The following is a 102,386-nucleotide window of genomic DNA, read 5'->3' as shown; positions in this document are numbered from 1 at the left end:
GTAGTGGCATCCGAGAAAGACTCAGTAAAGGTATCATTCAATATGTTACAGCACTGATTGTTGGGGATGACTAGACCAGTACCGTCAACAATCGATATGGTGTGGCTCTAGGGCGGATTGATGACGGACCAGAATTTAGCGGGATTGCTTGAAAGGAGAGAGGGAAGGGTATTAGCGAAGAATGATGTTTTTGCTTATTTAAGGGCATCGCGATACTCCGAAACGACGTCATGGTATCCAAGACAGTTTCGTGGACTGTTGGTTTGTTTGGCTTTATGGAACAGCCTTTTTTTTCGTGTTAAGCAGCCTTTTCAGCGCTGTTGTGAACCACGGAGATCGCTTTTTTCTTCGAGAGTGTATATAATTGCACATACTTGTTGATTAATGCCATAACATTGTTCTTGAACAGAGTACAATTTTCTTTCACAGAACGATCGAAGAAATCCGGCATGTATGTGTCAACAAAGATTTCTAACTCTTGATTAATTGCACTATAATTGGCTTTGCCGTAGTCTCTGATTGGTTTAGATGCACAAGTTGGGCGTAGTATGCGGTTAGCTGTCATTATAAAGTGGATAAAGCAGTGTTCACTCAAGCCTTGTAAAAACGTCGTCGAGTGCACGAGTTCGGGGGCAGTTGCTTAAATTAGGTCAAGTAGATTGGCTGAATTGGGACCAGTTCCGGTAGGGTACGTTACAATTTGCGTTAGGCCAAAGATTCACAAAAGTTATACTCTCAATGGATGCGCCTTTAACTATCGGGGTAGGCAGTGACCAATCAATTTTCGGTTAAAGTCGCCAAGCAAAAAGAGTGGACAGCGTGGAAAACGAAGTATTAAGATGATTAAAATATCATGCATCTGATCAGAAAAGTGTGAAGGGGCGTTGGGTGGCCGATAGCACAAGCAGAACAGCATACTCTGGTGACCTAGGAAAACACGAACACAAACAATTTCTAAAGGAGAGTCAATTACAATGGCGTTAGACACTAGTTCGGCATTTACGGCGATAAAGAAACCTCTCCCACATTTGCCTTCGCGGTCTCGGCGGTAAATACAATACTCGTTTCACAGTCAAAGAGTTCCGCAATATCTATCTGACCAGCAAGCCATGTTTCGGTGAAAAAAAGGAACGTCAGCAGAGCACGAGTCAAGGATTTGACCTGAAACGCAGCGCGAAAGCCGGCAGTGCTCACGTTTCTACTTGGCACACGTGCTGCTACTTTACATGAATGTCAAAGAAATATACAACATTGCCTGACACATTGCCACACGGCTTTCCTGTCGCCTGCTTGCCCTTTCCCTCCACCGTCACAGCTGCTCATCTGACACCTCTTCTTTCAAAATTCGCTCAACACCTTCGTCTCGTCTAGACTTTGCTGTGATGTCCTTGAGGTTTGCAAACCGCCATGACGGAGCCGCACGCTGGAACCAGTGCTTCGGCTGCGTTTTCTTGACGTTTGCAGACAGCCACAGATGTCTTAATCCAAGGGAAACCGTTTCTGACCATGCTTAGCCGAGCTTTTGCTGTATAAACTAAGTTCAGCGTGGTTGAACTCCAGCAGCCCTCCAACTCGCCGTAAGCAATGCCACCACCACCAGCTTCTACCAAGAATTTACAGACAGTAATGCGTTCGGATGCGTATGCCAAGTCTGCGGCCGCCTGTGGTTTCAACGCGATGTAAATCCAGTGAGTGGTCCTTGATTCCCAAGATTCCATAATTTAGGATAACGCTCGAAATTCGATTCAGCAGCGTTGAATGGTTGAATAGCATGTCTTTTTTCGCTCTCAACGCCAAAGTCGACGATATCAACAGCAGATTTTCTAGGGAGCAGGCGATTAACGCTGCGCGATTATAATCTGGGGTACACTTGCTCCTCTTTCTAGGTTATTTCGTGATAGTATTAAAGCTTCAAATCTGAATTCTTGCTGTAGATCCTCTCCCAAGTACCTGAATTTTGTTGCACTCTTAGCCACTTATCCCTAATTTTGGTCTCTGTTATCGTACGCACATTCATTAGCCTAGAATCGTAAGCAACTGCATTATGTGAATGTCTACCTGAAAAAGGCACAAAGCGCAACTGTAAACGTCGCCTTACGATAGTGCGTACATGGCTTAAGATTACCTTGTGCTCTCAGCAACCAAGAATGTGTCCCGGTTACGATTCCAACCTGGTATTTCCCTTTCCAAGCTCCTGCAAGCCAGCCATGTCATGTGACCTCGTGTTGCCACGCAAACCAACTACCAGTATGTGATGGCGGTCATTCACTACCGTTCCGGGGAGTGTGGTGGCGTTTGTAAAGATTTTATGAGACCTGATCAAAGCTACGCTTTTACCACTGCATGCCGCTCTGCTTAAAAGGGCACCTGTACTCCCCTGCACACTTTTCATGGGTGCTAACATGGCCGGATGCAGCTGCTGTGGTCTTCTGGGACGTAAATTGGGTCACGCTTTGAATTGCAGAAGAGGCGTCTGTATAACTTGTAAATACGCTGCCTCACTTGCACCAGTCGTTCTGGCCATTTTTAGCTTTAATGCATAATCCTGGATTCTTCTTTTGACGCTCTGGTGATATGAAATTATATTCGTCTCCTGCAGTGCACTAAACATGCTGCAGAAGCGCAATTGGCACGTGATGGATCATCCTGTAAACATTTCGGAATTTTCTTTGCTCTGGTGGCTACTTTACCGGCCGACGTCGGTGTACATTGGGAGCAAGAAGGTTAAACTGATACTCGTACACTCCATCGAGTATCTAGGCATAAGTGGCAGCAGAAGTATTTGGCCGTTAGCAAGTGCTAGCTTCCATGTCACTCACACCAGATGCAGTGTTTTCTGTCTGCAGCTGCCGCCCTACCATGAGAAAGCCTGGAGCGCCACGTGCCGTCGCACTTACGGAAGTCCAGCGGCGAATCTTTGCAGAAGTATCGTTCCTAAACTTGCTATGTCAACAACGCTAGTGTTGCCGATGAGGCTTAAGAGCCGCACTCATTGAAACTTACGTACTTCTGGCAGCTACTAAACGCTGCGTAAAGTATTTACATGCCTTCTATACATGTGCCGTGTGGTTTGCTTTCATATTTCAGCATTGTGATGGCTACTGGGAAAGCACATCATATTGTATAACTAGAAACTAAGCAAACCACAACATGATCATGGTGTAATGTATCAGGTCATCGTGCTTTGTCATACATCATTTCTTTGCTCGCCTTATTAGAACAAAATATCTACTTGTAGAATATTAATGCATATCCGAAGATTTGTTGTGTTGTGTTGTGTTGGGTTTTTTGGCGCATAGGCAACTAAGGCTATCATGCGCCACGAGTAAGGTGAAAATTTTTTGTTTGCAAAAATTGGGAAAATGAGCGTGTTAAAAAGTAATTTGTTTAAAAAGTCTCCTTTTAAAAACTTGGGTTGTGTTAGATTGAATGGCGCTTAAGCTGCCAACACCATGATGTGCCTAGCACAAGGTTTAAGTTTCTCTTAGTGAAGTATGTTTCATTTTTTCTACAGCTTGTGTAAAACATTTGCTTCCCTTATGAAACTGAAAACACAAGATAAATCAACAAGTCCATCATCTTCTAAAATCAGTTTAGGATGAAAAGGAATGCATTCTTTGTAAAATTTGGCAAAAAATTTTTTCCTTATCCTTTCAAGACTTGCGCATGTGAATAAAATGTGGTTAATAGTTAGTTCCTCTCCGCAGTTTTCGCATCGTGGTTTCTCTGCTTTTTTCAACAAAAAATTGTGTGTCAGGTGCGTGTGTCCAATGCGGAGACGGCATAAGGTTACTTCCATAAAACGCTCCTGATGCCGGCACGACATCCATTCTCCCAAAATGGGCTTTACTAAGTGTAGTTTATTCCGAAGCTTTGTCATGAACGATGAATGCTTTAACAGATTTGTCGAATGCAGCATTCCTTTCATACGTAAGACCCATGTTACCCCATACATATTAGCTTCATGTTTGATCTGCAAGTAAAATAAGATCACTATGTGCTCTTTTTCTCATGCAGCCTTTTCGAAATATATGCTTTTGCTCCAGCTTTTGTGCTAAACTACCGGGGTTATGATAGGAAGCTTTGAAGAAATGCGTGGGTAATTGGTAAAGAAACATGAACAAAATTATGGAGCCTTTTGAACATACGCATGCGAGAACTTCAATCTCGTATTATATCGAAATCTGGTAAAAGTACTTTACTGCTCCTCTCGTACTGAAAAATATATTTGCTAATTCGCGTACCCACGCATCACGGGCGTGCCATGCTCCAAAATCCAAGCACTTCCACGGAAGATATTTGAGTAACAGTTGCTCCTCTACAGGGGCAGCCACTGCACTTGCTAAAACTAGTACAAAGATTGGTTAGTTTATACTCTGCATTCCCACTTTTACAGAGTGCTGTTTATAACACGCAAGCAAAATTTTGAGAATGCGGATTTTAGGAGACCTCGAAGACGTGCGCGTTACCAAAGTTGATAGGAACCATCGTCTGAAATTGGGCGCCAAGCAACGTAGTCCAGAGGATATACAAAGGCCTTTTAAGTTCCCAAAAACATTTCTCAGATGGATGTCGCAATTTTCTTAGGCAGTGACCAAGAACACTAGAATGTATTGCTCTGTGTGAACGAATGATCCTCAGGCCAGACAGTCCATTTATGTGGCTTATAGAGTATTTACTGTAGTGTGCAAGCTAGAAAAGTTTTAAAAAATGTAAGAAAACAAGCTTCTGCTGGACGCAGGCATGTTACAACTTGCTGTCAATGGCCTATTTAAAGTGAGCAGTATGAGCTCCCCTTCTGGCTTGTGGATTATGCCCAAAGCTGCAGTACCAGTATACGACTCCGTACAGCAGTCGCTAGTCTCGGAGTTTGCAGAACTTTGAGTGAAACAATCTGCAACACTTTCTGCCCTTAAACGCTTTGAAGAAGCAGGCAGATGTTTTGTGAAATCGCCAGTGATAGCTAGGTGGCGCAGAAGATAATCTTATTGGAAAATTTTACTGTAGAACATATCTGCAAGCCATTCATCAATGCTTGATCTCCACTAATATATGCCTATGAAAATCAACCTCTGAAGCGACATCATGCAATTATTGTTCTGACTGAACAATGATTTTCACTTATTTTGTTTGTCTTATCGCTAAGCCACTGCAAATGAAAAATTATGGTATAGAAGATGGAATATAATTTTTCCCAGTTTGCCAATATTGTCAAATGAAGAGTCGGTGATTGCACTGATGAAACTCTTTATTGGGCTGACTTGCGCCCGCAAATTAACTAAGCAACTTGGCGGCGGCGATAGCAACAAACGTGATCGTCGATCGTCGAACTAAGGAATGCCCGTCGAACTCGTCATCGCTCAATTTAAAGGCTGCTCAGAACAATCTAGATAACGTTGTAAAATGCTCCTAGCACAGCTTGGAACATTGTAGAAACATACGCGAGTGATCGGAATCTTCGAGACAGATCTCGGCGTATCGTTGGCGACAAAGAAAATGATAACGTGTCGTATCGCGACAACGAGCATGAACAGACACGGGATACAGAATTGATAAGCGCACCAGAATCAAAATGATAAGGCCGCATGCCAGCGGCTGTCGAATAGGAAAAAATAAAGATTTAAACCGTTCGCGGCAATATATTTATCACCTGCGGTGTCAACACGAGGTTTGAAATTTTGTCATCGCTTTGACGTGTATGTCGGTGAATGACAATTGACCCTTGGATTTCGCAGTGAATATTCCGCGTCGACGCACAACGTTTACGTACGCAGAAAGGCAATGGTTGATTTATTCGTGTACTACATTGCACTATTTGATTTTTATTTCCAAGGCGTGGAAGGTTCTGCAGATGGTTTTTCTGATGCAGAATAAAGCCCTCTGAACGCTAAATAAAAATTCAGCGGCATGACCTTTTTTCGTTCAGTTCGTTGACGAGTAGCTAACTCTAATTTGTTTATTATTTCGTTAAATGTGCCTACGTTGCGAATAAATAAAGGTTTCGTACATAAGGTCATACAAGCCCGTCTTGTCAAAGTGCTGCTTTTATCTATGGTTAACACCAGTGATTCCAGATGACGCTGAGTTGCTGGCTTCTTCCATGAAGTTATTTCCTTTGTATATATTTATTCGGTTACGAAAAACAATTGTATTTAGATGAGCTGATGCTGAGCTGCTAGGTTTATTACAGGGTAGTGTATATGGGGAGGAAGAAATGACATATAATGGACCAAAAGAACGGCAGGAAAATGCAGTGAAGTTCTAATTTTTCAGGCTACTTAGAAACACACTTTAACAAGGCAAAATTTGATCACTTGTTAATTTCGAAGTTGGAGATTTACTTGCCGACTTAGAGAACAAACTGATCACATATTTTATTCTATTAGGTAGTTTTGCAGTAAATACCTAAAATAGACGCCCGTAATGCCCTGCGTAATCTGATTTCTTCCAGTCAAGAGTGAAGAAAGAATGGCCTTATAAGCATGTTTATACTCTTGGGCGTCGCAGTATTGTGCTCGCTACAATGTGAGTCTGCCCTGCACCTGTTCATGTTCTGTGAAAATTTCATTCAACATGAGGCTTGACTTAAGACGTATAAGTTTATTAGGCGTTTTCAGCTCCCTCTGCTCAGATAAGTGCAAATATTAAACTGATGCTCATCAAGAAACTATTACTTGATCACGACTGTGGCAGGGTGTTGTGTTTATATTGGCTGCATCGTTTTTTCGCAGGTATTAAAAAGCTGTCGTGGCCGAGTACGCTATAGAAGAGGGAAAACACCTAATGTTTTCATACCACTCTTGCTCTCCTCCCTGAGGTCCACCCGAGACCATAAATATGGGCATTTTTTTTATCTATTTCATGTTGTGTTTAACATAGTTCGTACGACAGACTTTCGTTCACACAACCGTACTTTTGTTGTTCCATTAAAAGTGCAAGAAGCAGAGTACAATTGCATCGTCGTATCAACCTGCACCACAAATTATCTTGATAACGCGAAATGGGAGCCTGTAGTTGGCAGTGCTTAGTCATCCACATTTATGTATCCTAACTTTATGAACCCCTTCATGGATCACTGCCTTGTCGTGGCGGAGGGGCTTGCGAAACTCGATGAAGTTGTGGCAAGCTCTCCAAGAGATGGGAGTTCCAATTCACCTCATCTGTCTCCTCAAGAACCTGTATGAAGGGCAAGAGGCCACAGTCAGAACTGGGCATGGTCTTACTGATTGGTTTCCGATTGAGAAAGGAGTGAGGCAAGGCTGCATACTGTCGTCCTGCCTATTTAACCTATATGCAGAGTGCATCATGAGGAAGGCTGGTCTGGACGAGTCTTCAGCTGGAGTGAAGATTGCTGGAAAACGTATCAACAACCTTAGATATGCGGATGATACCACTTTAAGGGCAGAAAGTGAAGCGGAACTCAAGAGACTTCTGCTGCGCGTACAAGAAGAGAGTGAGAAGTTTGAGCTTAAACTGAACATTAAAAAGACAAAGATCATGGCGTCTTGCCCTATCAAGTCCTGGAGCATCAAGGGACAAGAAGTGGAAGCTGTGACAGATTTTCTCTTCTTGGGCTCCAAGATTACCTCGGAAGGAGACTGCAGCCATGAAATTAGGAGACGCCTGCTTCTGGGAAAGAGAGCAATGGTTAGCCTTGACCGCCTAGTAAAGAGCAGAGACATTAGTCTGCCAACCAAGATCTGTATAACTCGTGCTATGGTCTTTCCAGTTGTGATGTATGGATGCGAGAGTTGGACTGTGAAAAAGGCTGAGCGCCGAAGAATTGACGCGTTTGAATTGTGGTGCTGGCGAAGACTGTTGAGAGTTCCTTGGACTGCCAGAAGATCAAATCGGTCAATATTGTGGACCATAAACCCTGACTGCTCATTGGAGGGTCAAATTCTAAAGTTAAAGCTCAGCTACTTTGGTCATCTGATGAGAAAAGAGGAGTCGCTGGAGAAAGATTTGATGTTGGGAAAGGTTGAGGGTCGCCGGAGAAGGGGTAGGCAGCGAACGCGATGGTTAGATAGCATCCTAGAGGCACTGCAGATGAAGTTATGTGATGTTAGGAAGATAGTGAGAGACCGGAAAGCGTGTCGTGACATGGTCAATAGGGTCACGAAGAGTCGGACACGACTGAACGACTGAACTGAACTGAACTTTATGAAGTTTCTTCAAGAGAAGTTGGATACAATTGCATTACTTTCAGCACCAGCGGAAAGCTGCCATTGCCAAGAGATTCATGTGGATGGTAGCTAGAAGGAATGACCGTTCTCTTAGGGCCCTGATGTACAGTCAGGGACAAAAGTTTGCGGGACGTGAGTTCGTGGAAAATTGTTTTTTTTGAATCTGTGAATTGGCAAGCATAGTGAATTAAAGTGGCTGAATCATAAGGTTGCATGCACGTATCCGATTTTACAAGGTGTATTCCACAAATTATACTACCAGTTGGCTGCCCCAAACCAGATCATGTGTTCCTATTATTCTTGAAACCTGTATAAATGTCTGCGCATGAGCGTGCACTTTGAAACTCTCCATTAAAGGGGTCGTGAAACAAAAATGTAGCTGCCCAGTTGCAATTTTCCTTGCTTCGGTAAACATTAGGCATGTCGATTCCAAAATATCTTGTCGAAATATTGCCTCTGCATTTATTAATACCATTCTGAAATCACAGCATTTTTGCGTTCCTGAAGCGATCATGCGACCCTGTAGGCCGGAATTAGAAGTACTCGCCTACGTCATGTTTAGCCGTTTGGAAACGCAGATATTAATCATTATTTCCCATAAAATAATAGGTTCCTGTTAAAGTTCGCAAATAAAAAAATAGTATATCAATTATTCGCTCACGCAAACGCATTTCTTCAACAATCTGTACCCGGGTAGTCTCGTTGCTGTCACGTGACGCGCGGTCGGCGGCGGCGGAGGAAGACGGGTGGTGTCTGCTTCGCGCTGCGCGCTGGAACAGAGCGAGAGGTGACACTCGAGTTCATTTTCGGTAACGACGACTAACCTCGCTCTGCCGGGTACTCCAAATGACCATGGTTCCAATCTTATTTGTTGTTCTTGCTTTCTTTTTTTTTTGTGAACATTCATGATGGAGCACAACAACGTATTGAGCAGTCTCATACCACCGGTACAACTTGGTAGTGCGGCCGCTGCTGTAATTTTTTTAGAGCGCAGCTCTTTGGCGCTCGTTCCTGGGTTTCGCGTCGGCGTCGGCGTCGGCCTCGTAACCAGCGCCTCCCCATTTTCATCCCCCCAGTTCGAGCCGCCGCTTGGCACCCGAAGCCTCGCAGAAAGCGCGGAGCAGCCGGAGAACACAAGGAAAGGAAGGGGGTTTGGGGGGGGGGGGGGGGTGGTCGCCGGTTGGTTGGTTGGTTGATTCACAGGAAGGGAAAGGAGCAGTATCTGTCACATTTGCTCTGTGGACACCTGAACCGCGCCGTAAGGGAAGGGAGGATGGTGGGAGTGAAAGGGGATAGAGAGAAAGGGGAGCCGTAGTGGAGGGCTACGGAGTAATTTCGACCACCTGGGGATCTTTAACGTGCGCTGACATCGCACAGCACACGGACGCCACTTCGTTTCGCCTCCATCGAAACGCAGCCGCCGAGGTCTGGTTCGAACCCGGGAACTCCGGCACAGTAGTCGGGCGTCTTACCACTGAGGGGTCGCCGGAGGAAGCGCTAGCAGCGACTGTCTGATGCCGCTGCCGCCGCTAGCGAGTCAAGACAACATGACCGCGTAGATAATAATAATTCGTTCACAGGAAGGGAAAGGCGTAGTATCTGTCACACGAGTTTGTGGACACCTGAACCGCGCCGTAAGGGAAGGGAGGAAGGTGGGAGTTAAAGTGTAAAGAGAGAAAGAGGAGCCGTAGTGGAGGGTTACGGAGTAATTTCGACCACTTGGTGATCTTTAACGTGCGCTGACATCGCACAGCACACGGACGACTCTTCGTTTTGCCTCCATCGAAAAGCAGCCGCAGAGGTCGGGTTCGAACCCGGGTATTTCGGACAGTAGTCGGGCGTCTTACCACTGTACCACCCCGAGCGGGGCATGACCGCGTAGAAAAATTGATTTATTTTTTATAGGAAGGGAAAGGCGCGGTAACTGTCTCACTTGTTTTCTGTGGACACCGCAACCAAGCCGTAAGGGAAGGGAGGAAGGCGAGCGTGAAAGTGGAAAGAGAGAAAGAGGAGTCGTAGTGGAGGGCTACGGAGTAATTTCGACCACCTGGGGATCTTTAACGTGCGCTGACATCGCACAGCACACGGACGCCTCTTCGTATCCCTTTCCTCTCGCTCGTAACGCGTCCCACGGCTGTGACAACCTCGCGAGGCACTTGTATAGATCTCGTCTTTGAGAATCAAGCATTGCTGTACCAAGTCGAACATATATCAGTCTACAGTGAAGCTTCACTTGAACGAACTTCGAGGGACCTTGAGAAAATGTTTGTTGAAGTGAAAGTTCGCTGAACTGAAATAAGTGCGCGGAAGCTTATTCCCATTAGGTCCAAGAAACATCCGGTGTTTGCATCATATCCCGACCCAATTTCAATTTGTCCCTACACTCATTTGCAAGCGAAGATTGCAGTAACCTTTAAAAGAGTGAAATGCTGTACTTGTTCAAGTCTGACATCATGAGTATAATATTTAGCGTAAAACTACAGGACGAGAGAAATACAGGACGAACAGCGCTCGTGTTCGCCCTGTATTTCTGTCGTCGTGCCGTTTTGAAATAAATATTATACTCATAATGCAGTAACCTTTTGCAGCACTTCTGAACTTAGGACTGAAGTTGTCTTCACCTCAGTCATTGTGTGCAAGCTCCCGCGTAAACCTCGTCCGGCACAGTGGTCTGCTGGGCAGCAGAGGCATTCATTTCCTCCGAGCAGATCATTCCTTCAGCAGACCACGAGTAACCAGCATGCATACGTACGCCTTTCTTGGAGCTAAGAGGCTTTGCAGGGCTGAAGTATGGGTGACCATGACTGTGGATGTCTGTGACTATGACTGTGGAGCATGTAAAGCTAGCTAGTGATTCCACTGGCTACAAGCTTGTTTATACAGCGAGTTAAGCTTAATGTGTTTCTCAACGTCCAAATAGTCAGCAAAAAGTGCATGTTTTTCTGGTTGAAATGCTCAGTATGAGGTAGGAGACACAGGATGGCGCTATAGAAAATGTTCGTAGAGCTGAAATGAGCAACAATTGAATTTCGTTAAAATGAAGGGCGTTTACCTAGCGTTCAATTGAGCTTCAGCGGGGGAATTTGAAAACGTTCGTACAACTGAATACTTCGTTTAAATGAAGTTCGTTCAAGTGGTATTTTACTGTATTTCTCCGACCACAAAGCTTTCTTCATGACTGTCAAGAATTGTTAGTGGAGTCTTTGTTAAAGGAATACGTGTGAAAAATAAAAAAAAAAATTCTGTGATAGCGCATACATGTGTTGCTCGATTTCTTTGCCTCAATCTATCGACAAGGTGAAACAGCTTATTTGCTGCGCTCAAATTTCGCATTAGGAAGTAACGTAATCGTCGGTAATTTTTTCTTTATTTTTGGCGTCATTAAAGGTACGATGTAAATACGGTTTCTGGTCGAAGAAATCGATAAGTGTGTTCAATCCGAGTGGTGGGTGGAGTGTTTCAGGAGCGGGCGCCGCGGCGCGTACTGGTATATATTGCTCGCCTCCGCGCTGCATCGTTGAGAATAGCGTGTCGAGCTTCGCTTCCTTTATTTCGGCTCGATGACCTGAACTATGGCACTACACGGAAAGCGGGAAACAGGAAAAAAAAAAAGGTTGGTACATTCTACTTGGGTGGCCCTTTCAACCAACGCGTTGTCGCAGCTTCGCTCCCCCACCTTCCCGACGCCTCTTTTGTAACCTTTGTAAAAAAAAAAAAGCATACTTCCTAAAATTTCTACAGTGCTCAGACTTCGCCTCTTTTTCCTAAGAACGTTAGGTTATGGGTTTAGGCGTGTTGTGCGGGTTTGAGTGCTCGCTATGCCAACCGTGTGCGTCGCGAGATTACAGCACAACTGATCCGAGTGGAAGTAACGTACGCTTTCACAAGTTTTGGCACCCCGATTGGGTTCATGTGTTCGTACTACTTTCTACTGGAATTCCGAAATGAACCTCGGCGTCATTCGAAGCCTCGGCATGGAAACGAAGAAAGCTCACTTTAAACGAAGCGTCGTACCGACGCAAAACCGCTGGCCCAGTGCATTGGCAAAAAAAAAAAGTGTAGGCGGTCTGAGGTAAGTTCGCGTGATAAAAGTAGTAAAATTAGTTGCGATTTGTAGCCTTACAGATATGCATATTTGAGAACTACTCGAATCACAGAAGCCGGCAGTTATATTTGATTGTTTCCCGCTTGACTGACCTCATAGCAGTAATATATGCGCATTTTGATTTTTTTTTCATTTTGAAAGATACCGTGAGGCCAGCACAACAGGTACCCCTACCAGCATATCATACCACCCAGAACAGGTCCCTTGGTTCCACTTTGATCACATTCTTTCCACACCACTCATCTAGTCCCATAGAATCTGATGCCTTAGACACGAAAGAGGAGGATGTTGAGCAGAGCTCAAAATCCTTCACATCATTTAAAAAGACATTTCTAGGGTAAAAATTCTTCACCTCAAAAGCTCATACGCTCCATGCCCTTGCATTACGATGATGTGATTACCAGATCAACCATCCAGGAGAAATGCATTCACGCAAGTGATTGGAAAGGCGGATAGGATGGCTGAAAAGTTTAATATTTGACCTGCTACTCTACAGGCAAAGAGGCCTCATTAAATAAAAAAGAGGGTCGTGACTCGATTAAATAGTAACTTGCACCACAGTCACGAGTCAAGTCCTCAGTCATGCAAGAAGCAGCAGAAAGTCTGCATTGCCTGTAGAGCTTTCCATTTCTGGTCAACCGGCCAATAAGTCCTCTGAGAGAGGCATGTTGCCAAAACTCTTCAAAGAAGTAACTCTAGTTATTGTTTTGCACGCATATACTGGGACACGCCACTAGTACACACTCCACAGTCTCCGTAATGTCACATGTGGAACATTCTGAGCAGTCCGCCTGTCCAATTAAGAACAAATATTTGTGTGTGAAACCACATTTAAGTGCAGTCTATGGAGAAAGCATGCATAATAGAATATAATTGGCAAGTGTGCATGGATCCACTAAAGCACTATCTTGTGGCCTTGAGCACAAGCAGATATAAGGACCTCTGTGACGTGTAGTGGCAAAGGCTGGTAACGATGTGGTGTTGAAAACTTCCAAAAATTTGTAATGCAGGCTTTCAAACTGTGAATGCACACCACTTCTGAAGTGGTTTCCCACAGATGTGGAAAGCCTCTTACTAAGGGGCCACAAGCTCAGCAGCGGTCTGTGGAGAATTATGCCCTAAAAAAAATTGTAGGCGACGCTTGTGGTGATACAGATCTATCTGTGTATACATGGATATAGTTCTAATATTCTCACCAGATGTATGTCAGACTAAGTTGCTTGAATCTACTAATTGGTACCGTGGATTTGTTCAGTATCCCGAGAACATGCAAACGCACCAAAGGTTGAGTCATTACACACAAAGGTTGGGTGGGGTGATATGGAAAGTCGTAGCGTGATAGCATTTGTGATTAACGGCAGCGGAGTGCACGTGAAAAACTGCTGTTCAGGTGCTCGTCATCAGTGGGTGGCAAAGGTGTTGTGCAAGTCGTCGTAAATACACACAAAGTGGTTCGTGTGACAATTATGTAGATATTGGTCAGGCACGTGACATTCTGAAGTAACAGCGCAAAACGTGGATGGGAGCACAAGACGAGAAGACGACACAATGTCTCATCGTCTTCTCATCTTGTGCTCCCGTCCACATTTTGCGCTGTTACCTCAGGATGGAAAACCAACAAGCCCAACCTGCTATTCTGACTAACATGCAATTGTTTGAGGTGCATTGCGGCAGCCAAGGTTTATCCAAAGCACCTGCACTTCTATGTACACGTTAAAGAGTACTGGGAGTGGTGCTCATATGGGTGTGCACCATTTTCCTGGCTTGAGCGATTAGATTCCAAGCGGGCTAGCACACACAGCCCAAGATAGATAGATGGATTTATTGAAAGGAAAAGGCAGAGAGGTTGGCCCGAATAATTCAAATCTGGCCTGCTACTCTGCACTGGGGAAGGGGAAGGAGAGAAGAAAGAAGGTCATGATGGGTGACGATGTGGGAGAAGGCATATGAAATATATATACAGACACAGCAGCTTGCTTTACAAACGTGAATCAAGTCCGCTGGCGCTCAAATAACGGCAAAGAGCGCGCACTGCCTGGACGCCCTTCCCCTTGTCCTGCCAAGCGCCCAGCAGCAGTTCCTCCGACAGAGGCCTCTTGTCTAAACGCTTCAAGGAAGCAGCTAGCACATTTCTTTCGTTCGCATACTCTGGGCACACCAATAATACATGGTCCACAGTCTCTGGGATGCCACAAGTTAAACATTCCGGTGAGTCCAGCTGTCAATTGCACACAGCCCAAATCACATGTAGCAGAAGTTTGGACTGTCGAACCGAGAAGTCTTTAGTTCAATTCCTTCCTTTATATTTTTCAATTTGTATGAGTATCATATAGTCTGTGCTTGTGTGATTAAATTGCGAAGGTGTGCATATCACCTGCTCTCCTGACCAACCTCACTCGGCATAAGTATTCACCAAGCAGTTTTCGTTCCATCAAAAGGCTTTCACAATATTCAACACGAGCAGCTACTCAGACAGCATCAGTGTAGCATTCTTGGAGCTTTGCAAATCTGTGGTTACATTGTTTACTAGCAAAACATGCACAGTATGTAGATATGTGCACTAGGACGCATAAGATGCAGTGACAATGTGGGCTGCCCTTACGTCTACAGCTGCCCTTTAATCCTGTTGCATTCTAGCCTGCAGTGAATTCAGCAGCAAAAGATTTCACAATTAAACCATCCCAACTTTATATTTCCAGATTTGACCCCAGCACCGATGAAGTTCATTGTATTACCAGCATTTTGGTGGCATATTTAACCAGCAGGCCAATTAACTCAGTGTCATGCAGGTTCTAGTGCAGATGTTTCCGTGCAAACTATGGGTATGATCATCAACGAAGGAGGCTTTACTATGCATACCTTTTCAGCACGCTGTTTTATGACTGGTTAATGTCTCGTACATTTCAAAGGATAAGGCACATATTGTATGCATCTACTTAATTGCAGATTATGTTGGCTTGCTTCTGAATGAGACTGCAAAATGCTACAAACAGTGGCCACCTTTCAAAGCAGCTTTTGCAGAAAACCGTTCGATTTTTCTATTCCCCATGAGCCACTATTTTTCGAGGCCGTGTAAAGGTGAATGCTGCAACTAGAAAATCTAGGTTTGTCAGTGCCACAAGGACCACCACTTTGTAGTACATTTGTAGTGCATGTTACCAAATGAGTGTTAAATAGAGACATGTTGCTTTCAAAATAATTTATTGGTTGGCCACAGGTTCATCAGTGCATTCAAAATTTTTAGGCTAGAAGGCAGTTGACCTAGAGCAAGCCATCTTTTATTCATGGTTCTTCGCTGTCTTCCTTTCTCCTAAATATACAAATGGGTATATACAGCTTCACAATCATGATGTGTTGTGGTCAGTGCTAAAAAAAATTCCACCCATAAAAGGTATAGGTGGGGAGTGAGTACACAAAATTCATTCTAAGTGAGCCTATATATGTCTTGTAGATTCCGAGGGAAGGCAAGCATAGCAGGGGGCGGCAGAAACTTGGGCAGGCAGATGAGACTAGGAAGTCTGCGGGGATCGTATAGATTCAGCTGACAGAGGATCGGGTTATTTGAATGGATATGGGAGAGGCATCTATTATGATGCCTCTCCCATTATGATGTATTTGCGGTCAGTTCCAAAAAAAAAAAAGAAAAATTCTACCCGTCAAAGGTATAGGTGGGGAGTGAGTACACAAAATTCATTCTAAGTGAGCCTATATATGTCTTGTAGATTCCAAGGGAAGGCAAGTGTAGCAGGGGGCGGCAGAAACTCGGGCAGGCAGAGGAAGTTAGGAAGTTTGCGGGAATCATGCACCTGGCACAGGATTGGGTTATTCGGATGGATATGGGCAAGGCATTTGCCCAGCAGTGGGTGTAGTCAGACTAGTGATATCAACAAGACAAACAACTGGATGAGTTGGTACTGATTCATCTTAAAACCAGCCAGAAGACGAAACACGTAAGAAGAGAAGAGCACAAGACAAAGTTTGATTAACAACTGAAATGTTACTGAAGGAAAGAGGCAAAAGAAGATACGCACAGAAAACATGTGCATGAAAAGCCCCAAAGCAGTGAAAGTGTGGAAAACAGAAAGGGTCCAAAAAATAATCTAAAAAGAAGCAAATTCCTTATGGTCAAGGACCACTCGTTACAAAAGGGAAGCCATAGATCCAAATCCAAAGGCACACTATATTGCAAAGGCCAAGGACGTGTGTGTGGCTAAGAAGTCAGTCAACAGTCTTTTGGGGCATTTTTTATATGTGTATCTCTGTGCAAGTCTTTTGCCTCTATCTTTTAGTAAAAGTTCAGTTATTAGTACAGCTGTCCTGCAGTTCTCTCTTCTCATGTTTTCTGGCTTGTTTCAGAATGAATAAGGTGATGACTCTACAAACCTTGTGGAAACTGGAAACCAGTGTAACTGTCAGATGGAAACCTTTCCCTTATTTGGCTTGCATCACAAATAGGGAGGACTTTACTGTGATGTCTGCCGAGACATCCCCAAACAAGTGCGCAAGCTGGCTGTAGCAGATGTAGCGGTGCCTCCTGTTGACAAGAGAAAAAGCAATATTCACTTTTCAGCATAGCAAAATGAAAATGTGGTTTAGGTCTTTTACAAATTTGAAAGTTATTCATGCATCTGTACAATTAATTCCCATCTAACAGAAGCTGTACAGTGTAACTTTCACTGTGAATTTATTCTCTCTGGAAGTATGGCAAACTTTGAATTCTGCTGCAGGTGATTGAGAGAGAATGAGACCCACCAAATATTAGAAGTGCCGTGCAATCACAATTTGCTACTGCAGCAAAATAATGCCTGAAGGCAATGGAGCTTTTGACTGACAAAACCTGGCAGTCGTCTTACACCCTCTATACTAGTGTTGTGGCCGATGTCAATGTCCACGCTGATATCATCCGCATAGCACGAAGATATTAAGTATGCGACTTATGCATTAAGCAGCTCTGTGCATGGAGTCATTCTATTCGAAGGAGCCATAAACGACAAGTCCACTTCTGTCAACGGCTCTCAGTTGTTTCCCCACAACAAGCCACGTGCCAGAATTTCTGCAAGTGCCGCAAAACTACTCTATAACTTCATTTGCTAACTGTAAAATTTCCAACACTTACTCAAGCTGAGGAAGTTTCGGTGTACTGGCCTTTGGAAGAACGTCTTTCTTTTTTTTTTTTTTTTGGGGGGGGGGGGGGGTTGCCACATTTCGGCACATGTAAGATGCCAGTGTCGAAGAATTTTGGAGAGGTTTACTGTGCGGAGGTGTTGATGATGGTATCAGTGAAGTCAGACAATTTTTTAAATTATATTTGCACACTATGCAACACTGTCACCTAATGCAAGTGGGTAAAAAAAACAACTAGCAAATAAAACTTTGAGTGCTGGTACGGTGATTGTTCTGGCAGCAAGTGGGGACAGGCTATAACAAGAGTTGTCGGGCTAGTTAGTGATCGTCTGCAGAAGCCAGTCCTGCTCTGTGTGTTTTTCTCTTCTGTGTCGTTTTTTAGTGCATTTTCACACGGCTTCTGCAGGAGACAGGCTACTTCACTACATGCAATTTCACTTAGCACAGACTCCTCCGAAATGAGATTGCTTTTGTACTTATTTACTGAATTTCTTGTGGCATTCCTTACGTATTCAAGTTTTGAAGTGCGGACAGTTTTTTTTTCTTTTTCTTTTGCCGTTACTTCACATCAATGTGCATGCCCTTTCCATTTAGCAAGTTCACACTATCAGATGATGCGTGTTTTCTCATTTACTCGTGCATGGAATTAAGTAAACCAGTAATCTGCGTGGTGAAACGTCGTGCTCTTGCGCACCTTCTGCGAAAATAAAAAAAATATGAAAACCAGCGATGTTGTGTTTGCGCTAACGTGGCGCAATATCAACATGGTAGACAGTGTAGATGACAGCAAGTAAGTGGCGTTAAAGGGGAAGCTTTCTTTTATTAGCACTGCCTTCCGCAATAGATTTCATTACAGCGTTTCTTGCTCGAGAAAATGAAAAACAGGCGGCCGCTTGTTCAAGTTATGTCGCCTTTCGCTCAAGGTTCCTACCTTGTGTTCTCGACTAGCAGTCCATGATCAAGAAGCATTTGGAGTAAATGCGGATAATCTGTAACACCCAGACGGCTGCTTCAACTACGTAGTCGCCCCCGGGATCTTGCCAGATGCTCTCAAGAGTAGTCGGCATCGGCACGCACCGCCCGCAGCTGCACCTGTTCGAAAGCTTTGGTTAGCGATTGCGCACTCTCGCAACAGTCGAATGTAGGCTAGGCTGCAAGACTCGGACATACATACCAATGCTATAGTGCTCTAGACCAATGCGTAGTTCCGAAACGGCTGGGATCGGGAGGCTGGCGGTCGGGGCTTCTGCAAGCCGGAGTTGTGCCGCGGTTACCGCGGCTTCTCGACACAAGTGTTACTGTACCGGTCGCAGGCTCCATCTTCGCCGACCTGGCACCTGAAAAGTTGCGTCGGCGTAAGGCTCAAAGCCCAAGATGTAACCATGTTTTAACAGTAGCGACTATATAGCCATAGCAGCGACGCTGGAACCTGGGACGTCGGCATGGACGTCGGCCATATTAAAAAACCCTGTGTGAGCGTAGAGTAGGGCACAATTAGAATCTCTAAAATACACCGAGCTCGGTCAACTTTGGTTCAGCAAGCTCCGGCAACGGGAGCTTCTTATTGGCTTAGCGCTATGACGTATCTGTTGAGCGCGATGAAACGAATCGAGGTATATGATATGATGCAGGATGAGGATTCCATTTAGGCAAGCCGTGCAAAATTTCCGGAAAACGTTTCACGACCCCTTTAATACGTATATGCCTGATTTGCCCTTGGTAGAAGAGGCAATATCAAGAATTGAAATAAATTCATTGGAGTCGGTAAAAAGTGTGGGATTGAGGTATACATAGCACCAAAGCAAGTGTCCCGTTTTCCCCCAGCGATATTTATTTATTATGTGAACAAACGAATTTTTTTAGTGACAACAAATACTCTTTTATACATGACAGGAAAACGGCAGATCGCCGTTACATTCGTCCAGTGGGATAATGGTGGCGCAGCACAAAGTAGAAGCGCCTAAAAGTGAGCTTTTGTTTTTCTATCTAGTGTTCGCAAGCCGTTTTGAAGAAGTGATTTGAGCCTGTAATATTGTTTATATGCAAAGGTATCTGTGTTGCTTAGCTTAATGCTATAATATTTTGTAATTCTTGAAAGCGTAATTTTCGTCTCTATGTTATCAAGTGATTTCTACTTAAGCATACTGATGACGTTTCCATCTATACAACCTTCCATCTCGAATAGAATTTCTGGAACCTCCATTTTGCGTTATGCCAATCAAATGATGCAATACAGGTTATATAGGTTACATACTTACATGATTTTATTTCAGGGCTCTGGAAAAAAAATACTGAATAAAATAATAAACTTGTTTATTCTGTAAGTTTAATTTTCCTTTCCATATCCTTTTGAAAGATCGAGGAATGCCGTTTAAATACAACACGCTTGTAGGATCAGATTTCGGACTGGGCAGGTGGACATCGATGGAGGTAAAAATACCAAAATAACATCTTGCTGTGAGATTTCATCCTGCGTAAAGAATCCTAGATTGTCCACGCTAATCCTGAATAATTATTTACAGCATTTATTACAGAGAATTCGCTTTACGCTGTCAAAGGTCACATTACATAATCTGTTATTTAATATGACGGGGAAGAAGACGCAAGTTTTTAACGGTTATCTCCGTGTCACTCTCAAGTTGAATTCCTGACGCGGTTGAGAAATCGTTGAGTACAATAATTTGTAATTTTTTTCGCATATAGCTTGAACTACAAAGCGAAATTAGGAGCCAGATTTAAAGGGCAATTGCAGCAAAAAAACGAGATTTTCTAGCAGCATGTCAAGAGCGAATAATACTAAAGACATAATATGGTATTCGTAAATACAACAATTGTTTCAGAATTGCTCCCGAAAACCGTCGTTTCTGTAACCGATAGTGGATAATTGGCTACCATAACTAAGAGGCGGAAATGACGCAAAAAGGGTCACTCCGTAATCTGGGGACATGGTGGCGACGGTATTTCGACCGCTCCTTGCTCCTTGTAAAATACTCAGTTAGTAGGTATACCTTATATTCGGGCATTGTGAGGTACACGAAGGCAGGTCGAATGTTTGATTTGGTTTTTGTTTGGTTTGCAGGGTTTAACGTTCGAGAGCGACTCAGGCTATGAGAGGCAGCATAATGGGGGATGGCGAAAATTTCGACCATGTCGGGTTCCATACCCTCCATTGACATCGCGCAGTACATGGGTGCCTTGTTTTTTTACCAGGGTTCAGTAGTCGAGCGACCTGACCACTGAGCCACCGCGGTGGGGCTAATAGGGGATTTTACGTCCTTTCAAAACGAATGGTACCGCGGAATACATTTTTAGCATCATGTTTTCAGTGGTTAGAAGCGGGGAGGGGGTGGGGGGAAATCCGATCTGGCGACGTATATGACTCCCCTCCCGCATGCTGGATGGGCTGGTGAGGTTAAGGCTGCTAGGCTCTGTCCAGTTGCAACGGCCAGCGGTCAGGATGGGTTTGCGCCAGAACCCATACTGTGGGTTTGCGTATCCCCAGGCAGCGTGCTCCCCGCAGCATTGTAAGCCTGCCGTCGCCCACGCAGTCCGTTGCCTGACACGGGAGCAGGTCCGGAGGATTCCTGACTGAGCACGTGGAATCCGGTTAAAATCAGAACATATTGAAATCCCTTCAATGCGAAGAGCGCATCTCACAGCCGGAGACGCGTTGGTTTCCTTTGCCGAAAAGAACAGGTCTTCGCGGGACCGCGGCTGAGGCAAACCAAGCTCAGGTTCTGGAGTACTCGGCTTTAGGCTCAAAAAGGTGAAAAAGATGGTGTCAGAATAGCAGATTAGATCTCTAGTAGGCCCGGAACTTAGGCAAAGAACAGTGGTGGCCCATAGTGCTAAAACACTTTGGGCCCTAGTAACAGTCAGTATTTTCAATGAAAACGCACAACTACTTAAGGGAACTGGGCCCCGCGATCACATGAGCCAGTAGTGCTGACCGAGGGAAAGCCCATCCGACTGTCAAGGAAACGATGGCGTTGATCGCGTAGTACGTGCGGTTGCCATGGCTTGCTGGCTCATATGCTCTCACGCAAAGGCAAGTGGAGACCCCTTGCGAGGAACCAAGTCGGTAGGGCTGTCCGAGGGAAAGCCCAGCCGTTGCCCAACAGTCCGCGTAGTACACAAGGAACCACGGCTTGCTGACTAAGGCTCAGACAAGGGGTTCGAGATCCCTATGATCTTGGGCAGTACTGTTGGCCGAGGAAAATCCTAGCCCGCTGCCAAGGGTCCGGTGGCGCTGCTCGCGTACGACGAAAGGAACCGCGGCTCGCTGACTCAGGGCCACAAAAGAGGAGTGGCGACCTGTTAGTGCCGTACCTCTGTAGATGCGTGCACAAATATAGTGCGGACATAAGCAGAGAGGACACATCCGGATGGGCGCAGGCCTCCCAGCCTTAGGCTAGAAGCCGTCTAACATACTATGTTGGAGAGAACACTCTGAACGGATCCATTGAGGGCCTACAAGAGGGTAGTCCTTGGGCACCGCTTTCAAGTACTTTGAAATAGGGCTGAAAGAATCACACTATGATGAAATGCGCTTCTCTAGTAGCCCCACTACAGTCGGGCCCGCTCTGCTAGCTGTGGGCAGCTAAGTAGAACTCCCCTCGTTTTTTATGGAGCCTTTGGACTATCTCGCCTACAGGTGGAAAACGCAGACCAAGCTTGTCCTTCAGGGCCAAATCGCTTACTTTTGATTGGATTGAGCCTTTTATACCTAGCGGCATGGGCAGAGGCATTTTGTTCTTTTCTACTTTTGGCTGCTTCACAATTTTTTATGTCAATGAGCACGTTCTTGCATGTCGTGAGCTTAAGTGCCACAGCTACGCGGTGTTTCATAATGGTGATCGTAGCGGAAATTATAAAGATAATAGCTGTGGCTTAAGTTGTGGTTAAACCTGGAGTTTCGGGACAGCTATCTGCATGGCTACGTTTTGGTTCGGCTTGGAAGTAAAGACGTGGCTTTTCCACATAGTAGATTACTTTATAGTTAAAGCTTTATTTCTGCCATAGGGGGCACTTTTGGCAACTAAAGTGCGATGAGGCGAAAACGTCTGTTGGGACACGGCCGCTTGGTTGGGCGGTGATCCAAAGCCCTCCACTACGGTGCCTCTTTCTCTTCGTTTTCACTCCCACCTTCGTGATGACGCGATAGCGTAAGCTACCAGCCAGCATATAAAGCCCCGATTAACTGAGCCGTATGAATGCGCCTGCGTGATCTAGAAATATAGGGAATGCAAAGATTTTGGCAGGCTGACTGTGATATAACCCTCCCATATGAAACGAGAGCCCCTAGTTGGCAGCTCCTGCCAAAAGTATTGTCAGAAAGCCCTACGTTCAGTTAGTGCTCGGCCATGTCAGCTGCCAGCTACCGCCTCCTTCGACCACCTCCTCCTCCTCTTCTTTTTGTTCTTATTCTTGCGGTTGCTAGGCAACGACTCAAGGTCAGTGCGACCAGGTGCGATGACGACGAAAGTACGATTACGGCGGAGAGGCGAAGCGGCTGGCGTAGTGTAGCTCTCGCTACAAAACCTTCACCATTACAATCAATCCAAGACCTCCGAGTCAAGTTTCAGCTTCAGCTCATTACTACATGCCGCCCGAAGGATGTTCATCCACAATCGACCCGACATGAAGACAATTCTCTAGTGCCTGTTTTTACATCATACCCTGTAAATTCCCAAACTCCGTGACATTCGCCCTCTGTTGTGTAGGACTCAGGGCTTCATTTTAAGAACACTTGTAACAGCAAAACAACTTTTCTAACAAATATAAAACACCATCACGATTAGTTTTACGACTCAACGATCAATTTAACAGGCATTATATGCAAAGTAATATTCCGTTGCAGTATGCATTTAAATTAGCACGTCGCGTGCAATTTCAGTGAAGGCAGCCCTGACTAAAGCAGGCTGCCAGCATTTTGTAATTAACCTCGCCCCTCGTTCTACTTCTTCAAAAAAGAATTATTGTAGTAGAAAAAATTTACATAATCGCCGAATTATGCTTCCGCCAGCGCATATTTCATTCACTTCCGCATAATCTGAGCCCTTTAAAGCCCATTAAAGTGAGCATACGCATGCAGTGAACTACTCCATAAGAGTAATTAGACAGTTGCGACGACATTATAAGTGAGAAGCCGAGCGCGCAACCGTGGTCATCAGGCCCACATTATGGTAAGCTAGTCTTTATTTTACCAAAGTTTTATAAGGTGAATGCGTGAAGATAGGACTTCAGAAATTCACGAGTGCACCCGACTTGCTTCGCAGGAAGTGGTAAACTGTTTTCAGGACATTTTCAGTATTGTTGTGGTGCGAGAGCATTACTTAAAATCATCGAACCCAAGAAACAATTTTCTGGCTTGTATCATCTTGAGGTTGCCATTGACGAACCTCGCACAGAAAGAGCATCTGATGATTTCAGTGAAGAAAAGAAAATTGTCTGAGCGGAGCAAAATTGATTCACAAAATTCAGGGGTAAAGAAAGTGGAGAACGCCGCCGCCATCATCAGACCCGACCATCCTACACATTTTATGCCCACTCTTCCACACTGTAAACTGCATGTCGTCCTATTCATCAACATCCATCAATGCGCAATGAATTCAAAAATATCGCTACCGCATTGCCCTCTTATTGGGCTCTAAAAGGAGAGAGGCGGTTTGACTAATGGGCTTTATCCTACACCAAAATGCAAAAGCGCAAATAAAAAATTTAAGCAAACGCTGAGTGGACCCACACTCAAAATAAACTTGGCCCAACTCAGACTATAGCAGGCTTACCTCCAAAACATTTGATTGGCCCAACCCCACCCCGAAATTTAGGTCGGGAAATCCTTAAATATGGATGACCAATCATGGTCTGGGTGCTTCAGTACGGTACTACGTTCGTTTTATTTAGTTGTGGGGGTTAACGTCCCAAAGCGACTCAGACCATGAGGGACGCGGTAGTGGAGGACTCCGGAAATTCCGACCACCTGGAGTTGTTTAACGTGCACTGACATCGTACAGCACACATGCACTTTACTACAGTGGTTGTCGGAGGCAAGCCGTGTCTCCTCTTTTTTTTTAATTATTATAACAGTAAAAATAGTGACCCTGAATCAGCGCTCTTTTGATCTATAGGTTTCACGAGGAACAGACCGATTGGGAAATTGTAGACAGACTTGAAGAGTAGAGCAGTGAAAAGTCTGACGAAGTACGGGTACGTTGATATTCTTTTTTGACAATCTTAAATCTATTTGACAAATTGAGAAGCGCCTGCATGACAGCGGTGTGGCTACAGCGTTGAAGTTAACATCTGAAAGAACAAAATAGAACTAAATGCGTCCTTTCGTTGAGTACTGTCCCCGATGCAGATTTATATCGGCACTGGAAGAGGGATATGGGCCAGCAGGAGGTCAAATGATAGCTTTCTTGTAGGTGCAGCAAATGCTGCCGTGCAAATAGCTCATTCTTGCCGTAATTATGCTCAGCTGTTTCGCAACAGAATTTACAACTACTGATCTGGAATGCATAGCTTATCAGAAAGCAAAACCACGGACAATTGAGAGAATAGAGACACAACTGTCTATATTGTCCGTGTTTCTGCGCTCTCGTGGGCTCCATATACCTATCAGCTTGCTAAGATATCTACACTGTCCTGAACTGACACTCAGTTCCGCATGCCAGTAAAGAGAAAAAAAATTACAAGGGCTCAGCGCTGCTGAACCAATTATTGAGCAAAAGCATTAGGTGCGGATGACCGAGCGTTCTTCTTCTTCTCTTTTTCTTCTTCCTCAGCCCACATATAAAGCCCCGCTTTAACCAAGCCGTATGAACGTGCCTTAGCGGCCTAAAGGGGTAACGTGAATACCAGGTTCCTAGCAGGCTGATTCTGAAATAACCATCCCATGTGAAACGAGAGACCCAAGTTGGCAGCTGCTGCCAGCCCACACTCTAGTGTCATGTGGGGTGTGATGTCACAGCGTCACGTGGGTAAGATGTGGCTACCGCCGCGCTACCCTGAAGGCTGGAAACCTAGAGTAGTATTGCTTTCGCAATAAAAATTATGTGACTGTTTTATCTACTAGAATTGTTCGGCGAAATATTTTCAGCGAAATATATATATATATATATATATATATATATATATATATATATATATATATATATATATATATATATATATATATATATATATATATATATATATATATATATATATATATATATATACGTACATATATTTGAGAAAGCAATACTACGCCAGGTTTCGGCCCGTCGCGTCGTCTGTAGTTCTAATGTGATGGCAGCAAGCTGAAATAAGATTTTTGCGAAAGAGCCAGTTGCGAATTGTAGGACGGTACATCGCAGCACCGGCCTTTGAATCAATAGTTAGGTTAAGACCAGTGCGATTACGCAGAAACAAATCTCATGGCACACGCTGATAGTAAAACAACATGCACCATTTTACCGAAAGCTTTTTAAGCTACACTTTAGCTACATCGCTTTGTATTTCGAGACAGTAATACAGTGCAGGCGGATCACCTTTAACAGAGGGTGAGCTAACAGCACTCTTCCACAGTAGTCATATATGGTCATATGGGTACTGATCTGAAATAATGTACCAAAGCAATTTGTCCCATCAAAGGGAGCAGATAGCAAACTGGAGAGAGAAAATTCTTTATTCATGTTTAATAGAGGCAGCAACTGCGTTCTAGAGGGAAGGACGGTAAATGGGGTAAACTGCTTCAGTGTTGTTTCTACTGTTTATTGTTCAACTTCCTAATAGTGTTTAGAAATGAGATATGTCATAGTGATGGCCTCCATATAATCTCAGCTATACGAGGCACTTTATTTAACGTGAACTGACAATGCGCAGCACATGAATGACTGGCGTCCTGCCCTAGACGAAAAGCTGTCCCCGTGGACGAGATAAATCCCTGGTCGCCCGGCTCAGTAGTGGATTACTGTACCCCAATGAACCGGAGCAGTAAGGTATGGCTGCGACGGGCGGCCCTTGTTCCGGAGGTTAAAGAAAGATCGCACAAAATACCAAAAGGTGACTTCCACAAGGAGAACACAGTGGATGGCTTAAGGGGAAAAATGATGTTAAGATGAGAGTGGAAGAATGCGGAACGTGGGTCTGGATCTATGACAGGATGCAGGGATATACGGCGAAAGCGATCCTGCAACGGTTTTCGCCGATTAATGAGCTAAGTCGGCTACGCATAGTACCACAAAAAGTTTAGCAAACGTCTGCGTCTGGCGTTGAGGAGGAGTACATGGGAGTATTCAGACTCGTGACGCAGTAAATCAAAGATAGTTAGGATAACTAGCATAAATAAAGTATTTTGCAGTAACCGCCAAATTACCTAATAAGCATTTGGGAATACACGCATAATGATTCCCGCCCATTGAGGTAGCCTGTGGGGCTATTTTGGTGTTCATGGCTTGAGAGCTTTCTGCCCTCAAGCGCCACGTATAGAGTGGTACTTCACTTGATCTTTCATGTAACAGCCTTAAGATAACAAATTCAGGATTGAAGACGGAACATGGGCACAATTTAAATAATATTGTGAATAACTCGTATGAATACACGAATAACTCGTGTATTCGAATTGGCCAGCATATAATTGCACCAAGCGATTACTGCATCTACTTGGGCGTGAAGTTAGATTCACATTTAAAATTTCATCTGCATATTGCCCACGTCAAAACTAAACTAGCATATGGCGTACGCATACTAATCAGAGCACGAGCTTTCTTTTCACATTCTACACTGATGTCTTTGTATTATGCATTCATACATTCCCACATCACCTACGCCAATGTAGCCTGGGGAAACACTTAAAACACGCATTTATTTCTCTACAAACGATTCAAAATGGGGCACTTAGATTAATTACCTACACCTTCAATGACTCTAGCGCTAAGCATTTACTTCGTAATCATGGAATCCTGGCAGTCGCTGAAGTCGTCAAATACAACCTATGCACATTCTTCTACAAGTTACTAAACGACGAACTTCCAGTATCACTTATCCCACAAATTTCACTAATAAATGATAACAAAACGCGATTCGCAAGAAACAAAAATTTATTACTACCTAGAGTACGAACAAATGATCGGAAACGAACTTTTCATTTTTCTGCTATCAAGGTCTGGAACGCGTTACCATCCATCGTCAAATCTCTTAAGAAAAACATATTTGCATCCGAAGTTAAACAGTTCTTTTTAACAACAGAAAACTGATACTGAATAATGACTATGTTATCAGCTTTGCGTGGTATGTATTTTTATGTGGTTTAACATGTTTAAAGTCTGTACTGTCATGCCTTTTTATGATATATTTTATTACTGTTTGATTTGGTGTTTAACTTGCTTGCTCAGTGTAATTTTTGTTGCAAAATAATGTTATTTTTATTATTAACCTTTTTATTGTCTACGTTCAATTTATCATACTGTGAATTATTGCTGTCTTGTATATTAATCTTTATCTGTCATTTATCGGAGGTCCCGATACAGTCACTGACTCTGGGACCTCCTTCTCTATGTATAAGCTGGAATGTACTAAACGGATATAACAAAATTGAATCGAATTGAATGGAAGGATTGATATTTTACTGTTCTTGTACAATATTTCGCGCCCTCAGATTTACAGCACACCCAATAAATGCGGCTTTTTTTGGTATTGTTTAGTTTGCGCAGCATATGCAGCCAAGGTTTCGTGTTGTGTAGCATCAGGCTATCATCTTTGCGTCCCATGCAACATATACGCAGTTACTTCAGAAGAACTAGCCCGGCGACCCGCGCATAGCTGTCGTGAAGCACGAGTAACACGCACATAAAGGACGAGACAAGGTAACAATTATCATTTCGCTTTCCCGTGTGCGTCTCCTTATGTGTGCGAAATTTGTCCTTAACACAACTCAGTCATGAGTCACAACAGAGGAGTTAGAATATTACAAGCATCCCAGAATTATTTTTAAATTTGAGTCATACTCAGTTTATTTTTAATTGTTGTCATGGCTTTTAGATAATAGCTGGTAGCTAAGCAGGGGTTATGAGAGTCGCCAAGGATTGTCGATCACAACACTAAATCAGAAAATGGCGAATATGCATATGCATAGGCGGAATTTGTAAAAATAATAGCAAATTTCTAAGTCAGAAAACGAGCTGTAATGGTGAACGCCAATTCCTGGATGTAACGTGCTACTTCCTGATAAAATCGTTGCTTTTATGATTTTCATTTTTTCTATTTCTGTTCATTTCTTGTCTTTGTCAAGAGATGGCTGAAGACATGCATAAGAGCATAATGCCCAAGCAAGTAATTACTGCCAATACGGAAGCATTTTCTGACTGAACGATATAATATCATATATATATATATATATATATAGGGTGGCGCTAGTGAACACTCTCAAGGTTAGTATACAGACAACATAAATACCCAAGAAAGTAGCAGGGGGGACAGCGGCCGATGTAGCTCAGTTGGAAGAGCACCGGACGCGTTATTCGGAGGTCGTGGGTTCGGATCCCACCATCGGCACGTTGTTTTTTCTTCTACTTTGTGTCTAATTATCTTTCCCCTTAAATAGATTACATTACTAATTTCTGTGATTATCCAAGTAAACATTAAAAAAAAAAAAAAAAAAAGACATAAATTACCATCCCCAACGCTTTCCTTGGCCTCGCCGACTGTTGGCTTCTTTCCTTCATGTATTATAACGAGCACCCTCATTTCCCCTTGATTTATCTGCTTGTAGCTTACGGGGGTCTCGGTGGCAGTCTTGAAGCCATAGGTAGCGTAAGAGGGTTCTAGCACAGCTTTCGCCCTCGCTGTTGATCACGTTCTACGTGACGCTGGCGGTAACAAAGGACGTCCCACGTCCGCCGCTATGGCTGAGGGTGGCGCTAGTGAACACTCTCAAGGTTAGTATACAGACAACATAAATACCCAAGAAAGTAGCAGGGGGGACAGCGGCCGATGTAGCTCAGTTGGAAGAGCACCGGACGCGTTATTCGGAGGTCGTGGGTTCGGATCCCACCATCGGCACGTTGTTTTTTCTTCTACTTTGTGTCTAATTATCTTTCCCCTTAAATAGATTACATTACTAATTTCTGTGATTATCCAAGTAAACATTAAAAAAAAAAAAAAAAGACATAAATTACCATCCCCAACGCTTTCCTTGGCCTCGCCGACTGTTGGCTTCTTTCCTTCATGTATTATAACGAGCACCCTCATTTCCCCTTGATTTATCTGCTTATATATATATATATTCTTTTTTCAGAAACCAGGAATGTATCTGCGTGCTTCGACCTGCCAGCAATGGAGAATAGAAGCTCTTTGCGGACTTGGTACTATGATCTCTTCTACAAATTCGAACGGCTTCAAATAATGACATTGTAGTTTCTGTTCGCCAGGGCAGGTGCTGATTGGGCTATCCGGTTCGAGAACACAGCTAATTTCACATGAAATTTCATTAAAAATATCTTATGTCCTCTTAGTGCAAGTCTCCCTTGCCTCCGGTAAACGCAAATATTTCATTCCGAACTTTCCAAGCGTTATAACAGAGGGAAAATCCTGGGCTTTGAAATATTTATTATATAGTTAGCGGTAATTCGCTCTGACTCATACTCTTGAACCTTTAAGGTCGGATGAATGCTTGATATGCCAGATCAAATCCCTACGTTGCTGAGCAGAGCGCTGGATCCTTCTGTAACAAGGCTCAGAGGACACCGGTTTTCAGCTGAGCATGTATAACAGTATAGGCACAGAATTTCCTCTACAGAAATCTGAAATAGAAGTTTTTTCTCAGGAAGTGTATTTCTAGACTTGTGCACGTAATGTTGAAAAGAAAAAGTGGAGAAAATAATTTCACTTTTTTTTTTCAGTAATATTAAAAATCGACGAAACCATGTACTGTATGTGTCACCTATTATGACTTTGCGTATGATAATAGTTATTTTATAACTCTGCGTATGATAATAGGAATTTTAAAAGTTCAAATCGCATAGATCTTATCATTTTCAAAATGTATGTTGACAAGATGCATATCCTACACAGCTGTTTAAGGAAGGTTGTAAATTTTCTAAAAATGTTTATCAGCTTTGTTGCACTGTTTCCATGTAAGCAGTAACAACAACGAATACACATCAATGTGTTAGGAAAGTGGGTACCACGTGAAAAAGAAAATAGATATATGCTAAACAATTTAACGTGCTGTGAACATCTGTAAATTAAAAAAAAATTGTGCTGTTGTCTCGGTGTACAATAGTGTAAAGAAACAAAAATAAATGCTTAAAGCCTTTTAATGCACCGCTACAAACGCCATGGTGGTCTGTTACGATGGCCAGCAGTAGTGCTGCTTGCACAACGGAAATATCATTAAAACAGCAGTAAACCCCGTAAATAATTTCCAACAAGCATCCCCAACATGAGTATGAATCAAATTGCGCATCGCCGTGAGAAAATGTTTGCATGAGAAATCTTGGACCAGAAATTAATTTCTGAATAGTAGATCAAGGTTTAGGATTCAAATATTCCAAATATGCAAAGTATAGAATGAATATCTGCGAAGACAAGTGTGTCGTAGAAAAGGTCAGGTTTTGTTTTGTGGTACTGTCGAACTGTTGACAAGGAACGAGTAATATTTTCTTCCTCGTCGATAATATTTCCGCGTTTCCTCTTGTTCTTGCAGTTTTATTCATGAAGTTTACTGCTGCTAGTCATTCAGAGACGAACGTGGACACTAGTGGCACGACTCAGCTTTGGAATGGGAAACTGAATGGAGAAAAGCTCTACAAAGATGCAATAACCGATGTAAAGCTCTCTTCAATGCTAATATTTTCTTGGTGGAAAAGCTGTTCTCTCGTCCTCTTTTTTTTTATTGGATTCAACTTCATTATATAGAATAAGCCTCCATATTTTGACACTACGTATTTCAATCGAGTGATCACAAAGATAATTGTTAAGGTGCACTTGCTGATAACACAATATGATGAGAGATGTGGGAGCCAGGTACCCCCCAGTGTGTAGTTTTTGATCCTCTGTGCTAAATTTTCTTATCTTCAGAAACGTGACAATGATGAAAATATAAATATGTAAGACTGAATTTGCTAAAAACATGGTGAATAAAACTTGTTGATATAAAAAAAATTGCAGATTTCAATACCTGCAATTGCCCTTTGCGCTGATATATCGTGTTGAAGAAATTAATATATTATTGATACCATATAAAAATACAATATTTTACTTTGCGTTGTCGCCAATTCAATTTCAGCTTACTTGATTGCCTCCACATGTCTGCACCATAGGTGACTACGATTTATATCAGTTTATGTATGCTTCCTTGAGGAACATTGGTACCTAGACATTTTTGATGTGATATTATTTGTCGAATGCGTTTCAGCCCAACCAGATTCTACTAGATCTTTTCCTTTTATGATGCATTTATTCTGCTACTAACCCTCCTAAGTATACGTATTCCTTCATCACTTCCAGCTCCTCGATGCCTATTGGAAACTGCTGTTGCTTTCTTGGATTTTGAATAACAATTTCCTTTTCAGCCTATCAATTTTACTCCCACCTTTCTGCTTTGTCTGTGTATGTCAATCATACCACTTTTTAATTCGTTATTTTAGCTACTCAGCAATGCAATATCATCAGCGCAGCTCATATTATTCACGTATTCTCCATTAACCCTCGTTACAAACAGTTCTCTATCCAGCTCTTTGAATACTTTCCATAAGAAAACAGTGAATATTACGGCAAAGACCGTTTCTGCTTCCCTAACACTTTTCTTTATTGGAATACTATTACCTACTCTACGTAGGAGTATGGTTGCTGTACAGCCACTATAGAATTCTTCCAGTACTTTCGAATATGGTTCAACTATACCGTGATTTTGCATTGCCAGCGCGACCCATGTTTCGGTTGAGGCAAATGCTATCCCATAATTATGAAATGCTATGTGTTTATTTCTTTTTCTTTCACCGGTTGATAGCATAAGTACATTTTACGAAAGCCAGCCAGATCCTATTGTTGACTGAAATCTAAGGTGGTCTTGATTTTACTAGCGATTGCTTTAGAAATGCCTTGTGTGTAAAGGATAGTAAGCGGATTGGTCAAATTTTTCATGTCCTGACGTCTCTTTCTTATGTGTTAGGATACAAATGAGCATCTTTAAAAATTCCTGTACCACCAAGGTATTGAGACATTTCGTATACAGGGTGGCCAGGTTTCCTTGCACGATACCCTGACATCTTTCAGAAACTGCAGATTTACCTCATCGTGCTGAGTTGCCTTGTTCACTCCTTTCTATATAGCTTCTAGTCTTTCTGTACACTTATTCGTTAGCTTTGCCACATATGATTGCTCTGCGCTGTTGCTATTGTCGTCAAAAGGTTAAGCGGAACAGAGACAACACACAGACAATATTGGACAGGACTAGCGCAAGTCCTGTCCTATCTCGTGTGTGTGTTGTCTCTGTTGAGCGGAAATTTTTGACAGCTATGCACCAACCTGCCCCGCTAAGTGTCCTACTAAAGTATATTGCTATTGTCATTTACACTGCAAGCGGCTTTTCATTACGTTCATATCGATGTTCGTTGCTGCAGTAATAATATATATATATATATATATATATATATTACATTCCTTGACAAAGGCCGGGCCCCGGCCGAAACGTCGGATTAAAGTGTTGTTTTGTCATCGTGTGTCACCTACTTCAAGTTTATGACCTACCGGACCCATTCGAGATTCAACCCTCTCCATATATATATATATATATATATATATATATATATATATATATATATATATATATATATATATATATATATATATATATATGAAATTTTTATATTTGGTGGGCAAATGTCTCGACAAAAAAGAAATGAACCTTAGGTTTGCAAACTATGGCATGATTTTCTCGGAAAAAAATTGTTTATCACTAGAAAAGTACAATCTTAAGCAAAGCGCTTTACTTTATGATAGATTTGGTAGAATTTTATATTTCTTGATGGCAGCATGGAATGAGCCGAGATGATGAGCATTCTTCTCAATAGAGCTATCTAGGACAGAGAAAACGCGAGCCAACAAGCAGCTAGCCAGCCTTCCACCTAAACTACAGGTTACGCTTTGTAGGTTAGGTGGACGGTGGGTTTCGCTCCTTGCTGGCTGGCTTTTGTTTCTGGTATAGATGGCTCTCTCGACAAGAATACTCATCTCTACTCATTCGTGCGGTTTAGTAAATCAATATTCGATTTTCGCAAAGCTATCATGCTGCCACGCTTTTTGCTTATGATTGTGTTTATGTGCACATTAGAAACACCGTCTTCAAAGATGGCCTGTTGTTAATTTCTGTCATAACCGAGAAATCAAATAATATTATTAAAAATTAGATTGAATAGCGCTGCTCCCCGATATAAAAGATATCAAAGGATGGAGAAAAAATTCAAACGTCATTTGCGCTTCCCATAAAATTGCAAGAAAAACCGAATGTATTCCATTTTAAGCTATCATCCACTCTGTCAACAAGCAGAAAACTACTTCAGAAGCATTGAAATGGCTTTGGATGTTGCATACGATAAAATTATAAATGCCTTAACTTCTATATTTCTTTTATATTTTTAGTTTACATCGTGCAATACATTTTAGTGGCTGATATTTATAAATTGCTTAGGACTGTATTTAGTTAATTTGATAAAATCGAAGTCGGATTTTTTTTAAATTCGAATCAGTTTTCCGTCTTTGTTATTCTTAAATTTTGGCCGAATTAAAAATAACATGGAGATAGACCGGACAACTCTAGAGCTTCGAATTGTTCCAGAAGTAAAAGCAAGGCCTGGACAATACATACAAGAAGTTTGAGTGGCAACAATTTATTTTGTCGTGCCAGAATTTAGGCCTGAACATTGGCAATTTTGAAAACAAGCGCTAGACATTATATTTATTTTTATAGTTTAATCAATATAATGCAACACATTTTTTTTTCGTAGTATTTCTGAGGTACTGATGATCCTTGAGAGAGATTTCAATAAAAATTGAAGATAACTGCAATCAAAGTCGCCCCTCTTTTGCTCTTTTCAAATTTGGGGCAATTTTGATGTTTTGTGGAAAACCCACCTTGCAATCTAGAGCTTAAAATTTTGTAAAATATTAAGAACGCAATCAGCATAATAAAAAAAAAAGCTTTAGTGCAAACAACTTAGGTCATCAGGCCAATATGTAAGGTTGAAAATGAACAATTTTGCAGCGCGTCGTTTCTAAAGCAAAGTTCGCGATTTTTTACCAAATCAGCCGCAACACCAAAAGGGGTCTCTAGTAGTGTTTGAAAAAAAGAAGTCACATAGATTTAGTGAGTAAAAAATAATGGATGGCAAAATCTTAGTGCGGAAGCACAGGTCTCCAAACTTGCAAATTCTTGAAATGGCAAAAACGACGTTTCCCACCTCTGGTGAAACAAGATTTTTTTCCCGAAAAAAGTTAGCAGTACCTTGCAAAACTAAGGTCCATTCCTTTGTCTGGAAATATTTTCCCACCACATATTAAACGTTCATTGAAAACAAAAATGGTTATGGGACCTAGATTACCGTTGTTAGCTAAACACACGCAATGTATATATATATATATATATATATATATATATATATATATATATATATATATATATATATATATATATATATATATATATATATATATATATATATATATATATATATATGCGCGTGCGTGTGTGTGTGAAGGAAGATATAACGTAGCCACCAAGCATTTGTTCTGTTGGCTTGAAGCTCGCCGAGCGCCGCGGTGCACACTACGCGCATTTTTCAGTTCGGACAATAGTGAAATGTTTGTAACACTACAAGAGGCGGGAATGCGGACACGTGTGTAGCGAAAAAGTCCGTGGCATTTCAGCACAACGAGACAGCCTCCCTTGATAACTGCCTTTTCTTTGCAGTGTAATACTTTTTCTATAGTGTTTTTGCTTTTGCTTCTCGAGTTTTAACCTTATATATTTCCATTGTTTATAAACCTTCAGCTGTTATACAGCGCTCGTGTTGTCTTCTTTTTCCTTCTTGATCATTTGTCTCTTTTGCGTTGGTCCACAATATGAACAAACGTTTGTATGTGCCGTACTCTTACCGTGAGAACAGGCGCATGAGGGGCTTTTTCTTGGTCGGAGTGCTTTGCCAGAATATGGGGAAACAGCGCTGCCGTGACTGATGCAGACTGAATGGCTGGCGACGCAGTAGGCGCCTTTGAAGAACAGTGATCCCTGTTAGGTGTTTCACATTGCCATGCGCAGGTGCATGTTATTTGAATTGGGGCGTGCTAATGCGTTTCGTGCATGTGTGTAATTTCTCTGCTCCTGGGGACAAATACGCTGAGGCAGTTTTTGGTAAGGCTATATATGTCCTTAAACTTACGAACTACAATTCATCAGACGCAACTAACTTCATCGTTTTTTGCTAAACAGAATGGCATGAAGGATAGTCGAAGCACTTTGATTTTCTGCTTTTTTTTTTCAGCAACTCAGCGCACTTCCAATCACAAGGCTCCAGAGTCTGGTTGAGTATTACAAAAATGACGACAACAAAATTTCAGAAAAAGAACCAGAAAAGAATCGAGAAGCTGTCATATGGATGATGTTGTTTCACAGCCTATTCAAAGTCTTGCAGAAGTCTCTTATTGACCAAGTAATGTAAACGTTTTTCTATTTTATCTGCTCTTATGTCCTACTGATCTGTGTTCCTTAATAGCCAGCTTAAGACACAAATTTTTGTCAGCAGAAATTTACTCCCTTCTGGACATGTGAATGAAATTTTTATACGATAGCGTTAAGGCGGCGCTGTTCAGAAAATCTGTCGTTTTCGGTGGTTGGAGCGAAACATCGCATGCAAGCCTCTCTTAGGAAGGGGGGGGGGGGGGGGGGGGTAGGCGGAAGAGTGGCGGAGTACTCATTGGGCGGCGCGTTGTGTGGGATATCATGAGATCACATGACATTTTCGAGTCAGCCGGAGACGGCAGTTAGGGTAGCTTCTTTATCATTGAATCGGGCCCTTGGATCCCGAGACAACATAGGCACATTTGTAGGCTGCGTTTAAACTGCAACTTTAAATCTAGTCGATTGGTCTTTCATATCGTGGAAGATGATGTCTTTGCGCTAATGTGTATATGCGAATATTAGAGGCATAAATTTAGGGATTAGTTATTCAACGAATTGCAAAGTGCAGGAACGCGATCATGGATACGCAAGGAAAAGCGCAGATAAGAGTATTTAACGCTATTGTGTGCTTCCTTAAAGGCGTAGGTTCAGTGTATGCCATTATTTATGAATATGAATGTCTATTCCAATAGGCAGTACATATGCTGCGAAAAAATTGAAGATAGCAAACACGTCCCAGCAACAATTTCTTTAGTGTATTTTCATATTGTAGCCATGCGAGTTCGCATAATGATGAATTAGCGAGCTGCTCAGTGTGTAGCTGCGGAGCAAATGCAGTGATTATTTATTGTTGCAACGGAGAGTCTAAAAATAATTTTTGTATTCCGGATTATTGTTTTAGGCAACAAAAGAAAACAAACTCGCGCATAAAGGTACCTAACAAGTGCAACAGAATAGGCACGCTCTCCTGTTGTAATGCAAATTAACAGGCTTTATCGTTATGCTACTTTGTTACAGTTAGCTCCACGGCAAAATTCTACAATAGTTGAATAAAAAACAATGGCAAGACTAAATTTTTCCTAAGGCGCACAAGTCGGATTCCCCAAGGGAAGTGACTGTCCTAGACAGCTTTGTTTTTGCTTTATGTGCTATCACAAAGCTCCTAAATAACAGCTATACTGCCCATGTTGTCTAAGAATTACAATGAGAAGTATGCAGATCGCTACGCGTCTGCCGTTGCTGTGCAACTGTCGTGTATCCCTGGCATAGCGTGAAGACTTTGGCCGCTGTGCGCAAATCACGGGCTAACTGTACCTGAAAATTTCATCTATATCTTTCAAGATGCGTGTATCTTGTCAGCTTCCGAAATGTTGGAGATCACCCGTTTTCATAAGTTGACATTTTTTATGTAGCTTGTAAAGCTTTCAGCCATATGCTGTGACCGTTCAAGCATGCGCTGCTCGGCGTGGAGTTTCCTAACTGCCGGGCGGCTAAACACCTCTGTGAAATTCGTCATGAAGGCAGTCAAATTTCGGATGTCCCACTGTGGTTCCGATACCACAAGTTTGATACACTCATAAGAGAATATATAACGTTGTTGATCTTTGTGTCGTCGTCCCAGCTTTGTTAGAGGCTTACCCACTCGTGGGTAGCGAGCCAATCGCCTACGTCATGTTCATCGGTCACCCCTGAAGATAGCCGCGTCCCTCTGCGAATATCAGCCGGCACGGATGACAGCTGGCTCCGCTTACACGGTTTGGTTTGGAACGCTCTGAAGCATCTCGAGTGTCCGGAGAATGCGTCTATGAGGCTTCTGGACCGATGTTTTTACCCCGCACTTCCAGCAAATGTAAGATGCGAATTTATTCAAAGGTACATGTGCCACAACACAAGCGGCGAACACAGTCCGTGGACAGCCATGGTCGAGCACATACACCGGTAGAAATGCACTGACAGAATGGTTTCATACGTTCTACTTTCTGTTTAAATATGCTTCGATCTAGAATATTGAGGTAAATATGCAAATACGGCAATTCTCACATAAATGTGGGAAATAACTGTTATTTGCAAGGGGAGGGGGGAACAATCCGGGTTTCAGAATTTGATGAACTACGGAGTTGCTTGTTGCTGTGACTATAGTTCAGTTTTTATTTCTTGCTCAAATCAAACCCACAGGTACATACATACAGTCTTTACCTTTTTAAATAGGAAGTCATGCATATGGTTTCTAACAGTTATTTAAGCAAACGATTATGCATTTTATACCGGTATACTTTACATATCGAATAGTTTATTCCCATGTTTTTTAACACAATATAATGCCAGCAAGCTGAAACAATGAAATATCAATTTGGTGAAATAACGGGGCCGAATAAGTAGACATGTGAGCGTTTAGTGCATCATTAAGTGAAATCTTAATGCTGAATATGTCGAGGTATTGAAAGGCTTAATATATATATGCAGCCCAACAGGGGCCTTTAGGTACAGGCGACCAATCGCCATCCTAGAAAAACATGAATTGGCACTTACATTACTATTCTGGACCTTTTCGCAGGTATTGTCGTTCATACTAACGAAGCAGAGAGACTACGCCTGCTACAAAGAATTTGGATGCTTTAGCCCTGAAAATAGAATGGCCTTAGAAATTGGCGGACCGGTAAGCCCTGAAGAAGCTAGTGTCAGGTTCTATTTTTACAGCAGACTCAGTCCGCTTGGAACACTAGTGACTGCAACAAACTGGTCGAATGTTCTGCACCGAAGGTTTGTTAAACATAGAAAGGCACTCAAGATTGTAATCCACGGATTCAAAGAAAGCAGAAATACCAGACAGGTTGTTAACCTGACCAGCACTCTTCTGCAACATGTAAGCTATATGTTTGACATTGTACATACAGTAGGAACGTATGCATGTATCTGTGCCTATGCGAAATTACGTTTGATGTCCCTTGACTATCCTTGTTATCACGGAAATCATGTATGTTATGGGCGTCAGGTTGTTAAAAAGAGCTTTAGTTTATTTTTTTAATGTGTAAAAGATAAACAGACAAGAAAACTCTTTAGGTGAACAAGGAAATGTTTTAAAAGAAACTTCAGAGCATCTAAGTGCATGAAAGTGAAAGTTCGCCATCGCGATGTGCTGCCGCGTCGTCTGATTCCAACAATTCCTACTGTGGCGCGCGCCACCAGGTGATCGGTAGCGCGATGCCCTCTGTACTCTTTCTGCTTCTCTGGTGGTGCCCGATTTGCCTCTGCTCTTGCTCTGACAACGTCCGCTGCGCTAGGCCGCGCGGTGTATCGAAAAGTTGGGGCATTAAATTAAAGGTTCAAATGTCGGTTCGCATCTATGCTGCCCTCTATACCCATCTGCACTCTATGAGTGGGGCGACCATGTCTATCATGTATTGTTTTATGTTATGGTAATGACACAAGCTCAAATGAATGTCTGTTTCACTGTCCGCGCCGCTCATAAGCCCTGTAAGGGTATCGCCTTGGCAGTTCAGTTCAGGCGTTCAGTCGTGTCCGACTCTTCGTGACCCTATGGACCATGTCACGCCACGCTTTCCGGTCTCTCACTATCTTCTTAACATCACATAGCTTCATCTGCAATGCCTCGAGAATGCCATCTAACCATCGCGTTCGCTGCCTACCCCTTCTCCGGCGACCCTCAACCTTTCCCAACATCAAATCTTTCTCCAGCGACTCCTCTCTTCTCATCAGATGACCAAAGTAGCTGAGCTTTAACTTTAGAATTTGACCCTCCAATGAGCAGTCAGGGTTTATGGTCGATAATATCGACTGACTTGATCTTCTGGCAGTCCAAGGAACTCTCAAGAGTCTTCGCCAGCACCACAATTCAAACGCGTCAATTCTTCGGCGGTCAGCCTTTTTCACAGTCCAACTCTCGCATCCATACATAACAACTGGAAAGACCATAGCACGAGTTATACGGATCTTGGTTGGCAGACTAATGTCTCTGCTCTTTACTAGGCGGTCAAGGCTAACCATTGCTCTCTTTCCCAGAAGCAGGCGTCTCCTAATTTCATGGCTGCAGTCTCCTTCCAGGGCAATCTTGGAGCCCAAGAAGAGAAAATCTGTCACAGCTTTCACTTCTTGTCTCTTGATGCTCTAGAACTTGATAGGACAAGACGCCATGATCTTTGTCTTTTTAATGTTCACTTTAAGCCCAAACTTCTCACTCTCTTTTTGTACGCGCATCAGAAGTCTCTTGAGTTCCACTTCACTTTCTGCCATTAAAGTGGTATCATCCGCATATCTAAGGTTGTTGATACGTTTTCCAGCAATCTTCACTCCAGCTGAAGACTCGTCCAGACCGGCCTTCCTCATGATGCACTCTGCATATAGGTTAAATAGGCAGGGCGACAGTATGCAGCCTTGCCTCACCCCTTTCTCAATCGGAAACCAATCAGTAAGACCATGCCCAGTTCTGACTGTGGCCTCTTGCCCTTCATAAAGGTTCCTGAGGAGACAGATGAGGTGAATTGGAACTCCCATCTCTCGGAGAGCTTGCCACAATCTGCTGTGATCTACGCAGTCAAACGCTTTCGCATAATCAATAAAGCAGAAGTAAATGGGTTTCTGGAACTCTCTTGCTTTTTCCATGATCCAGCGAAGGTTGGCAATTTGGTCTCTAGTTCCTCTGCCCTTGCGAAACCCAGCTTGCACGTCAGGAAGCTCCCGATCCACATACTGCTGCAGCCTACCTTGCAGGATTTTTAACATCACCTTGCTAGCATGCGAAATAAGCGCGATAGTGCGGTAGTTGGAACAATCTTTGGCACTGCCTTTCTTTGGAATGGGGATGTAAACTGACCTCCTCCAATCCTGTGGCCACTGCAGGGTTGTCCAAATCTTTTGACATAATGTATGCAGTGTGTTAACAGCGTCGTGGTTGAGGTTTTGAAGCAACTCAGCTGGAATACCATCAATTCCGCTTGCTTTGTTCTTAGCAAGGCTGGCTAAGGCCCATTCAACTTCACTCTTCAGGATGCCCGGCTCGAGATCAGTAATCACAACCGTCCTATGTTGGGATTGCACATCCGGGTCCTTCTTGTACAGTTCTTCTGTGTATTCCTGCCACCTCTTCTTTATCTCTGAGGCTTCAGTGAGGTCCTTGCCTCGTTTGTCCTTTATCACGCCCAGCTTAGCACAGAAGCTTCCTTTGATATCTTTGATTGTCTTATACAGAGCTCTTGTGTTTCTTAATTGGCTGTTGTCCTCAACTGCTTGACACTGTATGTTCAGGAAGGCATTCTTATCTCTCCTTGCTATTTTCTGAAAATCCGCATTGAGAACCTTGTATCTTTCTCTTTCCCCCATACCTTTTGCCATCCTCCTTTCCTCAGCTATTTGCAAAGCCTCTTCAGATAACCAATTTGCTTTTTTGCATTTCTTTTGCTTTGGAACTACCTTAGTAGCAACTTCTTGTATTATATCACGAACATCAGTCCACATCTCTTCGGGCTCTTTGTCTTCTAGATCTAATTCTTGAAATCGATTCCTCACTTCCACAGCATATTCTAATGGAATCTGATCCAGATCATACCTGAAAGGCCTTCTAGTTTTCTGCGTTTTCCTCAATCGAAGCTTAATTTTGGCAACAAGAAGCTGATGATCGGTGCCACAATCGGCCCCAGGCCTTGTTTTTACTGCTTGTATAGCGCTTCTCCATCTCTGCCGGCAAATAATATAATCGATCTGATTCCTGTACAGACCGTCCGGTGAAATCCATGTGTACAGGCGCCTCTTGTGCTGTTGAAAATGAGTATTCGCTATGGTCAGGTTGTTTTCTTGACAGAACTCTACTAGCCTCTGCCCAGCTTCATTTGGCTCACCAAGACCGAACTTGCCTGTAATTCCGGATATTTCTTCACTCCCGACCTTAGCATTCCAGTCTCCTATGAGAAAAACGACGTCTGATGATGGGGTGCGGTCTAAAAGGCATTGTAGGTCCGCATAAAATCTCTCAACGTCAGCTTCTTCAGCAGCAGTGGTCGGTGCATAGACTTGGATAACTGTTATGTTGAAAGCGTGACCTTGGATCCGAAGTGAAATCATTCGGTCGTTTTTGGGGTTGTACCCTAGCACTGCTTTGCCCATTCTTCTGTTTACTATGAGAGCGACCCCATTCCTTCTCTTGGATTCGTGCCCACAATAAAAGACATAATGGTCGCCGGAGTTAAATTCTCCCATTCCGGTCCACTTGAGCTCGCTGATACCCAAGATATCAATGTTCAATCTGTCCATTTCTCGCTTGACGATATCCAGTTTACCTTGCGTCATAGATCTTACATTCCATGTTGCTATGTGATATATCTTCTTGATATATCGCCTTGGCAGCTCCTGCCAACTCTGCAATGTCATGTGGTCCCGTGAAGTGAGGGAACTCGCCGACCGGGCAGTGACAGGCCATGTCACCTGCAAACCATCACCTGCTGTAGGCAGGCTGGTAATTTTTCGATTATAAAGCCAGTGCCTAGTTTTCTAGAGCACGAGGCTTTCAATGCTGTTACGGTAAAATATATTGCAGGTTCAGTCCAGCCACTTTCAATAGCCTTTAGTTTGTTGCATTTGGCCAAGACACTTCGCAATATATGCGCGTAAGCACGCAAGCCCATACCCACGCACATCGGTATATCTGTTTATAATTCTGAACCCTCGTTCGGAGTAGGCTTGGTAGGCTTCGAGGTGCGTGGCCCTACCCGCTGTCAATACAAGGCTGGCGTCTCGCCTGCAGCAGCCAAGTGACGAGTGTGTGGCAGACCTAGAGTTAGAAACGCTTGGGCGTTCTCGTGTAGGAACCAGTACGAGTTTATGTTTTGATCAGGGTTCCATCCACCTCACGATTGAACGAAGCAGAGGTTGTACGCATGTTTCCAATAGCTGTGTAAAGAGAAGGTAAGAAAGCAGCAAGATGGGGGTGACATAGGTTCATTGCTTAACGCGGCGCGTAAAGACCGATAACACTAGAACACCACAAGAGACGGCTGGCGCAGAGAGTTCAGCATGACGACTAAAAAACGTTACTAGACATCGGATGGAGCTATGAGCAGGATACAAAGAAGGAACAGCGGATGTGTTATTAGAGAGCGACAGTGCCTCCGCCGGCCCCGTCACCAGGCCATATGAATCCTACATAACAAACACCCCCCCCCCCTCCCTTAACAAAACGACGAACCGTTGCCGATACTTCGTTGTACACTTAGCCACCTTGACGCCCTCCCCATTAAGAGCTCAGCACACGCTAGACAGATAAGCAGGCGCAGAAAACACCTACTTTTTACCAATTTCTTTCCAAGGAGTGCAAAATTGAATGCAGATTTGCATACTGACTACGCCGCACGAGGACCGGTTACATGCCAAAGGCTCTTTGAAACGCTTACGCCCCTAAATATACCGCTTCCTCAGGCTTTCCGATAATCTACGCACAGCGGCTACAGTTGAGTGCCAACTGTGCTTTTCTCCTGTGCTTCAACTTTCCACGAAGATGGCGTTACAACCACGGCGATCGTTTTCTGGCTGTTAGCAGGTTCTTGAAAACTGCGACAGTTCGCTTTCTGGGTATATCAGAAGCCTAATATCCTCAACATTTTTATTCTTTCCGAAGCCTGTCTCAAATATGGAGAACGATTTGGCACATTGAATTTTTCCACACCAGTCAGCCATGGCAGGAGACTCTTCTCAGCACAACACCAGTTGGTTACAGGTAGCTCTTGCAACAGGTTTCCCACTGTGGTGTTCGGCAGATGGAAGATGCTTGACACTGATGACACTTCTCTCGTAGTGAGGACTCTGCTATTGCTACTGCAATAAAAAAAATTCCGAGGGCACTGTGGAATCTACACTGCAGAAATGCGAAAAAGGGAGCGTTGCTGCTTCACACGATGCATCACGTTTGCTCTCAATCCATCAAGAAAAAGAAAGCTGATGGTGTTCTGGTTGTCTTCAGGTCCAACGAGTTAGGAGGCAATCTATGGAAACCAACCCTAACATTGTGGCTTCGGCAGTTGTAGCGTCGGCCCAAGAAGAAGTTCTCAGCCATCGTCTTAACCAGGACGGGAGCTTAATGGTTACAGTATCGACATTGCCTGATGCCCACTGTTTGCTTACAGTAATCTGTAGAGGCCCGAGTACCGTACTTTTACGCAGCCAGCTACGGAGAAATTCAAAAATTATCTGTTACCTACTCAAAGGAAGATATGCAGGAGTATCTATGTGACCAAGGCATTCTCTCAGCAAGGAGGCCACAACTTACATTCCTGAGGACGGTGGCAAGCTCAAAGAGGTACGCCGTCGCTTCTTTATTTTAGAATTCTCAAAAGATGCACCACTGCCTAAAAGAGTCACGCTTGGGTCTGTGTTTACCCTGTAACTGAATACGTCGTAGCAGCGACGCTATGCTACAAATGCCAGAGGATGGCCACATATCGAGACATTGTACCGGCCTCATGCGATGCAAAGTGTGTGCTGGGCCCCATTCGCACAAAGAGTGCACCTCGAGAGCTCAACCTAAATGCGAAAATTGCGATAGCCCACACCCTGCTTCATACGGAGGGTGTATTAAGAAGAAAGCTGCTACACTTGCACGTACAGTGGAGCAAGCACAAGAGAAATCGCCCAAGTGTCGTGACGCACCACCTAACCCCGACGTGGTTTTTACGAATACCTTAGATATCTCTCCCAAAATCTGTCACCAAAAGGTGAAAAAACAGCTGCTGACACATACGCGGCCTAGCCAAAAAGAAGCGTGGGAAGTCCGTTGGCTTTTCTCCTCCACTAAAGCAACAGCTACACTCCGCACAGGACTCGACAAAAAACCTCTTTAGCTGTCAGCCTATCGAAATGCAACGGGACAAGATCAGCGAAAGGCAGCAAAGCGAAAGAACCGAACAAGAAATTACATGCCTACTGATTACGATGCTGTGTGCCACCATCAAGGTTCTTGCCCACGCTAACCCTCATTCACAAGGACTCACAGAAGTAGAAGTTGCCCTTGCAATGGAACCGTTGCTGTCGGTACCTTACGCTCCGCAGGAGCGTAATATCACAAATCTGTAATCGTGGCGTCAACAGAAAAGAACTTAACCGAAGCTGACCATCCACAACAATTTTCGAACATTTTCCAGTAGAATGCTCGTGCTTTACGCCCGAAACTCTCTGATTTTCGGCAGCTTGTGCGAGCGTACCACTTCCCTTCCATAGTCATCGCTGAATCGCGCGTGGAGGAGACTTTTAGACTAGACGGATACTATTTTCATCATTCACAACGATCAGATGACGTCAGCAGATTACTTATAGGCTTTCTAAAGAATATCCCGGCCTTCTTGGTTAAGTCCCGCCTCATAATGACAACGAATATGTGTGCGCGATAACATTAATTGGGAGACAAGAGTACACTCTTATTAGAGTATATCTTGAGCCAGACAGGCTATTCGATGCTTCGAGGCTTGAAAACAAACTTGATAATAAGGACGCCCACTCCACATTATATTTGTGGAGACTTCAACGCCCACAATTAAATTTGGGGAAGCTCACACACCTGTTCCCGAGGTGGCAAGCTTGTAGAACTTCTTGCAAAACGTTCAATTGAACCGCTAAATGATGGCAGCATAACCTGTCGCCGAGGCCTGACCGACTGCCAGCAGCATTGACGCGACCTTTGTGACAAGTTCAACTGCCCACAACTTTGGTTGGTGCACCGATCTGGAAATGCGTGGAAGTAACCATGACCGAGTCCTTATATCAGCTGTCCTTACTTATATGGCGCCAAAGAAGTTTATTATAAAATCTACAGACTGGGATGCATACAAAGACGCTGCAAGCAGAGGAATTACTGCCGCAACTCGAAACGAGGAACTAATATCCACAATGGCTTACTGCCTGAGAGAAAGCACACAAATCACAGCTAAAAGCGATATCTTACCCTCAAATGATTAGACAATTCAAAGGCTGTACGCTATTCGCAGGCGAGCTGAAAGGAAAACTTTGCGCACAAAACACCACGAAGACCTTCGTGCCTGTCGACGGGCGCAACGTCACATTCGACGTTACCTGGGTCCGCTTGGTCGGCAAAGATGGCATGACTGATTCTACGCTGGCTGTATGCCAACCAGCAGCCGAAATTTGGCGGATAGTTCGCGGTTTGCGTACGCCCCTCCAACAGCTTCACCCTTTCACAGCACTATATCTGCATGAACGAAAATCTATTAAAGAAGTCTCAGAAGAATACTGCAGACTATTGTCAGCGGGGTCAGGGCCTTCCGTACATTCCACAGATGGTCTGTCAGGCATCCCCCAGGCGGCCGTTCTAGCGATGGACCTACCTTTCACAATTCAAGGGGTATCTACAGCTATCGCGGAATTAAACGGACGGACGTCTCCGGGTCATGATGAAGTGACCTATGACGCAATCGCAAAGCTACCTCACAATTCCCGTCTTTGACTCCTGAAATATTACAATTCTTCCTGGATGTCAGCTGAGGTCTTCACGGAATGGAAGTTGGCAAAAATTGTGCCCGTTTCGAAACATCTTAAACAGCCTACAAGTCACGCATCCTTCCTACCCATCGCACAACTAAGCTGTCCATTTCTCGCTTGACGACATCCAGTTTACCTTGCGTCATAGATCTTACATTCCATGTTGCTATGTGATACATCTCCTTGCAACATCGGACTTTCCGGTCGCTTCCCGACACATCCACAACTGAGCGTCCTTTTGGCTTTAGCCCAGCCGCTTCATTCGTCCTGAAGCTACTAGGAATCGCCCTTTGTTCATCCCCAGTAACATATGGGACGCCTTCCAACCTGGGGGGCTCATCTTCCGGCGCCATATCATTAATGGTATTGTGACTGGCCATAGGGTTTTCTTGGCAGGAAATACTGGAGTGGGTTGCCATTACCTTCTCCAGTGAATCACATTTTGTCAGAACTCTCTGCCGTGACCTGTCTATCTTGGGTGGCCCTACACAGCAGAGCTCACGACTTCATCGAGTTTCGCAAGCCCCTCCGCCACGACAAGGCAGTGATCCATGAAGGGGATCACTGCGATTGACACTACTCCAAATTTTTTTTGGATTGTTCGTTAGGGGCACCAGCAACGTCGTAATAAAATGGTAGTGTTTCGATTCCTTTAAAAACTTCTTGTAACCAACAAGAATTTTTTGGAGTGCTGACCAGTGATCACGCTTTCCAGAAGACTTAGCTTTGCGGAAAAGCCTTCTTTTTTTGTTTGCCAGACGTTTCAATGAGCGGTTGTACCGTGGACACTGCTGGTTGGTTAAAAGCTTTTTTTTCGAGAAATATACAAGTCGACCAGCTCGTAAAGCCTGTCTCTGAAAAGGTGCCAATTGGTATTTACGGACCCTTTGTTGAAAGTATGTACGATTCACTTAGGTAGCACTACTGAATGCGCGCTCTCGCCCACAGCGCAGCGCCTGCTCGCCCCCTAGGCAGGGGTGTCAGTTTGTCCGTCGACGGACCATAGCAGAAGCCGTGAGAACTCTGTAATGGGTGAAAAGAAGCGATCGCTCGCGTCTGCGTACCTGTACTGCTCCCGACCCTCCTCTCTCATCGCGCCCTCGAACAGGGGCACGAGTGGAAAGTCGGGTCCCGGAAATTCCAATTTTTCAAGCGTAAAGGAACATTGCGTGACGCGTGTTGCATTGCTGACGCTTTCAGCGCTGCTCTCTTTTATACAAGTTTCGAACGTGATTATTTAATAGCGCGTCAGACTCATTTTTGCGATTTCAGGGTCGGGCTTCGACAGAGGAAGCAGGCAGGCCCCGGCTTTCGAGAAGGATAGAGCAGTGAGGTCTAGTAATATACCATGCAAGCTTGTGAAACTGACCGCGTAGTTAATGAGCCAGTAGTTTTGTGATTGAAGAAAGTTTCCTCTATCGTTTGTATATATACGTTTTTCTTGGCAGTGTTCCATAAATTTTAGCTTTCTATGTTGTTCCGAGTTCATACCCCTCGGTCTCTGAGTATAATACACGTGGCCTACGTAGTCGACGGGCACTTCGAACGACTGAGGTGCAAAATAAAGAACTCCCAGCCTGATCTTTACTGGGAACCTGCACTGCTTGAAGCATTCAAGAAGTAGACAAAGGCATCGCATCCAATACTTACGCAGCCGGATAGTGTTGGTGATAGAGAGTAGGGCGTAAACACGTTCGCATACGTTCGCATTTCCGCCCATAAGAAGACAAAAATGATTCCCTCTAATTTATTTTGTCTCACAACGTTCTCTAACGTTTTTCTTGGGTGTTGTTGCTGATTTTCAATTATGGCTTACAAGTTGCCTTACGAAAAGTAGTACGAAAATATAAAACCACACCCTAACGATGATCTGAATTAGTACTTCTGTACAGCTTCACAATCAAGGAACTTGCATGCTGTAGCTGCTAATTGAGACTGTCGAGTAGCAGAGAGATCCACTCTAGTGCCTTACAGATTCTTTCAATGCCTTCTAGACTCGAAGCAACGTGATTGTCGTGGATTGGCAGCATGCGGCGAGGTTTCCATACTATGCAACAGCTGCCGCCAACAGCCCATTGGTTGGCGCCGAGCTCTCCGTGTTGCTTCAATCAATATACAACAAATCTTCACTATGGCCAAAAACTGTGCATCTCATTGGCTTCAGCCTCGGTGCACATGCAGCTGGGTTTTGCGGCCGCCATTTTGAAAACGCTACTAAACAAAAGATCGGAAGAATCACAGGTATTGTTATTTATATGTGCACGCATGCCTGATTTTTTTTTTTTTCAAGAATGTTCAGAACGCTTGTGGACCCTTTCGTTCACAGCACCCACGAAGAGATACCGTTCCTACGGGAAAAAAATCGGGCGTATAATATAAAGGCTCATTTCATTTTCACTTGTAATCCCTGGGTATTCTTTGTGAGAAGGCGTCACGATTGCCGTTGCTTAACCACAGCTGAGATAATTTGTTGCATAAATGAGTCCAGAAACTGCCCCTCTAGTAGACCATCGCCGACTCTCGAGAATGATGGAGGCCAAAAACATGACACGTCTATGGGTGTCCATCAAGTTCTGATGATCAAATCGTTTTCGCTTTGGTGATGAATTGGATCAGTACGATAAAGACGCCTGTGGCCCATAGTTCTGCCCCGATAATAGCTTCGTCTACGCCATAAGCCTAAAAGATACCACTGTGGGCATTATAAATTTTCTTTAAGCGCATTAACTTGTCATAACGCGCATCATCCTATAGAAACGGAATAATAATTTGCTCCCTTCAGGGCGTTTTTACTTAAAAAAAAAATTGGTATGTCATCATCATCATCATCATCATCAGCCTGATTATACCCACTGCAGGGCGAAGGCCTCTCCCATATTTCTCCACTTAACCCGGTTCTGTGCTAGCTGCATCCACTTGACCCCTGCGAACTTCTTAATCTCATCCGCCCACCTAACTTTCTGCCGCCCCCTGCTACGCTTTCCTTCCCTTGGAATCCAGTTTGTTACCCTCAGCGACCATCGCTTATTCTCTCTTCGCACTACATGTCCTGCCCATGTCCATTTCTTCTTCTTAATTTCTACTAGAATGTCGGTAACTTGAGTTATTTCTCTGACCCACTCTGCACGCTTTCTATCTCTTAATGTTACCCCTACCATTTTTCGTTCCATAGCCCTCTGGGTTGTCCTCAACTTAAGTAGAACTCTCTTGGTTAGCCTCCACGTTTCAGCCCCATAGGTGAGTACAGGCAAGATGCAACTGTTGTATACTTTCCTCTTGAGCGATACCGGTAAGCTGTTAGTCATAATCTGCGAGTGCTTGCCAAATGCGCTCCATCCCAATCGTATTCTTCTTGTTATTTCCTTTTCGTGGTCCGGGTCTGCGGTTACTACCTGTCCTAAGTAGACATATTCGCCTACTACTTCCAGTATTTCGCTACCTAATGTAAACTGCTGTTCCTTCCCGAGGCTGTTGAACATTACCTCAGTCTTCTGCATATTGATTTTCAAGCCTACCTTTCTACTTTTCCTGTCTAGGTCATCAATCATTATTTGCAGTTCATCCCCCGAGTTGCTTAGCAAGGCAATGTCATCAGCAAATCGCAGATTACTCCATCTACCCTTATCCCTAACTGCTCCCATTCCAAGTCTCTGAATACTTCCTCTAAACAAGCTGTGAATAATACTGGGGAGATTGTGTCTCCTTGCCTAACACCTCTCTTTATGGGAATTTTGTTACTTTCTTTATGCAGAACTATGGTTGCTGTGCAGCCGCTATATATATCTTCCAGCACTTTCACGTATGGCTCGTCTACCCCCTGATTTCGCAATGCCTGCATCACTGCCGAGGTTTCAACTGAGTCAAATGCTTTTTCGTAATCAATGAATGCTATGTATAAGGGCTGGTTATATTCCGAGCATTTTTCTATCACCTGTTTGATGGTATGGATATGATCGATAGTAGAGTACCGTTTCCGAAACCCTGCTTGATCCTTTGCTTGATTGCAGTCTAAGGTTATCCTGATAAAATTAGCGATTACCTTAGTAAATACCTTATACGTAACAGACAGTAAGCTAATTGGTCTGTAAGTTTTAAGGTCCTTAGAGTCCCCTTTCTTGTGAATGAGGATAATGTTTGCATTCTTCCATGGTTCCGGTACCGTCGATGACACCAGGCACTGCGTATACAGGGTGGCCAGGTTTTCTAGCACGATATCCCCCCCGTCCTTCAGCAAATCTGTAGTTATCTGATCCTCTCCAGCTGATTTCCCCCTTTTCATAGTTTCTAGTGCTTTCTGGACCTCGTCCTTCGTCACTGGTGGAACGTCTGACTGTTTTTCCCTACCGCCAATCTCATTACGGTACTGACTACTTTGGCTACTGTAGAGATCTGTATAGAACTCCTCGGCTACTTTGAGTATCTTTTCCATATTGGTGATGACGTTGCCCGCCTTGTCCTTTATCGCATACATCTGGTTTTTGCCTATGCCCAATTTCTTCTTTACCGCTTTAAGGCTTCCCCCGTTCTTTACAGCATGCTCAATTTTCTCCATGTTATACTTCCTAATATCAGCCACCTTGCGCTTATTGATTAGCTTTGATATCTCGGCCAATTCGATCTGGTCTGTTGGATTGGAAGCTTTCATACTCTGGCGTTTCTTAATCAAATCTTTCGTCTCCTTAGACAGCTTACCGGTATCCTCTCTAACTATCCTACCGCCTACTTCTACCGCGCACTCAGTAATGATATCTCTGAAATTATTGTTCCTTGCCTCTAGGGTAATGTCACCATCCTCAGTTAGAGCTGAAAACCTATTCTGTAGCGAGATCCTGAACTCTTCTGCCCTCCCCCTCACCGCTAATTCGTTGATGGGTTTCTTTCTTACTAATCTGTTGCGTTCCTTCTTCAGATTTAGGCTAATTCGGGACCTCACCATCCTGTGGTCACTGCATCGCACTTTCCCGATTACCTCTACATCTTGCATAATGGCGGGGGTTGAACACATTATGAAGTCGATTTCATTTTTAGTCTCTCCGTTAGGACTTTTCCATGTCCATTTCCGGTTCTTCCGTTTGCTGAATGTATTCATGATTCGTAAGTTATTGCGCTCTGCAAACTCAACTAGTAACTCCCCCCTGCTATTCCTAGAACCAATGCCATAGTCACCTACTACCTTGTCTCCTGCCTGTTTTTTCCCTACCTTGGCATTGAAATCGCCCATTAGTACAGTATACTGCGTCTTTACTTTTCGCATTGCCGATTCTACATCTTCGTAGAAGCTTTCAACTGCCTGGTCATCATAACTACATGTAGGTGCATAGGCCTGTACAACCTTCAGTTTATACCGTTTATTAAGCCGAATTACGATGCCTGCAACCCTCTCATTAATACTATAGAATTCATCTATATTACCCGCTATATACTTATTGACAAGGAAACCTACTCCTAGTTGTCGCCTCTCTGGTAAGCCTCGATAACACAGTACATGCCCATCTTTCAGTACAGTATATGCCTCATTCGGCCTCCTAACCTCACTAAGCCCTTTGACATCCCATTTCATGCCCTCTAGTTCCTCTAACAGCACTGCTAAGCTAGCTTCACTAGCTAGGGTTCTAGCATTAAACGTTGCCAGGGTCAGTTTCCAATGGCGGCCTGTCCAGCGGAGCCAGACTTTCTTAGCACCCCGTGCTGCGTCACAGGTCTGACCGTCGCCGTGGTCAGTTGTTCCGCAGCCGCTGGTGACTGAGGGCCGGGGTTTTATGGAGCTTATCATAGGAGGTTGCGGGCAATTACTGCACCAGGGTGGCCAACTCCTGTTCTGGTGAGGGAGTGCGTTGCCGGAGGTGTTCACCGGCATCAGGTCGCACCCCAAACCTGCTTATGCAATTCCATCAACACGCGGATTTATTTTTTTTTTTCTTTCATCCGGTGGAGAATTGCGCGGCACCGGGATTTGAACCCCGGTCCTCTTGGATGCGAGGCGGATGTTCTACCGTTTGGTATGTACTAGTCAAGTAATGTTTGTTAATTCCATGGGTAAGGTATGAGCATAACACCTCGGAAATAATTTTACAGTCAGTTTGGAGATTCCCAAGAGAACTTAGCGACTTTTAATTTATTAGGGCTGCAAATCCTTAATACTCCTTATATAGTTCTGCCTTTTTATGAACCTGTTGCAGTCACAAGTATTGCTGCAATAAAAACCTTGAGTAAAAGTAGAAGTGATCTCATGAAAATATTTTATTTCAGTCCACATGTTGAACTGCACACGATTCACAGTGTACATCACGGTATTAACGTACAGTTAAACCTTTGCAGCTTGTGGGGCCTCGGATGAAGTGAAGAGTTCTTAACTGCCTTTTTATGGGCCTCCACAAAAGCACTGCGCTGGGACTGAGGCTATATAGTTGATGTTTAAATGTTACAAATTTGAAGTATATGCCACGGATAAGGCCAGCTCCGAGGATGAAGTTCTCGTGCGTGGTGCGCTCGCTCTGACAGGGGCTCTCTCTCGGTGTTGTGCCTTGGGCCTGCTGGCTCCAAAAAAATGCAATAATACGGAAGCTTTCTTTTATATCCCTTCAAATGTAACCTTGTTGCAAGAAATGTGCTTTTGAACACTCTAACGACTGTGAAAATTACCGCATAAAGAATTTACTGTGATTAAGCGTGGCTAGACAAAATTTTACCAGTGGTAGTGGTTTTGCTTGGTTTTGCTAATACCACGCGTTCGGCTGACTTCATCGAGCGCCTATCACTTGATCTCTGACGTTATTGAGAATCAGTCACCTAGCAGGGTTAACGATCAAGGTCCAAGGGTCGATGGTAATCGGTCATGGTTAACTGGTCACTTAGTCATTTACTCATGCCCCAGCTTATCATGGCAAACACATCGGGCGGTACTTGTCGCTGGCAGGATAATTTTCAGTTTGACCTTGGCTCAGCGTTAAGGTCACAAAGACGGAGCTAAGCGGTCTGCACCTGGAGAAGTGGAAATGTAGCTCCTATTAAATATTTATTATTGACTGTCTTACAAATATTGTGTAATTAGTGCTTAATAAACGTAACTTTGGCCTGGTCTGGGCCAAGCTCTAAAAGCTAAAAACAACAAAACTGAGCAAAAAAAAAATAACAGATAGTTGGTAAATTTGATAAACAAAAACAATCAAAGCCTGTGTGTCCTGCAGTGACAATCAATCAATCAATCAATCAATCAATCAATCAATCAATCAATCAATCAATCAATCAATCAATCGGGTTTATTTCACGTTAAGGATGTGAGAGGAGGGGACAAAAGGCTATTTGAGGCTTGACGGGAATCCCCGTCCCCTACAGAAGCTTCGTCGTGCACAGAAACCCAAATCACACAATGCTACAGCACATGGCATGCCTGTGACATAATTAAACAAATGGCACGCTGCCAGGAGGAATGACATCACAGCAAGGTTGGCATCACAGATGCCATTCAAGAGGAATGGCATCACAGCAAGGTTGACTAGTCAAGCAACGAAACAACGAATATTATAAAGCAACTCAATTTAGTTGATAGATGATGCCTATACAATAGATTCGCTAAAAAAAGGAAACTAAAATTGAACTTCCTTTATATTTACACTCTTCACAATTGGTTAAAGTTAACGGCAAAATATAGGACAGCATCTGTCTGCCATAATTAAGTCATGATCGCGATAAAGACCAATTGTCTCCCATGCGCGTATTGCTATCGTTCTCTATATATTAGTCTAGACAAAGTAGCGAGTACAGTGCTTTGATTTATGTGTTTGTGTACCTGTTACGCATAAAGACACAATACAATTGCATAATAGGCACAATGCGTAATGCCTCAAAATCAGGTTTAGTGTTTTCAATCAGTTGGAATTTTGTAACTGCACCAACAGGTTTTTTTTTTTTTTTTTTTTTTAGCATACGCTGTTTTATAATGCAAAAGTGTAATAAGTCTATAAAAAAAATTCCGTTTATAGAACACTGACTTTCGGGAGCAGCAAGTTCAAAGACAGGGGATAGTCCCACTATGGTGCATCCCACTTTGCGCCGACTGGCGACTGCTTCATTTAGGAAAAATATCAAGTTATCAACTCGGGAGGCAGCGGAGAAGAAATTGTTTTGCGTGAGTCGCTGATCCGCATACTAATGTCAGGGTCTATATTCCGCTTTCACGGATGTCATGTCATTTTGGAGAGGTTAATAGAAAAAGAAAAACATCAATCCCAATATTGGGTTTCAGAATTGTCGAAAAAAAGATTATTTTCCACAAAATATTTATCTTCCTTCTCTTCCTTGAAAGTCATTCAAAACAATGAATAAATGGCGGCAAAGGGGTGAGACCTTCTATACTTCCCAACGGGCACAAATTACGGACTCTAGCGCCAAGTACATCATCAGTTACATCCTAACGGCTAGAGGCCGAAATATTGACTAAACCACTGGTGTATAAGGGGAGCGTAGACGTTCGCAGAGCAGGATGCTCAAAACGCGCATGCTGGATGGGGATAGGGTGGTGTGCGTTTTCTGGAGATCGCACGTCGTACGCGTGTATATTCACGCGAGCCAGCTGTCTTGAATGCAATTCTAACCTGCTATGTTATTTCCGCAGCGAGCTGGTCATACTGGACGTATCGCTGTCACGCCCGCTCAACGGAAGCGTCTGTGCTTCCATTGAGAGGCAGTGTGACTGTTGACGTCATAGGTCTTCTATCTATGCGTAGCAGTTTCCCGAATGAAGTACTAGCCGCGAAGAAAGTCATGCAGTATGAGATAACCCTCAGTGGTCTTAGATGAGCAAGTAGCCATGCCAACCCGACCAAGCTTAATACTCCGTGTGTTTAAGGAGAACACTGAAAACAACGAAGGCTTCATGGAGGCAAAACGTATACTGTTGGAAGAAGAGATCGGCATCGTATGTGGAATTGCCCAAGTGGAGAGGGGAGAGTGGTATCGCCGGATTGCTGATCACAAACTTCAGCGACAAGTGTCGTCACTTGAACAAGGATAAAATGTTCGTATTTTTTTTTTGAAGAAATTTCTGAGGATAGCCGTACATGAACTAGTCCTCAGAAACCCACTGTCCAAAACCCCTGTGAGCGGAACCGCATAGCCAACATTCCAGATCGACTCAGCGTTGACCCTGTAGCGAGGACTCCGCAGTCTACTGCGGAATTACACCAAGTGCTTTTTTCGGGGTCACAAGATAAGCGAGACTCCTTCAGAACATTGGGGCTGCTTCAAAGCTAACGCCGCATATTCAACTTCCTTGAAAAACAATCTGGGTACAACCTTCGCGGTTATCGATATATTGAAAACAAGGTCTCGTAAATAATCGATTAGCCTTCCACATTGGCGTGAAAACTGCGGCTACTGATGGAGTAATAGTAATCACTTCAAGAGGACCAACTGAGTCTGGAATAAAAAAAGAACATAGATATTGCTTGGGTACGGCTCCTGCTTTCGTATTGTACTACTGAAGCTAGTCATGCGCAAAGCACTGAAATGTTTGCCGGCCGCGTCGCATCACCAAGGCGTGAAATTTAGATGCTGCGTGACAGGGGGTCATGTCGTATCCTCCGGACGCTAACTAGATGCGGACATTGCCCCCCTCTGATCTAGCCGGTCGTGCTGATCTTTCCACATAGCTTTTACTGAAGCACCAGACCGTTCCCAAACCGTTCTGAAGCGTCCGGGGCTTTAACGGCTGGAACTGCTAAATAGATACACACGGAGAGATGGTGGAAATGATTGTAAGCCTTCGGAGGCACCGACCAAGTTTCTGAACAGATGACTGATAAGGCAGCAACACGTGATTTTTTGAGGAAGTCAAATGTGTGGCTTCTATCGTATCCGCGGCCTGCAAGTGATCTGTGTATCCTTCACTGCCACGTGTTTTTCATTTGCCCTCTGTGTGCACTAACCGTTTTTACATTCGAGTATAAATAATAGCGCAGAATAAAATAACGTGTTCACTGTTTTCCTGAAAACCTGTCCGTCCATTCTTGTCGTTCCCCTCAATTAATACACAGCTCTGTCTACGAAGCAACTCGCATCTTTTGAATGATTCTTACTATATTGTGAGAACATTGTGCATTCTTGAAGTAAATTTGATTGCACCTATGAAGTCTTGCATATAAAATGCTTGCTTAACTCCTTTTGCTTGGCAGAATATGATATCAGTATCACGATTTTAGCATAGCTCTTTTCGTTCATGCCTGTCTAACGGCTAGATAATCATCGCATTGGTAGCTAATCTTTGCATTAGCGCTTGCCACTCAAATATGAAAACCGTGCGTGTTATCCGTTTGGCGTCATCACATGCTTACGTATCTGCTAATGCTTATTAGAAAAGGCGATAAACACGTATCTAACGAATACGAGTCTTTTTGTAGGTCTTGATCCCGCGGGGCTTCTTTTTGAAAACCCAAATGCGTCGTTATCAAGTGCGGACGCTGAATTTGTCGACGTCATTCATACCAATGGAGGAAACATGAATGAGCTGGAGTTTGGAAGGAAGGATCCTATGGGGCATGTTGACTTTTACCCCAACGGTGGTTCGTATCAATTGGGATGCACTGCAGGTAAATGCGTTTTTTATATTTCCAGGCTTTCAATTACTGTTGCTCTGTTGTACCGCTTAGATATATTGGATTGACTCAGTACTGTCTGTTGCCCTAGGCGATACCACATGCGCCTAAAAACATCAGGATACTCATATTTCCTGCAGAAACGCATGTGAACTGCTATTAGGAAGCTTGGCAGGTGCCTTGATATAAGTTGAAACCTGATTTCAACAGACGTCCACAGAGCACTAAACAAAGCTGAGCAAACTTGACTCCAGTGAATGTTGAAACGATGCAGCCTTGGTTGACTTTGCTCATAATGTGTACTTATAACCCACGTTCTAAAATGTTAGCCTCAGTGATACCTTTAATATGCAGTCTAGCGGATGTTTCAGTTTGGAGTTAGGTGTTCGGCGGCTTTAAGCGTGAAACATGTATCTAGCCATGCCACAGGAAGGAGGTAAACCTAAAGCTTGAAAGGTGAATTAAAATGAGCTTACTGAGAACAGTATAAGAATGAAAGAAAGCAGTAGGACGAATAAGCTACACCTTTAAGAGTACAACGCTATAGCGTTGCTAGACCCCGTTCGCAGTGCACTGTTGTCCGTGTCTCATGCTCTGAGCTCTTAGTGCGATTTTGGGGCATGAACGTCCCACTTTGTTCTCCTTATTCGACGGCTCCTAGAAAGCAGCGAGAAACAGAAGTCTCACTAGTGATTTGTTGTTATATATTTAGAGGTTCAATTACTTTTTTTTAGAAATGGTTCCAGCCACATACGTTAGATGTAGTAGCGAGTCCAGAGCTTAAAGCTTCGTTCTTTATTCGAAGGTGTTGCATATGTTTTACTACATGCCAGATGGCACAGCCGAAAATACAAAAGCCCTATTCTTGCCTTCTGAACAGAGAAAATACATTAGATCGCAGTAAGCTCTACGTTTTAAGATCTGAGTTGCTAAGTAGTAGGAGAAATGGGTTTTTTTTTTTTCACTGTGAGAAAAATAACTGGCCATTTAGCTAAACCTACCTTCTAGATTTTGCGCCGTACTTTCAAACACCATATTTTATGCTTATAACTTTATCCTTAGGTTGAAGTAATCAGAAGTTATCAATATAAAAGGTTATGAATGAATTACAAATGTAAAACGAATGGCCAAAAAATGTGGTTGGTGTGTGCAAAGCAGTTCGGTTCACTGCAAATGACCTCAGCCCTGTGATAGTCAAAAAAGGACGCAGAAGTTGTGTTCCACCAAGAGTAAAGAACTGTGAACTAATTCTTTATGCAAGAAATGCCCAGTACCGCCTTTTGGAACATGTTCTTTTATCATTGGTGATGCGATTTGTATAAATTAAGGCAGTGCGCGAACCCCTGACTGTGAATGGGACATATACGTCATTATTACCTCTTTCACACTTTGTGCCAATGGGAAGAATATATCCCACTGTTTTCTATTGAAGTATTTGCAATAAAATTGTAAACTTTGTTGGGAACCACTTATATGTGCCTTATTTTACACGTACAATAAAACATATTACGCTATATTTGCAATATCGGCAATATTTGCAAAAGTTTAAGCCTCAAAACGTCCTATTTGTCACGATAAAACACTGTTATTTTTCAATAGTAAGACTTTTTTGTGCGCGCATAATGTCCGCCCTCACACCATACAAGGGGGGGGGGGGGGGCTGTATACCCCGCTTATGGCGCTCGGCATCCGCCTCCCTAGCTCGGTAGTAAGTAGTTTCAGCCCGCTTCTGGCGCATTGCCTTTGCCTCGGTCGCATGGTATTCCCTGACTCCGACCCACTTCCGTCACATTATCTCATCATCTCTTGCCCGCATCTCTTGCCCGCATCTCTTGCCCGCATCTCTTGCCCGCATCTCTTGCCCGCATCTCTTGCCCGCATCTCAGCATTTTCTCGCCGCCTAAGCCTCATATCCTCTACACGCCCAGCCTTCGTCTCCGCCTTCTCGGCTTCAGACTTGCCTTGAAGACTATGTCACCGAGGAGCAGACGTAGATGCACCATCCACGCTCATAAAAGGCTGCCGAGAAGAAGCATGCACAGATGTACCATCCCCCCTCGTAGAAGACGATGACGACGACACATACGTCGTCCCGCACAGGTAGACAGTAGCGTATCCTTCGCAAAAGTATAGTTTAAGAAACGCGTCCCCTCCACGTTCATTGCGCGTCATCTGCTGCGGCAGCGAGTAGGATCATGGGGCAGTACAGTTGCGGTTTTCGTGTGGGCGCCGCATGCTGGTGCAAAAATTGCATGCATGCAAAGCGCGAAAGTAGCGGAAATGTACTTTGTTACTCGATAAAGTATTAGTTCCGTAATAGTTCCTTCCTAATGACAAAGCTGTTCGTTAGCATACAATCGTACACCAGAAGCTTTACTTGAATGTAGCAACGTTGTTCTGTATAGTGTATGGTTTGCGTGCTCGTCTTGTAATCTGAAGCTCCGGAGTTTGATTTCCTGTTTGTTCGAAACAAATTTTATTCCTTTGCTTGCTCGTAGATTTTCGCGTTACAACAAAGAACGATAACAACGCCGATACTCCCTTTCCTGCGACGCAGGGGCTCTAACGATATCGCGTTAAAATAATTTTAAACTTTATTATACGAGACAGATGCACAATCATCATCCAGTTGCTTTTGAAGCAGCTCATACGGCTGTTGGTTTCTGTGGTATCATATCTAGGAACAGCAGGGAGGGAGGGGTAACTGATTTGTAATGTTTACTAAAGTTTACGGATCATAAATACCTGGGCTTAGAGACAACTTGTGAAATAGTACTGGGAGGAGTCTGAATGGGAAACTAAACACAGAATAGGCTACATATTTTCTGCATACCCCGGCAGCATGCACAATATGGGACTGGTTTGCAAAATGCTATATAGGGACTATGGGTTGCTTAGATGTTTCTTGCTACAACAGCCCACAATATAGTAGTCAATACAGCTAGGTGAATGACATCCACCTAGTCCCTCTACATGACACAGAACAGGTTTTTTACGCATGCAGTTTTCACATCAGTTTCAGCCCCTAAGCTCCCACTAGGTCTTCGTGGTTGCAATTCATGTCATGTTGGCGAAGAAACAAAAGCTCGGATATCTTATCACCTACTTCGAGCCTTTAGAAAAGTTTGAGGTGTCGATTTGCAAATAAGAAGTGGTATAAGACAGTTTTCAGTAAAACTGCTGGAAGAGAGGTATCTTCTGACAAAACTAAAATGGATTAACCAATGTTTTAGCAAGAACCACGCCATAGCATCCTCTGCCTAGCGCATGCAAAAAATTCGGAGATGTGTTGTTTTGCCAGCATGCGGGAAAATGTACAGGTACAGTATGGCTGATGGGGACAGACGTCGATTACACATTGCGCTATGATTGGACTAGGAGTAACAACGGATGAGAAGCCTCGTGAAATAAGCAGTGACACGATATTTGCCTTGGTGTTAAAATATCTTCATAGTTTGCATTTAAGTTACAATTTCTTAATATGCTTCACTGCACGTGAAAAGCAAACATACATTTTGAGTCATGGGCTTCCCTGGATTAAGGGCTGTTAAGTATTTTGTCCCAGTTTGTGGTTATTATTGTGGTATGGTAGTGACGGTTTTCAAGCAGGCAAAGCAGGCAGAAAAACACGGAAAGGCCTCGAAAATAATTTCAAAAAAGAGCTGATTTGCGTACATCTGGAATAGAAGAGCTTGGTAACGACGATAGCTCCAAGCTTACTAAGGCGAAAGCCTTTAAAGGCTCATGCTCGTGGCCAAGATCGTGTCCGTCCATCTGTATCGCTTTAGTTTAAAGACGGCCATCGATGGTGCACTATGTCGTACCTTGAAATAAATGATGACGTGATTAGTAGTGTAGTATATCGTGCCTTGAAATGTGTGTGACGATGACGTTATCACATGGGCACATCATTTCCGGTTGTTAAACATGGGCGGATATTACGTCATAATCACGTCACATTCGTCCATGACGTCACGGCTGGTGATGACGTCACCAGACAATTCACGCTTATGCGAAGCTGACACTTCCGAGCATTTTATCTAGGCTTCACGAGGCAATTCACGCTTATACGAAGCTGACACTTCCGAGCGTTTTATCTAGGCGTCCTTGCGGCGCCTTTTATTTGGCGCTTTCTCGAATACCGAACCACAAAGCATATAGAAGCACTGAAAATGATGTTAACATAACGGGGCGTAGTTCCTTCACGTTTTTTTTTTCTTTTTTTTTTTGCCGTGCTTATTGCACCCAGTAGTGGCCTCATAACTCTAAAATAATAGTGCCTCTCTGTCATACCAGATATAGGAAGTGTCGTTCAAACATATATTTTTACTTTCATTAGTGTTTATATATGCACGCGAAAAATTGCTACTAACATTTTGTTTGAAATGAACCATAGATTGCAGAAATTGTGCTTTACATCTGTAAGGCATGCGTGCATAGCCCAGATTTTTACGGCTCAGTGCCTTAAGAGAATCTGGTCGACAGTCGCAGACATATATTTGGTGTTTGCAATTTTAAGGCAGGCAATTTTCCTGTACGCGATCAGAAAAATGAGGTAAAAATACCCTAAAGAATAACAAGACATTCTATGTTCGTTCTTCATGAGCAAATAAGGTTGGAGTAAGTTCTATTATTCGAATATACATATTAAATTTTTAGGCCCTAAGTTTACATCATTTTGGTTGACTGAAATATCATTCTTAAAATTTTTAGCCCTTTCTGACATATCCTGCAGTCACAATAGAGCTTGGTGGTACTTCATTGAAGCACTGCAAAGCACTTGTTCGTTCAAATCAATACCTTGCGAAAATGGATGGAACTATTATCCCACCTGTCTGATGAACACTGGCGTGAAACCTGTGCAAATGGGCTCCCGCAAAATTATTCCCAACGTAAATGGAAGTTACTACCTTAAAACAAACGCCAAGCCCCCATACTGCATTGAGGAAGGTGAGTAATTTCAGCACTTTTTCTTAAATTGCGGCACAGAACTGAAGTTTACGACTGAGAGCCTTTTGTCAGAGACGCGATGCTCCTCGCTAAATTTGTAATTCTTTTACGTTGTCTTTGATATCCGTGTAACTGTATGGGATAGCTCAGAGTAAAGTGATTGGCACCTAAAACTGTATCTGTCATGCCAGCGAAATTTAATTTTTTTTAGTAGTATGCTCGTCTTTAGGTGGTTTTGAATGCTACCAGGTGTTCGCATTTTGTTAGTTATTGCAAGGTATTGGAATGACTAGGTGTCCAAAAGAGCGATTCTCTATCTTTCGCGGGTACTGCTTTTATGATAGAGTAATGATCGAACAAGGCTTTAGATGTTCTGCCATCGAATATTGTAGAATACTTTAGGCTTATCGCACGCAAGGGCCTCGCACATGTAGCTTTCAGTATCCGCGGGGGAACAAAAAAGTGAATCACAGTCATTCTCATTGTCGGTAGTAGATGTACGCATGAAATGAATTGAAAAAGCAGAAAGAGTGCTGGCCTCCTCCGAGTGCAGACGGACATTCCTAAACGCTCCGTTCTTTTTGCTTGAAGTTGCCTTTTTCGGACTGCCCCAACTCCGCGTTTGGGCATCCACAAATCTGTGAAAGGGCCAGTATCGGCTGAATGAAGTGAACAGCGCAAGAAGGAAGTGAGCATTGCTTCTAGCCTGGAACGGGAGTTTTCTCTAGAACCGATCAGCCGCCGCTCATTTCCTAAGGGTGCTGGTGCGACCCTTGGCACACGTGCACCACATCTATTTCATGAAAGTAATTTAACCGCGGAAGAGCATGAGGGTACCCAAGATGATCTCATAAAATGCGGCCGCAAGCGACTGAGAACGGCTCATCACAAAGAGGCGAGATGAACGCCATGTCAAAAAGTGCACGTGGGCAGCCAACCTCGGAGCCGAAACCGCTATGTCCGCGGCCATCGCCGCAGTCACTTTTATCGTATGACGACTACAAAACTCTCTTTTGTCCTCATGAGAGACTCGACCTTCGCGCCTGGAGTGCCGCACATATATTAGACGCACTAAAGGGCGCTGGACCTATACACACAGCTGCACAGGTCAATTAGGTCTGGCTAATCTATACCCAAAGCGCTATTACTCTGAGAAGCATGCCATACAGTTCCAAGAAATTCATGTGCTCAAAATCTGAGGCGTCCAACACCCAGTTGCTACCTGCCTCATGACACTTGACAATTCTACTTAAGAGATCATCCAAATAATCCACACTCCGAATACCAGTTTTCAAGTATCCCATATACCCCGAAGACAACAATAGAGACCTCACTGAACTCAATACCACCAGACATATTTTCCGCGCTCGCCGGCATAGTATAGTAAAACCAACTGCGTACTCATCGTCTTCGCCAGTAACAAATTTCCAGACTAAATAAGCTGCAGGAGCACCCTGTACCGATGTCACATTTTCAAGAAAACATCGAAGCAGGCAAGGCAACATTTACCGTAAACGAAGCACCATGCAGATACCTATTCAACCCAAAAGTTTTCGCCTGGGTCTTGATGACCCGCCAGATGGCCTTACGCATTAGGCTATTTGCTGATAACGCTCCGGCCTTCACAGCATCGTAAATACAAAATACAAATAGCCATTCCAGATGGCACTGTACCGTCTAGAGCATCAAAGCCACGATGAAGAAGCTACACATGTCTTCAATGCCGGTAACCACACAGACACCCCAAGGATCAACTGTACCCTGGCAGTCAATATTGAAACCCTTCGGCTTCCTGTGGATGCCAGATGACAGAGTAGCGGAACTGCTGCCGGTTCGATTCCTTTTTTTCCTGAAGAGCCAGCCGAACCAAACAACCACCTTTCAACAAACCAAGAAACAGGTGAGCAGGGCACAAACAACCTCCTGCAACAGGCAGAGTAAACAAAAGGGTACATATAGTGCCGACCTACGGACTCTACGGGTAGAATTACATCATCTTAAACAACTCACGCAGCAAGAACTGTAAACCACGTCCATAAAGTGATCGCACACGCCGTACGTCGTATGCACCCCCCCCCCCCCCCCCCTTTCCCTTACGTGAAGGGACCAGGCGCTGGTTGATTGTCCACCCTCTAAAAGTACAGGAGCGCTTCTACGGACTACTAGTGGCCAAAACCGCATTCGCAAAATTCAAGCAAAAACACAGCTTCGGAGGCAGCAAACACAAGGGAGAAAGCAACAAACCCTTCAACTCGCACGGCAGTTACAGCACCTAGTCGAGTCGATTTCTCAGAAGACACAATAACTGCGCATGTAACTAGGTAGCCTTGAAATCAAGGTCACTTGCTATTAAGGGCGTGTCTGAAGCGCCCTGATTGCCCACAGAAGAAACAAACGGTTGGAAAGACTGCGACGTGTGTGTATGTGTTTCGTTTGCTTTTGCGTTGTGTATGTTTGCGTGCGTGCAATCGGCGCGACCGTGGCTGACGCCTCTCTTTGAACTATTCGAACTTGGAAGGAGGTCTGCGGGCTGGCCAGCGATGCCGGCCGTAGTAAAGCATCGCTACCGACAGGTTTACCGGAGACACGAGAACTAGGGGTAGGTTTCCTTGTAAATAAATATACAGCTGGTAATATAGATGATTTCTATAGCAATAATGAGAGGGTGGCAGGCCTCGTAATTTAGCTTAATAAGCGGTATAAACAAGGTTGTACAGGCCGACGCACCTAAATGTAGTCATGATGACCACGTAGTCGAAAACTTTTATGAAGATGTAGAATTGGCAATGCGGAAAGGAAAAATGCAGTATACTGTACTAATCGGCGACTTCAATGCCAAGGTAGGGAAAACGCAGGCAGGAGATCAGGCAGTGGGCGATTATGGCATTGGTTCTATGAATAGCGGTGGGAAGTTACTAGTTGAGTTTGGAGAGCGCAATAACTTCAGAATCATGAACACCTTCTTCAGCAAACGGAAGAACCGGAAGTGGACATGGAAAAGCCCTAACGGGGACTAAAAATGAAATTCACTTCATAATGAGTTCTAACCCAGCCGTTGTGCAGGACGTAGAGGTAATCGGGAAGGTGCGCTGCAGCGACCATAGGATGGTAAGGTCTCGGATTAGTCTAAATCTGAAAAGGGAACGAAACAGATTAGTGAGTAAGAAGTTCAACAAATTTTCGGTGAGGGGGAGGGCAGAAGAGTTCGAGATCTTGCTGCAGAATATTTAGCTGTAACCGAGGATGACGACTTTAGCCTAGAAGCAATGAACAATAATTTCAGAAATATCCTCTCTGAGTGCGCTGTAGAAGTAGGCGGTATGATATTTAGAGAGGATACCGGTAAGCTGTCTAAGGAGACAAAGGAATTGACAAAGAAACGCCAAAGTATACAAGTTCCCAATTCTACAGACTAGATAGAATTGGCAGAGATATCAACGCTAATAAATAAGCACAAAGTGGCCGATATAAATCTATAACATGGAGAAAATTGAGCATGCTGTAAAGAATGGGGGAAGCCTTAAAGCGGTAAAGAAGAAATTGGGCATAGGCAAAAAAACAGATGTATGCGATAAAGGACAAGGCGGGCAATGACATCACGAATATGGACACGATAGTCAAAGTAGCCGAGGAGTTCTATACTGATCTCTACAGCAGCCAAAAAAGCCACGACAATAATGAGATTGGCGGTAGGGAAATGCAGTCAGGCGCTCCTCCAGTGACGAAGGACGAAGTTAAGAAAGCATTAAAAACTATGCAAGGGGGGAGATTAGCTGGAGAGGATCAGATAACTACAGATTTGCTGAAGGACGGGGGGATATAGTGTTAGAAAAGCTGGCCACCCTGTAAACGCAGTGCCTGGTGTCATCGACGGTACCAGAACCATGGAAGAATGCAAACATTATCCTCATTCATAATAAAGGGGACTCTAAGGACCCTAAAAATTACAGACCAATCAGCCTACTGTCTGTTATGTATAAGGTATTTACTAAGGTAATCGCGAATAGAATCAGGACAACCTTAGACTGCAATCAAGCAAAGGATCAAGCAAGTTTTCGGAAACGGTACTCCACTATCGATCATATCCATACCATCAATCAGGGGATAGAAAAATGATCGGAATATAGCCAGTCCTTATACATAGCATTCATTGATTACGAAAAAGCATTTGACTCAGTTGAAATCTCGGCGGTGATGCAGGCAGTGCGAAATCAGGGGGTAGACGAGCCGTACGTGAATGTGCTGGAAGATATATATAGTGGCTGCACAGCAACCATAGTTCTGCATAAAGAAAGTAACAAAATTCCCATAAAGAAAGGTGTTAGGCAAGGAGACACAATCTGCCCAGTATTATTCACAGCTTGTTTAGAGGAAGTATTCAGAGACTTGGAATGGGAGCAGTTAGGGATAAGGGTAGATGGAGAATACCTCAGTAATCTGCGATTTGCTGATGACATTGCCTTGCTAAGCAACTCGGGGAATGAACTGCAAATAATGATTGGTGACCTAGACAGGAAAAGTAGAAAGGTAGGCTTGAAAATCAATATGCAGAAGACTAAGGTTTCAACAGCCTCGAGAAGGAACAGCAGTTTACATTAGGTAGCGAAGTACTGGAAGTAGTAGGTGAATATGTCTACTTAGTGGCAGTGCCCCATTTTGTCCACATGCATGTGTCGCTGTCGCTGTCTCTTGCGCTGTCACTAGGTGGCATTTTTACGCAGTTTTCCCGAGTTCTGTCACTGGCTGAGTGTTGTATACCGCTTTTGCTTACGACTGTACAGCCTTGGTCAAACATCCTAATGTCAAAATATTTTCGCCTCAGCCGCAAAATGGAGCCCTCACAGCGTCATTAAAGACTAAAGGGTAGAGAAATGCTATGGACAGTTCCTTGCTATGATGAGAGATCGTTTCCTAGCATTTCAATACCATTTTGCGACAGAGACGATAATCCTTTGGCTTCAAGACGTTTTTCCAAGACTGTACAGTACATATCAGTTCAATTATACAATGCGTCAAAATTTTAACTCCCTTCTGGAAATTTAAGTAAAATGTTTTAAACGTAGACTGAAACACAATATTTAATATACTCGCTGAGCTTCAGTGTGCCCTCGTTTATATAGAGTAATAGGCTTCCTTAAGAGTGATTTACACATCTCACAAGTGAACGCAGCTGACCTTCGCTGTTTGCATCTCGAAAGAGTTTAGTTCTTGTTAATTCGGTACAAAATATTTCTTTATATTTCTACCCACATAAATATCTCAAGAACGTTCACTAGGAGAATACATATGATATGTATGTTTTTTTTCCTGGTTTATTTCAGAGAGATTTCCGCGATAAACGATGCGGACTGACTACCTGTTTACGCAGATTAAACCACTTTTAGACAACAACCGTAATTGGACTGCAAAAATCTAATTTCTTTATGTTTCTGTTTGCTAAGAGAAATATGAAACATTTGGTCGACGAGAAGGTTCTAAACAAAAAATGGTTTTTAAATTACCTCTGGTGAGCGAAGCGAACTAGTTTGTGATCCTCAAGAGAAAGACGCCCATTTCAAGAAACTAGACTACGTCTATATTAAAGATGTACGGATGTACGGAAAGAATGTGTTATGTCTCATTTGCTTACCGACAGTCAGTGACTTCTTTAAAGTTCGGAAAGAGATCACACTTATTAGGTATGTGAGCGACCCTTGCGAGATGCCTAAAAATTTGATTTTTAAAACAAAATGAGAATGTTATTACCGGACAACTTTTTTCTAAAATATCCAAATTGTTACTAACATCTAAACCAACGGTTAAATTCACGGCCACGTGGATTGTAAACGATTCCTGACAAAGGAAATCTAGTTTGTAGACAGCGCATGTAAGAAACACCTTTCAGTTTTCCTTGTTCTGTGAGCCTAATTAGCCACTTGGCAGATTTCCTGGTAGTTGCTTTGAAGATATTAATTGCCTGTTTCATTAAACCTTCATTAGCTGGTGAGCACGTGCAGTGTCTTTGTTCTAGTCTTGTGCGGTCTTTCGTCAAGTTTGAATAAAATCTCTAATGAAAATCACAATAAAATCAACAGAATTTTCTGTCGGTGCCAAGGCGTGCACTAGCGGGACTGCAAAGTGCTTACGAGGCGGGTATTTCATTTAAGCTAGCTGATATGGTGCGCTAAAATCTCACGAGGAAAATAGGTGAAGAAATGCAGAGGGTTAAATAATGAGGCCGGAAGAGAATTGCTTGTGCACACTGTATATTTTGTTCGGGCAAAAAAGTGCAATTTATTAGGCGTTGTGGCTTGATAACGGATACATAAATTTGCCATATGTACCCATGTTTAGTCTGCTGTTATATTTATTCACACATGTGCTGTTTCTTTGCATCTAACATGCTTTTATATTTGTTGCTGTTGGGCCCTAGAAAGGTGGCACATATCAGGCGACAAGGCTTGGTCAGGTGTGGTGGCGTACCGAGGACATTCCTATAAATAATTTCGAAATAATGGTAGGCACAAAGTGCTAACGCTCAGTTGAACAAGACAACAACGTCAGTTGCAAAAATGGGGTTCCGAATCGTGGGCTGTTGCAGGACCAGCACAGGCGAGTTGCAGAAATTACAACTCGGCATTGGACAGCAGCGATAAGGGCTGTCCGATGGGTTGGCATATGAGGCTATCAAGAGGCTCGTTATAGTGAACTGAAGGACGGACATGGGATATAAATGATCGGGTAGTGGGCCAGAATTTTTTCTGTCTCACAAAGAACAAATTCTAAAGTATCCTAATCCTGAAGTAACAGTATCCTAAAGGACACAACTCGATATTACCCATTCACTTTCCAAATGATGGCACTGGATGTTGATACAACACATTTTGGGAGGGCTTGTGTCATTCTCTCTTGAATATTAGTACGAAGAAATTATTCCTTTCATCATTTAGGAAAAATAGCGTGATATATAGTCTCCTTTACAAACAAGTGAGAGAACCAGAGCCCTCCGATAGGAACACAGCGAAACAAATCTTTCCGACTATTTCGCTCCCAGCTGAAAATCCAATAAAGGCAGCAAGCACACGATGTATCTTTTTAACGTTGACGAGTGACATGAGCAGTGCTTGAAAAATACACCAAACCTTGGCAATCAGAAAAATATTTCGAGCTGCAACTCGGGCGAACATTGATAATGCACGGCCTCGGCACCGTTTTGTTTTATCTTTCATCATCTCAATTTTTTCGCTCCAAAGTTGCTTCAGATCCACGTAGTGCTGAAGAGGCACCTCTAGTCAGAGTGCATGTACAGTAGTCTTCTCCATACCGGGCAATTCGCGGGTGGTATGTCTCCCGTTCCACGCAGTAAGCCGCCGCTTTTTTTTTTTTTTTTTTTTATCTGGGCTCCCGTGTACGTAGAATTAGTATTAGCAAGGCGAACAGCATCGAGCATGCTGGTTGGTTTGATTATTGGGGTTTGCAGTGCCAAAGCGATTGAGGTAATGAGAGACGCCGTATTGGAGGGCTCCGGAAAGTTCGACCACCTGGAGTTTTTTAACGTGCCCTGACATCGCACAGCGCGCGGGTGCCTTACTTTCTGCCTCCATCGAAAAGCAGCAGACGCTACCGGGATTCGATCCCGCATCCTTGGGCATAGTAGTCGAGCGCCTTAACCACTGCACCACCACGGAGGGGCCCTCGGGCATGCTTTTCCTGCCATCACAGAATATTGCATCGAATTTAAATTCTTACGGCCTTTCTTCGGACCGGAACACTGATACAATAAACAGATTTACGTATTGTCATATATATTTCTTGCCCTTCGTTGTTCTTGCCTGCCGAGTATATATAGCATTATGTGCCTTCGTATTGCCCACGCGCTGCCTGTAAATTGCCGTCACGTGACCTCGCTAACTACAGTTATGATTCTAATTCCGATAGCGGTATCATTCCACCGCATGACGTTTTCCACAAAGAAAGCACTCTAAGGGCTCCGTCTTGCATCGATAGCTTAACATGGCTGCCTTGGTTCAAAATATGAACTTCCAGTCTCAGTTACATTTGTAATATAATTTGTTGCCGTTCTAACTGTTTGGGGGCTTGCCCTCGATTTTGAAAAGTTTTACAGGCTTCTTCAAGTGTAATCTTTTCGGCTTCAAACAACTCACGCTGAGCGTTAACGCAGCGCAGTTCGGAGGGTAGCTTATTTCTAAGTGCTTCGCCGAGAAAATAGGCGAACTCACAACATCTGGCCATGCGTTTGAGCTGAACAATGAATTCGGCTACCCTGTGTTGTTCAATTCATACTCTTCCATTAAATCTGGTCTTTCCCGTGCATGAACGTTCGGGGATGCAGTGCTTTGTTTGCAGCGAAGTGACCTCGTCGTACGTTTTGCTAGTTGCGAAGTGAGGATAATTAGGTACGTTCTTTAATACTTCACACACACGAGGCCATACTACCTTCAGAAATACAACTAGCTTCCTGCCGTCAGCAAAGTCATTTACGTCCACGTAAAGCTCAAATCTTTTTAAGCATGACTCAAAGCTTACGCTTTTTCGCCCAAAAGAATAAATGTTTTCCACATTTACCATTGCAGCACCATCCATGCCTTCGCATGAATGGTCGCAGCCTTCAAATTCTTCAGCAGTAATATTTGAAGCAAGCGGAAAGCCACAAAGATTCCATCCTAGTCACCAGTAAGTATAGTAGCATGCGGCAAACGGGCTGCTATACTCGACGAAACAACAGCGGCCGGTGCAGGACAAGAAACTGTGCTAATTTATCTGGACGTTTTATGACAAGCGGTTGCTTATCCACTGCTCTATCAACTCACGTGATGGGCAGGCGGCGCATCATGCACTTGGTGCTATCACACCCCCACAAAAGAAAAAGTAAATTCAAGAACCGAAACGAGACTATGCGAGCTGGAGAAAGTTCCACGCTTCTGACGAGCGGATGCAAACAGCAGGCACCTGGAACCTGCTGCTCAGGTGGTGGTTATGGGAGTCACTGAAGTGGAGCGACTACACGTGCGCATAGTGTGCCTATTCATCTGGTCACCGAAAATATCCAGGTTACTAACTCAACACTACAATGCATGCAGGGATGGCCCTACATTGTTCCAGCCAGCCTCCATAGCTTTAGAGAAGTCTCTTGAACCTTATATTGTCGTTTAAACCAACATTACTTAATTTTCTAATGGTGCACGCACGTCATATTCTTCGATGAAACACCTTCCGTGGGAAGAAGGCAGCAGTCCCCAGTCGGTTATTGGAAGGCGCGGTCTTTATGTATACGTTGGCGGTCGCCCGGCTGGCTGCTGCTAAAGTGGGGAACGCCTTGACCTGAAAGACGCCCTCAGCACGGCAGTCGCTGTTTGACCACTGCTGATTGAAGCCTGTTCAGCGCCAGCTCACTGACACATCCGAAATACGGCGCATGCACGTTTGTTGACCGATTCACTGGTCACTGACCAGTGAATCGATCAACAAACCATGATTCCTGACCAGACGGTATGCCGTCGAACCCTCGACTACGCATGCACGTTGCGGCACTTAATCTGTTGCACCATGCGAACACATGCGCTTAACCTGCACGTCCCGCATTTTCCTGAATCTTTCACCTGGCCTTGGTTCTTCGCCGTGCTGCCGTGGACAGCTTTCTGTTGAATTGTTTATTTCACCCAACAACTTAGTGTAATTTTGGAGCGCAGATATAGGCGCATATTCATATATTGCGAATCTTTGGCGTGGCCGTACTCGGCGTAGGCATGACATGCCCCCTGCCAGTGAGGCAGGTGTAATATTAATAATAATAATTGTCAGCCGGATTATAGCCACTGCAGGACGAAGGTCTCTCCCATATTGCTTCAATTATCTTGGTCCTGCGCTACCTCCATTCACTTGACTCCTGAGGAGCTGCTTATCTTCCTCCACTCATCCAACGTTCTGCCGCCCCCTGCTGCGCTTCTTTCTTCGGAATCCAATTTGTTACCCTACGCGAACATCGGTTAACTTCTTTTCGCACTACATGCCCGGCCCGTGACCATTTCGTTGTCCTGATGTCCACTAGAATATCATTAACTCGGGTTATTTCTTCGACCCACTCTGCACGCTTCCTATCTCTTAATTTTACACCTATCCTTTTTCGTTCCATCGCCCTCTGCGTTGTCCACAACGTAAGTAGAACCCTTTTAGTTAGCCTCCAAGTTTCAGCTCCACAGGTGAGTACAGGTAAAATGCAACTGTTGCACACTTTCCTCTTCAGCGATACCGTAAAACTGCTAGTCATAATCTGCGAGTACTTGCCAAATGCGCTGCATCCCAATCTTATCCTCCTAGTTACTTCCCTTTCACGATCCGGGTCTGCGGTGCTAATTAAACCTGCTCTAATTAGACATATTCGCCTGCCACTTCAAGCGCTTTGCTACTAATTGTAAACTTCTTTTCCTTCCCGATGCTACAGAACGTTACCTTTGCCATCTGCATAATGATTTTCAATCCTATACCTTTCTGCCTGTCTAGATCATCAATGATTCTTTGTAGTTCATCTCCTGAGTTACTTAGCAAGGCAATTTCATCATCGAATCGCGAACTACTGAGGTATCCTCCATTAAACCTTATCCCTAACTGTTTACATTCCAAGTCTGTGAATACCTCCTCTAAGCAAGCATTGAACAGTACAGGGGAGATTGTGTCTCCTTGCCTCACACATTTCTTTATGGGGATTTTGTTACTTTACTAATGCTGAACTATGGTGGCTGTACAGCCACTATACCAGTACATTCACAAACGGTTCGTTAACAGTATGATTTCGCAATGCCTGCATGGCTGGCGGAGGTTTCTACATGCGTCAAATGCTTTTTCGTAATCAATGAATGCAATCTATAAGGGCTGATTAAATTCCAGAATTTTTCTATCACCTGGTTGACAGCATGGATATGATCGATAGTAGAGTACCCGTTCTGTAAACTTGCTTGATTTTTTGCTTAATTGAAGCCTAAGATTATCCTGATTGTGTTAACGATTACGTTAGTGAATACCTTGTACGTAACGGACAGTAAGCTGATTGCTCTGTAATGAGGCAGGTATCAGTTCAGTGAAACTCCACGGGCAGCTATTTGCAGGTGGTCGATTCTAGAAAAGAAAATGTCCTTCCCGCAGGTTAAGAAAGCTTTAGAAACTAGAAAAAGGGGAAAGCAGTTGGAGAAGTTCAAGTATTTGCATATTTATTGAAAGGCGGGGAGGATATTCTGCTCCAAAACCTGGTCACCCTCCATACGTAATGCCTGGTGTCAGTGACAGTACAAAAATATGAAAAAGAACGAAAACATTATCTTAATTCTTAGGCAAGGGGACGCTAAGGACTTGAAAACTTACATACCAATCAGCTTACCATATGCTGCGTATAAGGAATTTACTACGGTATTCACTAATTGAATCAGGACGACTTCACACTTCAGTTCAGTTCAGGCGTTCAGTCGTGTCCGACTCTTCGTCACCCTATGGACCATGTCACGCCACGCTTTCCGGTCTCTCACTATCTTCTTAACATCACATAGCTTCATCTGCAATGCCTCGAGAATGCCATCTAACCATCGCGTTCGCTGCCTACCCCTTCTCCGGTAACCCTCAACCTTTCCCAACATCAAATCTTTCTCCAGCGACTCCTCTCTTCTCATGAGATGACCAAAGTAGCTGAGCTTTAACTTTAGAATTTGACCCTCCAATGAGCAGTCAGGGTTTATGGTCGACAATATCGACTGATTTGATCTTCTGGCAGTCCAAGGAACTCTTAAGAGTCTTCGCCAGCACCACAATTCAAACGCGTCAATTCTTCGGCGGTCAGCCTTTTTCACAGTCCAACTCTCGCATCCATACATCACAACTGGAAAGACCATAGCACGGGTTATACGGATCTTGGTTGGCAGACTAATGTCTCTGCTCTTTACTAGGCGGTCAAGGCTAACCATTGCTCTCTTTCCCAGAAGCAGGCGTCTCCTAATTTCATGGCTGCAGTCTCCTTCCGAGGTAATCTTGGCACCCAAGAACAGAAAATCTGTCACAGATTCCACTTCTTGTCCATTGATGCTCCAGGACTTGATAGGGCAAGACGCCATGATCTTCGTCTTTTTAGTGTTCAGTTTAAGCCCAAACTTCTCACTCTCTTCTTGTACGCGCATCAGAAGTCTCTTGAGATCCAATTCACTTTCTGCCATTAAAGTGGTATCATCCGCATATCTAAGGTTGTTGATGCGTTTTCCGGCGATCTTCACTCCAGCTGAAGACTCGTCCAGACCGGCCTTCCTCATGATGCACTCTGCATATAGGTTAAATAGGCAGGGCGACAGTATGCAGCCTTGCCTCACCCCTTTCTCAATCGGAAACCAATCAGTAAGACCATGCCCAGTTCTGACTGTGGCCTCTTGCCCTTCATAAAGGTTCCTGAGGAGACAGATGAGGTGAATTGGAACTCCCATCTCTTGGAGAGCTTGCCACAATCTGCTGTGATCTACGCAGTCAAACGCTTTCGCATAATCAATAAAGCAGAAGTAAATGGGTTTCTGGAACTCTCTTGCTTTTTCCATGATCCAGCGAAGGTTGGCAATTTGGTCTCTAGTTCCTCTGCCCTTGCGAAACCCAGCTTGCACGTCCGGAAGCTCCCGATCCACATACTGCTGCAGCCTACCTTGCAGGATTTTTAACATCACCTTGCTACCTTGCGAAATAAGCGCGATCGTGCGGTAGTTGGAACAATCTTTGGCACTGCCTTTCTTTGGAATGGGGATGTAAACTGACCTCCTCCAATCCTGTGGCCACTGCAGGGTTGTCCAAATCTTTTGACATAATGTATGCAGTGTGTTAACAGCGTCGTGGTTGAGGTTTTGAAGCAACTCAGCTGGAATACCATCAATTCCGCTAGCTTTGTTCTTAGCAAGGCTGGCTAAGGCCCATTCAACTTCACTCTTCAGGATGCCCGGCTCGAGATCAGTAATCACAACCGTCCTATGTTGGGTTTGCACATCCGGGTCCTTCTTGTACAGTTCTTCTGTGTATTCCTGCCACCTCTTCTTTATCTCTGAGGCTTCAGTGAGGTCCTTGCCTCGTTTGTCCTTTATCACGCCCAGCTTAGCACAGAAGCTTCCTTTGATATCTTTGATTGTCTTATACAGAGCTCTTGTGTTCCTTAATTGGCTGTTGTCCTCAACTGCTTGACACTGTACGTTCAAGAAGGCATTCTTATCTCTCCTTGCTATTTTCTGAAAATCCGCATTGAGAACCTTGTATCTTTCTCTTTCCCCCATACCTTTTGCCATTCTCCTTTCCTCAGCTATTTGCAAAGCCTCTTCAGATAACCAGTTTGCTTTTTTGCATTTCTTTTGCTTTGGAACTACCTTAGTAGCAACTTCTTGTATTATATCACGAACATCAGTCCACATCTCTTCGGGCTCTTTGTCTTCTAGATCTAATTCTTGAAATCGATTGCTCACTTCCACAGCATATTCTAATGGAATCTGATCCAGATCATACCTGAAAGGCCTTCTAGTTTTCTGCGTTTTCCTCAATCGAAGCTTAATTTTGGCAACAAGAAGCTGATGATCGGTGCCACAATCGGCCCCAGGCCTTGTTTTTACTGCTTGTATAGCGCTTCTCCATCTCTGCCGGCAAATAATATAATCGATCAGGACGACTTCACACTTGAATAAAGCAAAAGATGAAGCAGGGTTTCGGAAAGGATACTTTACTATCGATCATATCCATACCATCGACCAAGTGATAGAAAAATGCTTGGAATATAGCCAGCCCTTATACATAGCATTCATTGATTACGATAAAGCATTTGACTCAGCAGAAACCTCGGCGGTCATGCATGCTTTGCAAAATCAGGGTGTAGACGAGCCGTATGTGAATTTACTGGAAAATATATATAGTGGCTGCACAGAAAATATAGTTTTGCTTTAAGAAAGTAACAAATTCGTATGAAAAAGGTGTAGACTAGGAGACATTATCTCCCCAGTACTATTTACAGCTTGCTTTGAGGAAGTATTCAGAGACGTAGAATGGAAACACTTGGGGATAAGGGTAATGAAGAATACCTCAGTAATCTGCGATTCACTGATGATATTGCCTTGCTAAGTGACTCATGGATGAACTGCAAATAATGATTGATGACCTAGACAGAAATAGCAGAAAGGTAGGCTTTAAAATGAATATACAAAATAATAAGGTAATGTTCTTCAGCATCTGGAGGGAACAGCAGTTCACAATAGGTAGCGAAGCGCTGCGAGTTTTAGGCGAATATATCAACATATAAAACAGATAGCAACCGCAGACCCGGATCATGAAAGGGGCATAACAAGGAGAATAAGATTGGGATGGAGAGCATTTGGCAAGTACTCGCAGATTATGTCTGGCAGCTTACCGGTATCGCTCAAGAGGAAAGAGTATAACAGTTGCATCTTGACTGTACTCACCTATGCGGCTGATGCATGGAGGCTAATGAAGAGGATTCTGCTTAAGTTGAGGAGAACCCAGAGGGCTATAGAAAGAAAAATGGTAGGGGTAACGTTAAGAGAGAGGAAGCGTGCAGAGTGGATCAGAGAAATAACTCATTTACTGACATTCTAGTTGAAATCAAGAAGAAGAAATAGGCATGGACAGGACATATACTGCGAAGAGAGGAAAACCGATGGTCGCTTAGGGTAACAATTGGATTCCAAGGGAAGGAAAGCGTAGCAGGGGGCGGCAGAAGGTTAGGTGGGAGGATGAGGTTAAGAAGTTTACAGGGCTCAAGTGGGAGCAGAGGAGTGTGGGAGAGGCCTTCGCCCTCCAGTGGGTTTAGTCCTACTTATGATGATGATGATCATGGATGAAAGCGCAACTTGAATGGGGATGCGATTTGAAGACTCCGGAAGAGTGGCTTCCCTGATGAGAAGGTTATGTCCAGGGCTGAACTGTGGGCCACCTGAGGCCGCTCTTACGAGAAGGAGCCAAATTGCAACTGCTCTAAAGCAGAAGATTAATGAGACTGCGCAGAAATGCGCCTTTGAAGAAGTGCAGGAGAGATAGGAGCTGCGGATTGATAGTGACCAGAGAATGTTTGGAAGAGGGAAAAGTGGAAGCATAAGGTAGGAAGTGGAGGAGTTTCGTATACGGGTGGAGTCGAGAAAAGGAGGTCATGCTCAGTTTGGGAGAGCTGTTGAGTATATTAAGGCTCGAAAGTCAAGGCTCAAATTCTGCGAAAAAACCCGACATTGGTGTTTTAGCCTTTGTTGCAAGTGAAAAATCTCGAACGTGCATCTTTCATGTATTGAGAGGCAAATACGAAGGCGCTCCAGCCTGTGAGGAACGCTGTAGGGGAATCTCCGGATGTTTTGACCACCTCGGGTTCTTTAAGGTGTATTCACTTCTCTTAATAACGGATGCCTTCTTTGCGCTTCCATTGAAAACGGCCACCGCGGCGATGATCGAATACACGTCCTTGGGTCCAGCAGTCGCGCGCTGCAACCACTGACTGGTCAATTTAAGAAGTGAACTCACAGTTGGCGTTCCAGTGTCTAACGCCTTTACTCTGACCTAAACATTCTTCCCTTGAAATGCATCCTTAATCTTAGGTTAGGTCTTTTAATTTGCCGCGCTCGCAATCATAATTGTCAACTTCTCTGTCTCTCTGAATCTTTCCTCGCTAATAATAATAACACTCGATTCTCTGAACAAAATAATATGCTACTACCAAAAGTAAACACAAATTACGGAAAGCAAACTACTTTTTTCTCCTCCATAAAAACTTGGAATTCATTACCGCTAGCAGTTAAATCAGCCCGTTCGCAACCCGCTATCTACACTCTACTAAAAAAACATCTCTTATCAAACAATTCAGCTTCATACCTTACCTAAGGTTACCTTAATCGCATTTTCTGTTCCCCACTCCGACAGCAAACGGTCAAAGTGTTTGTCATTGTGAACATTCTTATCTGTCTCCGCTTCCGTTCTTATTATCTTTGCATCCATCCATTGTCCATTACATGTCTGATATTTTTTCTGTTTTTCATAATGTTCTTGCACTTTGCCTGATGTATGCCTTTGATTGCTTTTTTTCTTTTTCTTTTTTCTTGTTTGAAAACTTACGCCCGCTTACTATTGTGTAACTTATTCATTGCCGAAATTTTAATAGGTTTGAATTTGATTATATCTTTCTCTAGATCCTCTGCCAAACTTGTGTATTTATACTCATGTATTCCTGATGGGAGGTCCCCCAGACAGTCTTACTTCGGGACCTCCTACTGTACAAACTTTTTTATGCACTTATAATTGACTTGTATTTCGTTTTAATAAACATTCAAACCTTCAAACCTTCAATAATAAAAACTTTTGAAATTATACCTAAATATTGGTCAGTGATATTTAGTTAATCGCCTCCCTATGAGGCGTTATAACGGGCATAACGTACGGCTAGTTGTACAATCCATTTCCAAATATTGCGCTGTATCTAGCACGGTTTCGAAAAGACACTTCTGAACATATCTATATCGAATAATCTCGAACAGATGGCAGATTATTAGTGATATTCGCCGCTGAAAATGTGAAGGTGAGATGGGAATCGAACCCGACACCCTTCGATCCTGAATATGATATGGCCACGCCGCGATGGTGTAGTGGATAGAGAGATCCACCGTCTACGCAAAGTTTCGGGATCGAATCCCGGTCATGGCGCATGCTTTTCGATGGTCGCGCGAAGCAAGGCGCCTATGTGTTCTTGAGGTCAGTGCGCGTTAGTGAAACCTAGGTGGTTGAAATTTTCGGAGTCGTCCACTGCAACGTCTCTCATAGCCTGAGGTGATTTGGACCCGTAAACCATATCACCCAAAACAAACCAAACAGAACCTGCATCTAACATGCGATCACTAGGCCATTCAGGGATGTTAGGTAGACTTGGTACCGTAAAGCTCTATATTAATGTTTAGTGCTAATTCACACATTGCACTAGGTGACGACTGTATGACGACTAGGGTTTAACTATAGATGTGCTTGAGATAATAGAGGCACAAATTGAAGGTGTAATGATTAATGTAGTAGAAAAATGCGTGTACGCGAGTGAAGATCCAAGGGGATATCGCAAAAAGGCGCTGTTAACATGGTCTCTTCATAGCCTTCAAGGTGGAGGTAAAACGTATACCGCTGTGAAATATGCTTGCACGTAATATCTTTGCGCCCACATCAGTTACGCGCCGCTCGAAGCACGGTAGAGGGGAGATGTGGCAGTGCACTGCGGAGGCACTAGAAGGTATCATGCTGGCGTCTGTATTGTAGCAATGAGAGAAACAGCAGAGTCGTTTGAAGAATGCTTATGTGGGAAAGCAAAAATACTGCTCTAAATGCGACTGTTCAGAACCACGTTTATCAAATTCGTCGGTCACAGCATATCGAAGAACTTTCATGTATTGGGAAACTGGGCTAACAATGTAGCATCACTGGATACCATATTTGTATCAGTTTTTTCTTCTTCTCTAGAAATAAGAGAGGTCTCAGGGGTAAAGAGTAAACACTGAAAGAGATGAAACATTCATTTTGCCGCGCCACCTTTAAGGCAACTTTATTTATTATTGACTCTAAAATCCCATCACCGGTTGCACTTCACTGTTTCCTGACCATGGCATTGGTGCTGGACTATTAGTGGGAACGCAGTTGTAATCACTCACACGCTTTATAGCATTATTGGGTGAAAGGTATACAACTGCCTGGCATTCATCCAAACCCTGAAAAAGGAAACAATGGTCAATTAGGCAAGCGGCGTCCCTTTGTCCTATGAATATATTTGAATCGCAAGTAATTTCGAAAGAGCCGGGAAAGTGCTAAACTAAACCATCTTTTTGTTTTAAATCATGCGTTGGTACCAGCTCTGACGAGTAGCATTATGGTTAAAAAGCGTAACGCCCCAATGCGATAAATGCACCGTGGGTGAATTGCAATCGCGCCGATTAATTATCAAGAGGCACTTTATTCTTCAGTGTGCTGATAGAAGGATACTTTTACCTGTTCCACATCGCTTAGAAATGTATACATTCAGATGATGTTCCTTAAGGATATATCAGAAAGAAACCTTTAGAAAAACAACAGTAAACGTTTTGCAGGGAATGTAATGGCAGTTTGTCAATATGGTGGAGGCGATTTATTACACATCAATCTAGGGACATTAGCCCACTGAGCTTTCTAATGGAAGTTATTGCCCGCTTTATAATTTATTCACACGAAAGGAAAGGCTCAGTATCTGTCACACTTGTTGCGTAGACACTTGAGCCGCGCAATAAGGGAAGAGGGAAAAGTGTAATTCTCTCATCTTTTCAATATTTGAAACAAGAAATGATTCTAGAACTTCCTTAAGTTAGAATAATTAGCCTTCCATCAAGATTGTGTGCGCGCGTCCCTCAAAATGTAACAGTCATGCAATTCCAGTTATTCTCATTTTCACAAAATGAGCGTCAGTGAGCTTAATTTGATAAAAAAAAATAAACTTTCAGGCTTTCACTGCGTGGTTCGCTCTCGGCAGAAGCTTTCAGAGAACTGTTACGAGTTTTCCCGTCCACGCTGACCTTTTTATTCTAGGCATGCTCTCTCGCCATGTCACGTTTATCATACATCTTTGCTCCGCATCAGGATGCCAATATCCTTTTTTTTTTCTGTTTTATGTAGCACCATCTATTGTAACCTTGCACCCTAAAAATAATTATTTCCCATGCCCTGCATACAATGCAGTTGCTGTCGCCGTGTCTGCCTTTGTTTTAAGGATGGGAAGTTACCAGATTCTTTCTTCATTAAAGCTGGCATGAACACTGGCATGTAGACGCACAGAATTCTCGAGCAACATCGTAAAAATAGCTCTCGCCTGTTGTAAAACACGCCTGGAAAGGAATTGTCAAGCTCAACCGCCCCGCTTTGTGAGCCAATAGGCATAGAAATTAGCAATGCATAATCTCCGCTGCTCGCACTGTCTGATATGCTTGCAATACGATCGAAATGCATTGCCTTAATTTATTAACCTATATCGACGAAACTATTGTAATGTTTGTTATCTGCTATAAAATAACCTAAATTTGTAGTTTGTACAAACAACTATTTTGTATAAGCATAAGAATAAGTTGTTTTGCGGAACCAAATTCGGTTTGTAAATGGTTTTGGGTTTGCGATTTGTGAGCAGGTGAGGAACCGCTGCATGAGGAACCGCTGCTATCCCGAATAACATTAACCCAACCGCAAGACTGTGATGTGGTACAATAAGACAGGAGACAGAAGACCAGTTTCAGACATATCTCACAATAACATCGTTACGCTCCTTAGCTGCAGCACGGACTCCACCACGTGCCCGCGGCCTTTGTGCTCCAAAAGCGACCGTAGTGCTAGTTTAAATGTAATTCAAAGAAATGCGAGCAATAGCACCGTACTAGTGGAATAATTTACAGAGGCAAAATTCTTAACAGTCTTACATAAAAAAATAATTCATAATATAAAGATTCAACATATCAGAGTTATTCAGAATGATTGGATGTTTTTTGAGAATAAAATAGCAGTTCTATTTCCGCTTCAGAAAATTAACGGACGCAAAATATAGCTTGCTGCCTTTTCGTACCGAAAACAAGCTCTGTTTTTTTAATGTAATAACGGAAGGAACAAGAACTCAAGTGCTTTAAGAACTTGAGCCATAACTAATGTGGGAAAAGTTTACGATACCCGTCTTTGAATGATGCGACAGCGGCCAGACTGCGTGTCATCGCCGTATTTGCAGTTGGTACGGGCTCTTCTGTACGTTAACTTGTAGTTCAAGCCACTCACAACCTGACGCCGGAGAAAAACAAAGGAGTTCAAGGTGAGAGGGGCAGCAGCGATGAAATAAATTTCACACTCTAAGTCAGTGATACCCGGAGCAATTCTCAGATAGGTGCAAACTATGTCAGGATAAGGCAGATCTGGTACATATAATATGAACGTGTCCAAAATAAAAATATAAATGAACAGACAAAGACGAAAGAATTTTGGGAGACTCTACTGTTGAGCTCACACCCTGGGATTCAGCTAGGTGTAATCCGACTGGCTGAGCACGCCGCCCGGGTCCAAGGGCCCCAGGCCGTCGTGTAGGCGGATAGGTTGACGCCTGTCCTGTATCTGTTGAAAATTAAAGTTTTACCACCACCACTCATTTTGTGAAACCTTTGGAGATATATGAAAAGAATCTGTCGCGGAGCTGAATGTGATCCATATTTCAATAATGAAAAGAAGCATAGCTGCCAATCAAAAAACAAACCTTAAAATTGCGATAAAATACGCTGTTGTATTTGAAGAGAGCTTTCATTAAGTAGTTTGAAGCGCTGTTTCTTAACGATGTAAAATTTCTGAAATTCACACATCTCTCAGTATTGCCATGAGCTTTGATTTAACATGAGAAATCGAAGTCGAACGCCAGAGATTTCTGAAGAAATAGCTTAGAACACATAGAAAAATGCTGCATACTTGCACTGATTTTTAAAATAGTAATATCGGTTTATTAGGTGTTTAGAATGGAAGCAAAGCGGATTGATTAATAAATACATTGATAAATGCACCCATAAACATCTCAAAAGTTTCGGCTCTTTAAAGCGTAGCCTACAAGTGTGTCAGTTGAGTTAAATCAATAACTGTGAAAGTTCTGTATCTAATATGTAGCTATGCATTTTAAATAGAGAGCGGCATTCATCATCAGTACCTAATCCTAAATATAATTAACACTGGCGTCCATGAGGTCATTCAATGGCAATTTTTACGAAAAAGCCTCATTACTTAAAACTCAATAGTGATGAAAATCTTGCAATGAAATTTATTTCGGTCAAAATACCGACTTTGTTTATGTTGCCCTCAAAATCTATAGCAATGTGATTTTATTTTCGTGCCTTAAACAACATTTGAAAAGACACATATTAGCCTGAATTTCGACCCAATTAAAATCACCATTATACCAGTGTTTTGAAGTTTAATATTTTCAGTATTAAAACTTTATCGAGCATTTTAATAGTCTGACAAGAAAAACAGCATATCACGCAAGGACACTAATGAACATGCAATCTTAGTTTTATTTATCATCAGCCTCCAACGATTTACTGCAAACTGATAGGTAGCCGCATCAGTCAATGCATAAATGCTTGGGATCATACTTGCATTTCTCACCATTTCGCTTTTCAACAAATAAATGCAGGCAGTATGAGGTGCTTCTTTATGACACGCATAAGGAGCAGGCACTCACGCCAAGGAATGAAGAGGGAATGTTTTTTAATCAATGTTAATTATGAATTAAACATGAAGTTTTTTGACTAGAAAATAGAAGACAACCACATTTTGCTGGTGGGATCTGAACTCGCGACCCATAGCATCCAAACCAAACTCAGCGGCTCGGGCTGGAGGCGGGGAGGGCGTGGGAGTCACGTATCACTGAACTGATCGCTATACTATGGAAGACAGGGGTTGATGAGCAACAAAAGTTGGTTCTTCTCCTTCTAAATCTGTAAGTCACCACCGAGTTAAATTCGTTTGGGCACTTATTTTGCTCAAATTCTGCAGAAGACCAACTGGGGGCGTCTGGGGACGCCGAGTTGTAGGGGTGGTCTTCATAAATTTGGAGGTCGTCGCTAAGTTCGTCGTAATCAAATTAGGTTCGGCGTCAATATTGTGTAAATCTAAAAAAAAAAAAAAAGATGACATTTACAGTGTCCAGGGAGCCATGTTTTTGGGGTATAGAACACTTAAATTTGGCTGGCATAAAGCAGCTCAATAAACTATATGTAGTGCCATCTTCTCTATCCTCCTACGGCACCACCACTCCTCCTCTAGCGTTTCGACCGTGGCTCCACCTATGCGGTGCACGGCTAGCAAACCTTCTCCGGAGCAGACACAGCATGCATGTTGCCGCAGTGTGTTCGCGTCACAGTTATACTGGCTGCTAAAATATTATTACACAGTGTCAGAAGGACGTTTTCGCTAAAATGATTTCAGCTTTCAGTGTGTGACACCATGGGTCTGCGATTTCGGCGTCGGTTCAACTCGCCTTCACCTCCGGGCGTCCGTCTTTCGTGATTCGTTGGCCATACTACGCGTCATGCTTAAAAATTTGTAACTTAGGGGCCGAGGTGAACTTAACAAAAGTCTGTGCATGGTTTCTTTGAAGCTTTGACTGACTTGTGAGCTAGCGGTAAACTTTAGAAGCGTAGCAGTCGTTGTCTTCCATGTGTTTTCGACTTCATCTGCAGATCTACCAGCCCTTACATGCGCGGTGTCCAAAATCGAAAACTAGAATACCAAACAAAAGCAAAGCACGAAAGATGTGGCGTTTTCCGGCCGCTTAAGAGCCGTTATTGTTCCGTTAAATGCGGCGACACACTCAAAAGAATCAGTTAGCTTACCTTCACGACACAGACAACGCCTCTGAAAGCGGGACTCAGTCGAAGACGTTTAGTCTACTTAATTTAGGTGTAACACAAAAATTGTATTATATATATATATATATATATATATATATATATATATATATATATATATATATATATATATATATATATATATATATATATGTATGTATATGTATATATATATTATATAATATATATTGTCACAGAAGGCAGTGAAACTGGTTCAGCAGGTTTACTTACAACTAAGTAAAAGTACCGGCAAGATCAGGCACGGAACCGACTGGCGGGCGAGCACCCAGAGCGAAGAAGACGAGCGCGTGCCAGTCTCTCGAGCTCGCCACATGGCGGCGCCACTAAGATAACATTGCTAAGAAACATTGCGGCATTGCCCCTCCCGGTGGAAAAGGCATCGTCCCGATGCCAAGTGGCGAGGTCGAGGATAATAGTCGGCGAGGATGCGCGTTCACTTGAGTAGTTAAACGAAGCAAAGAAAAAAAGAACACATGTAGCTTGACTTAGCGGGAGTAGAAGGGCTTCATCCTGGCGACATGTACGACTTCCGATTGTGCTTGCCGTCGGGATGAGCGAACAGTTCCTTGCGTGGTCACTTCGTAGGTGACGTCGCTGAGTTTGCGTTGTACTTCGTACGGGCCAAAGTAGCGGCGCAGAAGTTTCTCGGAGCGGCCCCGCTGGCGAACAGGTGTCCACACCCAAACCTGATCGCCAGGGTTGTAAATTACCTCCCTGTGACGAAGGTTATACCGTCGAGCATCTTTAACTTGCTGTGTCCGGACTCTCAGTCTAGCCAGCTAGCGAGCGGCCTCGGCATGCTGCACGAATTGGTCGGCACCGGCAATCGATGGGTGGGCAACATGTGGCAGTAGCGTTGCGTCCAGCATGGTGACAGCTTCGCGACCGTACACCAAATGAAACGGTGTAAAGCGAGTCGTTTCCTGGACCGCGGTGTTATAGGCAAATGTTGCATACGGTAGTATCTGGTCTCAGTTCTTATGGTCTTCGTCAACGTACATGGAAAGCATATCGGCGATACTCTTATTGAGTCGCTCAGTAAGGCCATTTGTCTGAGGGTGGTAAGCTGTTGTTCTGCGATGACAAGTACCACTGAGCCGCATCACTTCCTGGGTTAGAGTTGAAGTAAATGCCGTGCCTCTGTCAGTTAAAACGATCGCAGGGGCACCGTGACGAAGGACTAGATCAAAGATGAAAAAGTTCGCAATATCAATAGACGTGTCGCTGGGAAGAGCTTTCGTCTCACAATAGCGGGTTAGATAATCTGTGGCGACTATAATGTACCTGTTGCCCAATGATGACGTAGGAAATGGCCCGAGCAAGTCCATACCGACTTGGTGAAAAGGTACTCGTGGAGGAACAATAGGCTGCAGCAGGCCGGCCGGCTTGACAGATGGTACCTTCCGACGTTGGCAATCACGGAACGTCCTAACATAGCGCTGAACCATAGCGGCAAGCTTGGGCCAGTAGTACTTTTGTCGTACTCGTGCCAAGGTGCGCGAAAAACCGAGATGTCCGGCAGAAAGCTCGTCGTGGCATGCCTGCAAAACGTCAGTACGGAGCGCCGTTGGGAAGCTCCACCAAAAATGTCACAGAAGCCAGTGAAACTGGTTCAGCAGGTTTACTTACAACTAAGTAAAAGTACCGGCAAGATCAGGCACGGAAAGGACTAGCGGGCAAGCACCGAGAGCGAAGAAGACGAGCGCGTGCCAGTCTCCCGAGCTCGCCACATGGCGGCTCCAGTAAGATAACATTGCGGCAATATAATGCGCCGGCACATGCGGCACTTGGCAGGGTGAAAATATGATCGAATTCGTGCACAGTATGCGGCGGCATATTAGGTTACAGAAGAGCAGTTCCTTACTTATCTCACAGAGCAGGGTGTTGCGCGTTAGTCCATCTGGCTGATTCGGTGTTGCCAAATCTTCCTCCGCGCCGCATCTCAATTCGCGAACGGTATTCTAAACAACCGCATAACATCATGCTCACATATGTGCCGCACCAAAAAGTGCAGTAACACGGCATTTCGAACAAAGGATAAAAAAGAAGTGCAAAAGTGGTGCGAGCCTTAGCAAATCACACGACGATACACGCCACGCGCGCGTTGCTTGGCACCGCGGGAAAGCAGGCAGCTACCCAACAAGCAAGAAAAGCGCGCGAGAACACGGAACGGCGCTCGGCCAATGAGATGGTCGAACACCGAAGGAAAGCGCCGAAGAGGAGGCGGGCGGCAATCTCCACATGTTCGCGATACGTTTAGTTTATCGAGGGGCTTTAGGCGGACAGCAGTAGGTTCTCTATGCCAAACATAAGTTTATCGAGGGGCTTTAGGTGGACAGCAGTAGGTTCTCTATACCAAACATAGGTTAGGAAACGTTTTTGCGTCATATCTGGAGGAGGTAATTTGGAGCTTTTGGCAAGGCTAATTTTGGGAATGAGAACACACACTTTCAGTACACAATTTCTTGCCGACGCTTTTCTGCTGCAAGGGCATATTAATGTTCGCGGATTAATAAGCCCAACCAGTCAAGCTAGCGCCATGAATGCGGCTGCAGGAAACATTTATACCGCAGCTCCGTGTCCTATGCGTTTAAATTCGTACAGAGCGTTGAAGCAAGGACACCAAAAAAAAAAAAAATGAGGTACTGCTCTTTCCGCCGCACTTAAGGTAGCGCATTTGTGTTTTTATTAAGACAGAATATTCAGCAGTAACATCATGCACTGTGCAATTCATATCTTTTTCTACACTATGCTTTCCTCATCTTAATCATATGAACTCCCTCCAGAAACAGTGCATTTATTACATTCTTCAAATAACCTTGTATGTAAATGTGTAGGCTACACATGCCACGTACGTAGTGTTGGCCCGCAATGAATGCTTACTATTTAATATTGTCCATTCGCCAATGGAAAGAGAAAGTTAACGGGAAGTAAAGGGAAATTTATTATCTTAAACAGATTCATGCATTAAAACCGCCCTTTACATGCAGTTGTGATAGCCTTTCCCTATCTCATCGAGAGAGAACTATAAGCACAGATGCTTTAAAACCGCCCTTTACATGCAGTTGTGATAGCCTTTCCCTATCTCATCGAGAGAGAACTATAAGCACAGTGCTTATAGTTCTCTCTCGATGAGATAGGGAAAAGCTATCACAACTGCATGTAAAGGGCGGTTTTAAAGCATCTGTGCTTAGCCCGTGCATCTTTGGAAATATTGGCTCATTGTAGACACTGTTTATATGTCCGGAAATGATGTCACTTTGCCAAAGTAGTTGCCAATTTTTTTCGTTTCAAGTGAACGTCTCTGCGTCTTTGTCTTGTAGAGTTTTATGTTAGCAGCACGTAACATATCCTGGCCACGTAAACAGTGAAATGATCTTAGTGTTACCTGAGAGGAAACAGATATGACCCTGGTCACTTGGTACTGGGGTCCTGCCGGGTCCGCAGCTTGTGCTTCTATCCAGCGAGCAAGAAAATAGAAGACGGGATCGCGAGGATTATCTTCTTGCCACCCCCCTGGCATCGGAGGGTCTTGAATTACCGCTGAACATGGTGTGGTATCCCAACAGAGCAGCAAAATCAGCAAAGAGGCCAAAATGCGAAGAGTGCTGCGAGCTTCATTTCTGCCCATGCCGTTCTGCAAGACCAGTAGTGTCATGAAAAAGGAAATTTGAAAATACACTCGTGCAAATCGGCAGGTACCGAGCTATATATATATATATGAAGGAAAGAAGCCAACAGTCGGCGATGCCGAGGAAAGCGTTGGGGATGGTACTTTATGTCCTTTTTTTTTTAATGTTTACTTGGATAATCACAGAAATTAGTAATGTAATCTGTTTAGGGGAAAGATAATTAGACACAAAGTAGAAGAAAAAACAACGTGCCGATGGTGGGATCCGAACCCACGACCTCCGAATAACGCGTCCGGTGCTCTTCCAACTGAGCTACATCTTTTTTCTTCTACTTTGTGTCTAATTATCTTTCCCCTAAACAGATTACATTACTAATTTCTGTGATTATCCAAGTAAACATTAAAAAAAAAAGACATAAAGTACCATCCCCAACGCTTTCCTCGGCCCCGCCGACTGTTGGCTTCTTTCCTTCATGTATTATAACGAGCACCCTCATTTCCCCTATATATATATATATATATATATATATATATATATATATATATATATATATATATATATATATATATATATATATATATATATATATATATATATATATATATATATACTCGTCTTGATTATATGCCAGCTGAAAAATTTGCCTCCAAGCCTTCAAAAATGCTTCAACTCTCAATTTCATTAAATGAATGCTGGAGCTACAATATGAGGATTAGTAAGTCTTCGTGAAATCTAGGGAACTATGCCTAACTTTTTCACATAGGCAATCATTCAGATGTGGGCAGTCTTCTTCAGACTGCACTTTCTTTTCAAGAGCACGATGACAGAAGACAACACTCTACTGAAATGGAAGCATATACTTGTACTCTGCCATATGAAGCTGAAAGATCTTATCATAACTTCAAAAATTTCGCGAAACGTTTCTAACCTGAACGAGCAAAGCTTCCTTGACTGGTTGGAAGGACTGTAAGTGAAAACCCGATGAAAACGTTTACAAATTTTCAAGGAGAGCAGCATTATGGGACATTAATTTGACAAACAACGTCGAAGCAAGTACAGTCTTTGTCAAATGTATAGAGCCTAGGGACTCTGCTTCTGAACCACTTCGTGCGGCTTGTAACTCATTTCCAGTGCTCTGAATCTCTTTATGATAAGGAGATTTCTTGTCCTGCACTCTCCAATGAGACAATCTTCATTAATGCTAATCAGCGCCACTATACAGCTCAGAAGGAGACCCCCTGGTCTCTACACTTTTTACAAAGGCTCAACATGTTATTTCTTAAAAACTTTGATGACAAGCAGTTTTTACACACTGCATTAATTATTTATGTCCAGGCAATAAACTTCAAATTACAGTGCACCTGTAGTTCTGCAAGCCGGCGAAGCCATTAAGGTTTTACCTCACTACGCGAGTAGACAGCGTAGTCATAGACAATGTAAGCAAGTTTTCGTTGCCTGCTTTCACTCTGAACGTGATTTTGGAGTGTGCATGTAAGACCATTTTAATATCATCACTTATGTTACGATGACATAGAACATAAATAGGTGGAAGTCAACTTAAATATTATATAGCACACTTAAGTTCTGCCTTTAAGGGTATGACGTGACAACGTTACTGGCTTTCATCTGCGGCTCCCTTTGCAGTTGTTTCTTCGCGTATACGCAGTCTCTGCTCGCTCAATTAGTAATCCTTGAACGAACGTGTACCTCTAGTAAGTTACACATTCTTGTTCGCATGCATTCCTAAACTACCACGTTATCGAGCAGGATTGTAAGCGACCACCTGACATCAATAAAAACCGTGCTGTAACTAATTCGTAATAACGTGCCTGCTTAGCCTAGGTGCTGCGTGCCTGAGTGCACATTCAGTTTCCCCGGAAAGTGTTTGCTCACCGCCCCATCTCAGATAAGGTGCCACAGTTGACATCTCCATTAAAATTTGCGCCAGCATGACGTATCGTTTACATCACACGACTAAACGACGAATCAGTGTTCACTTACGTTATCAGACAGCTATACTGCCTGCCACAGCCACATCCCATCACTTCTGGATCACAACGCCGACAACACCGACGCCGGAATTTCGGTAGATTTTGGATCGCATTTATATTTGTTTCCCAAATATTAGTTTAATTTGTTAAGCAAATCAACAGCTTCTGTTCTGTTCTCCAGCTGCTGTAGCTTTCAATAGTCTGTCTATAAATGACAGCCCTGAAATTCGAAACAAAATACAGGGACCGCAGACATTTCAGCTAACATTTTTCGCTGCTCAGGATAGTTTGTGTCATGTGGTCTTTTCGTAGAGGAAATTTCGGAAAATCAGAATTTTTCTTTTCTTTCGCCGAGGAATCGGAAGAGCAATATTTTTTATCTTTCATGACATAGCCGCTCAAGGGAGCCGCGTTTGGTGGGGTGCATCAATAGCTAAAGTAGGGCACGCTGCAAGAACATATATTTTCCGCCATCGTTATCCGCGGGGCCGCTAATACTCTGTGACGAAGTGCCGTCAAGACGGAGGGTCAAATGCAGCGGAAGAATTGCATCGGCTGGGTTGGCACGTGTTTTCCTTGTGATTACTCTGCCTGGCCACCTGATTCTGTTAATTCTACGCGTGTTTGTGATCGCGCATGGTGCAAACAAAGTCTCGAAGTGCATACAGCACCATGCCACGTAACGTCTGTGTGCCACCTTGGAGCCCCAACGCAAGACAATGTCTGGCAATGCATTATTGTGGGTTCCCGTGTAGCTCAGAACATCGGGTAGCATTGTTTAAAAAGTTTACGGGGCATCTAAGCTCCGCTTTTTAGAGCATGACAACGTAGCTTTAAGAGATATGCGTCTTCATTCTACAATGAAACTCGTTAGGAGACCTGTCTATTGTTGCTGCGAATAGCGAAGCGGTGTCGAAACGAGCACTGTCGCTACATTTAAAAGAAGGGACAGCGTTACTTCTTTTGAGAACTTCGCTTTATGGCTATTTCCACTTCGTTATATTCACTAGGTCGTTAGTCGTTACAGAGAGCTGTTATCAGGCGTGTCTGCTTTGTATCGGGAGTCACTGAAATTCTGCAGATTTCGTCAAATAAGAATATAGGTGTTAATACCACCAATAAATATACCACTGACACCAACAAGATATGCTACAACTAAAAATTGCAGGTTATCATCGAATGCTGTATTAATTAAAGTAGCAGTAAAACGAGAATGCTCTAAACTAAAAAATAAATCGAATTACCGGCTTTATCAAAGACGAAGGTCGTCCCCTAGAGTAGGTTAGTATAGGTTTCTTTTGTAGCCGTAAAGCTGCAGAGTGCTTAGGGTGATTGAAATGAGTACTTACACCCTTAATCGCTTAGAAAATTGTTTTAAGGATAAGGGAATTCATGCAGCATGTGCTTTCATTGATAGGGGTATATATTGAACTGAGTGCCGCTACCCCTTAAGTGCCAATTCTCATAATGGCAATCTGATTATTTTTGTTTGCGCGCTTACAAGACATGTTTTGTTAGACATGTCCACTGCACCGCCTTGGACACCTTCAGGCACTCTAGAACATCGAAACTGTCCAACGAGATCAGTATGCGGTGTGTGATTAGCCTTTCACATTCCTGTGCTCTTTCGCCTGTGTTGAACGCACGCGAATCTTAAATATATTAACCAAGGCCTGCCGTTTTTAACAGGCGTTTAGATTAACAGACCACCCTTTACAAAACGACAGCTTTGCATTCTCAGAGTTCTGGGAGTTCAGCGGCGCTTACCCGTATAAGACGCCCGCAGTGGCAGCACCGGAGAGTTGCACCACACTCTGATATCACATCCTCGATTTCCTAGTTTTAATCCTTCTTTGCATGAAAAAAAAAAAAAATGAACACACACACACACACAGCGTTTTAAGAGGTCCAACACGAGGACGCTTTGGCGCCTTTTCATTTCGCTGAATTAAAGCTCATCAGTTCATCTTTTAAGCCCTTGTATACATTTTTGACCATTAATGCTCCCAACTGCCCAAGAATTCGTGAATTTTTTCTTTTACGCTGACCTGACGCTAAATGGGAGATGTTATACGTGCATAGGAATACAGGTGGCTTTACAAAAAGGCGAAGAGAAAAGGTCTTTAGGCGAAACGTGGTGCTTTCACGATATGCGGTTAGTGCCAGCGCTGCTTGACATGAAGTGTCACGAACTACGTAAAGCGTCACGCACGACATTTTGTGGCTGACTGACCATATCTCTACTCTTATAGAAGCACAGATATGTACAATGTCGTTTTTGCAGGCTCAGGATGTTCTGCGAAATATAAAATACTGGAACTCATACTGACCTAGGCCCCCTCCCCACCCCTCGTCAAGGAAATGTATGCAAAGGTACTTTTTAAATATCGTCTTTTTCGCATTCAGACGGCACCATCAACAAAACCTACAAAGAAATTCAAGCCAAGTGCTGAATCTCCAACACAAAGCTGATAGATATTTTCAATTTTCATGCATGAACCACAGTTTTCAATATTTCATTGTCGATGCATAATACTGGCGCAAATTGTCGCAAATAAAATAAAGACGCTGAATTGAATTGAAGAGCCATGAACATGTATACTGCACGTACGTTTTTAACTAGCATCTTCAATAACACTGCTACAAGAGTAAGATCCTTTAAAAGCTTCTCGTTGACGTTGCTCCAACAAAAGAAGAATAAAATTTTCATGCCTGAAATCTTTATCATAAACTTGCTATTTATTATCCTATGTTTATTTTTGCGAAGGGCTTGGTTATAACCCCGTCTGGTACTATTCGTCCAGGCAAACTGCTCTCGCTTCAGTAAAGTTACGCCTTTATGCCGATGACGGCGTTTTATATCACTTTTATATCCGCAGTGGATCATGTTACTTTTAGTAATTCATTCCTTGATTTCTGCAACTGATGTAATAGATGGCAAATGATTTTAAACGTTTCTAAGGCTGTCTTTGCGTCATTTTCACGACGTCCTTGCCCTTCCTTCTTCATATATTAATATAATACGGTCAACTTACACAGTGTACGAATACAGGTATCTCAGTCTTCTGCTAACACAAGACATGTCCTGGTTAAAACACATTGATGTCTTCTGTAATAGGGCTATTAAAAGACTACGATACTTACATCGCCACATGCGCGCTGCTCTTTAAGAAACCAAGCTTGTGCTGTTCGGAATTCGTATAAAACAGTGCGACATCAACAAACTACAATCTGTACAAAAGAAAGCTATGCATTTTGTTTGCTGAAGATTTGGTGTAGATTTTTCACCACCTGCTTTTCTTTCACAACTAGGCCTCAGTAGATTTGCCGCACGTCGTCATCTTGAAGTTCTTAAATTCATGTACACTCTAGTCAATTCCCCTCGCCTTTCTTAGCTTCGTAATTATTTCACAATTTCCAAGCTTTCATCTCCAAAGAGCCACAACGTCTTGAAACTTTCCCCTTTTTCTCGCTCACTAAGGTAATTTAGGTTGAGTTTTTGTCATTTTATTAAACATTGGAATTACTTGCTAGGCAAAATTTGCTCATCACTACAGAAGCCTTATTGCTTTTATTAATTACTATTTATTCATACTGTCAGCCCTTTGTGGGGCATTTACACGATGGGAAAGAAGAAATTTAAGAAATATTCCACCCTGATGCAATACCCCGTTATACAATGTTTGAATTTGCGCTGTCTTCGATCCTGCACCTACCTACGCAGGTCGAGTGCCGGCACAACACGCACGTCCCAGTGCAGAACACCCGTTCCTACGTTGTAATCCGTATGAAATGCTGTGCGAGTTCTTCGTTATAGCAGACGGATGAAACAGGATCTTTCCCATACAATCCTTTTTTTAGGTTCTACCTTATACCCATGTGTAAAACTGCATGCCGATGCAATTCTACTCCAGATTGGGGGATTCTTCTAAATATTCGACCAACAAGAAGCCTATGGTGGTAGAGCAGCGATGACCAGCAGGCAAGCGTCCCTGACGAGGCAAAGACGGTTTGGTTTGTGGGGTTTAACGTCCCAAAACGACTCAGGCTATGGGAGACGCCATAGTGGAGAGCTCCGGGAATTTCGACTACCTGAGGTTCTTTAACTTGCACTGACATCGCACAGCACTCCGGCGCCTTGCTTTTCGCCTCCATAGAAAAGCGGCCGCTGCGGCCGGGGTTTTACTCCGCGCTATTCACAGTTTTGCAACTGCGGTAACTTGGATTTGCCCTGCAATTTGGATCAAAACACGTCGCTGTAATGCAGGGTAAAGAACCTATGCGAATGCCTCGCGTGATATACGTCGAACTTTGAATACCGACACGCTCGAAGAAAATATGTACCGGGTCTCTACGACGTACCTTTAGTCACCGCAAAAATATTATATTAGGTCGCGGTGACAGAGCCGAAATTAAAGTGTAGAACAATGCAGAAACGTACGGTGCCACTAAGAGACGATAAATTGCCATTTTTCAACCCCAAGGCTTCGCTGGTCTTTATTTTTAGACGTATACATAACGAACATGCTACTTTTACATTCGGTGAATGTCTGTAGCATGACCGCGAAATATGGAGTTTAAGGATGTCCCGTCCGTAACGTCCGCTTACTTATGTCTCTCTATCGTCCCCCCCTTTTTCTTTCTCTTCGCGGCTGTTTATTCTAACGATTCCACCTAATGTCTGGTTCCCATTTGACGTTGTTGTCTCACAAAATACGAAGCTTGCTTTGATCAGAAAGTTTATTCGAAAAATTACTCTTAGATGTTGTTGCGCCATTGGGTTGGGCCCGTTGCTCTCGTGGTCGAGAGCTGCCTGCTGCCTTGGCGGTAGCGATGAAACTGAGCCAGTGGTGATTAAATTACCAAAAAGTGTCTGTATACACTATTTATAGGACATCATTTACAGTACAAGATCGGCAAAGAGGCCTAAAGCTGCTAGCCATACACAACTGTACCTGCACAGCGACGGTCGAGGCGACTACGATGCGCCCCCTTCTTGCGAGCGGCCCCACACTGTGCGAACGCCCGCGAAGATCTTGGTCTCCAGCGCCAGTGCGTCTGCTTATAAATCCTAGGAAAGCGTGTACACTCAAATCGTTCAATTTGAAGTTAGCATTTGACGGCGGCTGGAGAGGTCCAGTCAGCGATCGCGCTGATCGGACGCTTCAAATATGCCTTGGCGCTAATGCGATTCGCCGCTAGGACAACGGCGCGAGGTTATCCGAGATTCTGCGTGTTTGTTTCAACATGAAGACTGCCGGTGATTCTTTGCAATGCGACACTGTCGTGAGAAAGAAGCACAGAGGCTATAGATAAAGGGGGCGTTAGCAGGAAAAGCTTGACGTCCGGTGGAGCGGACTCCGGGCGGCTTGCAGGGCACAGCGATATTCACTGGAATAACTATTGTCATGTGGTGATGGCAATGTTGTAAACTACAAACGAACAGATAGACGTAGGACTGGAATTAACTCTTTATTAGGCTGACTTTCGCCTTACAAATAACTAACAAATATGGCGGCGTAGATACCAGCAATCTTGACTGGCTGTCGTCGGGCTACGAAGGACCGTTGCATTCGGCAGAGCTCAATTTAAAATCGGCACAGAAACTGGATAAACCAGAAATGGGACACCGGAAAAGTCCGGAATAGCACGGGAACTGTTATGCTTGCGCGCGATCATTCCAGACTAATCGCGGTGCAACTCGCGCTACAAAGAAAGCGATAAAGGCTCGTTTCGCCACACCGAACATGAACAAACAAAGAGCACAAAATTGATTCGTGTGCCACAGTCACAAGGCTAAGACCGCATGCAAGCAGCTGCTAAAAATTAACAAAGATTTGAATGGTTCGCGGCGTTGCACCCCTTAAATAGGCATCGCCTAGATGCTTCCAAAAACAAAGAGATTTAAACAAAACATTAGAAATCAAAACATCAAGGGCTTTTAGCGCGCGTAATAAGGCTTAAGGCGCACAACATGTACGATTTCTATGCTCACCCGGCGCCGCTGCGATGTCTATCTCCGTGATCGGGAATGACATCGTCATCGAGTCAAAGGAGTATGCATGGGCCGAAGTACCGCTGCAAGAGCTTTTCACTCAGTCCACGACAGTATGTCGGGGTCCAAACCCACATTTGGACTCCTGGCTTGTACGCTGCATCACGTCGTCGCAAGTTATATTGTAAGGAACCTAGTGCATTGCTGGTCTTTATTGCGCAGCCGGCCGAGTTATCCTACTTAGACCCCTGTTATACGGGCACTTTAGTGGCCGTTAAGGCAAACGTCAGTTGGCATTAATGGACGTTAGGCGGAGTTACCCTGCAGCACGAGCGCTGTTGGAAATCCAACGGCGATTCACGCCAACGGAGCTCGCCGGTCTCCGTTCCGCCGCTGTTTCCGTCCATTTCGTCGTGAAATAGGCAAGATGGCATCCCCCAGCAGCAGCATGTTTCCGCTGCAGGCGAGCGATCCGGCGCAAAACGCTTTGCCTAGACAGTATCACTGACGCATTTACTTATCAACTTGTGGCAGGATCACCTTGCCGAACTGCGAGCGCAGAAACACAATATGCCCGTGTACGCAAGGATGACGGCGCTGTTCAACTAGCTCGAACATGAAAAGTGCCGTGTGAGCGCAGCCGCAACCGTTCCGTTCCCACGGTCGTTATGGCGTTCAACTGACGCTCAACTGAACTGCCGTTGAAAACGCCCGTGCAACAGGGCTATTGCTCTGCACACTGCAAGGTAGGCCGAGACGTCGAGGTTGTCTTCGTCTGTCACATGCGGCAGATGTGCGCTGCAGCGTTGTCGTAGGCTCCCTGGCGTAAGTACACACGCTTAAACAGAGTCACTCAGGTTGTATCCTGGGCGTCCCTGTTATACGCGAAAATCACGTAATGCAGGATGTTGTGTACGTTTTTGTATTCGGTGTCGACGTACATAGCAATCATGTCCACAATCTTTTTGTTGAGGCGCTCCATAAGTCCATTGGTCTGGGGATTGTACGCTGTTGCACGTGAGTGGCCTCTATTACCGTAGGTTAAGATGGCGAGCGTGAGCTCTGCCCTGAATGCTGATCATGTTCGTGATATGCACCTCGGGGGCACCATTTCACAAAAATATCGTTCGAGGAAGACCTTAATTGCTGCGGTATCATTAGGTCGAACTTTTGCTTCGGCATAAGGGGTCATGCAACCGGTTGCAATGATGATCAATTTGTTGCCACTTGATGAAGTCGGGAAAGAGCCGAGGAGACTCATTCCAATAGTCGGGGGCGGTATGGGGCTCAGTAGCCCAGCTGCTTCGATCAGGTGCGTTTTGCATCGTTTACATTTACGGCACGTTTTCACGTAACTTGTAATGTTGGCTCCTTATCACGGCCAATAATATTTCTCTTGCATTTGGCGCAATTTACGGGCAAAATCAAGATGCCTTGTTGTGAACTCTTGTGGAACGCTTGCAGAATTAGTTATCTGCGGTGTTTTGGAATAACACAAAAATGAGTGGTCCTTTTAGGTGCGAATATATTTACAAAGATGTCATTGCGTAAGGCGAAGGACGACAACTGACACCTGGATATCGCCAGAGGAGAAGCGGGCTTCCCTTCTAGGACTTACTAGATTTTGCGACTCAACATCCGAGCGTTGGTGTGCGAAAGTGCCGGTCCTTACTAGCCCTAAGAAGGCGTCGTCATCGTTTGCCTTTGGGAGAGCGTCGGCGGAAGCTCCGAATAAGCAGTCTACGTCAGAATACTTACGCCCAGACTTGTAGACCGCGGAAATGTCAAATTATTAAAAAGGTAGGCTCCATCGAGCGAGGTGGCCGGAAGGGTCTTTGGAATTGGCCAGCCAGCAGAGGGTGTGGTGATAGCTCACAACCTTGAATGGTCTGCCGTATCGGTACGAACGAAACTTCGATTTTGCCCAAATGATCGCGAGGCATTCGTTCTCGTTCGTTGAGTGATTGGCTTTCGACAGCGAACAGCGTGCCTACGCGATAACTCATTCCTGTTCATCAGTTCCCCGAACGAGAATTAGGTCTTGGCCAGCGCTGCTTACGTCGGTATGAATTTTTGTCTCTCTGTTTTCGTCGATGTGCACGAGGATGGGAGGGGACTGTAAGCGGCGCTTAAGCTCATTGAAAGCTCCCTATTGAGGCGGTTCCTATTTGAAAGGTAGATCAGCTTGTGCAGGTTGCGTCAAAAGCTCAAGGATGCTCGAAACGTTCCTGACAAATCTCCCATATTAAGCGCATAGCCCAAGGAATCTGCGCACGGCTTTCTTGTCGGCAGGCTGCAGATACTGGACGATCATAGGAGTTTTCTTCGGGTCTAGGTGCACCTTCGATGCTGACGAGAAGCAGTCGCTGTAGCTTTTAAGAAGGGTGAAAAAAAAAATGTCTGCTCTTGTCTGTTTTGGGGCAGCGCTGGGTTGATGTCGAAAGTGGGCCGGTTGCTTTGGGTGGGTGCATCATCTTTGGTGTGGTCCGTGAGGGCGAATACGTCAGAGATGGCTGCTAGTTCTTCGAGAAAAGCGATCGTAGTGCTGTTATTGAGATGCCCGTATTCGTCTGTGTAGGTTGTGACCAGCACCTGAGCTTTTAGATATGCCCCTTGTCCGCAGTCCACGATCCAAGGACACGTGTGTTTCCTTGTACGGCACCGCCGGCGGTTTTAACGTGTCCGCAACCCACGGATACGACGACTCTTGATCGAGGTGATATATATATATATATATATATATATATATATATATATATATATATATATATATATATATATATATATATATATATATATATATATATTTGTTCGAACGAACGAGGTACAGAGGAATCCGTGGTGATCGTTGCAGCACCTCCACGTTACTGTTAAGGTTTATTTATAGAGTAGTTCTGCACCTTTTTGGCTTTAGCCCAGCCGCTTCATTCGTCCTGGAGCTACTAGGAATCGCCCTTTGTTCATCCCCAGTAACATGTGGGACGCCTTCCAACCTGGGGGGCTCATCTTCCGGCGCCATATGATTAATGGTATTGTGACTGGCCATAGGGTTTTCTTGGCAGGAAATACTGGAGTTGGTTGCCATTACCTGAGAGACCGGAAAGCGTGGCGTGACATGGTCAATAGGGTCACGAAGAGTCGGACACGACTGAACGACTGAACTGAACTGACTGACTCTGCACCCTAGCCTGATGCGCTGCTAACCAACTGATGGTGAGCTTCCTCTTCTTCGTCTTCTAATCCGGAGAGCCTCTTTTCGCACTTCCTTGTTCTCTTCTGTTTGCATGCCTGACAATATAGGGGAACGGGACGCGTCGCCGTTGCCACAACAGGCATGGCGTTGTACGTTGGAACCTTGATCAGCTCTGAGCGAAGGTCGAAGATGATCAATGCTCGTTCAGAAAATTCGTGCCTAAATTCGCGTCGCGGGAGCACTGCTGCAGGACCACAAAGATGATAGGATAAATGTGTCCATTGACTGTTACCCTACCAGTACACCGTCCTGACGGCGCAATACGGTTGCGCGCAGCGTGGCGGATGAGCGGACCATCCCAAGTGCTCTTCATATCTTCAACTGAGCGGTGAACGGTGAACGTTACACTCATGACTGGCTACGCGGTGGAGCGTTCGCTGCTTTTATAAAAATTCTCACGTCGGCGGTTTCGACATTTCCAGCGTTGTTTGGATTGGTGTCGGTGCTGGGGTCCGTGTTGTGAGCGACAAATCACTGACATTTGACTCGGGAAGGTGGCAGCTCATATTGCCAGGCACTGATAAGTCGTAGGGGTGGGCGGTGTCAGGCAATTACGTCAAGCGGCCGATTTAGAAGAACCTGTAAACTCGAGTTCTGAAACCGGATGAGAGAGAAAAGAAGAATCTTCCACGACTCTTGCATTCCGAGTCAGACATGCTCCCCTTCTAGTAACTTGCAAGGGTAAAGGAACGGGCGAGTTGGTAAAGCATCTTGGAATAATCCTTCTGGTAACTGCAGACATGTTGGTAACATTTCATTAAACGGGGCTTCATATCTATTTAGGGTGAACTTTCACGTAAAGTAGTACCTTACGGCCATGTGCTATGTGCGAATTATTAGACATGAGATATTATAGGCACAAATAAAGATATATTAGTGAAAGCGAGTTGAAAAGGACATGTAGACGAACGAGGTTCTGCAAGGGAAATCGCGGACTGAATTTATTAACGCTATTACATCAGCGTCCTTCCCCCCACATTTTTTTTAAGTTCTGCTGAAAGATGCCGGCAGGATAAGAAGGGCTCCCCATTTTTTGTTTTTGACTTTAAAACTTCACGGAGCACGATAGTATGGTGTATGCTCATAGTGGAGTTGCCTCGTGTTTCCATTACAGCAATTAGAAATTTTGCATATTTTTTTTTCATTTTTCTGCTGGAGAATAGAAGGGTAGTGATAACCTTCTTGAACGGAATGAGAACAACAACTGGCGACGTCTGAAGGAGTACAATAATGAGAGAAAATTGTCCGGGACGACAAGTGCGCCTGGTGAAGGTTGTTCCAGAGAACCCAATGCATGTGTCCTGCTTTGCACGCAGCTCAGAACACTTGCGACAAGCTTGTATATCAGGATTTTAACGCTCATGCTCACGGTATGTGAAGAAGAAGCACCTTAAATATATTTTCCTGTTACTTTTCAATGCAATTGCTTTTAAGAAATATAAATGCCGGAAATAAAGACAGTTGTATTAAAAAATACGGATATAATCCGTGTAACGCCAAGATTATTCCAAATTACTAGCGCTGCGACGGAGAACAACAATGTACCAACTAGCTCAACTTTCCGTATTACTGCCAAGATTATTCTACTGCTGGAATGTATGTCTGCTGAATCATGCTCTTTTCCATAAACAAACGCGATCACGTATGTCTGCTGAAGCATGCTCTTTTCCATAAACAAACGCGATCACGTTATCGGCGATAGGAGGCCGTATCTTATACTAAAAAAAAAAAAGTAATAGTTTAGATTGTTAAAATAGGTAACTAAGAGACGTTATTTGGTTTCTGAAGTTGTCAGACTGCGAAGTAAGGTTGCTGCGGTGTTAATACAGCACAAAGCTATGATAATCTGAAGTTTGATATCAGGTAAAATACCAAGCTTAGCTCATCTGGCACGATAAAAAAATATAAAGAAGGTTTAAAAACACCAATTTTTCCTTCCTCCTAAAGTTAAAAGGAAAGCGAATGAAAGTTTTCTTGCATATAATCGCCCATAAAGTTTTGATCGTGTTGTTCATATGATTAGGCCATCCGTTTTATGGATTCACCAGATTCCTTATAACACACCATGCTTTATTTTCCTGCGTTTCTCGTCACTGAAAGCTGCATGACAACTTTAGGGGTCTCATTTCATTCGAAGCGGTCACATTCTTGCGTGCGAAAAAAAAAAAAAAAAGCGAGAATGCAGCTCGCTACATGCTTCTGCCCTTTGAATTGAGCTTTCAAGAGTTGCAGATCATCTCTCGTTTCCTAAAACAGGACTTGCGTTCGTGCCTTTCACGGCAACTCGTGACGGTGTGAGGAATGACAGCTGCAGGTTTTGATTGTGCTTCCGAAACGCTGGTTTCACGTTTTGAAAGCAGGGGCAGCTTCTATACTCTGTTGGTGCGCAAGCTCGACGCCACGGCGTCCCTTTTCGTAGCTGAATGAAGCAGACAGACTCCATAAATTTTGAAGGTTGTAATAATATGGTTCGTGAAGCATACCCTTATTTTTCCGGCTTCACTGATGACATTTTCGTTATTTCAAGCGTGCTTTGGAGCCTCTAATAAGAAGCAATAGCATCCGAAATAGAAGGGTCAAGGGCAGGCGGCCCTACATGCAATATGCGAAGAAAGACCCCTCAGAGCAGTTAATAACCGCGTTTCTCATGGCACTAAGATAAAGAATGAATTTTATCGAAAAAAAAAATGAACGCATGCACAAGCGCAAACGACAAACGCAGCAGTAGAAGTCTAAAAGTCTAGACATGTATCTCTAGACTTTGAATCCAGTGTAGCGACGATGACGTCCAGAGAGTAGCAGACATTGGCTGCCTGTGAGCTCTTTCAGTTGGTACTAGTGACCAAGATTGATGTCGACAATTATTGTGAGAAATTCAAGTTTCACTTTCTGCCCTGAAAATGAAGACAGAGGACAGACTGTTAAATATCATTTTTGAAGACATGGTCTTTGTCAAAATGATTTTTAACT

General features: G+C 43.7%; 1 protein-coding gene across 20 annotated transcripts; it reads left to right on the top strand.

The window, feature by feature from the left end:
- Window positions 1–23,446: 23,446 nt before the first annotated feature.
- On the top strand, window positions 23,447–67,709 carry LOC146175499 (phospholipase A1-like). 20 transcript variants are annotated; one of them, XM_084581876.1, is made up of 11 exons: window positions 23,448–23,600; window positions 24,546–24,624; window positions 28,185–28,265; window positions 29,696–29,762; window positions 31,106–31,227; window positions 35,940–36,107; window positions 38,631–38,939; window positions 48,565–48,811; window positions 56,968–57,156; window positions 61,876–62,112; window positions 67,434–67,709. In XM_084581876.1, exons 4-11 carry the CDS (start codon window positions 29,705–29,707, stop codon window positions 67,448–67,450), a joined length of 1,347 nt encoding a protein of 448 aa, XP_084438002.1. In that variant the 5' UTR covers window positions 23,448–23,600; window positions 24,546–24,624; window positions 28,185–28,265; window positions 29,696–29,704; the 3' UTR covers window positions 67,451–67,709. The 20 variants fall into 20 exon arrangements, with proteins under 20 accessions (XP_084438012.1, XP_084438013.1, XP_084438018.1 ...); XM_084581883.1 differs by having other exon boundaries at window positions 28,104–28,265; XM_084581882.1 differs by having other exon boundaries at window positions 23,509–23,600; window positions 24,528–24,624.
- The last annotated feature ends 34,677 nt before the right edge of the window (window positions 67,710–102,386 follow it).

This window comes from Amblyomma maculatum, chromosome 10 (assembly GCF_055883805.1).
Source record: "Amblyomma maculatum isolate TAMU_Amacu chromosome 10, ASM5588380v1, whole genome shotgun sequence".
In the NCBI taxonomy this organism is placed as follows: domain Eukaryota; kingdom Metazoa; phylum Arthropoda; class Arachnida; order Ixodida; family Ixodidae; genus Amblyomma; species Amblyomma maculatum.
This window is presented reverse-complemented; position numbering and strand designations above follow the sequence as displayed.

Excerpts from the sequence above, each read along its gene's own strand:
- LOC146175499 (XM_084581875.1), top strand. The coding sequence starts at position 29,705 with ATGTATCTGCGTGCTTCGACCTGCCAGCAATGGAGAATAGAAGCTCTT. Across the intron at positions 31,228-35,939 it reads ACAAAGATGCAATAACCGAT|CAACTCAGCGCACTTCCAAT; the intron begins GTAAAGCTCTCT and ends TTTTTTTTTCAG. Across the intron at positions 36,108-38,630 it reads AGAAGTCTCTTATTGACCAA|GTATTGTCGTTCATACTAAC; the intron begins GTAATGTAAACG and ends ACCTTTTCGCAG.